General features: G+C 44.8%; 1 protein-coding gene across 1 annotated transcript; it reads left to right on the plus strand.

Moving 5' to 3' along the window:
• Positions 1-19,457: 19,457 nt before the first annotated feature.
• LOC134569315 (oocyte zinc finger protein XlCOF7.1-like) lies at positions 19,458-61,186 on the plus strand. The gene is made up of 3 exons (XM_063428232.1): positions 19,458-19,673; positions 26,145-26,213; positions 59,808-61,186. The coding sequence occupies exon 3, from the start codon at positions 59,873-59,875 to the stop codon at positions 61,184-61,186; it is 1,314 nt and encodes a 437-aa protein (XP_063284302.1). The 5' UTR covers positions 19,458-19,673; positions 26,145-26,213; positions 59,808-59,872.
• Positions 61,187-144,179: the final 82,993 nt, after the last annotated feature.

The following is a 144,179-nucleotide window of genomic DNA, read 5'->3' on the forward strand; positions in this document are numbered from 1 at the left end:
GGGGACCGTAACGCGGCGAGAAATCCAAGAGAGACCAACAAGGCAAACCCAAGGATCCACCACCCTGACTCCCACCATTCGAGCCCTCCGAACCATCGGCGCAGGCACGCCCAGCCTGGCGGTGTCCATAGCCGCCCCCCAACCAAATAAATGCCCTTTGAATTCCCCACCATCCTTATCCAGGAAGTTGAGCCCCCAAGAGGAACACCCCAACTAGATGGACGCGGGGGTGAAAAACCCATCTCCGAGAAACAAGTCGGGGAAGAGGCCGAACAATCCCAGGGACGGAACAGTACTCCCAACGAAAACAGGCAAATGACGGAACCCTGCACCGCCCCAGATCGGAACGGTACATTACAGACCATCCTGGAAACCCATTACAGCTCGGTAGGAGCCCAACCATTACCCCGTGCATCCCACCTACCCCAGGAGGATGCGGAAGGTCAACCACGCAACATCCAAGAATTGCACAGATCCTATCGATGAAACAGCCAACCTCAACCAACTTACCCTTCCCAATGAAAACAGCCATCGAGCTGCGAAACCTGAAGGAAGTCCATTCCAACGCTTACTCAACTCCACCAAAACACCCTCCCACTCGCCGACGACCGTAACATGAACGGGAAGCCGAGCCCCGCTAATCGCAGAAATCGCCCCCAACGCCCGCAATAGACGGAACCAAACATGTAGATGAGCAGTCCAATCCCGGAACCCAAAAGGAAACGTACCTATCCGCCCCGAACCCTCCAACCTTACTGGAGCGGGCCCCACGCCGCCCCAGAAATTGCCTACAGACCAGCTTCAGCAGACCGCTGGACCAAGTGACCACACCTCCACTGCCATACAAATCGACCCCGTGACACCTCCACCCGAAGTACACTCTACAATGAACAAGACAGAGCATCGGCCATCATATCGGTAACCACCGGACAAACCCTGACTAGCCGCCCCTAGACTCAAACAGCACCGAGCCAGAGTACCAGAGTACCACCGGGGTATAGGGTACTGTAACATGTGACAGACAGCCAGCATCACCCCACGATGGTCCCCAAGGAAAACCCACCCACTTGTTCGTGAGCTGGGTACCACATGCCTACCATGCCACCAGAAAGGGGGACCTCCAAGAACACCAGAGTCCGCCAGAGCCAGCGTATTGGCAAGAGGCAGCACCCCCCGAGAGCCAAATGGCCCAAAACCCAAAACCTGCTGCGGCGGCGAAACAGTTGGAAGCCAGCAGAAAAGGACACAGGGGACCAGAGTGCACAAGCCAGCATTAGAGGAGGCCCAGCAGGAACCCCATACAGTCCCAAGGGCAACCCCAACAGGCAAAGCCCAGCGTACCACGGAGAGCCCACGGGTAGCGCAGCCGAAACCCACAACGCCCCTCCAAGCCCCCGACGCCTCCTGCCTGATGCCCCAAACCGCAGCCAGGGGCACCGGCGTTTCCCTTACAGGAATTGATCCCACTATCCAGGAGACAAGAGCACACATCCCGACCCACGAATAAGGCCTTGGCCACGGAACTCAGAAACTCCAAAACACTATCCCAAGAAAAAACACTGCAACAGCAGAGCGCGTACATGCGACACTGACGGCCCCACACATAAGCGACATCGGGAGCAACTTACGTGGAGGCACATAGCCACCTAGTCCTGACCGTCAGAACACAGCCCAGAAACAACAACTCGACGGGCGTACCGGCAGCAGCCGGAAGACCGATTCCACCGCCGCCTACATCGGCAAGGCCCCAAGGCCCCACAGCCCCACTCACGCAGACCGCTGCGCCGCGCCACCAACACAAACCCAGCCCCCGGAAGGAAAACGACAGACGAGTAAATAAGGAATCAGGCAATATCAACCCCGCTCCACCATGGGTACCACATCCCAAAGGGGGGGACCCACAGAGCGAACTCCAGGGGCACCTGTAACGATTGGGAAGTAAGCTAATCGAGCGTACTTGGGAGCACCCACGTCCCCATCCCGACAGATCGCAGGGAGGACGAAAAATGCACCGTGCTGAGGCACCAGGCGAGACCTAAGTAAAACCAGAGGCCGGAGCCCATCCGGCCCCAGGCCAAGAAGGGTTGCACCGCCAACTAAAGTGCAAAAGGGACCTCCACCAACCCAGCTCCTCCCAGGGACGATACGCGTCCCGAAAGTGTCCTGACCGCAGAACCACGCAGCGCATCCCCGGGGAGCCCTCTCCCCGACCATGCTAACCAGAACACAGGGTGCATTCGAACATGTGCCATGGGGTGTAACCGACCAGAGCATGCTCCCCACAACCCTCCTGGAGCCCCCAATGTCCCTCTTAGTCAAGGGACCCCCGTGGCAGGAGGGAACGTCCCTGCAATAAAAGCCCCTCCCCACCATCTGCTCCCCAGCATTGCGCGCAAGCCAAGCGGGCCATATAAGCCCAGCAACACCCAGAGTCACGCGAACTCGGGCCGCTGCAGGAAAGCAAGCTGAAACATACGATGCGTACTGAAATTTAAGGGGGAGGGGGAAGCGGCGTCCATGCACCTAAGTACTTGCATTCTATTTCAGACGTTTTCTTCCGTTTACGTTCTTTTTTTTTTTTATTGTTGTTTTGCTTTTCTTTTACTTATTTATTTATTTATTTTTTTATGTGAACGATCAATCTTCTTGTATAAGTCATAGTATGCACTGTCTTTTCTTTTTTTATTTTTTTTTTTATAATTTATTCCAGTTGGCAATTTACAGTGTATTCTTTTTTTTTTTTTTTTTTTTTATTGTGTGCAAGAGGACCAGACTGAATAAAGGAAGGAACAACGTATGCACGCGAAGCGCGAAAAGGAGGGGGGAAGCGTACTCACCGGTCGCAGCCTGGCGATCCAAGCCCGGCACTGCGCTCACAGAAGGCTGAGGCGAAGAAACAGCAGTCCCAGCATCCACAGAAGACATCAGCTTTGATCCAGGCGCCACCTGCTGGACGGTCCATGAACTGCAGCAGTATCCTGAGAAGAAGCAGCAGAGAAGATGAGAGCCCACGCCCCAGAGGAGATGGCCGAGGTAAGTGACCTACATGGGGGGGGGGGGCAGGTTTAGGAAGGGGGGGGAACAGAGGGGAGGCAGACGGGGAGAGACAGAGAGGGGGGGGATTACAGCAGAAAAGGGGAAACAGGATGGGAGAGGGAGAGGGAGGGAAATTAGAGCAGATGGGGGGGGGGGAAAGGGGGCCACCGGAGAGGGGGGGGTGGAGAGGAAACCAGGCAAGAGGAGGGGGGGGACCAGCCAAGGGGCCCCCCAGCGGAACGGACAGCCCAACAGGGGAAAGAGGGGGGGGGGGACAGGTGAGACAGCCCTGGGAGCCTTCCTCACCGGCAGAGGAGGCTCCCGACGAGCAAGGGGACCCCCCCTGGACTCCCCACGGCGGTACCAAGGTACCCCGCGCGGCCCGCAAGGGCCTACTCACCACCACACCACCCCGCGGGCCGCGGGGGGACCCGGACCGTTGCCGGGCGGCCGCCTGCCGCCCAGGTGGCTGTAACCACCGCCCACCGCCCCCGGACCGCAATCCAGCACAGGCGGCCAGGGCGGATGGTGAAGTAAGGAGAAAACATGTAGGCCGCGCGGCAGCCGGAAGCAGAAGGCCGCGCGGCGGTACCAGGCCGCATCCCCGGCTTGGGAGTCCCAGGCTGTGCGCCAATGGAAGCGGCTGGCCGCGCGGCAGTGGCAGGCCTCGTGGCAAAAGGCCGTGCCACGCGCGCAGCCGCGGAAGGCCGCAAAGCACAGCAACTGGAGGTAGGCCGCGTGTCTGGAGCCCCAGACACGCGGTCCCGTTGATGCCTCGGGCCCGGGCTCCACCTCATCAACCGGGCCCGAGGAGTGGAATCAGGGGAGAGCCTGGCAGGTGGGTGGGAACGCCTGCCAGTGCTGTTGCGGCCCCCAGGGGCAGGGGCAGCAGGGGAGAACACAGGGGGTGCTCCAGGGGAAGGCAGCAGGGGGAGGTAGGCCACGGGGGGGGGCCCACACCGGTAGCCATACCTCATTAATGCTTGCCCATTGTACCCACAGGTGCCGGCCACAATCCACGCTGCAGCAGCCCTGAGGGAAGCCAGAAGCCTCAACCATCAAGCTGTGTCAATCTGCAGGCCCAGGCAAACAGGAGCAGGAGGACAGGAAGCTGTTTGCTGGCCCGAATCCCAAGTGGCACTGAGGTAAGACCTCCCCCACACTGTCTTACACAGAACATAATCACACCCACAGACTCTTCCCAACCAATCCCATGCATCTATCCCCACACTCCTACATGTGCCCTTGTCCGCTTAGCTGCGCTATCTCCCCAGGGCCTTGTCACTAACTCATGAGGTGACACTTGAGTTTGGATTTGCAGGAATAGACATTAATACTCCTGGTAAATATGTTAACCAATTACTCTTATCTTAAAGCATTTTTATTTTATTTATTCATTTTAATTTAGAAATTAATTTATATAGAGTACCATGCGCTTTTTGCCAAAGGAACTCTCTGCAATTTTGGTTTCTAGTATTTAGGTCTTGGATTAATTGAACACATATGAGACACTTCTGCAATATATTTATACACTTTTTGTTTTAAATTAGGATGATACAATTTATTTTGCAGGACCTTAAACAGTTTTCCTGTACCCAAATGCCCTGTGTACGATGATTGAATACAATCAGCCCTTGTAATAAGCCACTAGGTACAAATGTTTGTGTTTCATTGTGTTTAACCCTGTACATGCCAGTTTCAGTATCTAGACCAGGGGTAGGTGTCAGGATCGGGACAGGGATCCAACACGCAGAATACAAACAGGAGCTAGGTACGTATACCGGACCTTAGAGTGGGCAGTTATTTTGCGCCTTGGTTTTTCCACACGCTTCTTGCGACCCTGTTGACTATTTTGAATGAAACGCTTGATTGTTCGATGATCACGCTTCAGAAGCTTTGCAATTTTAAGAGTGCTGCATCCCTCTGCAAGATATCTCACTATTTTTGACTTTTCTGAGCCTGTCAAGTCCTTCTTTTGACCCATTTTGCCAAAGGAAAGGAAGTTGCCTAATAATTATGCACACCTGATATAGGGTGTTGATGTCATTAGACCACACCCCTTCTCATTACAGAGATGCTCATCACCTAATATGCTTAATTGGTAGTAGGCTTTCGAGCCTATACAGCTTGGAGTAAGACAACATGCATAAAGAGGATGATGTGGTCAAAATACTCATTTGCCTAATAATTCTGCACACAGTGTACAACATACACAAAAATCATACAATTCCTTCCAGTAGTTAAAAAGTTAGCTGGAAGTCCTTTGACCGACATTTTCATGCCAAAAACACTCCCATCGATTTGGGCTGTGCGGTCGGTCAATTTCACACTGAAGTCCCATTCGAATGCACAAACGGGCACCATTCGTACAATTGGCTCAGTATAGCAGTACATTCAAACTGCCGAACGGGACTTAGTCACCTGGGAGGTAAATTGCCTGCACGCTTCCAGTTCTGGGTGGTCTGCCTGTACAGCACTTGGTTCAGTAAGCCCCATTTACTGGAACAAGTGGGAAAAAGGTCTTAAAGGGGCATTGTCACACAAAGTCTCAATATGTCCCCAGACGGTTCATAGAGGGCCAGCACGGTCCAATATAAGTCCACAAGCCCAAATACAGTTCTTAAAGGGCCAGAAACAGCACAATAAAATACAATCTGCCCAAATACCGTATTTAAAGGGCAAAATCTCCCAGGGAACATAATCCCAAGGCATGAGGCTGGCAATCAGTCCGCTCCAAAAACCAGTGGCGAGGCTTCTTTCGCCACAATCTTCCTTCAGTACTGGGCATAACACAACGATTATCCTTCCTGCTCACCTCTGTCTTCGCATCACTTCTGGGATGTTTAAATAAAGGATCTCTGGAATGCCATCCTGCTGTTTCAGTCACTTGTGTGTCTCCTGTTTCAAGCCGGGTACTAAATCTTTTTTAACCGGGAACAATTTGAACTTTTCTTCTGTAATCTTCTTTCTTCTTCTTATCTTCTTGTAGCTTGTAGCAGAACACTTAAATATTAAGTCAGTAATAATTCAGACTTAAATAAAAAGTGCCCGCATTCTCCACCATTAAATGTAGGAATTTAGCTTTTCTTGAGATGTTTGTTTGTCGCATACCAGTTTTCTTAACAAATCAAATCAGTGTGTCTTGCAGCTAAAATGTTTATTCAAACATACGGTAATAACAGATGTCATTAACAGTCTTTGTCCAATACAGAGCAATGCAAGATGTTATGCATTTTTTATGTTAAATGGTGTTGGCCATGAAATCTAAGCTACAATCAGTTTTATGGGTTTAAAATTCAGTTACAAAGGGGAGCATAGATAAGGTTGCCTACTTTGAATGAAATGGCTATCTTAGAAAGAGGGGAGTGACTTAGCATCATTTGATATCTATGATTAAAGCCATACGTTATATTTTGGCGGTAAGTTACACAAAGGAGTTCTATATGCATGGTAAATGAATAGATGCCTTTAGGACTATGAGCCTTGGTAATACAGAGGGAGACTGGCTAGCAAAGCTTAGGTCAAAGGCTACTATAAACAGGCCCTTCATCCATCATTCTTAACGTGAACCATATGATCTCCATTCCTATACAATGAAAGTCTGTAATACTATAGGCTTAAGTATGGATTCTCAATTTCAGTGTTCTGGAAGTAATCTGAATAAAAACGTGTAATTTCATATCACAAAACAATCCTACAACTCAAATATTTAAAGTTCCTATTTCAAATTTATCTCTGAAAAAATGTATATGGATGACATTTTTAAATTGAAAAAAAAAAAAGATTTATATAAAAAAAAAAAAAAAAAAGTTCCTAAAATATATTTTAAGGGAACGGAAAGACATACTGATGGGCTCTTTTACTACCTGTATATTGTAAGTGTACTGAATAAAGCGTGTGATTTATACTCTCAAGCAGTGCTATACTATGTCCTTTTATATATCTCTTCCATGCATCCACGGACACTGAGATCTATGAGAGGGTGAACTCCTGAGAATTTAAAGCAACACTGACGGGCCTGAAAAATCCATTCAGTCTGTGAGTGCCATATTGTTATAAGGGTCTTTTTTGACCTATGGTATTTTCCTGTGAGTTTTTTTCTTTACTCTGTTCATATTTAGGTGTATCTTTTGGGGACTTTAGAAAAACGAACATGTGTTAAATTTAAAAGACCTGAGGTTTTTCATATGATTCATCGGTGTTTTTTATCTCTGTGGTAAACAAGGTCAACAATATTGTCAAACGATTTTTTTCCCCTTTACTGTTCGTTTCTGCTCTCGTGTAAGAAGGAAGACCAAAGCTCCTGAGGAAGTTGGATCAATGAAAAGCATAGATCATTAAAAAGGAGATCCCCTAGGAAAGGACTTTAGTATTTGGTTCACTTTTTGCGCCAATATCACACTTTATCCATGCACTTTACACTAGATTGTTTAAGGTGGTGTGCTATTGAGATAATGGCCTCCAGGCTGCTTTATTTGGAGGACTACACCTATTCAGGTTACACTGAGTGTTTGTTGCACAATATAGTTTTTGCTTTTTGTGACAAATGTGAAGGCTTGGCAGGCAGTTGTGGGAGGAGCATGGTACTCTATTTAAACCCACTACTCACCTCCCTCTGTCTCATTTGTACCTTGGCGTTGCATGACGCTGATTCCGGTCACCTTTCCACGCTCACCTGGTCCTCGTGGCTTTCGTTGCCAGGCCTGCCGTCCCTCGCTGTGTCACTTGCCTGTGGTCGTTCTGGGCTCCGTTTCTGGCTCTCCTGTCGTCCCCAAGCCATGGCTATATGATCCGTTAAAAAATACCCTTTTCTGTCTAATTAGAGATTTTTGCCAGAGGCTCAAGGAAGCAAGGTGAATGGTTAGAGTTAGGACCCACCTAGTGGGGTCTGCCTTGACGTTGGCAGGTGGGTGTAACGGATCGACGGGCACCCCGACTGGGTACCTCCGTTGAAGGATGCTCCTAGCATTTCCTGAGGACTCCAAGCACTCTGGCAGACACCACAATCACCGAACCGGAGAAGCATATAAATTCTCTCAAGCATATGAATGCTGTATACAGCCGAATAGGAAAAACCATGCGAATAGGTTTACACTCCTAGCAGTCAAACTGGAACAGCATACAATAAATCCTTCCCCCAATAATGAGACCACACTTCACTTTGAGGGGAGGAACTCACTGTACTGGCACATACAGCCTTTTTTATTCCCAATCCACAAACATAGTACAGCCCACAGGGTTTTACAGAACAACCAATCAATCCGTACAATACACACAGACACTCCCACACAAAATCATCCCCTCTGCCTGTGATATGATTACTGAACACAATGGGTAATCTCATTATCACAGGCAGAGGAATACAGTTTTATAAAACATATCACAGGGACCCCAAAACATGCCCAGGAATGAGAATTAGCCCCATGATGGCATACCATTTGCAAAAGAAGACAACCCAAGGTATTGCAGATGGCATATGTCCAGTCTTTTTTAGTAGCCACTTAGTCACAAACGCTGGCCAAAATTAGTGTTCAATTTAGTTTTTTACTTTTTTCACACACAAACAAATATGAACGCTAACTTTGGCCAGTGTTTGTGACTAAGTGGCTACTAAAAAAGTCTGGACATACCCCATATTGAATACCCTGGGTTGTCTACTTTAAAAAAATGATTTTGGTGTGAGGTGTGATTCAGAGGTTTCTGAGAGATAATAGTGTTACCATGTCACTATTGATACATTTTTGAAATAAATATTTTGAAACAGCAATTTCCTACTTGTACTTATAGCCCTATAACATGCAAAAAACAAACAAACAAACATGTAAACACTGGGTGTTTAAACTCAGGACAAAATCTGGGATCTATTTAGCATTTCTTTTCATTAGCTTTTGTAGATAAGTAAAAGATTTTTCAAGCAAAACTCAAAAAACATGTTTTTTTTAATTTTTCACAATATTTTATTATTTTTTTAAAGTAAATTATATGACATGATAGAAATAATGGTATGTACAGAAGCCCTTTTTGTTGTGAAAAAAACAATATATAACTTGTATGGGAACAGTAAATGAGAGAGCGGAAATTTACAGCTAAACACAAACACCACAAAAGTGTTAAAACTGCTCTGGTCCTTAACGTACAACATGGCCGAAACAGGCCGGTCCTGAAGGGGTTAAACAAATATGAAGCCTCCAGTCATGTTATAAAATCAGAGTGTGCAGACTTTGTATTCCATACCTCCTCTGTTCTGATATTACCCACCCCCCATCTCTGATAAATATTTTTATGAACTTTAAATGTACTCAATGTGTTTTAGGAATGTAGAAATATTATAAGTTATTATTCTAAGCATATCCAGACATTAAGGGGTCATACATAGGCATATATATTACAAACATACTGTAATTTATACACATATGGCTCTAGTCAAGAATGATGGATGGAGACTTGTGGACCCTGTTGATAATAACCTTTGACCTAGCCTTGAAAGCCTGAATTCCTTTGAAGACTCACATTTCTACAGGCAATTATTCATTACATCATGTATATAGAAGTCTTTGTGTGTGTAATTTACCAAAATAATATAACGTATGGCTTTAATCAGAGATTTGGGTTACCACCTTTCTTTCTCAGATAACCAATTATTTTAAAGAAGGCAAACCTTATGTCTTTGTGTATACGCCCTATGTAACTGAATTTAAACATATAAAAAACCTTTTGCAGATAGAATTTTTACCAATACTTTTACCATCAAGCTTGGATAAGATCTAGAAGTGAATATACATTGTTTATTGGTCCATATGATTTTAAAAACAGACTGTTGTTATTTTCCGGATGAAATGTATATTGGAATAAATATACGGTTTTAACTGCAAGATACTCTGATTCGATTTCTTCAGAAACTGGTGTGAAAAACAAAGATCTCACGGAATGCCAATTTCCTACATTTAATGGTGGAGAATGCGGGCATTAACACCAACACCAACACCAACAACAACAACTTTGATTTAAGTCTGAATTATTACTGACTTAATATTTAGGTGTTCTGCTACAAGCTACAAGAAGACAAGAAGATAAGAAAATCACTGAAGAAAAGCTGAAATTGTAACTTGAAGAAAAAGCTGTACTACCCGGCTTGAAACAGGAAGAAATACAAGTGATTGAAACAGCAGGAGGGCATCCCAAAGACTCTTTTTTTAAACATCCCAGATCTGATGCGAAGACAGAGGTGAAGCAGGGGAGAAGACGTTCGAACGCGGCTAATGTGTATTTCCAGCGCTGGAGGAAAATAAATATATATATATATATATATATATATATATATATATATATATATATATATGAAGATAAATAATTGAGATGGACAATTTGGATCCTTTTTATCCACACTTTATTAAGTAATTTGTGACGACTTGCAGATCGAAGATTGCATTTCGGAGGATTCTCAAGAAATAACTACACACTCCAGAAAGTATTTTTCTATCAGAAAGTGGCCATATCTGTGGAGCCGAAATACTTAATGGGTATGTGTCTGTTTTAAATCATATGTAAAAAGTGCTCTCACATATATATTGTTTTGTTAAACAAATAGTTTTAACTGTTTAAGTTAATTATGGAGTGGTTGCAAAAGATTGCTGCCAAGTCTAATAGTGATCTTTCTGTAAAAGGGGTTAATCCTGAAAATATTTGGGATGATTGTTTATTGAAATTGTTAGACGGATTAAGTGAGATTGAGCACAGCAATGTATTTAAGAAGGAAAGTCAAAAAGTTGCATTACTGGCAAAGAGCTTTTTGGAAACTAATGATGCAATGAATGAATGGTGTCAACTTAAAAAGACCAGTAATTGTTATGTGTGTAGTACAACAAAACAAAAAAGAGATGTTTTGTTAAAACAACTGAAAAATGTATGTGTTGTCACAAGGACTAGTTATTTCCCTAGCCCCCCCAGCAAAACTGTGAAATCTCCTCAAAAGCTGTTAACAGAAGGGAGATTGCCCCCAAGGCTTTCTTTTGATAGTGACTTAGACTCCACGTTAACTGAAGCAAAAACTCAAATAGAAGATTCTCGGCGATTGTTGAAAAAATTTAGTGAGGATGAAGTAAGTGAAGATATTACTATAATGAAAGAGATGCTTAGGAATCAGACTGATCTGTTAGATAGAACTCACCAAACCCTGTCTCACATGTCTAAAGAGTTAGACATAAATGTTACTAATTTTGACAAATTGCAGAGACAAATTACTAATCTGGGGAATGCTACAGATATTTTGTGGAAAGCTACAAATCAGAAAGATTTGGATTTTACTTTGAAAGAGGAAAGTGAAAATGAAATAGCTCAAAGGTTAAGTTGTGAAAACGGGCAGGCGAGAAGTGAAATAGAAAATAAATTGGGAAATGTACAAGGAAAGGGTCAGTTGGATATTCTCAAATTAGCTAAATTGATTAAGGATTTGCCTAAATATGAGGAGAAGAGAGGACCTTTTTACAATATGAGTGTTTTTGAAGGTGAAATGAATAAAAGACAATTTGATGATGTGGTAGCCACAAGAGGTCTTTTGATCTGGCTGCCAACCTCATTAAGTGAATGGGTTAAAGTTAAACTCATTGATATGTTGGAAGGGAAGTCAAGTGAAAAGCCCCGAGTTGAATTGGAAGAATTGTTTCCAAATAATACACAAAGATTGCTAATGGTGGTACAGTGTGCAACTGGTGTGGAGAATTTTCAATTTTCTACTCTTGATTCATTTAAAATGGAGAAAAATGATGATATACGTGTTTGTGCTAATTTGTGGAATAAGGCATGGAATTTAATTACTGATACAGAACCGTCTGCTATGTCTAAAGAACAACATAAGCAGAGTGTTACTGAATTTGTCTCTAGAATAGCAGGGTTGCCAAATGAGATAAAATTAAGAGCTTTTGATTCACCCACAGTTGATTTTGCTGCTACTGAAATAATGAAATCTTTGCAATTGTTGCAAAAGAAAAACACAGAAACAGCTAAGATTTTTGCTTTCACAGACACACTCTTCTCTAGGGATACTTCAGCAGGTCTGGCCCCTATTAACTATGTGTCTCGTGAAGAAGGTAGAGGAAGATATGAAAATGATAATAGGAATGGTAATTTTAGAGGGAGGTCTATGAGTAAACCACAAAATTACCAAGGTACTAGAAATTATTCGGCCCCATCCCATGATAGATACTATAGGGTTAATCAGAGTAATCCTATGGTATGCTATAAATGTAACCAAGAAGGTCATGTTAGGAGATATTGTCCTAAAAATGAAGAAAAATCTTACCCAGTGAAAGGTAGAGAAAATGGCATTGTGCCAGGCTATAAGAATCAACTGAGAGTGGCAGCTGTAGAACCCGAAAATACATCTTCAAAACCCCCTCATATAGCAAATCCATATGAAGAGTGTAGACGGATGTTAAATGCCATTGAAAAGAAGGTGGAAGCAGTTACAAGTCCAGAAGTGAATTCTGCTTACCACACCTATAAATAGGGATGTGTAACCCCTAGTTGTTCTCTGGTCTATCTTACTGATATTACTCTGGGTGAAGATGGACGGCCATATATTTATGGAACACTAGAGGGGAATATAACAGAGTTTTTAGTAGACACAGGAGCTGCAGTGTCTCTAACCAACAAAAGCTTGCCTTTAAAAATTGAAGCACCAACAATTTCCCTTCTAAGCTTTAATGGAGCTCAAGCACACGCAATTCTATCCATTGATACTGACATTGAATTTGAAGGAGGTAAAATAAATTGTGACTTATGGGTCGACCTCTCCTCCCACTGTACTATTATGGGAATGGATGTTATCAATGAAAAAAAGTTGTATGTGGATTTATTGAATTTGGTTTTGTGGCAAGCTCCAGGTGAGAGCAAATCAGGTGGAGTTGTTAAACCTAATGATTTAGGATGGTATAGTCATGTCATGGCTGTAAAACAGAGTGAAGTGCCACCTTCTATACAACAAGATGATGAGTTTGTAACCTATCTTAAAGAAAAATACCCCACAGTGTGGTCTAAGTCTAAACAAGATTGTGGGAGAATGAATTTACAAGTTGTCATTGAAGGTCCAGACCCCCCTGCAGTAAAACAATATAAAATTCCAAAAGAATCAGAAGAAGGTGTGAGTCAGGTGATAGAGGCATTGGTATCTCAAGGAGTGCTGAGAGTGGGTAATTCCAAATGTAATTCCCCCATTTGGCCAATAATCAAGCCAGATGGCTCTTATCGTTTAATTGTGGACATGCGAGTGGTGAATAAGTATACCCCACCAGCAGCCCATATAGTGGCCTCCTCACCAGATATCATGGCACAAGTAGACGGCAATGCTAAGTATTTTTCTGTCCTGGATATAGCCAATGGGTTTTTCTCAATACCAGTACACCCAGATAGTCAGTATCGTTTTGCTTTTACCTTTAAAAATCATCAATATCTGTTCCAGGTGCTGCCACAGGGCTTCCACTCCTCGCCAGCTTATTTTCATAAAGCATTGGCTCAAGTATTGGAACCCCTGGGGTATGGGAGCAAGATTTTGCAATATGTTGATGATTTATTGGTTCAAACAGTTACAAGGAAAGAGCATGAGAAGATACTGTGTGATATCTGTCAAGCACTGGCAGATAATGGGTTAAAACTGAACACATTTAAAGTGCAGATCTTGAAAGAAAGTGTGGCTTTCCTAGGAGTAAATATAGATCCAGAAGGTAAAACCCCACGAACAGCAAGGGTTAAAGCGTTACAGCAATTGCCAAGGCCAATGACAGTGTCTGACCTAAGGAAATTTTTAGGTTTGGTAAATTTTAGCAGAGAATTCATCTATGATATGGCAGGGATAGCAAAACCCTTGTACAATATGCTAAAAGATAGTGCCAATACAGATAAGCTACTCTGGACAGAGGAAGCTGAAAAGAGTTGGAATCTGTTAAAAGATGCTCTTACACAAGCGCCTGTGCTAGCTGCTCCCATTGAAACAGTACCATATATTGTTCAATGTTACGCAGGTGTCTCTTCATTAATAGCAGTTTTGATGCAAAGGCAACATGGCTCCTTACGAATACTGGGATATTTTTCTAAAATCATGTCTCCAGTGGAAAGGGGAATGTTTTCCTGTGTAAAACAGATCATGGCTGTATTTTGGGCTTTAGAAGCAACACAACACATTGTAGGATTTGGACAGATAATTTTACAAACCCCCCATACGCCTTTAAAACTGTTACAAAATTGTCCAGATTTAGGAGTACATAGCCAGAGAGTAGCTCATTGGATATTGAAGTTACAAGATAAACCACTCAGAGTAGAAAGCAGTAAAAGATATGTTATTCCTGAATTGATAGAAATACATGGAACGCCACATGATTGTCAGAAGGAATTGGAAATTGAATCCAAATCTCCTTTTGAGAAACAAGCAATACAAGGGGCTCCTTGTTTGTATGTGGATGGTACGAGATTTTATGCTGATGGATCACATCACACAGGTTATGCCATATATGACGATCAAACAAAAGAAATGCAAAGATTTAAATTGCCAGGCCATATGTCTGCTCAGAGAGCTGAGTTAGAGGCTGTAAGGAAAGCTCTTGAAATAACAGTATATGACCCAGTGAATATAATCAGTGACAGCAGCTATGTAGTTAGAGCTTTAACACATCATCTCCCAATATGGAGAAAACGGGGGATGGTAGATTCTCAAGACAAAGCTTTAAAACATGCAGGTATTTTGACAGAACTGTTTGACTATGCAGAAAAAAAAGGTTTAACTTGTGCTATTTTGAAAGTTCAAGCACATCAAAACAGGAAAAATGGGGATGAAATGGCAGAAGGAAACAGACTTGTAGATCAGGGAGCAAAGGAAGCTGCTTTAATAGGAACGTTGCAATATTCAGAAAATATAATGATTGCAACTGTGAGTAAAAGACCAATAGCAGATCCCTTACAAGATCTGAAAGAAAATCAGAGTAAAGATGTAGCCTTCAGTAGAGAAACAATGGATTTAGATACTGAAACTGGCTTGTACGGGGTTAAACATGAGGAAACACAAACTTTTGTACCATTTGTACCGAGTGATTTATTGCAGGAGTTGATTGTATTCAATCATCGTACACTGGGGCATTTGGGTACAGAAAAACTGTTTAAGGTCCTGCAAAATAAATTTTATCATCCTAATTTGAAAAAATGGTGTATAAATATAGTGCAGGAATGTCTCATATGTGCTCAATTTAATCCCAGACCTAAAGGTCAGAAACCAAAATTGCAGAGAGTGCCTTTGGCAAAAGGACCATGGGACTCTATACAAATTGATTTTATTGGACCATTACCTATAGCTCCAGGAGGTCTAAAGTACGGATTGGTAATTGTTGATATATTCTCCAAATGGGTAGATTGTATAGCACTTACCAATTGTACGGCGTTATCAACAAGTAAAGCGCTGTGGAAATATGTATTTTCTGTATGGGGTTTTCCCAGAATCATTGAATCTGACAATGGTCCACACTTCATTGGAGAAGTACTTAAAGAAACGTGTGGATTGTTGGGGATCCAACAAAGATTTCATGTCCCATATCATCCACAGTCGGCTGGCATAGTGGAAAGAATGAATAGGACATTGAAATCTAGATTGAAAAAAATGCTTGAGGATAAAGGGAGTAGTTGGGTAACACACTTACCAGGAGTTTTAATGTCTATTCGTGCAACTCCAAACTCTAAAACGCAAGTGTCACCTCATGAGTTAATGACAGGCAGAACCATGCCAATTACTTTCCCCAATGAACCTTTTGTTCCAAGTACTTTCAAAGTTGCTGCAGAACATGCTGAATGGTTGAAAGTATTACAAGAACAGCTGCAGTCAGTTTTGAAGTTTGCTGCTTTGAATATGGCCCCTTCTGGCAAACAATGGGTTAAAGATGTAACTCAGGGGAATTATGCAGATAAATTTAAACCAGGATACAAGGTGATGGTAAAATCATTTAGAACACCAGGTCCCTGGAAAGCAGGTTGGGAAGGTCCTTATGTTATTCTAAAGAAATTAGGACAAACTGTGTTACAGGTTCAAAGAGCAAAAGTTGGTAGGAAATGTAATAAAGCAATTCTTGTGCATATTGATCAATGTAAACTCACTAATGTATAAGAATAGTAAACTGCCATCTGTTTTTCATTACAGAACCAATACTGTTTGTTCATGGACAAAGACTGTTTAATTTTAAAAAGGACAAACTGTGTGGACTTTTAAAAGACACTATGGACAAAAAGACTGCTCTCATTGATGCGATTGGAGAAGACATTACTTCATGGACTAAATCAAACCGATTGGGGTTTCTTGTAAATGTAATACTGTTATTAATCATGATAATGTTAGGTACAATCAATGCCCAAGATACAGGTACTCCAGATTGTGAAAGCAGAGATACCTTTACTAAATGTACAGCATTTCCATATGATTGTAAAGTGAGATATTGTAAGACTCCTGATGTTGATTATTGTGGATGCATTAATGCAGACACATCTGAGGATGCAATATCTGGTATGCTCATGTTTCATGATAACCAGGAACCATGTATGACATATCTATCAGTTGACGGACGAATTGATTTAATCATTAATATTACCAAGGATCGGACATATATAAGGCAAAATAATACTGAGAGTAGGTGTGTGGTACCTACTGGTATAGACAACACCCTTACCCTTACTATGTTTAATGTGAGAAGTATTAATGATGATGGGTTAAATTGCTACATGTACTTAATAGATACACTTGTTAATCCTTACACAAACGCTAAAGTAAAAGTACTCGAACAAACACAAGACAGCTCATTTACTTATCAAAACCCAGCTAAATGTGCAGGCCAAATCACAATGTGGCCTTGGCATCCAAAATCTAGAAAACCTGCATGGTTATGGACACCTATTTTTGTTATGAGACATACAATAAATAGGAATGGACACACTGTTTCGCTGTCATATGCATTCACGATCATGACATTTCATGATAATTGGGCTCCAGAAAAAAAAATAACAGATGATTGTAATATTGTAGAACAGGAAGGGAAAGATCCCATTAGAATATACAAAGATGATGACCACAAAGTATTATTTGGAGCTTCATTTAGTATATACACATATTCATTGAACATGTCAGAATGGGACATTACACGTACATTCCCACAATGTCAGGAATATACAGTAGGAATACAGCAAGATTTCTATTATTGGTTAAAACAAGACACCACTTTCTCGAGACCAGTGAATACACGAAGAAAACGTGAGTGGTATAACACAGTATTAGGTGGTTTAGGTGTAGGAGCAAGTATGTTAAATGGAGTAAATATAGAATCGTTAGCAGCTAGAATGAGTACACTAGCAGCTGCAGGTAGCAAATCGCAGGATGCTTCATTGTTATTATCTAAGATACAGATGCAAACAGTTGTCAACAACTACAGAACAGATATTTCCATTATTAAGAATCTCATTAATAAGAAGTATAATATCAGTGTAGGAATGGAAAAGATTGCAATGGATACCTCTTTAGCTTTAGGCTGTATAGCTTTACAAATGGACATCAATACAAATGCAAAAATATTCTTGCAAGCTCTTTTTAACCATCAATGGCCTTATGAAGTCCCACTTGAAGTGCCTAAATTAAGTTTTTACTACAGAGCTTTTTGGCATACACAATGGTTAGGATGTCTGGAAGACACAATAGAAAATTGTGCTTTTGCTATTTTTCTCCCTACTAGAGGATTTAATTACAACAGATTTAAATATATTGATTTGGGTAAAATAGTGAATTCCAAATGGATAAAAATGGATAATAAGCAAAATGATAAAATCCTAGTGGGAGTAAAAACTGTAGAGTACATGCTTAATATAGAAAATTGTTTGCTAAATGATGGTGATTATGTCTGCCCTTATGGTGTTAATGTTCTAGAAGAGGTATCATGGTGCTGGGAAAATAATGACACATGTCAAATGAAATTAAATAAAATACCAATTCAGCCTGCATGGACATACAATAAAGGCATGGTATGTTGGCATCAAATAGAAGGAAAAACAGAAATACATGAGAAAAATTGTTCTGAGACAGTAAGCTTAGCACCGGGAAGTTACTGTACAAAGAGACCTGCTTTGTCAGTAACTACCAAGGATATAAGGGGTAAATATTATGATATAATACCGCCCATACTAAAAAGGACTGATTCTATTATGAGGTATGATCAACGAACTTTGTATAATGTAAGCATAGGTTACGGAGCTGATTTCTATAAGCAGTTAAAGAACAATGAAGAGTTAATACAAGTTATTGATAAAGCTGCGACTGGAGTACATAACACTTTAGTACAAATACATACAGTGCAAGGTATGATTAAAAGCATTAAACAAGACTATATTGAAGAAACCACATCCTGGTGGCAACGGTGGTTTGGGGGACAAAAGACAGGATTAGTTATGGGTATGACACACTTCATAACTCATCCTTTGGTAATATTGATAATTATCATTATGGTTTTATTCTTATTTAGTTGTTATATGTCTAAAAGAATTAATCATATGCGATCTCAACTGATGGATGTTGAATACAGATGTAAATTTCTGACCACAAAATTAAAGTCTTACAAGGAATTGGAGTAAATTATGATGCATTATATGTACATAAAGCATCAAAGGGGATCTTGATAAATATTTTTATGAACTTTAAATGTACTCAATGTGTTTTAGGAATGTAGAAATATTATAAGTTATTATTCTAAGCATATCCAGACATTAAGGGGTCATACATAGGCATATATATTACAAACATACTGTAATTTATACACATATGGCTCTAGTCAAGAATGATGGATGGAGACTTGTGGACCCTGTTGATAATAACCTTTGACCTAGCCTTGAAAGCCTGAATTCCTTTGAAGACTCACATTTCTACAGGCAATTATTCATTACATCATGTATATAGAAGTCTTTGTGTGTGTAATTTACCAAAATAATATAACGTATGGCTTTAATCAGAGATTTGGGTTACCACCTTTCTTTCTCAGATAACCAATTATTTTAAAGAAGGCAAACCTTATGTCTTTGTGTATACGCCCTATGTAACTGAATTTAAACATATAAAAAACCTTTTGCAGATAGAATTTTTACCAATACTTTTACCATCAAGCTTGGATAAGATCTAGAAGTGAATATACATTGTTTATTGGTCCATATGATTTTAAAAACAGACTGTTGTTATTTTCCGGATGAAATGTATATTGGAATAAATATACGGTTTTAACTGCAAGATACTCTGATTCGATTTCTTCAGAAACTGGTGTGAAAAACAAAGATCTCACGGAATGCCAATTTCCTACAATCTCCACCCCCCTCCTGCTGAGCTAAAGCCCATTTGCTTTCTGTCCTGTCTAAATTCTGTAGGTTTCTATGTCCCTCCCCCCCACCACTACTTAAAATCTCCTCCAACCCTCTAGCCATCCTGCCCCCCAGCCCTGCAGACCCTCTCCCATTTAGGTTCTATCTATCACGGCTATAAAGATTGTACCCAGTCCAGTGCCCCAATAACGCCCAAACCCTCCTTCCTGCACCAAGACTTAAGCCACGCATTGACCCCTCTAATCTACCCCTGCACGACACAGGTAATATCTCAGAATACCACCTTGGGGTATTGTGTATTGTATGACTGTCTCTGTATTGTACCCAGCTCTGTGTATTGTATGGCTGTCTCTGTATTGTACTCAGCTCTGTATATTGTATGGCAGTCTCTGTATTGTACCCAGCTCTGTGTGTTGTAAGGCAGTCTCTGTATTGTACCCAGCTCTGTGTATTGTATGGCAGTCTCTGTATTGTATCCAGCTCTGAGTATTGTATCCAGCTCTGTGTATTGTATGGCAGTCTCTGTATTGTACCCAGCTCTGTGTATTGTATGGCAGTCTCTGTATTGTACCCAGCTCTGTGTATTGTATGACAGTCTCTGTATTGTATCCAGCTCTGTGTATTGTACCCAGCTCTGTGTATTGTATGACAGTCTCTGTATTGTACCCAGCTCTGTGTATTGTATGACAGTCTCTGTATTGTACCCAGCTCTGTATATTGTATGGCAGTCTCTGTATTGTACCCAGCTCTGTGTATTGTATGGCAGTCTCTGTATTGTACCCAGCTCTGTGTATTGTATGGCAGTCTCTGTATTGTACCCAGCTCTGTGTATTGTATGGCAGTCTCTGTATTGTACCCAGCTCTGTGTATTGTATGGCAGTCTCTGTATTGTACCCAGCTCTGTGTATTGTATGGCAGTCTCTGTATTGTATCCAGCTCTGTATATTGTATGGCAGTCTCTGTATTGTACCCAGCTCTGTGTATTGTATGGCAGTCTCTGTATTGTACCCAGCTCTGTGTATTGTATGGCAGTCTCTGTATTGTACCCAGCTCTGTGTATTGTATGGCAGTCTCTGTATTGTACCCAGCTCTGTGTATTGTATGGCGGTCTCTGTATTGTATCCAGCTCTGTGTATTGTATGGCAGTTTCTGTATTGTATCCAGCTCTGTGTATTGTATGGCAGTCTGTGTATTGTATCCAGCTCTGTGTATTGTATGACAGTCTCTGTATTGTACCCAGCTCTGTGTATTGTACCCAGCTCTGTGTATTGTATGGCAGTCTCTGTATTGTATGGCAGTCTCTGTATTGTACCCAGCTCTGTGTATTGTATGGCAGTCTCTGTATTGTACCTAGCTCTGTGTATTGTATAACAATCTCTGTATTGTACCCAGCTCTGTGTATTGTATGGCAGTCTCTGTATTGTACCCAGCTCTGTGTATTGTATGGCAGTCTCTGTATTGTACCCAGCTCTGTGTATTGTATGGCAGTCTCTGTATTGTATCCAGCTCTGTGTATTGTATGGCAGTCTCTGTATTGTATCCAGCTCTGTGTATTGTATGGCAGTCTCTGTATTGTACCCAGCTCTGTGTATTGTATGGCAGTCTCTGTATTGTACCCAGCTCTGTGTATTGTATGGCAGTCTCTGTATTGTACCCAGCTCTGTGTATTGTATGGCAGTCTCTGTATTGTACCCAGCTCTGTGTATTGTATGGCAGTCTCTGTATTGTACCTAGCTCTGTGTATTGTATAACAATCTCTGTATTGTACCCAGCTCTGTGTATTGTATGGCAGTCTCTGTATTGTACCCAGCTCTGTGTATTGTATGGCAGTCTCTGTATTGTACCCAGCTCTGTGTATTGTATGGCAGTCTCTGTATTGTATCCAGCTCTGTGTATTGTATGGCAGTCTCTGTATTGTATCCAGCTCTGTGTATTGTATGGCAGTCTCTGTATTGTACCCAGCTCTGTGTATTGTATGGCAGTCTCTGTATTGTACCCAGCTCTGTGTATTGTATGGCAGTCTCTGTATTGTACCCAGCTCTGTGTATTGTATGGCAGTCTCTGTATTGTACCCAGCTCTGTGTATTGTATGGCAGTCTCTGCATTGTACCCAGCTCTGTGTATTGTATCCAGCTCTGTGTATTGTATGGCAGTCTCTGTATTGTACCCAGCTCTGTGTATTGTATGGCAGTCTCTGTATTGTACCCAGCTCTGTGTATTGTATGGCAGTCTCTGTATTGTACCCAGTTCTGTGTAGTGTATGGCAGACTCTGTATTGTATCCAGCTCTGTGTATTGTATGGCGCTCTGTGTATTGTATGGCAGGCTCTGTATTGTATCCAGCTCTGTGTATTGTATGGCAGGCTCTGTATTGTACCCAGCTCTGTGTATTGTATGGCGCTCTGTGTATTGTATGGCAGGCTCTGTATTGTATCCAGCTCTGTGTATTGTATGGCAGGCTCTGTATTGTATCCAGCTCTGTGTATTGTATGGCAGGCTCTGTATTGTATCCAGCTCTGTGTATTGTATGGCAGTCTCTGTATTGTACCCAGCTCTGTGTATTGTATGGCAGTCTCTGTATTGTATCCAGCTCTGTGTATTGTATGGCAGTCTCTGTATTGTACCCAGCTCTGTGTATTGTATGGCAGTCTCTGTATTGTACCCAGCTCTGTGTATTGTATGGCAGTCTCTGTATTGTACCCAGCTCTGTGTATTGTATGGCAGTCTCTGTATTGTACCTAGCGCTGTGTATTGTATGGCAGTCTCTGTATTGTACCCAGCTCTGTGTATTGTATGGCAGTCTCTGTATTGTATCCAGCTATGTGTATTGTATGGCAGTCTGTGTATTGTATCCAGCTCTGTGTATTGTATGGCAGTCTCTGTATTGTACCCAGCTCTGTGTATTGTATGGCAGTCTCTGTATTGTACCCAGCTCTGTGTATTGTATGGCAGTCTCTGTATTGTACCCAGCTCTGTGTATTGTATGGCAGTTTCTGTATTGTATCCAGCTCTGTGTATTGTATGGCAGTCTGTGTATTGTATCCAGCTCTGTGTATTGTATGACAGTCTCTGTATTGTACCCAGCTCTGTGTATTGTATGGCAGTCTGTGTATTGTACCCAGCTCTGTGTATTGTATGGCAGTCTCTGTATTGTATGGCAGTCTCTGTATTGTACCCAGCTCTGTGTATTGTATGGCAGTCTCTGTATTGTACCCAGCTCTGTGTATTGTATGGCAGTCTCTGTATTGTATCCAGCTCTGTGTATTGTATGGCAGTCTCTGTATTGTACCCAGCTCTGTGTATTGTATGGCGCTCTGTGTATTGTATGGCAGTCTCTGTATTGTATCCAGCTCTGTGTATTGTATGGCAGTCTCTGTATTGTATCCAGCTCTGTGTATTGTATGGCAGTCTCTGTATTGTATCCAGCTCTGTGTATTGTATGGCAGTCTCTGTATTGTATCCAGCTCTGTGTATTGTATGGCAGTCTCTGTATTGTATCCAGCTCTGTGTATTGTATGGCAGTCTCTGTATTGTATCCAGCTCTGTGTATTGTACGGCAGTCTCTGTATTGTACCCAGCTCTGTGTATTGTATGGCAGTCTCTGTATTGTATCCAGCTCTGTGTATTGTATGGCAGTCTCTGTATTGTATCCAGCTCTGTGTATTGTATGGCAGTCTCTGTATTGTATCCAGCTCTGTGTATTGTATGGCAGTCTCTGTATTGTATCCAGCTCTGTGTATTGTATGGCAGTCTCTGTATTGTATCCAGCTCTGTGTATTGTATGGCAGTCTCTGTATTGTATCCAGCTCTGTGTATTGTATGGCAGTCTCTGTATTGTATCCAGCTCTGTGTATTGTATGGCAGTCTGTATTGTACCCAGCTCTGTGTATTGTATGGCAGTCTCTGTATTGTATCCAGCTCTGTGAAATATATTTAATGAACTTTAAATATTTGTGTTGTATGATTGTCATGGTGATATGAATATTATAAATTTTTATTCAAATTACTTCCAGAACACTGAAACTGAGAATCCTTACCTAGTATTCTATTGGTAACAGACTTTCTTTGTATAGGAATGGTTACCACATGGTTCTCGTTAAGAATGATGGATGAAGGCCTGTTTATAGTAGCCTTTGACCTAAGCTTTGCTAGCCAGACTCCCGGTGGATTACCAAGGCTCTGATTTCTAAAGGCATTTATTCAGTTAACCATGTATATACAGGTGATACTCAAAAAATTAGAATATCGTGCAAAAGTTCATTTATTTCAGTAATGCAACGTAAAAGGGGAAACTAATATATGAGTTAGACGCATTACATGCAAAGCAAGATAGTTCAAGCTGTGATTTGTCATAAGTGCGATGATTATGGCTTTCAGCTCATGAAATCCCCAAATCCTACTGCCGGGAGCAACCGGGTCCTCTCCTGCCTCCCTCCCCAGCCGGCGGCTACATCTTAGTGCCTCTGGGCCAGTGAGGGAGATCTTTGATCTGTCCACCGGCCCATGAAGGCACACAGCAGGGCCGGCGCTCGGATAGTGCTGGCCCTGCAGGGGCTGACAGGGGAGATTCTGTGATCTCCTCCGCCGGCCTCGGCCCACGCCCATCAGTATGCCCGATGGCCAGTCCGAGCCTGGTACGCAGAACTAGAGACTTATCTCCAAAAGGATATTGATACCTTAGAGAGAGTTCAGAGAAGGGCTACTAAACTGGTCCATGGATTGCAGGATAAAACTTACCAGGAAAGGTTAAAGGATCTTAACATGTATAGCTTGGAGGAAAGACGAGACAGGGGGGATATGATAGAAACATTTAAATACATAAAGGGAATCAACACCGTAAAGGAGGAGACTATATTTAAAAGAGGAAAAACTACCACAACAAGAGGACATAGTCTTAAATTAGAGGGACAAAGGTTTAAAAATAATATGAGGAATTATTACTTTACTTAGAGGGTAGTGGATGCATGGAATAGCCTTCCAGCTGAAGTGGTAGAGGTTAACACAGTAAAGGAGTTTAAGCATGCGTGGGATAGGCATAAGGCTATCCTAACTATAAGATAAGGCCAGGGACTAATGAAAGTATTTAGAAAATTGGGCAGACTAGATGGGCCGAATGGTTCTTATCTGCCATCACATTCTATATTGCATGGCAGCAGAGGGGTGCACTATACCTGTAGTGGAGCGGAGCTCTCTGCTATGGCCCCCCTGTAGAGCAAGCATGTCAAACTCAAAGTCTAGCACGGGCTACATAAACAAGGTTTACATTTATGTGGGCCGCAAAAAAAACAAACCTTTAAATTTTCATAGAAACATAGTTTTATTGTGAAAATTACAGTATTAAAAAAAAAATGGCAACCCCTCTACAGCACCCCCTATACTGAATCTCAGTCCCAATCCCCCCCCCCTACACTAAATCCCACTCCTTCCCCTCTACTAAATCCCAGCGCCACCCTCTAGCCAAAAAAAAAGCAGACTCCACTCCACATTGCCGCTGCCAGTATGCGACTCTGGAGTCCGGCCTCTGGTATACCCCAAATGGCACCGTCCACACCCTGTGCCAAATCTGATCCTCCCGCTACTTCTTGAAACCCTGTGAAGGTGGAGCACGTTGATGTCACGTTGGAATGTGACGTGGCATTGCGTGCCTCCATGCATGTCCAGTCACAGCCAATGCAACACTGACCAACACACACACACATTCTTGCACACACATTTTCTTTATTGCTCCCTACCTTTTGGAGCCGATGTGGGGCCTCTCCCTGGCATCCAGTGGGGATCTTCTATCTGCTCCTCACTGCTCCCTCGCATGGTTTAGTGATGCTGGGTGCCAGAATATGACGTAATATTCCGGCGCCCGGCTTCACTACAGACGGCGCACGCGAGGGAGCAGTGAGGAGCAGGAAGACTGAGCTCCCTTGCTGGCCCTCCTCCCCGGCCGGTTAAGTTTTAGCAATGTGGGGAAAGCAGGTACCTACTCTGATTGGAACACTAGGCATGTACTCATGCGGCCCGCAAGTTTGACATGCCTGCTGTAGAGGCATCGGGTCTCGCACCACTCGCAGTTCCTATGTTACCAATGCAATTTTAAGCTTGATTGACATATGCCTCATGATCTTCCTAGGCTTTGTCTGTGCTGTTGCACTGTGTATATATCTCATATTGTCAGTAACCATACTTAGCCACTACTTCTATGATGTTCCCTTGGCTTTATCGTGTTATCTCTTGTCTCTATCCCTTAAAATTGTGCTGATATTATGATTGCCACACTGTCTTGTTATGTATTTTACTGATCTTGGCTCAATGCAAGCCTGTTTGTTATCTGAGCAGAACAAAACTATTGACAAAAACAAATTGTGACCGAATGTGTCCAGAAGGATGCACGTTCGCACAATATCATTCTCTGGCTTTTTACTAGCAAATGATCATTTTAAGTACGAATATTCCATGGCCGTGCTAGCAGCCAGCGGGGTAATGGCTAGCCAGTAACTGCATTTATTAGTTAAAAAACAAGTGAGCCTATGGGGGTCAATATCATAACATGTTGTAAATCCTCCCTCATGCGTCAGGTAGGTCATATCTACCAAATAGTGAGCAATCACTGGCTGTATTTCTAATCTAGCAACTCCATGTAAAATAAGGGGACCTGCCTCCCCCCGTACCCTTACCCATTACTGAATGATGTCGATAATCAAATGAAAGGTACATAAAACAACATGCCAATTTCTTTTTTTTAAGGTTTGTGTTTATTACAAAATCTTTGCCTAAAAAGCAGACTCTGAGAAAGCAGCTGTCAAGCTCTATTCGGTAAGTTGAATAGCTTTTTATTTTGTTTGTCTGTGATGTGTGTGTGTATCTCTATTCGTATCTCTATTCGTATCTCTATTCGTATCTCTATTCGTATCTCTATTCGTATCTCTATTCTTAGCTCTATTCTTAGCTCTATTCGTATCTCTATTCTTAGCTCTATTCTTAGCTCTATTCTTAGCTCTATTCGTATCTCTATTCGTATCTCTATTCGTATCTCTATTCGTATCTCTGTTCTTTTTTTTTTTTTTTTTTTCTTTCAATTCTTTATTTTTGAAAGTGCATTTATAATTACATATGTCAGTAATACCAAAGGTTATTACAGTAGAAGATTATTGGTGACATTTTGGTAAAAAATACAAGATGCATTGCACTTTTTTTTTTAGATTAGAAATTCAAGAGTTAACAGAGACAGGCGTAGTAAAATAAAAGCAAACAATAGGTTATACATGCTGCATGGAACACTTTAGCTTGAGATAATATTACTAGGTTTGGTCATAAAATGCAAGTAAGTACCATTGTTACAGACAGGCTTGTTATGCCCCAGAAGCAAGTAGAGCCTATAATGCATATAAACATGGTGAGGGCACTTGATGGGACTTGCATATTTTGTTTAAATGGTTAGTTACTCATGGGTTAACGTTTGCTGGAGCTGGCTATTTGCTTTTGCCATTGCTATTGCCAAGAGCGTAACAGGTTGGACTGTGCTATCACATGCTGCAGAAACTACAAGAAGGTAAGCTTAGGTTGAACTATGGGTTAAGTTAAGCTTAGTGCTTATGGTTAATAGGTTAACCCTTTCAGGGGACCTATGTCATGGCGTTGGATTGGATATTTTAGGGACCGTGTCTACATTTTAAACTTAACTTTGCAGTCCAGTATTGAAGAGCTATCATATACTTAGAGTCCTGAGAGCACTTGCTTGTGATGTAGGAACACCCCAGCAGCAGGCAGTTGTATACCCAGACTCCATGGAAGGATGTTAAGCAGGCTCTGCACCCTCAGTGAGGGCAGAGCTGTTTTCTCAAGTCCTCTCTGCCTGGGGTCTGTAGTGTGGATGTGTAAGGCTGGTATGTCCCCCTGTGATAAGGAGTTTGCCTTTGCCGCTATCCTCCAGCCGTTGGTGTCCTCCCCTTGCAGTCTGGCTGTGGAGGGTCGCTGTGCTGTTGTGGAGGCGTTGCGGGCCAGATCCGTGGGACGGAGCGATGAAGTGCACTCTGTGTAAGTCTTCTGGAGGGGTTGTCTGATGGGTCTGGGTAGCTGGGTCTGTGCTTTGTGTGACTTTTGTGTCAGCTTGTAGCCGCTCCCGCCTTTTCGCCGTGTGTGGACTCAGGGCCTTGGTAGCTGTTTAGCCAGGCAGAGACTGAGGCTGTGTGTCAATGTGTATTGGGCTGCTCCATGCAGGTATGCAGGGCCTGCATGGATTTGGAGGGGATTGCATCCTCTTGGGAGCCAGAGGTAACAGTGTGGGTCAGCAGGGTCACTGTGCCTCCATTTTAGATGTGGCTCCCGGTCTGTTCTTCGTTTTGGCGGCCGGTTGGGGCCCCGAGAGCTCCGGTAAAGCAGGGGCTGCAGGGCGTACAGGGTGTGGGCCAGGATCACCCCCACCGGCCCAGGGGGGGAGGGCAGGGCCCGGTCCTCCCAGCTGAGGGAGTCTGGCTGGATATCATCGGGCAGGATAGCGGGCGGCGGCCGTCCACCTCACTCACCGCCTGAGTAGGCCTCATCCGAAAGGAACGATGCATATCTTTCCGAGGGACTAGAACATTAACTGCAAGCCTCTCCCCGGGTCCAGTGTCTCCTCATGTGCCGGCCCACCGCGGTAGGTCGTCAGGTAGGTCCAAAAGTGCCTTATTGTGGGCTAATAAGTCGAAAGTTGCTGGAGCTGTTGTGCCATGCGGCCGGCCAGCATGGCGGTCAGGCCCCGCCCCCTCGTATCTCTGTTCTTATCTCTGTTCTTATCTCTGTTCTTGTCTCTGTTCTTGTCTCTGTTCTTGTCTCTGTTCTTGTCTCTGTTCTTGTCTCTGTTCTTGTCTCTGTTCTTGTCTCTGTTCTTGTCTCTAGTCGTATCTCTGTTCTTATCTCTATCGCTATTCTTATCTCTATCTCTATCTCTATTCTTATCTCTATCTCTATCTCTCTTCTTATCTCTAGCTCTCTTCTTATCTCTATCTCTATTCTTATCTCTACTCTTATCTCTATTCCTTATCTCTATTCCTTATCTCTATTCCTTATCTCTATTCCTTATCTCTATTCCTTATCTCTATTCCTTATCTCTATTCCTTATCTCTATTCCTTATCTCTATTCCTTATCTCTTTAGTTCTTATCTCTTTAGTTCTTATCTCTTTAGTTCTTATCTCTTTAGTTCTTATCTCTTTAGTTCTTATCTCTTTAGTTCTTATCTCTTTAGTTCTTATCTCTTTAGTTCTTATCTCTTTAGTTCTTATCTCTTTAGTTCTTATCTCTTTATTTCTTATCTCTTTATTTATTATCTCTTATCAATAAGATGGCACAAATGGGAGAAGGATCTTAGTACATGCAGCAACCAACAAAAACAAATCCTGGTAAAACGATTTGAACATAAAATAACTTACAGTAGTGATGGTGCGCAATAACAAAAATCGTATTCACTATGGACCTCTTATAGAGAGTGAAAGTAACCCTGTGTACATGAAATGAGGTGTATACAGAGTGGAAATATTATAAATAATTGAAAAACAAACAGTGGTTGTGGTGAAACAAAGCCCAATCTGATGGTATACTTGCAAACATGGAAATCACTCTGACACCTATTAAGGAGACAAAAACAGAATAAGTAATTCACTTATAAATATATAGAATAAAGCAAACAGAGGTGCCTTTTAGGTGTTACATTCACAAAATTGGAGTGGTAAAAGCACCACTCGTTGCTATAGCACTCAGGGAGGATCAGCCCCTAGAGTGCGTGGGATCCGGGAAAAGAAGCTTGCAATCCGGATCTCAGGTAAGTATACTTTATTAATAGCAATTTAAAAACAGCAAAACTTGTTGTGGAGGTAGTTAGTCCGCTCACCAGCCTCAGGAAACCGCAAAGAAAGTTCCATATACTCATGCAATGTAAAAATCCTCCGGCTGCTGTTACCGACTGTCTCCAATTCACTTCCTGGTTCCGGGTCCGTGACGCGTTTCGCCTCGCCCACAGGGCTTTGTCAAACGGCTGATGCTTCCTCCCACTGTCCTGTGTCTTATATACACCAGTTCATGTTACCAACCATTTTAAAATCAATACAAACTTTCTCGTCAACATTACAAAGTCCAAATTAAGTCTCTTATTAGTAGCACTGCTGATCCCAGTGCTAACTGATAGAAATGGGGTCTCAGATATTCAAAACTATGAATATAAAAACGATTCCTTTTTTATAAAGTGGCAGCATACATTTTCATAATCCCACTAAAAATCCACCTAGAAACCTGATTTAGGGACAGACAACATATATAACCCTAAATAAATGAGGGTGTTTAACATTTGGAAAACCTCTTTCATATAACATACATACACACATAAACCGATTTTTCACATATATCGGTGGGCAATAAGAAACTCTAAAAAAAATTATTTTATTCAATTAGCATTATGAATTTAAGTAAATATATACATTTACAATTCTAAATAAAAAAGACAATTTCTTTTCTTAAAGTGGCAGCACACATTCTCATAATACCACAAAAAAATCCATCTAAAAACCTGATTAGAGGGGGGCGGGGCCTGACCGTGGAACAGAGAAGACGCTAAACGCATTAGCTCCTGCGATCCACGGCCAAAAAGCCGACTTTTTAAGCGAAACAAAGCAACCAATCGGGCCAGAACGGCCACCCAGCGTGCAGTGACACCGGGGGGTACATGTAGATACCAACCATGCGGCATATCGAACCCCGTTCACCCGACACGAAGGTGAGGCCTACCTGGATGGCGGGCACTGGAGAGACGGCCGATCTCCTTATGCCACGACCGACAAAGCTTCCAGCCATGAGCCCCAGTCCCCCCCCCCTCTGGGCCGGTGGGGGTCATCCCGGTCTACCCCCGTAAGATACCCTTGCAAAGCGATGGGAAAGCGACTACTACAAAGAGACCGGCAATTCCCGCCAAAGAGCCTGCTAAAATGGCGGATAAAGCCCACACAACTTGCGCACAACTTGCCTGGCTGGAAACTGAGCAGCGACTCAATCAAATCTTCACCTCCTTCTGGCAGCGGTTGGAAGCCAGAATGCAGCCACGGGTGTACATACCACCACGAGGTACCCAGCGGAGGGCAACGGGTGCTACTCCTACCCTTAAGCCTGCGACACCTAAGCATCAGCGGGGAGCCCCCTCGGGATCACAACCGAGCTACAAGAGGACTAACCGCAGACCGGGGCCCAGGACCCGGAAGACACCGCGGAGCAAACCTGCACGACACCCTCACCAGCGACCTATGTCCTGGAGGGATAGAACCAGCCCGATCCAGCAGACGAATCTGAAGGGTTTGAGACCCAGAAAGGCGCCAACATCCAGACAGCGAACAAGGCACTGCCCCGACCTGAGGCAGGTGACACCAGCACTACATACAGCCAAACGGCCATTAAACCCATCGACCACTACACTGCCGCAAATCGTAAGGGCTGTGAGTCCATGCACACCGAGGGGATACATACAGCCCAGGCACGGCATCGGCTGACCCCACAGAGCCTAAGACCCAATATAAGGCAGGACGCTTATGTTAATTATTTTACCACGACCGACGACCCAGCTCACAATACCTGGACTCTCGTTCCACACGCAGGTGGCAATGAACAATACTTGTTTAAAATTAAAAACTGAGCATACACCAGGCTACACAGCTGACATATTGTTTGCTGCAGCTTATCTTTCACCTTTTTTTTATTTTTTTAAAATTCATTTGTACAATTTTCCCATTTATGTCCATGATTTGTCTGCCCATGCTCTCATCTATTAATGCTTAGACCATAACCTAACACGTAAAATGTGCATGTAAGATGTAAATACTCCTGCCTTGTTTAAATTGCCACTCCTGTCATCGGGTCTACGACCAAGTCTTGCAACTTCCCCCCACTAGTTACTCCAGACTTATACTGTCTAGCCTGTTTAGCCTGCATGATGTATAAATTAACAATGTGCCCCTACTTAAACAAACTACCTTATCTTGACTAACTCTACAAACAAAATCATTGTTAGGCTTGTTCGTTATTATTAATTTACTAATATGTCTCACGAATGCCGAGAAAATGTTTTACTTGTGGTGTATTTCAATCTATTTCTTATTTCTTTTGCTATAATTTACTTTCAGTCTAGACAGTACATCCTATGGTAAATATGCAATAGATGCGCAATCTAGACATATATTTCCAGCTCATAAGATAATCCTCCACTGTTTTAAAAAAAAAAAAAAAAAAATGTGCACTGTACATAAAGCCACACTGTTGTTCACTATTGTTTATTGATAAGATTGCACCAGCTATTGTGGCTGTGCAAATCTGTTTGTGAATCCATGCACGACATAAATAAAGAATTACAAAACCTGATTAGAGAACAAAAAACATATACACCCCTACATAAATGGGGGTATTTAGCACTTTGAAACTTTATTTCATGGCAGCTCGTTTGTTTAGAAAAAAAGAGAAAAAGAAACAACTACTTTTAAAAATACTTAAAACTTGATAAAAGGGGTATATTGCCTAAACCCAATTTTGCACATATTTCTATATGTAATAAGAAATTAAAAAAAAAACATTTTTGCTTAATTAGCATCGTGAATATAAATAAATATGTTCACGATGTAACAATCAGTAAAAACTATACACTACATAAAAAAATATAATAAAAAACAAATCCTCATATATCATGAAAAAAAAAGCACAATTTAAGATCACAAATATAAAAACAAACATTTTAAAATACTACAGAAAATTGCAAAGTTCAAAATCTTTGTTAAGACCGGACGGAGTTAGTGTTTCCATTTGAAAGATCCATCTCATCTCCTCCTGTCCGATCTTACGAATAAAATCACCTCCCCTCCAGTCCCGCTGTACCTTCTTAATGCCTATGAACTCTAGTCCCCGTGGATCCTGTCCATGCACTTTCTAAAAATGTTCTGAGACACTATGACTTTCTAATCCTTTTCTAATGTTATAAATATGTTCTCTTATCCTTATGTGGAGTGGACGGGTCGTCCTTCGCACATACTCCAGTCTACATGGACATTTCAACAAATAGATCACATTATTGCTGTGACAAGTGATGTGCTCTTTAATCTTGAATTCTCTTTGCGTTCTCTCTGACCTAAATTTTTCTACTTTGCTCTCTTTAATATTCCCCATATTCCTACCGGCAAGACACATCTTGCATCTGTAGAAACCGATGGGGTGTCCTAGGAAATTCTCCGTTACTCTCTTAGGCTTTTCTCTCAAGTAACTTTGTACAAGATTGCTTCTTAAACTCGGAGCCCCCCTAAAGGTAATTTTGGGTTTGGACGGGAGTAGCCCACTTAAGTCTTTGTCTGTTTTTAATATTGGCCAGAATCTGTTGATAGTTTTTATCAAATATTTATGCTGATTATTAAAATCAAAGACTAACACTTCATTAAAACTTTCCTGGTTCATATTTTTCACTTTTTCTTTTTGAATTAGATCGATTTGTGCAATTGGTTTCACCTCGTTAAAAGCTTTTTTTAGGATATCGTCTGGATAGGATTTTTCCCTAAATTTCTGTAGAAGGTCTTCAGCCTGCTGATCAAACACTTTTTCCTCTGTACAATTCCATTTCAACCTAAGTAGTTGGCCCTTGGGTATGTTTTTAAGCCATGGCGAATAGTGCCCACTGTGATATGAAACATAGCCATTCACATCAACTTTTTTTTTTTTTAAAGTCTGTGTTTTCAGGACCCCATTTTCTACGTATATTTTGAGATATAAAAAGTTGTAACGGACCGTTTCACTTACAAGAGGATAAAACCCAGTTTAGGCGATATCCCCCTTTCCAGATGCACAGGCAGCTACTGCAAACACCACTCTCCCGACTGGAACCACACGAACTCTGGAATCAGCTGAACAGGAAAAGCATACCATCCGCTTACACTCCTGGCAGTCAGCATACAATCCAATTCCCCCAAAGAACGAGACGACACATCGCTTTGAGGGTTAAGCAGGAACTCTAGACTGGGACACCCAGTCTGGCTTTTATTACCAACAAGTACATACAGGACACTCCCAGGGGGAGGATGAAATTAACCAATCACATGGATGTACCTCCCACACATTTCCTCCCCTTAGATTAACACTTAACACAATTATACTGTACACCTTTTTCCCCAATTCCTGGATGTACCCCAAATACATATGCTACACCTCCAAAACAGGTATCCCCTGATAGCCCTTATTCAGGGGGACAACATATGCAAGAATCAGCCCATTCGGATAAATGGTTCAGGAGTTATGGGACTCCAAAGATTTGACCGACCGCATGGGTAAAGTATCCGAAAACAGTTCCATGCATTTTGGCCCTGCGGTCGGTCACAAACAAGGGAATGAAAACAGGCGAATTGCCTGTGTTATAGAGCCTGGAGAGGGTTTGAATGAATTCCCTTGTTTATGGGGTTCTTTCTACCGAACGGCGGGTCATTCGGTAGTTTCCATACGAATTTCTGGAAGTATGGAGGTCTCAGCGGTGTTTGCCTAGTCAAGTGTCCGATTTTAGTTCCAGACACTCGACGGCAAAACACCGCTGTTCGGTAGTTAAAGATGGCCGCCGCCACGTGGTTGTTTCCTGAATGGCGGCCACCCAGAGGACACAGAACACATTACATGATTGCCAATTACCCGTTTGCAACATTGTTGCAAACGGTAATTGGAGGCACACTTAGTCCTGGGTGGTCTGGTTGTTCGGTAGTTTCCTCAATACAATGAATGGAGTGATTCTACCGAACAATCAGATGAAGGCTGCATATATATATATAACCCAGGTTAACTGCATACATAAATACATATACAATATACAGGCAGTACAATAGAATATGCTTCACAGTCTTAAAGGGACAGTATCCCCAAAATGTCCACCGCTGATTTTAAAGGGCCAGTAGCAGCAATATAAATTATACATGCCCAAATATAGTCTTTAAAGTGCAATATGTCCAGGGGCCATAGTCAGCGGGCAGGAGGCTAGCAGCCAGGCTTCTCCAGCCCACAGTGGCGAAGTTGGTTTCGCCACAAAAGTCAATACATATAGTGCTGATATTACTTGTAAGGCGTATGACCCAAGTATTATTATTCAGGTATTCTAAAAAATCTCTAAAATTGTCTTCTGTGCCTTCCCAAAATTAAAATCATATCATCAATATAACAGCCATAGGCCCGCACCCGCGCAGTCCAGCTATGTTCATTATTAACGGATCACCTGGCACCCTGACTGGGTACCTCCGTTATTGGATGTTCCTAGCCTTCCTGAGGGCTCCAGGGACTCCAGCAGACACCATACCCACCGTAGACTCCTTCTGAGAGCAAGACAGGAACAAGCTCTTAAAAGAGCTTAGAAGTGATTATCCAAGGGAACATGCAGAGTATAGCAATCCCTTATAGTGATACATCAATTCCCCCAATAAGAGACAGGACTCTAGATTGAGGGTGAAGAAGAACTGTCTGTACTGGCACATATAGCCTCTTTTATTCACATTTTACACACATAATACTGCCCACAGGGTTTTGCAGAACAACCAATCAATACGTACAATACACTCAGACACTCCCACACAAAATCCTCTGCCTGTGATATAATTACTGAACACAATGGTCTAACTTAATTATCATAGGCAGGAAAATACACAGTTTTACACAATATTCATAACTCTAAAAGTATACATCACATTCACATAAAACTTACATTTTCAGAATCGGCATACTCAAAATACAATAAAATACGTAAAAATATATAACTGTGCAGCTACTGCATAAAACAGGTACATTCAACATATCCCCAGATAGCTTAGGTCTGAGCGCACATTATTACTGAATGGCGCTCAGATCACATACATACAATTCAATTGCCATGGAGCCAAAGTCTTTCACATAGTCTTTCGTTATACGAATGGGCTCCATGGCATAGCTATCTGGGGTAACACTGCTCCAAAGTAGTTTAACCCCTTAAGGACCAGACTTCTGGAATAAAAGGGAATCATGACGTGTCACACACGTCATGTGTCCTTAAGGGGTTAAGGGCCAGGAACATCAATATAAACATCCATTAAGCCCAAATCAGTTCCTAGAAGGGCAATACATCCCAGGGCCATAGTCGCAGGGCAGGAGGCTGGCAAACAGGCCCCTCCAAAAAACAAGTGGCGAGGTTACTTTCGCCACAATTATAAATAAAAGAATTCTCCCAGTGGGCCATAAAAATATTTGCATAGCTGGGTGCGTAAGTGCTGCCCATCGCTGTCCCTCTTTTCTGTAAATAAAAAGAAGAGTCAAACCAGAAGTAATTGTTATTCAGAGTCCATCAATTTGTGCAGATAAGAATGTCTGATCTTGTTCTAAGAAATACTTGACTGCTGCACATCCTATATCATGTGGTATACATGTATATAGAGAAGTGACATCACAGGTTACCAGGCAATATCCCTCCTTCCATTCAAAGTCCTTCAGCATCCTCGGGACGTCTGTTGTATCCTTCAGAAAGGACTTTGTTTTAAAAACTACAAAGAAATCAAGGTGTATTGGCGCTATTAATTATCACAAATATAAAATTGCTGGTGCAGTGAAAAGTGAATCCCACAACACTTAGAGATAAATAATAAAACAATAGAATAAATACTGCACCAGTCAACGAAATGACAATTCGGGATCAATCTAAAAAACACAAATGACATCACATAGTGCAAAATATATATATATAATGATAGACCCCTTATGTAGAGTAAAACTCACAGGATTTAGAGCCGTCCCAGGCTCTATATAATTAGCAGAAGGGAGCCGAAAAAGGCTAAAACAATATCCTTGAGGAGAGCAGCACAGGATACAAAGTGCAGAATCCAAAATTTATTGAACAAATAAACAATGAAAACAGGTACAATAAGCAGTGTATAAATAGTAAAATATACTAGGCACAAAGCCTAAATAAAACACCGCAGAGTAAATAAGAAAAAGTCCCAGATACAATACTTTGGTCCAGCAGCAAACGCGTTTCAACTCCAGCAGGATCATTGTCATTTCGTTTACTGGTGCAGTATTTATTCTATTGTTTTATTGTTTTAAAAACCACTGGTTGGAGAGAGGAATCAATATATTTCGATAAATTGTTAGAGATTGAGCCAATCCCCGAGACAATCGGTCTTCCTGGTGGGTTATGGAGATCCTTATGCACCTTTGGTAGAATGTAAAAAAACTGGGGTCCTGGGTGATTCAACATTCAAAAATTCATATTCCTTTTGTTTCAGGATACACACCAGTTTACCTCTATCCAAAAGTGCTGTTAACCCCTTAAGGACCAAACTTCTGGAATAAAAGGGAATCATGACATGTCACACATGCCATGTGTCCTTAAGGGGTTAAAGGGACACTATAGTCACCTGAACAACTTTAGCTTAATGAAGCAGTTTTGGTGTATAGAACATGCCCCTGCAGCCTCACTGCTCAATCCTCTGCCATTTAGGAGTTAAATCCCTTTGTTTATGAACCCTAGTCACACCTCCCTGCATGTGACTTGCACAGCCTTCCTTAAACACTTCCTGTAAAGAGAGCCCTATTTAGGCTTTCTTTATTGCAAGTTCTGTTTAATTAAGATTTTCTTATCCCCTGCTATGTTAAAAGCTTGCTAGACCCTGCAAGAGCCTCCTGTATGTGATTAAAGTTCAATTTAGAGATTGAGATTGAGATACAATTAATTAAAGGGACACTATAGTCACCTATAGTTACCTAAATTACTTTAGCTAAATAAAGCAGTTTTAGTGTATAGATCATTCCCCTGCAATTTCACTGCTCAATTCACTGTCATTTAGGAGTTAAATCACTTTGTTTCTGTTTATGCAGCCCTAGCCACACCTCCCCTGGCTATGATTGACAGAGCCTGCATGAAAAAAACAACTGGGTTCACTTTCAAACAGATGTGAGTGATAATCTACATAATAGCTTGAGTCTCTGCCCCGTAGATCCGGTGAGCCTCCATGGGAGTGGCGTGGGTGGCCAGTAATGGTAGCGGATTCGGTAACCGTTGGGTAGCGCCGGTCTCAGGGGGCCAAGGAGTCAGCCGATGCACTCAGTGGGCCACGTTTTGTAGTCTCCGTCCAGGCCGGCTATGGGATGCACGTGGTGGATCGAGCCTCTGAGGGCTCCATTTCTGTTTGCCGGGCGGAGGTGAGGCGAAGAAGCTCCGTGGACCCAGGCCCGTATTGAGGTCTGTTTCTCTATGCCGCTGGCCGGGGGCCCAACAATGCCCAAGTTCGTCCCCACCAAGGGAGAACAGGGTCGGGTCGCGAACTTGCATCGCCTTGCGGATAATTTGCTCCTCTGGCGTGGTTGCTGTCGGTCTATTAGTGTTTCCCTTCCCTGGAAGGCAGTTGCCGGCTGTAGTGGGTGCTGGGCGCCGCTGTGTGTTTTGTGGTTTGCGGTCATTATGTGTCTTCTGGCTCTGAACTTTTGTTTGGGGTTCCCATTTGGGATTTGTTGCTTTTACCGCCAGCTTCGCCCAAAATGCCTCCAGGATAGCATCAAGACTTGACTCCCGGGTCCCCCGGGCCACTGGTCTGCAGTGTGTGATTACACGCTTTGTTTGGTTGTGGCAGGTGAGTGCGCCTGGCCTTTTGTGTGTCAAGTTGCTTTTCGAGGATTCGCTTTGTGATTTGTTCGGGTCCAACCACTCCGTTGGCAGTGGAGTGTGGGTCTGGGCTGGGGGGAGGGGAGGGGGAACGGGACTCTGTGTGGTCTTGCTGGGGTAAGAGACAGAGGACGGGAGGTCAGCCGCTTCTTCCAACCAGGGTCCTCTCTAGGCCGCAACCACTCTGCTTGGTTGTTGGCAGTTGGCATCCCGGTTTTCCGTGCTGGAACTCTACAGCCGCTGTCTTCAGCAATTAAAAATTACATTTGTGGGTCGATTTTGTGAGCGGCAGGAGTCTCTGTTCCATGCTTGGTCAAGTACTATGCTAGGGAGCTCCTGCAAGTTGTGACCCTCCGCCATGCTGGTCAGGCCCCGCCCCCCCAACTCCTCTTTTGCACCCCATTCCCCCACTATAGCCCCTAACTCCCCTGTTACACCCCATGCCCTCATTACAGTCCTTACCTCCCCACTACAGCCTCTTTCTTCCAATTGCACCCTATATCCTCCCCACTACAGCCTCTTTCCCTAATTGCAGCAATCCACAAACTTAAGCCCCTAACCCTCCTAAAACAGCCCTTATGCACCACTACTATTGTGTCAGGGTGGTAGTCCGGTGCCCGGAACCCAGACACAGTGTCCAGGTGGCGGGGCATGGACCGGGACCCATAATGCCTGATGAAGTGGGAGTCTTCAGCGTGGAGGTGGATTAGCAGGGTCTGGAGCAGGGTAACCGCACGCCCCCTGGTGTTGAGCACCAGCGTTTGTGCAGCCACAACCAGAACCCTGATTCAGCTTTTGCGGATCCAAGGAACTAGGAGCTAGGAAATAAGCAGACCTCCCAGGAGCTGTATAGGGAGGCTCTGCAGCAAGGGTGTATCCAATACTAGAAACAAGACAAAGCTAGAACAGGCACCAAACATGAAAACAAGACATAACTAGTAGAACCCAGAACCAGAGAAGGATAGGAAGCTAAACCCAGAACATGACACAATACATAAGGGAACATTAACTAAACATGGGCATGACGGGACAGGGCTGAACATGGACAGGTATATACAAACTAAGACACGACAAGATAACATAGGCAAAACAAGAGGAGAAATAACTAAGTACTACATATGGAAATCATGGGGGGTTTAGTCACACTATATGATCATACATTGCATAAGCCTGCCAACAACGCCAATGTACCCCATATCTGGCAGGTCCTACACTGCCTAATGTATGCTAAAACAACCACAGATTAAGAACACATATATAGCACTTACCTGCAAGAAAGGACAGAAGCTTTGAGCCACTGCCTGCAGGAACTCCAACACATAATGAAAGCTGGAAACATAAGGGTGTGGCACATAAAACAAACATTTAAAGGAAACCTGGAGACCGGGAAATCCAGGGACGAACTATAGGAATGAACCCAGAAATCCCAGCATAAAGAAAACCAGACACAGAATAGAAAACCAAAAACCAAGAAATATTAAACAAGAATAGCAAAAGGAGTACTGGATACCAGAAGCCATTACCAGAATGATCCGCAACCAGGAACAGAACGTGACATATTGTAGCGGAGAACTGGTCTCTCACAGACTATTTCCGCTGGTAATCCAAGTGAGGCTCAGGAACAAATAGTAAAACCCAACAGAATAGTATCCACAGCGAATAAAGCAATCCAAGGATATCCCATCACCTTTCCCAATGACTGGACGACACACAGTATCAGGAGCAGAACTGATCTTTTATTCCACATACCCTGCTTTTATGCATCTCTCCCATGCAAGGGAGATACCCACAATAATTAGTACAATAACCAGATACACGTTACCTCCCACACATCTCCTCCCCTCAGCTTAACGGATAATTAACTTATACGGTACATACTTTTCCCCAATTCCTGGATGTTCCCCTAAATATACCAGATACACCCCTAAATGTGGTATCCCCTGGTAGCCCTGATCTGGGTGAGCAACATATTTAAAAATCACCCAGATCGGACCAGGGGTTCGGGACCGCACCGGCAGCAATAGCCAAAATCAGTTCCATACAGTTTGGCCTTGCGGTTGGTTGTTCGTGAGTAAAAAGTCCCAAAAATCCTTGCCAGCCAGGGCTGAGCTGGCATTCGTATGAATCCCCTAGTTAGTGGGATTCATTTAGCCGAACGGCGGGTTGTTTGTGTGTTTCAGTCGGCAGTTATGGAGCTCTGGATGTCTTAGCGTTGTTCGCGTAGTCGAGTGTCTGATTTGGGTTCCAGACACTCGACAACAAAACACCACTGAGCGTGCAAATGCTAAGATGGTGTAACGGATCACCTGGCACCCCGACTGAGTACCTCCGTTAATGGATGCTCCTAGTGCTTCCTGAGGACTCCAAGCACTCTGGCAGACACCACAATCACCGAATCCGAGAAACCTTTTAAATTCTCCCAAGCGTATGAATGCTGTAGACCGTTGAATAGGAACCATACGAATAGGCTTACACTCCTAGCCGTCAACTGGAACAGCATGCAATAAATCCTTCCCCCAATAATGAGACGACACTTCACTTTGAGGGTAAAACAGGAACTCTGGACTGGCTCATCCAGCCTGGCTTTTATTACACTAATCCACATACAGGCCACACCCAGGGGGAGGCATAAAATAACCAATCACATACATGGTTCAGCCCACACATCCCCTCCCCTCAGATAACATTAAACTCAATTATCCGGTACACTTTTTCAGCCAAGTTCTGGATGTACCCCAAAACCCGGGGGTACACCTTTAAATCCAGCATCGCTGGATAGCCCTTATTCAGGGGGACAACATATCCAAAATTCAAGTAATTCGGATGAATGGTTCGTGAGATATGGGGTTCCAAAGATTTGACCGACCGCATGGGTAAAGTATCCGAAAACAGTTCCATGCATTTTGGCCCTGCGGTCGGTCACAAACAAGGGAATGAAAACAGGCGAATTGCCTGTGTTATAGAGCCTGGAGAGGGATTGAATGAATTCCCTTGTTTATGGGGTTCTTTCTACCGAACGGCGGGTCATTCGGTAGTTTCCATACGAATTTCTGGAAGTATGGAGGTCTCAGCGGTGTTTGCCTAGTCAAGTGTCCGATTTTAGTTCCAGACACTCGACGGCAAAACACCGCTGTTCGGTAGTTTAAGATGGCCGCCGCCACGTGTTTGTTTCCCGAATGGCGGCCACCCAGAGGACAAAGAATACATTACACTGATTGCCAATTACCCGTTTGCAACATTGTTGCAAACTGTAATTGGAGGCACACTTATTCCTGGGTGGTCTGGTTGTTCGGTAGTTTCACTCAATATAATAAATGGAGTGATTCTACCGAACAATCAGATGAATGCTGCATACATATCCCAGGTTAAACTTAATACACATATAATATTACAGGTAGTACACTAGAATATGTATCACAGTCTTAAAGAGACAGTAGTCCCAAAAGTCCCAATATGTCCATAGATGCTGTTAAAAGGGCCAGTAGCAGCAATATACAGTACAATATGCCCCAAATAACCCAGGGGCCATAGTCAGCAGGTAGGAGGCGGGCAGCCAGGCCTCTCCAATGCCCAGTGGCGAGGCGGGTTCCGCCACAGATGGCCGCCGCCACGTGTTCGTATGCCGAATGGCGGCCACCCAGGGAATACAGCAATGAGTTCATGCTTTTCAATTCAGATTTAATAAAATGAATGGGGAGGTAAATTGCAGACACACTTCTCTCAAGGGTGGTCTGGTTGTTCGGTATTTTATTCGTATGCCGAACTAAGTGTTTCATTGTAGTCTTTTGGGGCTTTTTAACGAACAACCAGACGGATGCTTCTGGACACAATACATCCACACGAAAGTCTTGTGGCCAAATAACACATAAAAAGGGAATATGATGGACAGCCAGAGGGTCTCTGCTACAACTATTCCAAACCCCCATTTACTCATACCCCCCCACTACAGCCTCTAACCCCTCAATTAGAGTCTCTATCACCCCACTACAACCCATTACCAGTGCCCCTCCAGAGATTATGTTTTGGATTTGTTCCTGCCCTGTCAGCCACTCCAGGTAGACACTGGGCAGATGGAAATGCTAGCAGAATGCTTGGTTGTATAGGGAGAGGTATTAGCAGTAGAAAGAGGGAAGTGCTCATGCCATTGTACAGAACACTGTTGAGACCTCACTTGGAGTACTGTACACAGTACTGGAGACCCTATCTTCAGAAGGATATTGATACCTTAGAGAGAGTTCAGAGAAGGGCTACTAAACTGGTTCATGGATTGCAGGAAAAAACTTACCAGGAAAGGTTAAAGGATCTTAACATGTATAGCTTGGAGGAAAGACGAGACAGGGGGGATATGATAGAAACATTTAAATACATAAAGGGAACCAACACAGTAAAGGAGGAGACTATATTCAACCCCTTATTGACCAAGCCGTTTTTAAATTTTCTTACTGTTTTGGACCAGGGCTTTTTTTTAAATTTCTGCTGTGTTTAGCTGTAATTTTCCACTTACTCATTTACTGTAACCTCACATATTGTATACCGTTTTTCTCGCCATTAAATGGTCTTTCCAAAGATACCATTATTTTTATCATATCATATAATTTACTATAATTTATTTTATTTTTTTAATATGATGAACAAATTCAAACAATTTTTTTTTAGAACTTTGACCCCCAAAATCTGTTACACATCTACAACCACCAAAAGCCACCCATACTAAATAGTTTCTACATTTTGTCCTGAGTTTAAAAATGCCCAATGTTAACATGTTCTTAGCTCGATTTGCAAGTTATAGGGCTATACCTTCAAGTAGCACTTTGCTATTTCCAAACCAATTTGTTTTCAAAATTAATGCAAGTTACATTGTAACACTGATATCTGTCAGGAATCCCTGAATAACCCTACACATGTATATATTTTTTAAAAGAAGATAACCTAAGGTATTAAACCTGGGGTATTTTGAATCTTTTCATGCAACCATTTTACCACCAGTCTATGCCAAATGTAAACAAAAACAATTGGTGTTTTATTTTGACACATATAGCAATTTAAGAATACATGTACTGCCAAAGAACACCCCAATAAGTGTTCAGCAACATCTCCTGAGTACAGCGATACCACCCACGTATAGGTGTGCCGGGTTCTCTGGGGGCTAAAATACCTTATTTGGAGGGTGTGCATTCCAGTTTTCCAACTTGGAATTTTCAGTCATCAAGCACCCATGTCCCATTTGGGACATTTTTGAAGCTGGACAATATAATTTACCCCCATAAAACCATATATTTTTTAAAAGTAGACACCCTAGGGCAGTGATGGCGAACCGGTGGCAAGCCGGGCCCTCACTGTGGGCACGCGCCCATAGGTTCACCATCCATGCAGAGTAGGCACCTGTCTGTCCAAAATGGCAGGCGCTTACTCTGCTTCCAGGTCAGGTGGACAGGAGGAGGGCTCTAGGAAGCAGCTCTCCTGTCCTCCCGCGCGATGCTGTGTGGAGCGTTGCTGCGCGTTACCATGGCAACGCTCCACACAGCATCGCGCGGGAGGACAGGACAGCTGCTTCAAAGAAACATACTAACCACCACCGGACCACCAGGGATTGATGTGTCCCCTCCTCCTCCTTCACCAAAGGGGGGGGGGGGGGGTAAACAGGATTAATAGACCTTATTTATTTATTTTATTTGTGTATCTTTACCCCTATTCCCTATAGCACCCATACCCCCCACAGCACAGCACCCCTTCCCCCGCAGCACAGCACCCTTACCCCACAGCACCCTTACCCCACAGCACCCTTACCCCACAGCACCCTTACCCCACAGCACCCCTACCCCCACAGCACCCATATCCCCCACAGCACCCCTAGCCACCACAGCACATCACCCCTACCCCCACAGCACAGCACCTCTACCCCCCACAGCACCCCTACCCCTCACAGCACAGCACCCCTAGCCCCCACAGCACAGCACCCCTACCCCCCACACACACAGCACCCCTACCCCCCCACACACACAGCACCCCTACCCCCCCACACACAGCACCCCTACCCCCCCACATACATCACCCCTACCCCCCCCACACACACAGCACCCCACAGACACACACACAGTACTCCACACCCTTAAACACAAACACATACACGTCACCCCTCAATGCAGTATGTGTGTCTGTATTCAGCAGTCTGTGTGAGTGTATGTATTTTGCAGACTGTGTGTGTATGTTGTAACGGATCGATGGGCACCCCGACTAGGTACCTCCGTTGATGGATGCTCCTAGCGCTTCCTGAGGGTTTCCAGCACTCCAGCAGACACCATAACCACCGTAGACTCCTCCAGAGGACAAACCAGGAACAAGCTCTTAGAAGAGCTAAGCAGTGAATATAGCAAGAGAGTATGCAGAGCATAGCAATCCCTTGTAGCAGATTCCCCCAATAAGAGATGGCACTCCAAATTGAGGGTGAAGTAGAACTGAACTTTTAATCCAACACTCTGCTTTTATGCCAATTTTAGAAACATAGTACCGCCCACAGGGTTTTGAAGAACAACCAATCAATACGTACAATACAGAAAATATACAGTTTTTACCAAATATCAATAACTTCCAAAATATACATGCCATTCACATAAAACATACATTTTCAGAATCAGCACACTTGAAATATACACATACTCAAAAATCATGCAAATCCCTCCAGTAGTTCTAAAGTTAGTCGGAAGTCCTTTGTGACCGACCGCAAGCACATTTTCATGCCCAAAACGGTTCTATAGATTAGGGCTGTGCGGTCGGTCTATTTTACACTGAAAAACATGCGTTCGAATCTTCGAATGGGACTTAGTCTCTGACCGCAGTGTCGGAAGAACGTACGGGTCAGCGGTGTTCGTGGAAATGTGTAGCCGATTTCAGTTCCATGGATTTGGCTACACACACCGCTGACCGCGTGCGAATAAACAAAGATGGCCGCCCTCATGTGTTCGTTTGTCAAATGGCGGCCACTTCGACTACTTCGTCACTTCGGCTGCATTTATTTAAAGCTACAGAACTGCACCAATACAATTTAAAGGGGCAGCAAGAGTCTTTTAAAATCCAATCTTCTAAAATAGAGTCTATAACAGGCAATATCTTCCAGGGGCCATTGTCTTAAAGGGGCATTGTTCACCAAAGTCACAATGTGCCCACAGACGGTTCTTAAAGGGTCATACACAGTCCAATAAAAGTCCATAAGCCCAAATGCTGGTTTTAAAAGGCACAATCTCCCAGGGGCCATAGTCGCAGAGCAGGAGGCGGGCAAGCACTCCCTCCAAAAACTCATAGCAAAATTTCTTACAGGGGTGAGTTTGCTACATATGTATTCAGCAGTAGGTGTGTACTCAGCAGTGTGTGTATTCAGCAATCTGTGTGTATTCAGCAGTGTATGTATTCAGCCGTCTGTGTGTGCGTGTGTGTACTCAGCAGTCTGTGTGTGTGTACTCAGCAGTGTGTGTATTGAGCAGACTGCTGAGTACACACATGTAACGGATCACCTGGCACCCCGACTGGGTACCTCCATTGAAGGATGCTCCTAGCGCTTACAGAGGGCTCCAAGCGCTCCGCAGACACCACAACCACCGCAGACCCCACGAACCGCCGCAGCTTGGTTGGGGTCTCGCCGTCTCCTACCCACCCTGGACCTACGACAAGGCTCCAGGTTCAAGTGGGTGAACTTCTCCTCCAAGAGAGTGAAGCAAGAACAGGATCTTAAAAGAGCCTAGAAGTGATTATCCAAGGGAGCATGCAGAGCATAGCAATCCCTTGTAGTGATATAGCAATTCCCCCAATAAGAGACAGGACTCTAGATTGAGGGTGAAGAAGAACTCTGATGTTTAATGGCAGGTACTCTGCTTTTATGCAGTGCTCCCCTGCAAGGGAGACACCCACAGGCAATTAGTCATTAACTAATCACATATCGGTTACATCCCACAGATTCCCTCCCCTCTGCTTGGGAGATAATTGAGTTTCTTACTGTATCTCCTCAATTATCTCCAAGCTAAAACTTATACATTTGTATACATTTTTATAACTTTAAAACTATACATTCAATCGTGATAAAAACCACATATTATTAATCGGCACACTTGAAATATGAACATGCTCAAAAATCATGCAAATCCTTCCATTAGTTCAAAAGTTAGTCGGAAGTCCTTTGTGACCGACCGCAGGCACATTTTTATGCCCAAAACAGTTCCACAGATTCAGGCTGTGTGGTCGGTCTATTTCTGCTCTGAAAATAACAAAGTCCAATCCGAAGGCGGTGTTCGAATCGTCGAACGCACTCCGACATCTGTCCAAGTCTACTGTCCATGTCTACTGTGGCGAAACCAACCTCGCCACTATGAACTGGAGAAGCCTGGTTGCCCGCCTGCTGCCTTTGGACTATGGCCCTGGGAGATTGGGCCCTTTAAAAAAACGCATTCGGCCCTAACAGAGTGCATGTCACTCATTCTGGCCCTTTAAATACAGTGGGGTCATTCGGTACTTGCCCTGTGTGAGCGGTGATACCCCATATTGCTATGCCATGGAGCCTATTCATATAATGAAATACTATGGGAAAGACTTTAGCTCCATGGCAATTGAACTGTGTGAATAGGATCTGAGCGCTATTCGGTAGTTTTGTGCGCTCAGATCCCAGCTATCTGGGGATATGTGAAATGTCTGTGTGTTATGTGTAAAAGGTGACTTTATGTATTTTTAAAGTGTTTTACTGTCTTTGTGTCCCCATGTGCATAATGGAGTCTTGTCTCTGTCCTGGGAGGTAATCGGATTACTTCTCCATTGTCTCCAGGAGAGAGGGCTCTGTAAAACCGGTCTGAGCCGGAAAGCCATGCTGGCAGGGGTTTTTAAAATATACTTTACTAACTTTTGAACCCCTGGTCTGATTCATGCCATTTTTTAATATGTTGTTCCCCTGAATGGATTGATTGTGGATATGTATTTTTATGTGAATGTGGTGTATGGTTTTAGAGTTATGAAAGTTGGGCAGAAAGTATGTTTTAACTGTATGTGTAATTGAGTTTCCTCTCAGGATAAGGGGAGGGAATATGTGGGATGTAACTGATGTGTGAGTGGTTGTTTTATACCTCCCTGTGGGCGGACCTGTATTTGTAACAACTGCAATAAAAAACAGGCTGGGTGTGCCAGCACCTCAGTTCCTGCTTAACCCTCAAAGTGAAGTGTCGTCTCATTATTGGGGGAGGATTTATTGCATGCTGTTCCAGTTTGACTGCTAGGAGTGTAAACCTATTCGTATGGTTTCCTATTCCACTGTCTACAGCATTCATATGCGTGAGAGGATTTATATGACTCTCTAATTCGGTGATTGTGGTGTCTGCTGCAGTGCTTGGAGTCCTCAGGAAACGTTAGGAGCATCCTTTAACGGAGGTACCCAGTCGGGATGCCTGGCGATCCGTTTCATCTACTGTCTACCAGATGTCTATTTTACACCCAGAAATGACAAAGTCCCGTTCGAACATGTGTTCGAATATTCAAACGGGACTTAGTCTCCAGCCGCAGTGTCGAAGGGTAGGGGAAGGTACAGCTCACCGCGTTTGACTGGATTAAAATGGCCGCCGCCACGTGTTCGACTGTAATGGCGGCCACTTCGACGACTTCGGCACTTCGACACTTCGGCTGCATTTGAAGTGCCAGTTTAAAGTTGTAATACTACTCCCAAGTATTTAAAGGGCCAGGAACAGCATACAAACATCCATTGTGCCCAAATCTACTTCTTGAAGGGTTAATACATCCCAGGGCCATAGTCGCAGGGCAGGAGGCTAGCAACCAGGCTTCTCCAGTTCACAGTGGCGAGGTTGGTTCTGCCACAACACAGATGTATGTGTATTGAGCAGTCTGTCTGTATGTGTATTGAGCAGTCTGTCTGTATGTATTTAGCAGCCGGTGTGTGTATGTATTAAAAGGAATCTCCAGTGCCAGGAAAACAATCAGTTTTCCTGGCACTGCAGGATTCCTCTCCCTCCCACCCCCCAATCCCCAGTTGCTGAAGGGGTGAAAACCCCTTCAGTGACTTACCTGCTCCTCCCCCGCCGCTCCACCTTCTGTCTACGTCGGCCGGTGGGCGAGACTGATCCCGCCCACCGGCCGAGGAGACCTAATGCGCATGCGTGGCAATGCCGCACATGCGCATTAGCGCACCCCATAGGAAAGCATTGAAAGCGATTTCCCTATGGGGAATTGAGCAACGCTGGAGGTCCTAACACAGCGTGAGGACGTCCAGTGACGCTCTAGCACAGAAAACCTGTGCTATAGAGCAGGAAGTTCCCTCTAGTGGCTGTCTAATAGACAGCCACTAGGGGAGGACTTAACCCTGCAAGGTAATTATTGCAGTTAAAAAAAAACTGCAATAATTACACTTGCAGGGTTAAGGGTAGTGGGAGTTGGCACCCAGACCACTCCAATGGGCAGAAGTGGTCTGGGTGCCTACAGTGTCCCTTTAAGCAGTCGGTGTGTGAATGTGTTCAGCAGTCTGTGTGTGTGTGTATTTAGCTGACTGTGTGTGTGTGTATTTAGCTGATGGTGTGTGAATGTGTTCAGCAGTCTGTGTGTATGTATTGCATTTGTTGGAGATACTAATAAATATAAGCTTCATTTTATCTATTTATATCATTATTTAAAATTTGTATCATTGAACTCTCTGTTGTGTTCTTCTTTTAAAACAAAAGTTGTTAATTAGTTCAGACAACTGTACGAGTTGTTTTATCTAAACTTAAACCTCAGTATTTAGGTTTAATTGCCGTGTTGGCACTTTGAGGAAAAAAAAGTTGGCATGTATTGCGGTTTGGACACTCGGGCTCAAAAAGGTTCGCCATCACTGCCCTCGGGTATTTCAAATGGTGGTATTTTAACACTTTCCATGCACTAATTCTACCACCAGCCTTTGTCAAACTTTTGGATAGTCGTTTTTTGGTGTTATTTTTCTCTCACATTGTACTTTAGGCATGGATTTTTAGTTCCGTTTATGTGTTACTGACAAAGAAACCCCCAATATGTGTTCAGCAACATCTCCCGAGTACGACAGTGCCCCCAATGTACAGGTTTTATGGGTTTTTGCAAACTTACAGGGGATCAAATGTAGGGCTTTTCCATGTTTGCACATTGAAATTTGCCAGATTGGTTTGCTGGGCCTATGTTGCCTTTGAGACCATATAGCAGCCTAGGAATGAAAATTGATTTTATAATATATTATACATATATAATGCATCTATGATTTCATCATGTGTATTTTAAGATATATGTGTATATATATTGTGGCAAACCTAGCCACTTCAGACTATTACTGTTTATATTTCATGGTTGTCCTAGAAAGACTGTTTAACCTATGTTGTTTTATGTGTTCGCGGTAAAAGGTGATAGAGGGCATTTGTATGCTAGTGGCACGAAAGCCGCTAGCATTCATATGGTAGTTTCACAAACAGTGACTTTCAACACTGTTCGTGAAACGTACAAAGTACCTAATGGGAGACCACACACAGGAGGTCGTGTGGCTCCAATTAACAGATTGCAACATTGTAGCATTCCCCAGTTAATAGATTCACGGGGTGGCCGCCATTCAGATACCGACCACGTGGCGGCGGCCATCTTGGATTCACTTTTAGCTCAGCGGTGTTCGGTCGTCGAGTACCTGGAACTAAAATTGGCTACTCGACGGCACGAACACAGCTGGACTTCCAGACCGTTCGGGAACACCGGTCTTTCGGTACTTTTACTCACACCATGTATTCGAGTCTTTTATGGAGAATCCATATTAAAATGTATTTTGTGTGGCGTTCGGCTAATTGTGCTGGGATCTGAGCGGTAATCTACCGAAATATGCGCTCAGATCCCAGCTATCTACTCATATGTCATTCGGTCCAAGAGCACGAATAATGTGGCAGTTACATATTTTTGAATATAAAGCTCAGCTCTGCTGTACGGGGGGATAATCCACTTAACAGGATATTCTGTGGGAGTATCCCTCTCATACAGCAGTGCATGGTGGGAGAAATGTCCTGTATATTCAGTTTCCCATGTAGTCCCCTACTGTATAACCCCTGTACGATGATTAAGGATACCCCTTGCATGGGGAATCACATAAATACTGGAGCCTGTAAATAAAAACCTCAGTTGACTCCCAGAACTGTGTTTCGTCCGGTTACTGGGGGGTTTCGGATATTGCCTTCATTTCCAGCGCTTTTCTTGGATTACTTTCTGTACCAGCGGAGATATTGGGATTTAATATTGCAGCTCCGCTACATATATCAAAGTACACTTTTATAATGAAATCATATAGATGCATTATATATAAATGATTTAATTATTTTATAATATGTTACACATATATAATATAGACAATCCTCACTTATTGACCGGGTTCCCTTCTTATGACCTGGTCGTAGAACAAATTGGTCAGTAAGTGAGAAGTTAAGGGATTCCCTGCTCTGGTGCATCTTTCTATGCTCGGGGAAACTTTAATATATTTATTATTTTATACTTTTAGCAGCCTGGGGGACTGCCTGACAGCTCAGACAGTCCCCTTACTGACAGCTCCTAGAGTCTTATTGCGGTGATGTGATCATGGTGATCACATGGCCATGGAGGGTCAGGGTGGCCAGAGCTGCTGTAGCGGGACTGCTGGGTTCTCTGGCAGTCCTCCCTGACCATGATCGCCGCAGATCGTCGGTCCAGGGCTCCTATTTTTCGCTAACGTCCTTAGCAACCGTTTTTTGTCGGACGTACCTAGTTTGTCCTCGGCCGTTAAGGGGAAATTATACATAGAGATATCATTTAATTCTAAGTGTATTTTGATATAAATAAATATATATTTATATCAAAACACAGTGAGAATAAAATGCCATATTTATATACATATTTTTTTTTAAATAGTTTTTACAGTTTATTTTTATTTGTCATAAATGGAAAGGCAGAGCTTGTAGTTGTGGGAGGGGTTTGTCCGGCCTATAAATTCACAGGCCTCCCCTTCCTCTGGGCCGAGACTTCCTGGTTCAGTACAGAATCATCTACTTCCAGTTCAACGGTCATCAACACAAACTGCATGAACTCCAAACAAACAAACAAGCTGGTCTTGGCCTAGTGTGGCCCACGCAAGTATTCATTTTACCTCATTTGAGTAAAAAATCAAAAAACAGACCTCCCTCGAAGCTCATAGGGCACTGCCACTGCTTTGGTCTGCGTTGGGCCACGCTATCACTGACATTCCACACGTATTCAGCCCACTTTTGGCCTTTCACTAAGTAGGGTGGCATTAGCATTTCAGTCCGTATTGCTTCCTCATTGGGATATGGCGAATTGCACTACGAACGCAAATACGGATTATTTCAATCACAGCATCACAGTCATACCTACTTTCGGTTCATGCATTCTGATTACTGTATTCGAACATATCGTATTTTCGAATATGCAATTCAGTCACCCTAAGTTCTTTTAACCCCTTAAGGACACATGACATGTGTGACATGTCATGATTCCCTTTTATTCCAGAAGTTTGGTCCTTAAGGGGTTAAATAATCAATGCTACGCCATATTCCATTTTCATATTGTATACAGGGCCTCTAACACATAGTACTGTAATTCGATTCGAACGTCACTAGCCTCACATTAATGCATGTTACTCTGTTATTCTAGCATTTGCTGTTGCTTTTAACCCTATTGTGCTATACCAATTATGTATGCATAAGTGTTAATCATCCCCCTTAAAACGTATGTATTATATATCAAAAGATAAAAACATTATGTTCACTTTTCACAAGCTAGACGTTTTATAAACGTTTGTCTTATAAATTTGGTTTCCTCCTACGTTTAGCATACGGCCATCACAGCCTAAAATCAATTCAGCCCTATTGCATTCTAGTGGTCTAAACCTCATTCCTGTCGTAAATTCTGTTTTATACCCTCAGTTCAACTGGCTCAGTAAGTATGTATTGTATTTCCTATGTTCTTTATGTTAACCATTTCACAAGCCAGACGCTTATTATTTTTATTGTTATTATTTCTCTACTGTCTCATTACTATCATAGCTCCTTTAGTCGCTACTTCTCAACAAACTCTACAACCTATATCTGATCTACCAATCACCCCCTCCATTATTTTTATCACAGCTTCACGTGGCCACCCTGCACCTCAGGACTTACACTGGGCCCCTTCTCGACCTCATATACATAGTTCTTGCAAAAGGCCCTCGATGGGACTTTGCAACGTCCATTTCACGTGACCCTCAGTGGGCAACATACTATGCTCCTATTTCAGTGCTTCATTGGGCTTTTCATTTGCATAACATCCACTAACAGGGGTTGCATACTACCCCACCACACGATATTGATAAACTAAGCATACCTTACTATACTGTATGGCTTTCACTAGTACATCCTCATGGGGAACCTGTATCCTTCATCATATACATCGTCCCTACCCCATATCAAACACTATGGTTCAGCAGTATCTATTAGGTGGGATCATTATCTACATAGGACACAGCCTAATTATACTCATATGTTGCAAACGATTGAGTGTAATCAATACCTTTAAACATAGTCCTTTCTTGACCTTCACTACATTCGCTTCACCAGGCCCTCTATGGGTAACCCAATACAACACAATTTTGGCTCCTCATTTGGGCTTGAAATGAAGGGCCTGCTTCACGAAGGTTATATATATTACTTAATTCAATTATGCGCTCGGTCTCGCTAGACCTACTTCAACCAAATCTATATGGACCTCTCGGTGCCAAAGGAATCCGGGAAACCTTAATCCCTCATCCGATAAGTTTTATCCTTATTCCACATATTAAGCCACTTCAGCCTAGCATGGTATTGACAACATTACATATGACAAGTCACCTACATCTAGACATTTAATGATATATCATGTTGGTTATTTGCCTCATTTTGCTTTGATCACAGCCTCAGATGGCCCTCCACTACATACAACATTGCCACCCTGGTATTCATGACAATTCTGCATACCGCTACATATGGACCGTTTCAAACGACAAAGGCATCATGCTAGGCCTCTACACAACTCTTACAACCTCGATATGTTTATTCCACATTTGTTCATTACATATGTCCGTACCCGTCATACAGCCCTATTTTTTTCCATCCTGCAGTTCAGGACTTCTATTGGGCACTCTCTGCCTTTTGCTACGATACCTCTACACATGGCCCTCATTAGGTCTTCACTCCAATTGGTTACACACAGCCCTCTTCAGGCAAACCACTACAATCCAATTTCGGCCCCCAATTTGGGCATTTACATACAACATTTTCCTGCTTACAAGGGAAAACTACAAACCTTTCATATCACATTTTACTATTCCACCCTGCCTCGCTAGGCCCACACAAGTCCTCCCTATAGGGTTTCTCTCTCGGCACACTCTCAAGAACCCAGAACCCCTCATTATGCAATTATATGTATTCAGGGCTCTTCGATCTGTATTTTACTTCAATTAGTATAACCCTCACCTTCATCTAAGGTAATTACTAGATCTAATAGTTCCCTTCACACTACTAAGCTAGAGATGTTACATACATGTTTTAACGTTTTTTTCTCATGCATACTTCAGGTCCTTCTAGTAGGACGCACAGTGGGAGCTCATATCTAGATTCAGTTCAATCAGGTATCTCTTTTCCTGACTCATTTTGTTTGGCCTAGGTAAGTACTCATTATACATAAGTTCCCTTATTATTTTTTTGGTTCCCACCATTCTTACTTATCAACCTGTTGTTGACGTATTAATCCTTCACCACAACACAGGTACGTTATTTCAATTAGCACGTACACCATCCTGAACATATTCTCAAGCTCAACCTCACTAGTTGGACAATGTACGTACGTTCCAGCATACTTTCTATCAATCCATTACATTTCTATTCCCTACACTTCTTAGGGATAGATCAACTGGCTGCAAAGGGTTTGGTGCAGGCCATTTTCTAGTATATATTAATAATTCAATCCCGCGAGGCCAACACCCATCCTCACGCAGAGGTATTCACCCATCGGCCCAACTCATAGCTAGAGCCTCGCTCCAACCTCTACAGGTTATTAGATAGGGCCTCACCTGTCACGGCCACTCATTTGAATCTCTTACTTGTCACCGAGAGGCCAACATTCACGCCACTTCTTACTGTGGCCTCAGTTCCTTTGCCAAAATCACAGCTAGAGCCTCTCTGAGCCACTTGGCATTTAGCAAGGCCTCACCTTCCCCTTGTATAGCTAATTTCTTCACCATCCGGCACTTAGCGAGCTGCCAGTTGATACAGGGCTACACTCTCATCGACATGCCCATTACATTTACTCATTGTTTATTGATCATATTATGTCTTTCACCACTAGAAGAGATTATTTAATTTCCAAATAACCCCGCCAGACTCTCCACCCCAGCTAGTCCATTGTCAAGTACAAGGATACCACCAACACAGTTCCTTGTAATCCTGGACCGTTCCTAATTGCTGCCGAACTCATGTGTAAAGACTTACCGCTCCCATCTACAACACTGAAGCCAAGCTGTACACACTCATGATTGCCAACTCTGAGCTCCCCAGCCGGGTATCTACATCCATGCAAGTATCACAGACAACTACCTGTGACATTAATAGGCATACATCTTGACTTATTGTCAATACAGCCCTGCCCACCGCAGACAGTGCCCAGCTTATCAGGAAGACTGAGTCATTCATTGGCAAAGGTTCCCATTTGTATCTCCAGTCTCTCCTTGGTTCTCTGTACTTTGCCATGTGCATTATACCGTAAGGTAACCCCTTATTTCCTGACTGCTCTGCCTACGCCAGGTTTCCTACTGACAGTAGCACCATGATTACACATGTTCGAGCAGACCTGTTAATGTAGGCTAACATCCTACCCCATTGTAACAGGTAAGGGATGTTCACTCCCCCACTGACCAATGACTCCCCTGTTATTTTAGATTGGGTTTGCAGCCATTATCAAGGACAACTGGTTCTGTGACATATGACCTGCAGAGAAATTAAGCCTACTCTTTTGTGGTAGTATACTCCATTGCGACCACTGCACAGCCTGGGGGTCTCTTTGGGGGAGGAAGTCTGTCAATTACTACTCAAACACAGCAGTATGCAAAAAGTTACTTGGCTGGAAGCAACACAGCAATTTTACCTTGTCTGCATACACATATCAGCCGGTCACAACATAACAGCTGAAGCCTTGTCTCAATCCAGATATTCCTCCAAACATTCCACGGCTGCTTAACCACATACTAAAACTCCTACATTCCAGTATCTCATTTTGGATTAGCTCATCTCATGGTCATGGTAGATTGCCAGCACATGCGGCTCAGTTTGCTCATGCCAACCATTTATATACCAGGACTATTTTAATTATTTCACTTCAGAATATTGAATCGTCAATCCGTACTCCATCGATACCATGGTGACATTCACATCCTTTTGCCACCTCAACCTTAAATTTGCTTACAAACTCTTATACCGATACCCACCTGCAGACATATACCTACATACTATCAACAATAAATGGTGCCCGGTCAACATACTAGACCAATTTGGCCAACACTCAAAGGACTACACAGGCATGCGCTCTCTTTTTTTTTTTTTTTCTTTCAATTTGTATTTTTGTATTCATTTTTGAACAACATATGCAATCGTTTTTTCCAATGTATTCAGATTTAGTGTAATAAGTGAGCATATTGACAACGTATTGGGGATAAAGGTAAAGGGTTTGACAGTAGGAAACAATAATAGAGTGTAAGGTAGTCTCTAAGATGCCACTGTTGCCGTTGGAGGACCTTTAGGATCAGTGTCCAGTTGCAGAGTCCTGCGGACCCTTGTAGCACGGTGTGTCGCGGAGGGGTCTGTATAACTCCTTCTTTCTCTGTGTGGTCTCTGTTATTTATCGGGTCTGGGTTTCGCAGCTTTAGGTAGTGGAGTCAGTTTCTTAACGGTGATGGTGGGTGGTACACTATGTCGGCGTTTGCTAACACCCTCTGAGTCCCCCGGGTTTTTGGTGGGAGTGGGGGTGTTTTGCTGTGGAGTGGTTGTCAGGCCTGCCCTTTGTAGAAAGAGCTCCAGGTCGTCTTTTGAGGTGAGTGTACAGCTCTCTCCCTTAATTTCCGTGAGGAGAGAACCTTCCATGCCCCAGCGGTACCTGATACTGGCGTCCCTTAGCTTCCTGGCTATAGGAGCCAGCTGTCTCTTTTCCGCGAGGACGGAGAATGGAGTGTCTGGGTAGACAGCTATTTTGTGGCCGTCTACTGATACTATCCCCATTTCTCTGGATTTTGTGAGTATGGTGCATCTCACGGAGATGTCTCTGGTCAACACGATTACATCTCTAGGTGCTGAGTCTGGTGCTCCCGCTGATTTCCGCACTCTGAACGCCGAGGTGATCTGTGGTAGGTCAGGGTTAACGGCAATACCCATGGCTGTCAGGATGCTATGGGAGTAGGGCAGGAGCTGTGCGCTGTCGACTCTTTCGGGGATGCCTCTGAAGCGCAAATTTTTCCGCCTGTGTCTGACCTCCATTGTGGTGAGTGTGCGTTTCATTTGCTTTACCTGTGAGGTGAGCTCTTGTATGTCTCGGCCGGCGGTGCTTATTTTTTCGTCTCTGGAGGTTTCTCTCTTTTCCAGGGAGTTGACTTTCTGTTGCACACCCTCCACTTCTGTCTGCAGTTTCTGGAGGTCACCCCTCCATATCTGTCTCATCTCTACCAGGAGCTGTTTCATATCCCCTCTTGTGGCAGGTGCTTCATCCTCCTCAGATTCTGAGGCAGAGGATCTAGGAGAAGGCAGTGAGTCCTCTTCTTCCAGGGAGGCTTCAGATGCCTCGGGTGTGCAGCAGGCCTCAGTGAGTTCGTCGGCCGCTCAAAAGCTAGTCTAATGTCAGATTGTCGGGGCTTGGTTGGACCTTGGGGCCTCTTATTTTTCTTCCCCATCGTCTCTGCTTTTAGGGGGTGTCTGTCTCTTGGGTCAGAATCGCACAATACTGTGATTTTTCCGTTATTTTCTCTGGGTCTGAGCGGAGCTCCGTGAGAATGCGTCCGCTCAGTTTCGCTGTCGGCCACGCCCCCATGCGCTCTCTTTTAAGGTTACACGTTAACCATTCGCTACATTAAATTCATCCTGTACGTCAGGGCACAATTCATCAAACTCTAATACGACCCTTCAACTTATTCAGGTCATTCGTTTATAATAAGCACTGCTTCTGCAGCCTTTAGTAAACATCCCAGCGAGCATCATTACTGGGACATTGGAATCGTCTACATACTCCAGATATCCCTCAAACGGAGAGAGAACTGAGGCAGGCATTTAAAGTACTGGTTATGTAATGTCAACACGTACTAAGGATTAAACGGTTAAACTTTTTGCCTTCTTTTACAGGCCTATCCGAACGTCGGTTTTGGCACACCACAACCCACTTGTACCACCACTACTATAACTCGGCTTATTGCCCCGACCACAAATGGAAAGGTGGAGCCTGTAGTTGTGGGAGGGGTTTATCCGACCTATAAATTCACAGGCCTCCCCTTCCTCTGGGTCAAGATTTCCTGGTTCAGCCCACCCACCGCTCTCTTTATTAGGAATTCACTTAGTGGGCCCTCTTTTACAGGCCTACTCGAACGTCGGTTTCGGCACACCACAACCGACTTGTACCACCACTACTATAACTCGGATTATTGTCCCCGACCACAATTATATATATATATATATATATATATATATATATATATATATATATATATATACATAATACATATCAAGTTATATATATATACACGTGTCTAATTTTACTGTGTATTTTTATATTAATATAACATTATATATACATGTGTTTGTGTTTATATATATATATATATATATATATATATATATATATATATATATATATATATATACACACACATATATATATATACACGTATTATATATAGATATAATATATATATCAGATATAAAAAAAATTAATTTATTAACTATATTTTTTATTTTTTTGTAACTTCATTTTAACTTTTCCACCACCCTTGCTGGCAGCACAATAGACATCTGTGGGGGGCCATGTGACCGCTCTAAGGTCACAGGCCCCTGGGGGTCCTGAGTTGGAGAGGAAGGACCCTCTGGGCTCAGTCCAGAGAGTCCCCCCAAAGAAGAAGACCGATAGCCGGCAGGGGAACGCGGCGATTGGTAAGTACATGGGGAAGCAGAGGGGGATTTAATTATTTTTTACAACTATTACTGAGTGCCTTGACCCCTCGAGGAACTCAGTAAACATTAGAGCATCTGAAGCCTTCGAATGGCTTCAGATGCTCTCCCTACACTGCCGGGCGCCACGTGCGGCAAAACCGGAAGTGATTGCTCCGGTGGGTGAGGGGGGTGGCAATCACTCAGAGCGTCTGGAAGCAATCACGATCGCTTCCAGCGCTCAAAATAGCCGCGGAGTACGTCCAAGGTCCTTAAGGGCCGCTTTTTTGTCGGACGTTGCTGGTACGTCCGTGGTCGCGAAGGGGTTAGAAGAAGGATAACTTCCACAACAAGAGGGCATAGTCTTAAATTAGAGGGGAAAAGATTTAAAAATAATTTCAGGAAGTATAACTTTACTGAGAGGGTAGTGGATGCATGGAGTAGCCTTCCAGATGAAGTGGTACTGGTTAACACAGTGGGGGAGTTTAAGCACATGTGTATAGGCTATCCTAGACTTAAGATAAGGCCTGGGACTAATAAAAGTATTTAGAAAATTGAGAAGACTAGATGGGCCGAATGGCTCTTAACTGCTATCACATTCAGTGTTTCTATGCTTCTGTCTAGGAGGCAGAATAAGCATCCAGGGGGTCTCCATAACACCTTCCTATGGTAACAATATCCACTTTTAGGGGCTCTTGAGACCAGCGCCATTGTCTGCATACAGGAGTCAGGCCTTTACGCCTCTCCAAAAGAGGCTAAGATGATATGCAAAGAGAAGTAGATATGCGGAACAGCCTTCCAGTGAAAGTAGTAAAAATGAATAGTGATATAGAAAGGGTAGTAGATATGAAGACTTCCAGTGGAAGGGGAAAGGGCTAACAGTAAAATGCTGTGCTGCATGTGTCTCGACTGTATGCGTGATCTGCACATTATATAATTTTGCAAAGCACATTAAAGGTACACTAGAGTCACCAGAACAACTACAGCTTAAAGTAGTTGTTCTGGTGAGTATAATCATTGCTCTCAGGCATTTTCATGCAAACACTGCCTTTTTAGGGAAATGCAATGTTTACATTGCCCCTAGGGGCTCCTCTAAGTGGCCAATCCTCAGATGGAAGTGCTGATTGGCCAAAATGGTGTTTAGCCCCGCTCCCTTGCCAATTTTTTCTTTTTTTTTCAATGACCATTTTGATGGTTACCAAGGGGGCAGGGCCAGCACAGGCAGACCCGTGCCGCGCTTGAAATAAGGTGAGTTTTCATTCCTTTTAAGGGATCTAAGGGGTGGCAAACCACCTAAATGGTGGATTTCCCACTATAGGGTCAGGAATACATATTTGTGTCCCTGATCCTATAGTAATCCTTTAACGTGAAGGCTTGTTTACAAAATTTCAATAGTGAAAGGGTTAGAGCACACAACATATTTTTGAAGGTATATCTTAATAAATATGACCATTAAGTATCATTGTTTTTATCTTTCATGAAAATAGTCTATATTTCAAAGTATGGTAAACTATAAATGATTTATAGTTAAAGATGTTCTATAACTCCCAGTATTCTTCTTTCAGGTGTTTATATCAGAATAAATTATTCTGAAGGACGTGACAAGAACAGAAATTCTCAAAGCAAGACCATGAAGAAATCTTTTGATAAAAGGACAAAGGATTCCAACTCTGAAAAATCAAGGGATCTCTCTGAATCCGATATAACTGCAAAGGAGATCGTAAACAGAGAAACAAAACCTTTCTCCTGTTCTGAATGTGGGAAATGTTTTGTCAGTAAATGTAGTCTTGTTTTACATCAGAGAACCCACACAGGAGAAAAACCTTTCTCCTGTTCTGAATGTGGGAAATGTTTTGCCAGTAAATTTAGTCTTGCTGTACATCAGAGAACCCACACAGGAGAGCAACCTTTCTCATGTCCTGAATGTGGGAAATGTTTTAGCCAGCAGGGAAATCTTTGGAAACATCAGAGATCTCACACAGGAGAAAAACCTTTCTCCTGCTCTGAATGTGAGAAATGTTTTGCCAGTAAATATTGTCTTGTTGTACATCAGAGAACCCACACAGGAGAGCAACCTTTCTCATGTCCTGAATGTGGGAAATGTTTTAAGCAGCACTCAAGTCTTTCGAAACATCAGAGATCTCACACAGGAAAAAAACCTCACTCGTGTCCTGAATGTGGGAAATGTTTTAGCACACGCTCAGGTGTGGTTCAACATCAGATAAGTCACACCGGAGAGAAACCTTTCTCATGTTCTGAATGTGGGAAATGTTTTGCCCGTAAATTTAATTTTGTAGAACATCAGAGAACTCACACAGGAGAAAACCAATTCTCCTGTTCTGAATGTGGGAAATGTTTTAGCCAGCACAGAAATCTTGTTGTGCATCAGAGAACTCACACCGGAGAGAAACCTTATCCATGTCCTGATTGTGGGAAATGTTATAGCACTTCCTCAAATCTTGTTGTGCATCAGAGAATTCACACAAGAGAAAACCAATTCTCCTGTTCTGAATGTGGGAAACGTTTTATCCAGCACAGACATCTTGTTGTACATCAGAGAACTCATACAGGAGAGAAACCTTTCTCATGTTCGGAATGTGGAAAATGTTATAGCCAGCCCTCAAGTCTTGCTGTACATCAGAGAACCCACACAGGAGAGAAACCTTTCGCATGTTCTGAATGTGGAAAATGCTTTAGCCATTCCTCACAGCTTGTTGTACATCAGAGAACCCACACAGGAGAGAAACCTTTCTCATGTTCTGAATGTGGGAAATGTTTTGTTAGTAAATCATATTTTGTTGGACATATCAGAACACACATAGAAGAGAAACCTTTCTCGTGTCCTGAATGTGGGAGATGTTTTAGCATGTCCTCAAGTCTGGTTGTGCATCAGAGAACATCAAAGAAATGTGTTGTCAGTAAATCAGAGATTGTTAAACATTAGAAAACTCACACAGGAGAAAATACTCTAAGATTTCGCAATGCGTTTATTGATTAACATGGGGATTAAACATACTGTGATTTTTTTATCATATTGACACAAATAATAACTGTGACAGTAGCAATGTACAAATGATGCATTGGTATTGTGATTGTGTTATCTCCCTCCCCTTTATTATTATTATTATTATTATTACTGTTTAATTTAAAACCTACTGCTCAATTCATGCTTTGTTTAGTGTTCACCTCAATATCTGTATACTTTTTCACCCATAATTATCATTTTCTCTAATGCCAGATTCTCTCTGACTGTTTGTGCCCCAAACAACAAAGCTATATGGTAGCTTTCCTAGTAGATCAAGTCCTACAAATACCATCTCATCAGACTTGTCTAAGGCATCCTAAAGTAACTGTTTTCTTGTTGTTGTTTTGTTTAACCATTTATAACTCTCTCTCACACAGAGCCACACTCCACTTTCACCTTCCAATTCCAATTCTGCTACTTGCTTGCTTGCTACCCCCGACTTTGCCATTCTTATTGTGTTTTTATACCCCATCGACTCTAGATTGAAAGATCTTTCAAACAGAGTTTGTATCAACCTTTTGTTCCGGTAATGATTTGTAATTGTCTAATTTGTTGTTTCATTTTTTCTTTGTAATATTGTAAAGCAATGTGGCATAAATTAGCCTTATGTAAATGCCATTATTAATAATAATAATAGGTCTAACTCGCACATATACATATTGATAAAGTCATTACCACAATCTTATTTAAGTCTGCTTGATGCCTACCTGTGTGCTCAGAACATTTGGTTTTATTTACGTTTTACTGTGCTATGGTTATTTGAAGGTTGCTACCACAAATACAAACAGGTGAATGAAACACACAGTGTACAACGTTCAGGCTAACCATAGGGTCACTCCCAACCCCTTTTAAAACAGAACAAAGCAATAGAAAATATCTATAGGCAAATCAGGGCGTCACTTTAAATTATCTGATGTGTTGTAGAATCGTGTTGCTGTGATATGAATATTATGAAGTCTTTATTCAAACTTCTTTTAGACACAGGATGTGACTAGTATTACAGACTTTCATTGTATATGGATGGTCACTACATATGGTTCATGTTAAGAATGGTGGATGAAGGCCTGTTAATAATAACCTTTGACCTAGTGATACCGGAGAAACTGACGGAAGCCAAGCACAGAGAGATGGACACAGGTTTCTTCAGGAAGGAAGAGATTCTTTATTCGATTCACCGAACGGGACTCAGAGGGACTAATGTCACCAAAATACAACAAGATCTGAGCCCCGGACAATAGTGTAGGTTCCTTAAATAGGCATGTAACTCCACCCATAATTAGCTCCACCCACACATACTCTTACCCAATCAATCAAACAAGAACTAACTTCCTGTTTGACCACATGGCTTGCCCAGCACAATGGAGGAGGGGAATACTACATCCTGTATTCTCGCACATGCTCCGTACACTACTGATTGTATCTTTGCCACGTGCAACCAACCGACCGATACACCAGTATATGCCACGTGGTAATCTCGGCCTACTAAATTTATTTTTACCGAGATTCCACCACATTAGCTTTGCAAGCCAGACTCCCTCTGTATTACCAAGGCTCAGATTTCTAAAGGCATTTATTCATTTAACCATGTATATAGAACTTATTTTGTGTAACTTCTATTTTACCGCCTAAACATAATGTATGGCTTTAATCATATATTTCAGATGATAATAAGCCACTACCCTTTTTTTTATGACAGCCAATTATTTTAAAGTAAGGCAACCTTATGTTTACGCTCCAATATAACTGAATTTTAAACCTATAAAAACTATTGTAGCTAAGGATTATTTTACCAATACTTTAACATCAAAAATGGATTCTATCTTAAAGTGCTTGCACATTGCACTGTATTGGTCAAGACGTATGCTATTTCGGATGGTGTGTATGTTTGAATAAATATACATTTTTGGCTGCGAGACACTCTGATTCGATTATTAGAACACTGGTGTGTGACAAACAAACATCTCAAGAAAAGCTAATTTCCTACAACAGTCACTATATATTTATCAGCTTAAGGATGAAATTTTCATATATGGAGAAGGAAGAAAAGAAAAATGATAAAACGATGAAATGTGAAACAGTAATACAATGTTTAATAATACATTGTCAGGATTACAGAATGATCCAGCACGTAGAATTGTGTAACATAGAGGAATGGCCGGACTAACGTACCAAAGAATAGTCAGGAATAGCCAAGGTCAAGGGAAACAGAAAGAGACACAACGATAAGGAAAAGCCAGGAGTCAGGGATGCCAGAAAACAGGGAAGTCAAAAACAAAGCCAAAGTCAAATAACCAGAATAACCAGAATTAATAACACACTCTCGGACAACCACAAGGGAAACCACGACAGGGCACTGAGCAGGATGAGAACTGGGCCTAAATACCCCTCCTCTAGATCTGATAGGCTGTAACCGGCCTTTGACCCCAAAGGCAGTTACCAGGTTCCTATTTGCAGAATTGCTGCTCAGCAATGGATTTGGTTGCTGCTCGGCACAACTTTTCATGTGTGGACAGTGTGACGAGAGCAATCTCGCCACATTGCATTGGAGAAGCCTGGCTGCCCGCCTCCTGCCTTTGGACTATGGCCCTGGGAGATTGGGCCCTTTAACCCCTTAAGGACCAAACTTCTGGAATAAAAGGGAATCATGACATGTCACACATGTCATGTGTCCTTAAGGGGTTAAAAACAGTATTCGACCCTAACAGAGTGCATGTCACTCATTCTGGCCTTTTAAACACAGTGGGGCCATTCGGTACTTGCCCTGTGTGAGCGGTGATACCCCCAGATAGCTATGCCATGGAGCCTATTCATATAATGAAAGACTATGGGAAAGACTTTAGCTCCATGGCAATTGAACTGTGTGAATAGGATCTGAGCGCTATTCGGTAGTTTTGTGCGTTCAGATCCCAGCTATCTGGGGATATGTGAAATGTCTGTGTGTTCTGTGTAAAAGGGGACTTTATGTATTTTAAAGTGTTTTATGTCTTTTTGTAACCATGTGCTCAATGGAGTCTGCCTCTATCCCTGGATATAATTGGATTACTTTCCCCTTTGTCTCCAGGATAGAGGCCTCTGCTTAAACCAGTTTGCCATGCTGCCAGCCAGGGACCAAAATATACTTTTACTAACGTTTGAACCCCTGGTCTGATTCATGCCATTTTTTAATATGTTGTTCCCCTGAATGGATTGATTGTGAATATGTAATTTTTATGTGAATGTGATGTATGGTTTTAGAATTATGAATGTTAGGTAAAAAGTATGTTAAACTGTAAATGTTCTGGCCAGCAGATAATTGAGCTATGTATATTGCTAATATATATAAAGAAGTGGAAACCACCCAGAATACGTTAAGATCTATATATAAAAATAGAATGACCTGTATTGAGGTAAATCCTCCAAACATGCGCTCTGTATAAACAAATCAAATAGCTAACATAGCGTAAAATAGTTTAAATTAGGGATATAAATAAATGTGGTGTGAATGCACTCACAAACAGATGGGAGGATCAAGCCTTTCACCCACTCAGGGGTACTGTGATGAATATAAGATGTAGGATGTAGTCTTCCAACCAGATATGAAAAATAAAGGAATCAAATATAGTGAAAGTACGTTATAAAAATATATAACACGTTTTATTGGTCGCACTTACACTTGGGATGTATAAAACAGCATATCTCCAAATAATTATGGACCTCTCTGTGATGTAAATCCAGAGTTTTCACAATGGGAGTCCAAGAGCAGTAATTAAAATATTGGGCCCCACAGCCACATTGCAACAAATAAATGACAAAGGAAGAAGAACAATGAATGTGTTTTTTGATAGTGTACGTTTTTTTGGTATAAGTACCCACAAAATCTTTGATTTTTCTTTTTTGGTGTTTACAAGTCAAGCAGTGGCCACAGCTAAAAAAAAACTTGTATCGGAGCTTTCAAAAAATTATTACAGGGAGGTGCACTAGGTAGTAAACTGGGTGCCAATTTGTTTTTTAGATTAGTGGATTTTTTGAAAATGACCATTGGAAATGTTTTATTTTTTATTTTAGTTAAATCCCATATTCCCCCCCCCCCCTTTTTTTTTATTATATATATCCATTTCCTTTTCATCTTCATGTCCCTTATCTTTGCATTGATGGTTCTGATAGGATCACACCAATATTACATTTTATTCTCTGTAGCAGACTCTCAGGCGATTTTCGCCTTATGTTTTATGTCCCTCGTAGGTTGCGGTACTTGTTGTTTACGCATGCGCGAGTCGCGCGCATGTGTCTTCATACCCGGAAATACTAATCAAGCGTTCCGGATATTCGGCGCGCTTTTTGCGTTCCACCTGTGAAACGCACGCCAAATCTTCAGCTGTCCGGACGAACCGGAGATTTTACCAGCTATAAAAGACTCACAAGGAAGAACCTTTAGAAATCCCTGAAGAAGTCCAGCGTTCTAACGGACGAAACGCGTTGGATTCATGTTCCTGTGAACTTTTTTTATTTATCATTGTTTATTTTATGTTTTGCTGTATTTTAATTACTGCTCTTGGACTCCCATTGTGAAAACTCTGGATTTACATCACCAAGAGGTCCATAATTATTTGGAGATATGCTGTTTTATACATCCCAAGTGTAAGTGCGACCAATAAAACGTGTTATATATTTTTATAACGTACTTTCACTATATTTGATTCCTTTATTTTTCATATCTGGTTGGAAGACTACATCCTACATCTTATATTCATCACAGTACCCCTGAGTGGGTGAAAGGCTTGATCCTCCCATCTGTTTGTGAGTGCATTCACACCACATTTATTTATATCCCTAATTTAAACTATTTTACGCTATGTTAGCTATTTGATTTGTTTATACAGAGCGCATGTTTGGAGGATTTACCTCAATACAGGTCATTCTATTTTCATATATAGATCTTAACGTATTCTGGGTGGTTTCCACTTCTTTATATATATGTGAATATTCTCTTAGGTGGCTGTGAAGTACACCTGGGATCACTTCCAGTTATACGGTTTTCACCTTTAGTGTATATACTTTTCTTTTGTTTTTTATGTATATTGCTAAAACTCAATTATCTAGCCTGGCCCAGAGGAGGAGTTTTATGCTGCATAAATTGTTCTGTGTGCCAGTAAATCAGTCCTGTTCCAGCATTAACCCTGCCGAAAGGCAAGGCCCCAGGCCCAGATGGCTTTGCCAACTCCTACTACAACAAATTCCAGGAGATACTGGCACCTCAGTTAGCAGCAGTATTCAATGAAGCAATAAGAGGGGAATCTCTCCCCGGGGAAATACAGCTGGCACACATCATTACCCTCCCCAAACGAGGGAAACCGCCAACATGCCCACAAAATTTTAGACCTATCTCGCTCCTCAACACGGATGCAAAACTCCTAGCCAAACTCTAGGCATTGAGATTGAGACCCTTACTCCCCCACATCATCCATGATGACCAAGTAGGGTTTGTGATGGGAAGGCAGGGGGCGGATAACACCAGAAAAGTTCTCAGCATAATGCAGAGCCTCAAAGCATCCAAGGGGGGATGGCTGCTGCTCTCCCTCGATGCGGAAAAGGCATTTGACCGACTGGGATGGGGGTTCCTGGAAGCAGTTCTCCACAAGTTTGGGCTCCCTGGGAACTTCATCTCAGTGGTCAAGGCCCTATACTCTTAAGTTCTAGTTCTTAACTCAGGATTTGTTTCAGACAAATTTAAAATCATGAATGGAACTAGACAGGGGTGCCCTTTGTCGCCCTTGCTCTATGTGCTGGCATTGGAACCCCTAGCTTCAGTGATACGAGCAAATCCATCCATTCATGGCATACAGGCAGGCGACAAAACATATACTCTAAACCTATTTGCGGACGACATCCTACTGACCCTGGCACAACCTCACATCTCACTCCCAAACTTACTACAATGCATACACGACTACAACACGGTCTCCTACTATAAACTAAATTTGACCAAAACACAGACAATGGGCCTGGACCTTCCTGGGTCCCTACTGCAGACCCTTAAGGCATCCTTTAATTTTGATTGGAGGGATGATTACAAAACCTTCCTGGGGATCAGACTAGCCAGAACGACACACCTTCTACACAAACACAACTATGAGAAACTATATCAGGAGATAGCACATACACTTCAAACTTGGAGTGGGGACTTTATATCCTGGTACGGGCGGATGGCGTCATTCAAAATGTCGTTACTCCCCAAACTACAATACCTATTCTGCACGCTCCAGATCCTTCTACCCAAACACTACCTGATGGCACTAGAAAAAGCTATCACAAAGTTTGTATGGGCGAACAAAAGACCCAGGGTCGCAATAACCACACTCAAAAAAACGGTAGCGAAGGGAGGGATGAACCTTCCAGATATAAAACTATATTACAAAGCTGCAATCCTATCCACAATAGCAAGCACCCACATACAACACAACACACCACAATGGGTAGCCATTGAATCACACTGGTCCTGCAAAGCCGGTCTACATTATTTATTCTGGGTATCTGTCAGGGTACCTGAAGCCTCTACCTCTGAGAGAGGTAGAGACTTAGAAGTTTATCCGTCCGGACGGCATGTCTCCTCGGTTCCTCGCGGTTCACCCGGTCTTGCAAACGCCGGCCGCGAGGGAGTCACTTCCTTTTATAGCAGGAGGCCCGGAGGCCGACGTCATGACGCCAACCCGGAACGCCCTGTCACTCAAATCTGTGGAGACGAATCAGGACTCGCTGGAGGCGTGTCTTCTCTTCCTAACCAGGATACTTAACAGTGGCCCTCTCATTTACTCATTGCCCTGTCGTGGTTCTAGTCTGCCTAGTCACACAGTGCTGTGTTTCTCTCTTGTCTTTTGGTTCTGACCCGGCTTTGGTATTTACTCTCCTGTCTTTCTGTTATCCTTGACCCGGCTTGTCTCTCGCTTACCTGTCTTCTCGTTCCCTCGACCTCGGCTTGTCTCTGACCATTCTATACGTAGTTTTACGTTAAGTCCGGCCATTCTAAGGTCCGGTATACGTATCTGCTACTCTTTGTACTCTGCGTGTTGGATCCCTGACCCGATCCTGACATTACGACAGGGCCATGGATCCTGCAGGTACAAATTGTCAGCTTGGTTCTCCTGATCCTAGGTTTGACGCCATGGATCATAGGATGGATCAGATGGCTCTAGCACTACAGGCGCTGCTATCACGTCCTATTAATCCACCTGAGGAGATGCGTAATACGTCTGCTTCTTCTGTGGGTTCAGGGCTAGAGGTAGCTACTGTAGGTGCTTCTTCCCGAGTTACCCCACCTGTACGTTATGCTGGTTCTCCTGAGAGGTGTCGTGGGTTTTTGAACCAGATCAGTATCCATTTCGAGCTACAGCCCCGTTCCTACCCTACTGATAGGGCAAAAGTGGGATTTATTATTACCTTACTCATTGAGAAAGCTCTGAGATGGGCTAATCCGTTGTGGGAGAATGATAATCCATTAGTCTATAACTATAATGCATTTGTAGCTGCTTTTAAAAGAACTTTTGATCCCCCTGGCAGGAAGGTCAATGCAGCCAGATTACTGTTGCGCCTTAGACAAGACAACCGAACACTTGTGGATTACGCACTAGAGTTCAGGTCTTTGGCGGCAGAGGTAAAATGGAATGAACAGGCCTATATAGACGTATTTTTAAATGGATTATCCGATGTAATACTTGACGAGGTAGCGACAAGAGAGCTTCCCGAGAACTTGGAAGACTTAATTTCCTTTATCTCTCGTATTGACGAACGTCTAAGGGAGAGGCAGAATACTCGAGATAGAACCGGTAGATCTTCCTTTAGACTAGCACCATCATTTCAAATTTCTGAAACCAAAACTCCACAGTTTTCAGAACCTATGCAGTTAGGCCTTACTCGTCTGTCAGAGGAGGAGAGACAGTACAGGAGAAGGGAGGGACTGTGTATGTATTGTGGAGCCAGAGGTCATGTACGTTTGAGCTGTCCCAGTCGTCCGGGAAACGCTCGCACCTAAGTTTCTCTAGAGGACAGACCTTGGGTGTTTCAATTTTGTCCTCTACTCATAACTACAAAGAACATAGACTCCTATTACCGGTCTCTTTAACTTGGGAGAAGGGAACCTTAGAGACTATGGCATTGATAGACTCCGGCGCTGCTGAGAGTTTTATCGACCAAAAGTTTCTCACCAAACACACTATCCCATCCCAGTTAAGGAAGACACCCTTGGCTGTTGAAGCCATTGATGGTAGACCTTTAGTTGAGCCTGTGATTTTCCGGGAGACCACACCTCTTAACTTAACTACTGGTATTCTACACAAGGAGGAAATATCCCTACTACTCATTTCATCTCCTTCTGTTCCCATAGTCCTGGGATACTCCTGGCTTAAGAGACATAACCCCGTTATAGATTGGAGATCAGGGGAAATAGTTTCGTGGGGTCAGGATTGTCAAGAGAATTGTTTAAAGAAAGTGTCACCTCTCTGTAGTGTCAACGCACTTAATAACGCTACCGACTCTACCAAAGTACAGATACCGTCCTTGTATCAAGATTTAAAGGCAGTATTTGACAAAGGAAAGGCTGATACCTTACCACCACATAGGTCTTTTGATTGCAAAATTAATTTACTTTCTGGTACTATGCCTCCCAGGGGTCATGTATACCCTTTGTCTACGAATGAGAACTTAGTTCTAGAGGAGTATATTCGTGAAAACCTAGACAAGGGGTTCATTAGGAGATCCTCCTCTCCTGCTGGGGCTGGATTTTTTTTTGTTAAAAAGAAGGATGGTTCTTTAAGACCCTGCATTGACTACCGAGGTCTTAACAAGATAACCATTAGAAATGCATATCCGATTCCCTTGATCACCGAGCTTTTTGATCGATTAAAAAGTTCTAAGATTTTCACTAAGTTAGACCTTAGAGGTGCTTATAATTTGGTGAGAATTCATGACGGAGACGAGTGGAAAACTGCGTTCAATACTCGATGTGGGCACTATGAGTATACTGTAATGCCTTTTGGTCTCTGCAATGCCCCGGCGGTATTTCAGGATCTTATTAATGAGGTTCTTAGGGAGTTTCAAGATGACTGTGTGATTGTATACCTTGATGATATACTTATACATTCCAGGGATATTGAAACTCACCACAGACAAGTCAGAAGGGTTTTACACAAACTTCTTCAGCATGGCTTATACTGCAAATTAGAGAAATGCAGCTTTGACCAATCCCAAACTACCTTTCTTGGTTACGTGATTTCTGGAGAGGGGTTTGAAATGGATCCGGAGAAGCTCCAATCCATATTAGATTGGCCTTTACCTAAGGGTCTCAAGGCTATCCAGAGATTTATTGGTTTCTCCAATTACTACAGACGTTTCATTAAGGGATACTCCTCTATCATTGCTCCCATCACCAATATGACCAAACAAGGGGCTGATACTAAGAATTGGTCTACTGAAGCACTTCTGGCTTTTAAGACACTCAAGGAGCTGTTTGCTTCCGCACCAATTTTAGTTCACCCAGATACTACACTACCTTTCCTACTCGAAGTTGACGCTTCTGAGACAGGTATAGGTGCCGTTCTGTCCCAAAGGTTGGGTGTAGATAAACCATTACATCCTTGTGGATACTTTTCCAAAAAATTGTCAGGTACTGAAAGCAGATATGACATTGGTGACAGGGAACTCCTAGCGGTTATAATGGCCTTAAAGGAGTGGAGACATTTATTGGAGGGTACTTTGCATCCTGTTACTATTTTGACAGATCATAAAAACTTATCCTATATTGGAGAGGCTAAACGACTATCATCTAGACAGGCTCGTTGGTCCATATTCCTCACTCACTTCAACTACATACTCACATATAGGCCAGGTTCTAAGAATTCTAAAGCCGATGCCTTGTCTCGCCAATATGAACCTGCTGCCATATCTGAGCTGGTTTTGTCCTCTATAGTACCCAAGTGTAACATTATCGCTAACACTACTCTCAAAATCCACTCTCCGCTGCTTGATCAGATAAGGAGCTTGCAGCATCTGGCACCTAGACTGACTCCTGCTTCCAGACATTTCGTTCCTCCTGAACTCCAACTGGAGCTCTTACAGTGTCTTCACGAGAGTAAGGTGGCTGGCCATCCGGGTGTTCGCAAGACGTATTCTTTGATCTCCAAAGATTTCTGGTGGCCTTCGTTACGGAGGGATATTAAGGATTTTATCGGAGTCTGTGAGGTCTGTACTAAAACTAAACTACCGCATTCACTTCCTTGTGGCCTTCTACAACCTCTGGAAATTCCTGACAAACCTTGGTCCTGTGTGGCAATGGACTTTATTGTGGATTTGCCTGTTCCTAAAAGGCACACTGTTATCCTCACCGTAGTCGATAGGTTTACCAAGATGGCACATTTCGTACCTTTACCTAAACTTCCGACTTCTCCTGAATTGGCGGAGATATTTGCTAAAGAGATTTTTCGCTTGCATGGGATTCCTTCGGAGATCACTTCTGATAGAGGCTCCCAATTTGTTTCACGTTTCTGGAGATCATTCTGTTCTCAATTAGGCATCAAATTGAATTTTTCTTCCGCCTATCATCCTCAGTCTAACGGAGCTGCCGAACGAACCAACCAGAAGATTGAGCAATACTTACGTTGTTTTGTTTCCGAACACCAGGACGATTGGGTCGGTTTGATTCCTTGGGCGGAGTTTGCGCACAACAATCTCGTTTGTGACTCTACGCATTCAAGCCCCTTCTTCATGAACTATGGCTTTCATCCATCTATTCTTCCCTCGGTTTCTCCTTCCCAAGGAGTGCCGTCGGTTGATGTCCATGTTGCTAATTTGAGGAAGTTGTGGGATCAGACTCGACAAATTCTTCTACACAATTCTATGCTGGTTAAGAAACATGCTGACAAACGTAGAAGGGCGGCTCCGAATTTTGTTCCAGGCGATAGAGTTTGGTTGAGTACTAGGAATATTCGCCTTAAAGTTCCTTCCATGAAATTCGCTCCTCGTTATATTGGTCCCTACAGGATCTTGACTCGAATTAACCCAGTGGCGTATCGTCTAGCTCTCCCAGCTACTTTACGCATCCCGAACTCCTTTCACGTGTCATTGCTGAAACCTTTAATCTGTAACAGATTCTCCTCCACGATCGCCCCTCCTCGCCCTGTTCAGGTGGAGGGTCAGGAGGAGTATGAGGTTAACTCCATTATTGATTCTCGTGTCTCCCGGGGGAGAGTACAATATTTGGTTGACTGGAAGGGTTATGGTCCTGAGGAGAGGAGTTGGGTACCACAAGAGGATGTTCATGCTCCTCGCCTTCGCAGGGCATTTCACTCCCGCTTTCCATCTCGCCCGGCTCCTTCCGCCCGGTGGGCGTATCTGAGAGGGGGGGTACTGTCAGGGTACCTGAAGCCTCTACCTCTGAGAGAGGTAGAGACTTAGAAGTTTATCCGTCCGGACGGCATGTCTCCTCGGTTCCTCGCGGTTCACCCGGTCTTGCAAACGCCGGCCGCGAGGGAGTCACTTCCTTTTATAGCAGGAGGCCCGGAGGCCGACGTCATGACGCCAACCCGGAACGCCCTGTCACTCAAATCTGTGGAGACGAATCAGGACTCACTGGAGGCGTGTCTTCTCTTCCTAACCAGGATACTTAACAGTGGCCCTCTCATTTACTCATTGCCCTGTCGTGGTTCTAGTCTGCCTAGTCACACAGTGCTCTGTTTCTCTCTTGTCTTTTGGTTCTGACCCGGCTTTGGTATTTACTCTCCTGTCTTTCTGTTATCCTTGACCCGGCTTGTCTCTCGCTTACCTGTCTTCTCGTTCCCTCGACCTCGGCTTGTCTCTGACCATTCTATACGTAGTTTTACGTTAAGTCCGGCCATTCTAAGGTCCGGTATACGTATCTGCTACTCTTTGTACTCTGCGTGTTGGATCCCTGACCCGATCCTGACAGTATCTAACGCACAGAGACCAGCAACGCCACACGCGCTAGTAACAATTACACTATTGTTAACTGTGTGGGACCAATACTGGGACCATCTCAGTGGACCCTCGGAGACATCGCTAGCCACACCAATGTACAGCATATACTTAAGAAACCAGACCTTTGACTACAACATATGGGTAAAGGCGGGATGCACACATGTACATAATTTATATGAAGGTACCAAGCTTAAAACATTTCCAGACCTGCAAACTCAGTTTCACCTCCCCAGTAGAGCCGTTTTTTCCTACCTCCAATTCAAGTCCCTAATGAACCCGACTACTGATCGCCTCCGGGAGTCTACCCTCTCCAAATTTGACTCTTGGTGTCTCAGAGGTACGATGCATCAAAAAAAAATTTCAATCATTTATACAACACTACTGGACAAAGCAGTAGAGCCCAATGACAAATATACCCAAGCATGGCACGAAGACCTAGGTTGCTCCTTTACATCTACACAATGGAGCAGAGCACACACGGCTCACAAAGGGAATACAAAATGCATTGCTCACTTTGAGCAGATATGTAAACTACAATATAGATGGTACTTAATTCCAACAAGGCTAGCACACATTTTCCCAGTCACTTCCTCACAATGTTGGCGATGCCAATCTGAAAAGGGATCATTTTATCACATATGGTGGTCGTGTGAGCTCATCCGGCCCTATTGGACCATGGTGGGCGAAATCCTCAACCACCTACTACCTGTATCGGTACTTACCTTATCCGTGGGCCGGCAGAGGTCCTCTATTCCCGTGCGCGGTCCTCTATTCCCGTGCGCGGTCCTCTATTCCCACGCGCGGCTCGTTCAATGTTCTGACGAAGGCGGGCACTGACCGCGAGATGCGATCATGTGTCCCGCCTAGCTCTAAGAGCGCGCCGCACGTCTCGGGCGCGCTCTTAAAGAGACAGTGGGAGCCGAAATTTAAAACGGTCTCCCATTGACCCCTGTCATTCCACATTCCCCATACACTCACCTTTTGGGGGCGTGGATATGACAGGGGCCAATCAAATTAAATACTAGGGTATTTATACTTACCTCTCCCTTAACTCCCTGCCCTATCGTGGTTTCTGTTTCAGTTCCCTTTAGCGCTTGTTGTGTTCAGTAGTGATTTTTCGTACTTGCCCTTGGCTTTGTATCTGACTCCATTTATCTCTTTAGCCCTGTTTGTACTGTTTGCCGGCTTACTGATTACTGTGTACCAGACCTTGGCTCGTTCTTGTTTTCTCTGTCTCTTTGTACCCTTGACCTCGGATCGTTCCTGACTCTGTATTTCTCTCCTCTACGTCTAGTCCGGCCATTCTAAGGTCCGGTAAGACGTATCTCTGCTCTATTTTGTCAATTGTTGGATTAAATCTTACGAGTTGGGGTAAACTACCATGACACTACCAATGCAAATTGACTTAACCCCGGAGATATGCTTCTTGTATATATGGCCCGACAACTTAACTAAGGTACACTCCAAACTTTTATTCCACACACTGGTAGCAGCTTCCACCCTGATAGCCAGAGTGTAATGGACCGTTTTGCTCACCAGAGGTTAAAAACCGTTTAGGCGATAATCCCCTTCCAGATAGACAAGCAGCTACTGCAATCACCAATCTCCCGAACTGCAAACTGCACAAAGTCACCAACTCCCGAATAGGAAACTCACGAACACAGGAAGCAGCCGAACAGGAAAACCATATGAAAGGGTTACACTTCTGGGAGTCAGCATACAATCCAATTCCCCCAATAACGAGTCAAAACTTCATTTTGAGGGTTAAGCAGAATCTGACTGTCCTGGCACATACAGTCTCTTTTATTTCCAATCCACAACCACAGTACAGCCCACAGGGTATTACAGAACAACCAATCAATCCGTACAATACACACAGACACTCCCACACAAAATCCTCCCCTCTGCCTGTGATATGATTACTGAACACAATGGGTAATCTCATTATCACAGGCAGAGGAATACAGTTTTTACACAATATTTATAACTTCTAAAATATACATGTCACAAACATAAAACATACATTTTCATAAGCAGCATACTCCAAATACAAATGTCAAAATCATCCAAATTGGTCTATTGGTTCAAAAGATAGATCGAAGTCCTTTGTGACCAAATGAAGCATGGCTTTTCTGCCCAAAACCAGTTCCACAGAGTCTTCTATCCTGGAGATAATTGAGAAGTAATCCAATTATCTCCAAGGACAGAGGCAAAACTCCATTAAGCACATGGCTGTAAAAAGACAGTAAAATACAATAAAATACACAAGGTTACATTTATACATAAAATACAGACATTCTACCTGTGGCAAACCTAGCCACTTCTAGAACACTGGATGTTATATGTCAAAAGGTTGTCTGTATTTTCTGCTGTGTTGTATATGTACTTGGGTGTATAGTATGTGCCATTGTAATTCGTATGCTAGCAGCCGTAAGCCACTAGCATTCATGTACTTTGTTTTACGAACAGTGACTATCCGGGCTGTTCGTGAAACGAATACGGGTCCCCCTGATAGACCACACATTAAGGGACGTGTGGTGCTCATTAACCGATTGCAACAGTGTTGCAATAGGTAATTAAAGGCTCTCCTAGGTGGCAATCGTTCGACTACCGACCACGCGGCGGTCGGCCATCTTGGATCCTTTGTCTCTTCAGCGGTGTTTGGTCGTCGAGTGCCTGGAACTGAAAACGGCTACTCGACGACACGAACACCACTGGACTTCCAGAGCGGTCGGGAGTTCCGCCCGCATCACATTATGTTTCCCATCTGTGTTCGGTAGTTTTAAACCAAACTCGATAGTTAAGACTTTTTCGTGCGCCGTTCGGTAGTTTTAGCTGGGATCTGAGCGGTATTCTCACGAAATATAACCTCAGACCCCAGCTATCTGCCGACCGTCCATTCGTGCAAATAAGGTGAATAAAGAGAGAGTTATGTATTTTAAAGTAAAATGGCGGTTCTGCTGCACGGAGGGATAATCCACTTAACAGTGTATCCCAGTGGGAGTATCCATCTCGTGCAGCAGTGCCTGATGGGAGAAATGTCCAGAATGTTAAGTCCCCCATGTAGTCCTCTACTGTATTACCCCTGCTAAGTCTGTCTGGAAACCCCTTGCATGGGGAATTGTATAAATATGGAAGCCTGTGAAGACCTCAGTTGACTCCCAGAACTGTGTTTCGTCCGGTTACTGGGGGATTTGAGATATTGCCTTACTTTTCAGCGCTGACTGTGGATTTACCCTTAATACCAGCGGAGATCATGGATTTTAATATTGCACTCCGTTACACTACCTATCCCCAGATAGCTTAGATCTGAGCGCACGTTATGACCGGATGGCACTCAGATCACATACATACAGTTCAATCGCCATGGAGCCAAAGTCTTTTATACAGTCTTTCAGTATACGGCTGGGCTCCATGGCATAGCTATCTGGCTTTAACAGTCCGCAGAAAGGCACAAACCAGCCTTTCTGCAGGGAAAAAGAACAGGGGCCATAGTCTAAAGGGAGCAGGCGAGCAACCAGGCTTCTCCAGTGCACAGTGGCGAGGTTGGTTTCGCCACACAGAGCATGGAAAACGACAACTACCCCCACGAATCACAGCAACTGGGATACGCAGACACAAAGGTAACAAACAGCTTTTCCGTTAAACAGGCAGAAAGTCCCACCAGAAAGACACAGGGACAAGCGAGATACCCAGAGAACGCTGCTTCTGTCTATATAATGATATAAGTGAGCAAGAACTAAAAGCAAAGTCACCAGAGAAGATATATCCTAGATCACAGATCCCCTATAAGAAAAGTCCCAGCTGAGAAAGTAGCCAAATACCCCGCATAACTTCTAGCCCCAATGCACTAGACGAGTGATGACACAAACGATGACCACTTAACATACACAAGCACCCACACGTACATAGGTTGTAACTTACCTACCCTATACCCGCCCCTCCAACACAATCCAGGTACAGTCGACAATGCTGCAGCTCCTCCAAACATTAAAGCACAAGAGTAAGCATGAAACGAAAGGAGTCATAGCAAGGATGTGTAAGCAAAAGGTCACTATGTATCAGGTTATTGAGCACTGCATTCACAATATTTGACCATCTCTGTGTAATGAATAAACCACCTAGGACAGAGATCACAAATATGTACCAACATTTTATAAATGTGACACCTTTTGAACCCCCCCTCCCTTCTTCCTTTCTGTACCCAACCCCCCCTTAACTATGAAAATAAAAGTTGTCAAATTGAAAAAAAATAATACATATACTAAAACATATGTTAAAACAAGTTGTCACAAAAAGCAAAAGTACATAAAATATATTGTGCAACAAATGCTCAGTGTAGCCTTAATAGGCTTATGTAGCGGACCCTGGGTAACCTGGCTGGTTACCTTCGCTATTAACAAATGAACAGACCCATCCCTCCCCCACCCAGTAACTAGACGACACACAGTTCCCGTCATAGGCGTGCGCTACCTGTTGCATTAGGGTGTGCTCCCTAAAGCACAAACACACACGCCGCGTGTATATGTATTTTTATATACACACACACATATATATATATATATATATATATATATATATATATATATATACACATACACACACACAAATACAAGTATACGTAGGTGCAGTGTATGTGTGATTGTGAGCTGAGCTGTGCAGTGTGTGTGATTGTGAGCGGTGCAGCGTGTAAGGGGTGCAGTGTGTGTGATTGCGAGGGGTACAGTGTGGTGTAATTGTGAAGGGTGCAGTGTGTGTGATTGTGAGGGGTACAGTGTATGTAATTGTAAGGGGTACAGTTTGTGTAATTGTGAGGGATTCAGTGTGTGTGGGGTACAGTGTGTATGATTGTGAGGGGTGCACTGTGTGGGCGACAGGGTTTAGGAGGGTGGAGGGGCAGCAACAGGGGTTGGGGGGGTAGAGGGACAGGAGGTGGGGGGGTGGAGGGGCAGTGACAGGAGGTAGCGGGGGTAGACGGTTAGTGACAGGGGTTAGGGGGTAGTAACAGGGGTTAGTGGTGGTAGAGGGGTAGTGACGGGTTAGGGGGATAGAGGGGTAATGACAGGGGTTGGGGATAGAGGGGTAATGACAGGGGTTGGGGTAGAGGGGCAGTGACAGGGGTGGGGGAGTGGATGGGCAGTAACAGGGGTTAAGGGGGTTGGAGAGGCAGTGACATGGGTTAGGGGGGTAAAGGGGCAGTGACAGGGGTTAGGGGGGTAGAGTGGTGTGACAGGGGTTGGGGGGTAGAGGGGTAGTGACAGGGGTTGGGGGTAGTGACATGGGTTAGGGGGGTAAAGGGGCAGTGACAGGGGTTAGGGGGGTAGAGTGGTGTGACAGGGGTTGGGGGGTAGAGGGGTAGTGACAGGGGTTGGGGTAGTGACAGGGGTTAGGGGGTAGAGGGGCAGTGAACGGGGTTGGGGTAGAGGGGTAGTGACAGGGGTTGGGGGGGTAGAGACAGGAGTTAGGTGGTAGAGAGGCAGTGACAGGGGTTGGGGGTGGAGAGGCAGTGACATGGGTTAGGGGGGTAGTGACAGGAGTTAGGGGGGTAGTGACAGGAGTTAGGGGGGTAGTGACAGGAGTTAGGGGGTAGTGACAGGAGTTAGGGGGTAGTGACAGGAGTTAGGGGGGTAGTGACAGGGGTTAGGGGGGTAGTGACAGGGGTTAGGGGGTTAGAGGGGTAGTGACAGGGGTTGGGGGGTAGTGACAGGGGTTAGGGGGGTAGTGACAGGGGTTAGAGGGGGTAGTGACAGGGGTTAGGGGGTTAGAGGGGTAGTGACAGGGGTTAGGGGGTAGTGACAGGGGTTAGGGAGGTAGAGGGGTAGTGACAGGGGTTAGAGGGGTAGTGACAGGGGTTAGGGGGTTAGAGGGGTAGTGACAGGGGTTAGGGGGTAGTGACAGGGGTTAGGGAGGTAGAGGGGTAGTGACAGGGGTTAGAGGGGTAGTGAATGGGTAGTGAAGGGGTAGTGAAAGGGGTTAGAGGGGTAGTGACAGGGGTTAAGGGGGTAGTGACAGGGGTTAGGGGGTTAGAGGGGTAGTGACAAGGGTTGGGGGTAGTGACAGGGGTTAGGGACATGGGTTAGAGGGGTAGTGGCAGGGGTTAGAGGGGTAGTGACAGGGGTTAGAGGGGTAGGGACAGGGGTTAGGGGGGGTGGGGGGCAGTGAGTGACAGGGGTTAGGGGGTTAGAGGGCTAGGGACAGGGGTTAGGGGGTATGGGGGCATAAGCAGGGTGGGGGGGCAGTGAGTGACAGGGGGCAGAGGGGGGTTTAAATACCTGCCCTGGTGGTCCAGTGGGCGCCCTCTCTCTTCAGTCTGCAGCTCCGCCGGGAGTGAGCTGCAGACCACATGGTGAGTCTCGCGATCTCCAGGCAGAGCGTTGCCGTGGCAACGCTCTGACAGGCTGGAGATCGCGAGATACTTCAGTCTGCAGCTCACTCCCGGCGGAGCTGCAGACTGAGGATCAGGGCAGATGGACAGGAGGGGCCTCTCACCCGGCGGCATTGTGTGCACGCCGCCGGCCCCCTCCTGTGTCGGGGCCTCGGTCATAGACCGAGGACCCGACATGTTAGTCTGCCCAAAGGTAGTGCAGCACGGAGGTGTGATTAGGGTGTGCCCAGGCACACCCGGCACACCCCGTGCGCACGCCTATGGTTCCAGTGGTACAACTTTATTGGCCAAATTTGGCTTTATACTTTCCCAATGCAAGGGGTGGAACACACATGAAGACAATGTCTCGTCCCATGGTCTTCCCCCGCCCAAGGGGTCGCATAATGGAACTGGAACTCCAGTCCCTTTGTCCCTTGTTCCCGCCACTCTGTGTCACCCCCAGGGCCCTCCCTCTTGCAGGGGTCTTCTTCCCAGAGGTCTCTGTATCTGGGGGTCGTAGCACAAGAAAATGTGCGTCTCTTTACCTCCCAGTGACAGAGAGCCCGCCAACCTCTGACATTGTCCCCAAAGGATGTCCCCACCAATCTCAGGGACCCCCAAAATGGTAACTGCCATGAACAGCAGCCTGCTTTGTTTGAATATTTGTTATTGCTAGTGATTTTAAGGGTCCCGGAAGAAGTTCCAAGTCTGGGATGAAACGCATAGGATCATTTATTGCTGTTTTCATTGCATTATATTGGTGACTATTCACCTTTTTATTTATAATAAAGCTACTGATTTTTTTACTTTCATCAATTGGAGTCCTGATTCATAGCGGCACATACAGATTGAAAAAAAAAGGGATTTACAGCACTCCAGCAACATCGGGGGAGGCACCCTTGAGTGCATGGATACATCTTCATCTTGTGAGTGGATTCATTTACAGGGAACACTTCTAATTTATAATTGTATTACACTATATTTTGTTTATGTTCTTTTTGTATATGTAACAGCCCTATCCCATATATTTTTCTTGTTTGTACACTTTATCAAGTCTCGGCTGATGTTTGCGTAACCAAGAGCTCTGATCACTGATTTACCTGGGAGTTGGGAGACTTATAACGGATATACTCAGTCGGGGTTGTGACAAAAGCAACTTCGCCACTGGTTTTTGGAGGGGCCTGTTTGCCAGCCTCCTACCCTGGGACTATGGACCCTGTGATAACCCATGTTCAAAAGTACTGTTTCTGCCCCTTGGACTTTTAACATGTGGCGGCGGCCGTCTTAAATTGTCCAGCAGTGTTTTTTCGTCGATGTATGGAACTGTTTTGGCCACGGGACCATGTGCACGGTGTTGTTCGCCCAGATCGGGGCTATCAGGGGATGTGACTTTTGTGGGGATATGTTGTATTTTGGGGTACTTTTTGGAGTTTGTAAAAATGTATGTTTTTTTTGTTTAGAGTTAATTGAGTCAGTCCATTGTCTTTGTTAATTGTATCACAGGCAGAGGGGAGGGATTGTGTACACACTGTAGGGGAGTGTCTGCATGTAAGACTAGGAGAGTCTAGGGGAGTCTAGGGGAGTGTCTGCATGTAAGACTCTGTTTTTATTGGTTTGTTAATTCTGTGTCCTGTGCCCCACAAGGTTCACCTGGGCGTCAACCTTGTGAGGAAAAACTGTATAAAAACTAAAGCTGTTCAATAAACCTTCAGTCCTTCTTACCCTCAACTCGCAGCCTTGTCTCGTGTTGTAGGGTACTGCTATATCACAGTGGGGATTGCTACACTCTGTATACTCCCCTGGATGCAAACACTAGCTCTTCTAAGAACTGTTCCTGCTCTTCAGGTTCATCCACTGGAGCCTGGAGCCTTGTTGTAGGTCCAGGGTGGGTAGGAGAAGGCGAGACCCCAACCAGGCTGCGGCAGTTTGTGGGGTCTGCAGTGCTTATGGTATCTGGTGCGGTGCTGATGGTCCTTGGTAAGCACTAGTAGCATCGATTGACGGAGGGTCCATCACAGGGGTATAGGAGTTCATTACATTGGTGGCAGCTGTGGGATGCTCTCGCTACAGAAACGAAATCCCGGACAGAGCTAGAGGGAATGGACCAGCAATACCACCTTTTGAAATGGAGTACATTGAAGGAGCTGCTGGAAGTTGGAGGATGAGTGGCTAACAACAAACCGAAAGTCACCTTCGTTGCAGAATTAATGGAGTGACAGGACCAGTACCACTTTGAGCGATAGTTCGGAGGAAACAGACTTCCAGACGGATGTACGCTGGAGGCTTAGCCTCCTGGGTCCCAACCCGTCCCTAGAGATAATACTGCAAGTGATGGCTCAGGCCACCTAGGCCCTAAAGGCGAGAGACCCACATTCCGGAACTTTGGTCGGCGATACCGCTCCTTTACCTGGATCAACGGTAGGGGGACTGGGGAAACTAAATTATGCAACCTTTAAAGCCTTTACGGATTGAGAGGAGGATAATTTGAACAGCAATGCGCCCTAGGAGGGTAGGATAAAATTAACTGGGCTGCCATTTTAAGCAACAAATTGTCTGGGCGAGCGGCAGAGGCATAACGAGCAGTACCAGTCGCAAATATTCACATCGATGAAAAGGTCAAGGAGAAGCTGCTGGCTCGGTATGCTGTGACCCTGGAAGCATACCAGAGGAAATTCAGAGGAATACGAAAAGGGCACAAGGACTCTGCATGCAACAAGCAGCCCATAACTGGATGCAAGGGTGCCAAATGGTAACTGTCAAGAATGATGCCCAACTTATCCTCCTGTAATAATTCTTTAATCTCATCACACCGGAGGTAAGTGATTAGGTCAAGGATCCAAAGCCCGACTAGCTGATGATTTCCAGGACTTCAGAGGTCGGAACCCATGCAGGTCGCTTTATCCCTCGACTCAGCAACCTGACCCCCACCCCGCCGAACTCCCCCTTCTGTGCCATGGATGTAAGCAAGACGGACATTTCAGGAACAACTGCCCCTTACGAAAATGAACAGATTGGAATAGACCCCCTCTAACCCACCTCGAGCAGCGGTACACTGCGTGGAAGGAGACCGTTTCTGGGGTGAACCCTCTTTGCTACCCAGGGCTCACCCGAGCTCAACCGAGGAATATTGGACAGTGCTTAATGAAGTAGACCCAGTGCAAGCTGCTGTGGACAACTGGGATCATCATAGACAGGTTGTTAAAATTAATGGGCCGTCTCCTACCCACCCTGGACCTATGACAAGGCTCCAGGTTCCAGTGGGTGAACCTCTCCTCCAAGAGAGTGAAGCAGGAACAAGCTCTTAAAATAGCTTAGCTTAGCTAAGGGAGTATGCAGAGCATAGCAATCCCTTGTAGTGATGTAGCAATTCCCCCAATAAGAGACAGGACCCTAGGGGGCGGAGTCTGACCGCCAAGCTGCAAAGACGTGTGGGGACGGAGCTCCTGCTGAGTGACCCGAAACAAGGGCAATATAGCCGGCTATACAGCCCAAAGACCCAGCAGAGTGCACTACCCACGTCGGGGGTGCACTGTGGAACCGGGGGATACCTTTCTGGTGCCAGTTGGAGCCTGTTGGGGCACACAGACCGGGCCATACCCTGAGGCCTACAGGAGTTGGAGCTGGGGAGAGGCGGCCGCTCTCTACAGCACCAGGCACCCCAAGAATCGATACCGACTTCCTAACCCCCCCCCCGGACCGGTGGGGGTCATCCCGGTCCCAGCTAGACAAGCGGGCAAACGACACAAAGCGAGCAGAGACAACTGGCAGTAGCAAAAGACTGTCGGTGCTTATCCAAGATGGCTTCCCAACGAAAGCAATGGAAGCAGAACGCGGGCGCCCAGTCCCACACGCACCCCGTGGAGGCCCTGGACCGGCTCTGCTCGACCCTCTGTATGATGTTGCGAGACAGGGGTGTGTCCTACCTCCATGCCGCTCGGACGGTGGTCTCGTGGATTCGCCCGGTGACCCGCCGACGCCACTATGGAACCCCACTACGAGCCTTCGGAGCAGCCGCCCGACCACGTAAGCCCCAAGCCCCAACACGTCCTAAATTTAAAATGTACTTACCCGATCGCCGTCGTTCCCCCGGCGGCGATCTGCGGTGCTCCCGGTGTGGGGAGACTGCCTGCAGCCCAGACAGTCTCCCCATGGCGGTTTAGGACCCCTGGGGCCATGTGATCGCCCAACAGGGCGACCACATGGTCACAATAGGTGTCCTAGTCTCTGCCTGCAGGGGGACTGTCTGTGCTGACAGGCAGTCTCCCTGCAACTGTAAAATCAAAAAAAAATTTAAAGTGAAAGTTAATAAAAAAAAATATTATTATATATGTTTATATATATGATATATAGACATATATTATACCTATATAATATATGTCTATATATCATATATATAATGTCACGCTAAGTGTATTTTTATATTAATATGTACATATATTAATATAAAAATACACTTATAATTAATTTACACACGTATATATATAAAATATATAATAACTATATATATTGTATATATATATAATTATAAAATACGAATAATAAATAATTTAAATTAAATAAAAAAAATAAAAATAATAATAAAAATTAAAAAAAATTATATATCTATACGAAATTTTATTCTAACTGTATTTTGATATTAATATATATATATTTACATCAAAATACACTTAGAATGAAATTGTATATATATCTATGTATATATAAATAAATAAAAAGAATGCGAACTATTCATATGTCCATATACAAAATTACATAAATAATTATATAAATATACACGTAGACTTCAAATATATAAATATGCATATATATTTAAATTCTACGTGCGTATTTATGTAATATTTTTACATAATTAAGTTATCTTATTGATTGCAATTTAAGGGACCTGCCTGCCAACCCAGGCCGAAAATCCAGAGAATTTAATTTGCTATCCCTGTATTTTATCCTGTAACGTTCTACGACACCCTAAAACCTGTTTTACTCGGGAGACTTCGCTGAACACAAATATTAGTGATTCAAAACAGTAAAACATATCACAGCGATGATATTGTCAGTGAAAGTGACTTTTTTTGCATTTTTCACACACAAACAGCACTTTTACTGATGATATAATTGTTGTGATACATTTTCCAGTTTTGAAACACTAATATTTGTGTTCAGCAAAGTCTCCTGAGTAGAACAGGACCCCCCATGTACAGGTTTTATAGCGTTTTTGAAAGTTACAGGGTCAAATATATGGGTCAAATATTTTTACATTGAAAATGGCCAGGTTGGTTACGTTGCCTTTGAGAGCGTATGGTAGCCCAGGAATGAGAATTACCCCCATGATGGCATACCATTTGCAAAAGAAGACACCCCATTTGCAATACCTTGGGTTATGTCCAGTCTTTTTTAGTAACCACTTAGTCACAAAAATTGGCCAAAATTAGCGTTCAATTTAGTTTTTTACTTTTTTCACACACAAACAAATATGAACGCTAACTTTGGCCAGTGTTTGCGACTAAGTGGCTACTAAAAAAGTCTGGACATACCCCTTATTGAATACCCTGGGTTGTCTACTTTAAAAAAAATATGTACATGTGGGGTGTTATTTAGCGATTTATGACAGATAATAGTGTTATAATGTCACTATTGATACATTTTAAAAATGTATGTTTTGAAACCGCAATATCCTACTTGTACTTATAGCCCTATAACATGCAAAAAAATAGCAAAAACCATGTAAACACTGGGTATTTTTAAACTCAGGACAACATTTTGAATCTATTTAGCAGTTTTTTTCATTCGCTTTTGTAGGTGAGCAAAAGATTTTTCACATAAAATTCAAAAAACATGTATTTTTTTCAATTTTTCATCATATTTTTTCATTTTTTTAAAATTAAATTACATGAGATTATATAAATAATGGTATGTAAAGAAAGCCCCTTTTGTCCTGAAAAAAACAATATATAATTTGTATGAGAACAGTAAATGAGAGAGCGGAAAATTACAGCTAAACACAAACACCACAAAAGTGTCAAAAAGATGCCTGGTCGCAAATGTACAACATCGCAAAAAAAGTCCGGTCCTTAACCCTTTAAGTCCGGAGGGCGTACTATTACGTCCTTTTAAAAGCGGCTCTAAACGCCGCAGGGCGTAATAGTACGCCCTCCGGTTTTTAGTAACTTACCCGGTCGCCGGCGGTCCCACTCCGGCGATCGCGGTTGGGGGGACTCCCAGGGAGCCCCCCGCGGCACATCTTCCTCCTCCGGTCCCTCCCGGTCATGTCAGAGTGAGGTCCTTGCGAGGACCTCACAATCACATGGCCGGGATAGCTTGCTTCTGTATTGCCAGCAGGGGGACCAACTGTAATGACAGTTGGTCCCCCTGCTGGCTGAAAATCAAATAAAAATAATGTTAAAAGTGTAAAAAAAAATATTATATATATATGATCTAAGTATATATATACACATATACATACACACACATACACCGTCTAGGTGTATTTTAATATTAATATATATATAATTATATATATATATTAATATCAAATTACACGTAGACTGATACTGATTAAATATATATATAATTATTGTTATATATATATTTATAAATAATATAAAAAAAATAAATATGTAAATACGTAAAAAAATAAAATAAAAAAAATAATTAAAAATAAAATATTAAAAAATATATAGATGTGTTTTATTTCGTTCTAACTGTATTGTGATATTAATATATCTATATTTATATCAAAATACACGTAGAACGAAATAATATATATATCTATATACATAAATATATACGTATATATCACTATATATATATACCTATATATAAATAAAAATATTAAAAAAAATTTTATATATATATATATACGTATATATACACATATGTATATATATATACATATATTAATTCTACACATATATTTATGTAATAATTTTACATAATTAGGTATCCTAATTAATTACAATTAGCGGGACCTGCCTGACCACCCATGCCGAAAGTATAGGGAATTTAATTTGCTAGCACTATATTTAACCCTATAACTTTCCAAGACACCATAAAACCTGTACATGGGGGGTACTGTTTTACTCGGGAGACTTCGCTGAACACAAATATTAGTGTTTCAAAACAGTAAAATGTATTACAACCATGATATCGCCAGTAAAAGTGACGTTTTTTGCATTTTTCACGCACAAAAAGCACTTACACGGACGATATTATTGCTGCAATACTTTTTACTGTTTTGAAACACAAATATTTGTGTTCAGCGAAGTCTCCTGAGTACAACAGTACCCCTCATGTACAGGTTTTATGGTGTTTTCAAAAATTACAGCGTCAAATATAAGGCTTGTGTTTAATTTTTTTCACATTAAAATTCGCCAGATTGCTTACGTTGCCTTTATGACCCTATGGTAGCCCAAGAATGAAAATTACCCCTATGATGGCATACCATTTGCAATAGTAGACAACCAAAGGTATTGCAAATGGGGTATGTCCAGTCTTTTTTAGTAGCCACTTAGTCACAAACACTGGCCAAAATTGGCGTTTTTTGCATTTTTCACACACAAACAAATACGAACGCTAACTTTGGCCAGTGTTTGTGACCAAATGGCTACTAAAAAAGACTGGACATCGCTTATTTGCAATACCTTGGGTCGTCTACTATTGCAAATGGTATGCCATTATGGGTGTAAATTTATTTCCTGGGCTACTATACAGTCTCAAAGGCAACGTAACCAATCTGGCGAATTTCAATTTCAAATGTAACACGCTATATTTGACCCTGTAACTTCCCAAAACACCATAAAACCTGTACATAGGGGGTACTGTTTTACACGTGAGACTTTGCTGAATACAAATATGTGTATTTTATTGCAGTAAAAGCAAACAGTATTATGACATTGACAGTTAAAATGTCATGTAGAACGAAAAAAATAAAAAAAAATCTTATTTTCTCCCATTTTTTTCATATTAAATTATGTTTCATAGCTAAATATTTGATATTAAATGAAAGCCCTGTTTCCCCTGAATAAAATGATATATAATAAGGGGGGGTGCATTTAATATGAAGGAGGTGAATTACGGTTGGACAGACATATAGCGCAAATGCCAGGTTTTGTTTACATTTTGTTTCGTTCACAACTTGTACATTTGGCTGCGGTGTTAAGGGGTTAAGGGGTTAATAAAAGTCACATATTATTTGTGGCGAAACCAGCTTCGCCACTGTGAACTGGAGAGGCCTGGCTGCTGGCCTCCTGCCCGCTGACTATGGCCCCTGGACGTGTTGCACTTTAGAAACTATATTTGGGCAGGTAATAATTTGTATTGCTGCTGCTGGCCCTTTAAAAGCATCTATGGACATATTGGGACTTTTGGGACTACTGTCCCTTTAAGACTGTGATACATATTCTAGTGTACTGCCTGTAATATTATATGTGTATTAAGTTTAACCTGGGATATGTATGCAGCATTCAACTGATTGTTCGGTAGAATCACTCCATTTATTATATTGAGTGAAACTACCGAACAACCAGACCACCCAGGAATAAGTGTGCCTCCAATTACAGTTTGCAACAATGTTGCAAAAGGGTAATTGGCAATCAGTGTAATGTATCCTTTGTCCTCTGGGTGGCCGCCATTCGGGAAACAAACACGTGGCGGCGGCCATCTTAAACTACCGAACAGCGGTGTTTTGCCGTCGAGTGTCTGGAACTAAAATCGGACACTTGACTAGGCAAACACCGCTGAGACCTCCATACTTCCAGAAATTCGTATGGAAACTACCGAATGACCCGCCGTTCGGTAGAAAGAACCCCACAAACAAGGGAATTCATTCAAACCCTCTCCAGGCTCTATAACACAGGCAATTCGCCTGTTTTCATTCCCTTGTTTGTGACCGACCGCAGGGCCAAAATGCATGGAACTGTTTTCGGATACTTTACCCATGCGGTCGGTCAAATCTTTGGAACCCCATATCTCACGAACCATTCATCCGAATGACTTGATTTTTGGATATGTTGTCCCCCTGAATAAGGGCTATCCAGCGATGCTGGATTTAAAGGTGTACCCCCGGTTTTTGGGGTACATCCAGGAATTGGGGAAAAGGGTGTACGGTATAATTATGTTAAGTGCTAATCTAAGGGGAGGAAATGTGTGGGAGGTACATCCATGTGATTGGTTAAATTTATCCTCCCCCTGGGAGTGTCCTGTATGCACTTGTTTGTAATAAAAGCCAGACTGGGTGTCCCAGTCTTGAGTTCCTGTTTTAACCTCAAAGTGATGTGTCGTCTCATTATTGGGGGAAGGATTTATTGTATGCTGTTCCAGTTGACTGCTAGGGGTACAAGCCTATTCGTATGGTTCCTATTCAATGGTCTACAGCATTCATACGCTTGGGAGAATTTAAAGGTTTCTTGGATTCGGTGATTATGGTGTCTGCCAGAGTGCTTGGAGTCCTCAGGAAGCACTAGGAGCATCCTTTAACGGAGGTACCAAGTCGGGGTGCCAGGCGATCCGTTACATTATTAATCAGCACATTTCAAATACAAACATACCTGAAAATCATTAGAATCTGTTCAGTCGTTCGGGAGCGTTCGAATCTTCGAACGGGACTTAGTCTCCAGCCGCAGTGTCGAAGTAGAGTAGAAGGTACGGGTCAGCGGTGTTCGTGCAATTGGCTAGCCGAAAATAGTTCCATAGATTTGGCTGCACTCACCGCTGACCGCATTCGAATTAGTTAAAATGGCCGCCACCACGTGTTCGGTTTTCGAATGGCGGCCACTTCGACGACTTCGGCACTCCGACTGCACCCAAAGTGCCAGTTTAAAAGTACAAATCCATTCTCTGGGAATTAAAGGGCCAGAAACAGCATTCTAAAAATTCATTATGCCCAAATCAGTTCCTAGAAGGGCCATACATCCCAGGGCCATAGTTGCAGGGCAGGAGGCTGGCAAACAGGCCCCTCCAAAAACCAGTGGCAAGGTCACTTTCGCCACATATCTCCCCTTTGGGGGGTAGACTAACCAGGTACCTGACTTTTTGTCGGTCGGTGCCTGAGTTAGTCTGACAACCCACCCACAACAGCAAAGTACAAGAGCAGCCCACCCACAACAAACCGTTACTGCATCTGGGTATTCCTGAGGTCACTGGGCAACACGCTGTGGGGGCTTGGGGGGCAGAGGCCGTCTGCGCTCTGCCCCAATGCTAGCGCTTCTGCTGGGGCAGCTGGGTTAGGCCTTGGCTGGGGAGGGGAAATAGTACTTACCCCCTCCTCCTGGTGCCCCTGCAAGGGTAGTTGGGGATCTAGACAGGCTGTCCAGCATCCCTGTGGGTCATGCACAGAGACCACAGTCCCATCTGCGCCGTCTGGAAGATTGGTAGGGTCAGCTGCCGCTGGAGAGGGAGACCGACTGTCTCCACTCTCGTAACATTGTCCTGCTGCTGGGGAAAGAGACGAACTGTCTCTGCTCGCTGTAGGACACACTGCTGCTGGGGAGGAAGGAACTCACACTGCTCCCTGGAACTCACACTGCCGCTGGGGAGGAAGGACGGCACCTTCGGCTCCCTGGAACTCACACTGTCGCTCAGGGCCGCCATCAGGTGGTGACAACCATGACAGTTGACACGGGCCTGGCGGCCCTGGGGGGCCCAGCCGCCCGGGCCCCACGTGTATCAGCAGAACTGCCACCGGTGCATATGCACCGGGGCCCACACGCTGATTGGGGCCCATCAGGTGGCCCAAGCATTTAGGGCCACCCAATGGGCCCTATTATCTTCAGGGGCCCAGTCAGCGCTGTAATAGCGCGACCGGGCCCCTTTAAAAAAAAAAAAATGCAGCCGGAAAGCAACTGCTGCTGGGAGGAAGTGACGTCCGGTCACTTCCTCCCTGTTTATTCCGCGTGGGAAGGAGGAGAGAAAGGCCGCGAGGAGAGTCAGCCGACTCACATCATCCCCAGCCACCCTCCTGCAACGAAATGGTAAGGAAGAGGAGGGTGGCTGAAAATGAGGTGTGTGTATATATATATTTATGTAATTATATAGAAAAAAGATACTGGACCCTGCACCAGAGTCTGCCCCAGTTTCCTGGAGGGGACTGCTTGCTCGCCTCCTGCCCAGTGATTATGGCCCCTGGGAGACATTGCCCTTTAAGGGACTGAGTTGGGGCTTATGGACTGCTATTATACTGTACTGACCATTTAAGAACTGTATTTGGGCATAATGGATTGTATAATACTGTTCCTAGCCCTTTAAATACTTTGGGGAAAGATTGGCACTTTTTATATGGCACTTCGGATGCAGCCGAAGTGTCGAAGTTGCCGAAGTTCTCGAAGTGACCGGCATCGGACAAAGGACCACGTGGCGGCGGCCATTTTAACGCCGAACACTGCCGACCCTTACCATCACCTCCACTTCGACACTTCGACTAAAGTCGAAGTACAGGCAACACTTCGAACGGGACTTAGACGTTTTATGCAGGAAACTGACCGATCGCATAGCCAAAATCCATGTAACTGTTTTGGGCAGGAAAATGTGCTTGCGGTCGGTCATAAAATAACTTCCGTCTAACTTTTGATATACTGGAGGGATTTGTATGATTTTTGAGAATGTTTATGTTTAAAGTATGCTGAGTCTGAATACGTTAGACTACGTATTTATCGAGATTGGATGTATGGTTTTAGAGGTATGAAAGTTGGGTAGAAAGTATGTTTTAACTGTATGTATAATTGAGTTTCCTCTCAGGATAAGGGGAGGGAATATGTGGGATGTAACTGTGATATGATTGGTTATTTTATCCCTCCCTGTGGGCGGTCCTGTATTTGTAACAACTGTAATAAAAACCAGGCTGGGTGTCCCAGCACCAGAGTTCCTGTTTTAACCCTCAAAGTGAAGTGTCGTCTCATTATTGGGGGAGGATTTATTGCATGCTGTTCCAGTTTGACTGCTAGGAGTGCAAACCTATTCGTATGGTTCCTATTCAACTGTCTACAGCATTCAGAGGCTTGAGAGGATTTATTTGCTTCTCATATTCGGTGATTGTGGTGTCTGCCAGAGTGCTTGGAGTCCTCAGGAAGCGCTAGGAGCATCCTTTAACGGAGGTACCCAGTCGGGGTGCCAGGCGATCCGTTACACACTCTTGGGTCTTTTTTGTAAATACTGACGATCTTTAATCCATGTACAATTTACATGTTGCTTGATCAAACCATACATGGATTAAAGATCGTCAGTATTTAAAAAAAAAAGACCCAAGAGTGCATCTTTTTGCTATATAATTATTTATCAGCATTGGATTGCACCAGGGCATTTCTACTATTATTTATAGGATTAAGGGTGAGTGCCATTTATTGTGATTTATATATTTATGTATGTATGCCAGTGTGTGTATGTATGCCAGTGTGTGTATGTATGCCAGTGTATGTATGTATGCCAATGTATGTATGTATGCCAGTGTATGAATGTATGTATGCTAATGTATGTATGTATGTATGCCAGTGTGTGTATATATGTATGCCAGTGTGTGTATGTATGCCAGTGTGTGTATGTATGTATGCCAGTATGTGTATGTATGCCAGTGTATGTATATGTATGCCAGTGTATGTATGTATGCCAGTGTGTGTATGTATGTACGTATGCCAGTGTGTGTATGTATGTATGCCAGTGTATGTATGTATGTACGTACGTACGCCAGTGTGTGTATGTATGTATGCCAGTGTATGTATGCATGCCAGTGTATGTATGTATGTACGTATGCCAGTGTGTGTATGTATGTATGCCAGTGTGTGTATGTATGTATGCCAGTGTATGTATGTATGTACGTATGCCAGTGTGTGTATGTATGTATGCCAGTGTATGTATGTATGCCAATGTATGTATGTATGCCAGTGTATGTATGTATGCCAGTGTGCGTATGTATGCCAGTGTATGAATGTATGTATGCTAATGTATGTATGTATGTAGTCCAGTATGTGTATATATGTATTCCAGTGTGTGTATGTATGCCAGTGTGTGTATGTATGTATGCCAGTGTATGTATGTATGCCAGTATGTGTATGTATGCCAGTGTATGTATATGTATGCTTGTGTATGTATGTATGCCAGTGTATGTATGTATGTACGTATGCCAGTGTGTGTATGTACGCCAGTGTGTGTATGTATGTATGCCAGTGTATGTATGTATGTATACCAGTGTATGTATGTATGCCAGTGTGTGTGTATGTATGCCAGTGTGTGTATATATGTATGGCAGTGTGTGTATGTATGCCAGTGTGTGTATGTATGCCAGTGTGTGTATGTATGCATGCCAGTGTGTGTATGTATGCCAGTGTGTGTATGTATGCCAGTGTGTGTATGTATGCCAGTGTGTGTATGTATGTATGCCAGTGTGTGTATGTATGCCAGTGTATGTATGTATGTACGTATGCCAGTGTGTGTATGTATGTATGCCAGTGTGTGTATGTATGCCAGTGTATGTATGTATGTATGTATGTATGCCAGTGTGTGTATGTATGCCAGTGTATGTATGTATGTATGTATGTATGTATGCCAGTGTATGTATGTATTGTGACCGAAAGCAAGGAATTGTGCTGGAGGGAATCTATATACCTCCCCAGATTTTGCAAGGTTCCTACTTTGTGTAATTAGCCCCAGGGAAATGTGTAATGTTATAATGAATGTTGCACTTTAAATATGTGTATATTTGGGCCCTGGGGTGGAGTACTTGGAGAGTAGGGTGGGCCAGTGCTCCACTCCACATTTTGGAAGTTGCTTGGAACCTACAGGTGAGAAGTCCAGTTCCAGAGTTTGAATCCTAATTTAACTCACCTGAAAAGGATTGCCAATTACCGGTGCTATTAAGTACTCCCCTGCCAAGGAAGGAGGGGGATTGTGTTTGGTTTCTGTGAGTGGAAACAGAGAGCTGAAAACCTGAAACAGTAAGGTTGTTTATGTTGGGAAATGGACAAGCCATCCAACCCAGTTAGCTGATTATTTTGTTTAGTTAGTGCTCAGAAGAGCAAGGCTTTTGTTTTATATATTTTTGTTACCTTTATACCTTACTGTGCATTTATTTTGGAACCACAATAAAAGAGCAAGTCCTTTTACCTCATCCAGCGTGTGAAGTGTCTCTAAAGCCTGAAAAGACTGTGTGTAACACCCCAATCCCAGGACAAGGTACCAAGGGAAAGGAGTACTTTTGTCACAGTATGTATGTATGCCAGTGTGTGTATGTGTGTATGTATGTATGTATGTATGCCAGTGTGTGTATGTATGTATGTATGTATGTATGTATGCCAGTGTGTGTATGTATGTATGTATGTATGTATGTATGCCAGTGTATGTATGTATGTATGTATGTATGTATGCCAGTGTGTGTATGTATGTATGTATGCCAGTGTGTGTATGTATGTATGTATGTATGTATGTATGCCAGTGTGTGTATGTATGTATGTATGTATGTATGTATGTATGCCAGTGTGTGTATGTATGTATGTATGCCAGTGTGTGTATGTATGTATGTATGTATGTATGTATGTATGCCAGTGTGTGTATGTATGTATGTATGCCAGTGTATGTATGTATGTATGTATGTATGTATGTATGTATGTATGCGTGTGTGTATGTAAGCCAGTGTATGTATGCCAGTGTGTGTATGTATGTATGTATGCCAGTGTGTGTATGTATGCATGCCAGTGTATGCATGCCAGTGTATGTATGTATGTATGTGTGGCGAAACTGATACCGGAGAAACTGACGGAAGCCAAGCACAGAGAGATGGACACAGGTTTCTTCAGGAAGGAAGAGATTCTTTATTGGATCACCGATCGGGACTCAGAGGGACTAGCGTCACCAAAATACAGCAAAGTCTGAGCCCCGGACAATAGTGCAGGCTCCTTATATAGGCATATAACTCCTCCCATATTAAGCTCCACCCGCACATTCCCTTGACCAATCAACACAACTAAGAATTAACTTCCTGTTTGACCGCATGGCTTGTCCAGCACAATGGAGGAGGGGGAATACTATATCCTGTATTCTTGCACATGCTCCGTACACTACTGATCGTATCTTGCCTCGTGCAACCAACTGATCGATACGTCAGCATATGCACGTACACATGCCACGTGGTAATCTCGGCCTACTAAATTTATTTTTACCGAGATTCCACCACATTCCCCCCTTTGATGCCTCTTAATATTTTACAATTACTTGAGGCATCACTTAACCTTGGTTTGCTTACACCGCAAGTTACCTTGAACCAGACCAGACTTATCTTATGATGTGAATCTTTTAACACTCATCTTCCTGCATTGGTTCTCCCTGATCTAAAGCCTTATACTTATATATCGCCATTATCTGTGCAGCAGCCTTCCTCTCTGCTATACTTCCTATCAGGCTTTGCACAGACCTAACTACTAAGGGTATAAGACACGGTAGGAGTAAACACAACAGTAAAATCAGTAGGACTCCACCTACCACTGCCTTAAGCCCTCCGAACCACTCATACCAGCTACCAAACCAACTACTTGGATTGTACCCTTTCCATACCTGAGTAGGCACATGCGCTAGTTTAACCATATGGCTAGTAAGCTCAGCTATTGCTTGCCCTTCGTCGTCTATTTGAAGACAACAATTGCTTAGGTTAAACTTCCCACATACACCTCCCTCTACTGCCAAAAGGTAATCCAAGGCTAACCTATTTTGGTAGACTGCTGTCCTCATCCTGGTGTTATGCTTCGCTAGAAGATTGAGCGCCTGTGATGTTTCATTTGTGATAATCTCAACCACCGCCTGTAATCTTATAATACGGTTGAGCATATAAATAGGGGTTCTATAACCAAAGGTACCATCCTCAGCCCACGTGGCTGGCCCATAATAGTCTATGATACGCTGGGGAGGCCATTCATTATCTTCCCAGGTGCCTATCTCTATGGGTCCCCTTTTCTTCCTATGATTCACATCATACACTTTAACACCTAAAGTCTCACCTGTTTCAATCGGTAACAAGAAGAAGGATGGTTTGAGCATACCCAACACACATGCCCCTTCCCAGTCCTGTGGCAGCTCCGAATAGGCCTTCTTACCACAGATCCAGTACAAATTTGCTGGGGCTCTCCAAGTAGATGTGATGGATAGATCAAACCACACATCCTTTAAATTGGCGTATCTAGCAAACGGGTTTGATGGTTCTGAGACATTTGAAGCCGACCACCAAGTTGTATTCTTTGTATCATCATCATAAGCTTTTTGCCCTAGACAAGTTAATTCTCCTACAGAAGTATTATACATTATTCCTTTCCTTGCTATGCAAACATAACCTATGATGGAGGTCTTTAATCTCCACTCAGATTTACCTCTAACACTCATATGATAATCGGCTTGTGTAGATATTAATTGGTCAACTGCCTCAGAACCGGACATTACCTCCTTTGCTTCCCAAGGCCATTGGTCTCCCATGTTAGTACCTCCACACACATAGCAGTTGGTAACATTAAGACTACCGGCAATACTTTCAGCTAGATCAATGAACAGGTTTTTAGCGTTATGGGGGATCTTATTATCTATACTCATCTCTTCATAAAAGGAATGGTATACTTGATGAGTCTGGGAGGATACCGTATCAGTCTCTATTCCTATAAACAATAATGTCCCAGGATCTAAACCCGTCCCGCATATTTGAAACCCAAATAAATTTCCATACTTATCTAAGAACTTGTCGGGGTTATTAATGAGTATATGGACTGGGTTACATTCCATAGACTTACAATAAGGGCTAGTCGGCAACTTAGTCACTATCATGTCTTTGTCTACTGTCTGTCCCCAAGTCGCCCACCCCACACAAGACCAATATGGACAAAAGTTATAGTCTTTATTTGGGCATCTAGGACTTACATATTTATTTTTGCTACTGGGACAAATGTATTTATCATTAGACCCATACGTCCTCTCCCATCTAAGATCCCCACATACATTCCACGGCTTTCTACCACTCGATATCGCTTTGCACGCATCAAATAGCAGAACACCCGAAGAATGTACGGATTCTAACACCGTCTTATTAATTAGGGTCCCCTGAGGATCTCCATTCCTGAGAGTCAACCAAATTGTACGAGGTTGATACTCCGGACTGAAGCACTTAGGTTCTCCTACTCCTAAATGGCACACACTATAGTCTATATTTAAGTATCTACATCTCGATACATCTCCTTTACACTCGTATTGTGAATGCCAAATTAGGGTTTGGGAAATATGGTTACCTGTTCTCGTAGTCTTAATGCATACCTCACAGCTAGGAGTGTCGGTACCTCTACCTTCCTGAATATAAAAACACATGTAAATAAACACAATCAAAAGCACATCTTTCGCCGTCATCCTCAGTCTTCGTCCGTGCGATGGAACCTCAGCTTCCAGGATGTGAGGGCTGCAGGGAATGGAGTTCTGCTCGTCTTCACAGGTGTCCCTTCGAGACTTTCCTGGCTTATACACTATGTGATGGTAAGCGGACAGGCTTTATTATGGCCTTCTCACTCACACCTGTAACAATAAAATTTGTAATCCACAATAATTCCTCGTTACTCCGACTGAGTAGTGCGTTTTAACCGGATCTTGCAGGGATTCTCTGGATCTGCTGTAACTTGCCAAGAATCGACTGCTGCTGGTTTAACCCTGGAGTGATGTATCCACGGAGTCACTTCTGCTACTTTTATTGCTGTAGGGGTAGACAAAAGAACAACATAAGGACCTCTCCACTTGGGCCCTAACGGTACATTATTCCACTCTTTAATCCACACTTGGTCTCCTGGATGATAACTATGAACAGGGGGATAAATATTCACAGGTAATCTATCTTGTACCCATTTCTGTACCTCCTCCATAGTCTTACCCAACTCTACAACCTGCTGCCGGGTAATTCCTTCTCCCAACTGACTCAAATCCCCCCTTAAGTTACCAAGTACGGGAGGTGGTCGCCCATACATAATTTCAAAAGGAGAGAGGCCCATCCTTCTGGTAGGGGTACTGCGGATTCGCAATAGAGCTATAGGTAAGAGAACGTTCCACTTAAGTTGGGTTTCCTGACACATTTTAGCCAACTGGTTCTTTATAGTTCTATTCATTCTCTCTACCTTACCAGAACTCTGGGGTCTATATGCAGTATGAAGCCTCCACTTTATACCAAGCATATAAGTCAGTTGTTGTAGGCACTGGTGAACAAAAGCTGGACCATTGTCCGATCCTATAGAACAGGGTAGTCCATATCGGGGTATTATTTCTCGTAGCAGGAATCTCACAACTTCTCCTGCTTTCTCTGTACGAGTAGGACATGCTTCTACCCAGCCTGAATAGGTGCACACAATTACCAGCAGGTAACGATGTCCACCCGATTTAGGCATCACTGTAAAGTCTATTTGTAGATCGGACATGGGGAGTCCCCCCATAAACTGGACTCCTGGTGGCTTTACTGGTCCTTGTCTTGCATTATTCTTAGCACACGTTACACATCTACGTACAATGGCCTGAGTCAAGTTGGACAATCTTGGTATGTAGAAATGTTTTCTAAGAGATTCTTCAGTACTGTCTCTCCCAGAATGTGTCCCGTTGTGATAATTTTGGACAATTTCTACCGCTAGTGATGCTGGTATGACTATTCTTCCATCTTCTAGCTGATACCACTTGTTCTCCAAATACTTTCCCGGTTCAGTCTTTAACCACTCCTCTTCTTGAGCTGTATAAACTGGAGTCCATTGGGACAGTGGAGTTGGTATAAGAGCAGCTATATGCCCCACATACTCCTGTCTTCCTGATTCAGCAGCACGCTTAGCTGCACTATCTGCCATCCGATTTCCCTTGGTTACATCACCATCTCCTCTCAGATGCGCTCGACAATGTATGATACCGACTTCTTTCGGCTCCCACACTGCTTCCAATAGTTGTAGGATTTCGGCTGCGTATTTGATTTCTTTGCCTTCTGAATTCAGTAGTCCTCTTTCTTTATACAAAGCTCCGTGGGCATGAGTGGTTAAGAACGCATACTTAGAGTCCGTATAGATATTTACTCTTAAACCTTCAGCCAATTGTAACGCTCGTGTTAGTGCTATTAATTCTGCCTTTTGTGCTGATGTTCCTTTTGCCAGTGGCCGAGCTTCTATCACCTTGTCTATTGTTGTCACTGCATATCCTGCATAGCGGATCCCTTCTTTCACATAACTACTGCCGTCGGTATAATATTGAACATCGGGGTTCTGGATGGGAAAATCACGAAGATCTGGTCTACTTGAAAATACTTCATCCATTACTTCCAAACAATCATGTTGACTTTCAGTAGGTTGTGGCAAAAGGGTAGCTGGATTTAAGGTGTTTACAGTCTCTAAATGCACTCTTGGGTTTTCACACAACATTGCTTGATACTTGGTCATACGGCTATTACTAAACCAATGATTTCCTTTGTAATCCAACAACGTCTGTACTGCATGTGGGACTCGTACATAAAGTTCTTGACCCAGAGTGAGTTTATCGGCTTCAGCTACTAGCAGGGCGGCTGCAGCTACGGCTCTTAGACAAGGTGGAAGTCCGCTGGCCACTGCATCCAGTTGCTTAGACATGTAGGCAACAGGTCTTTGCCATGATCCCAAGTACTGTGTCAATACTCCCACAGCCATTCTTCTTTGCTCGTGTACATATAAGTAGAATGGTCGTGTGTGATCAGGTAGACCTAATGCTGGGGCACTCATCAAAGCCTTCTTCACATCTTCAAATGCCGTTTGCTGTTCTTGGGTCCATAAGAAGGGGTCGTGCTCTGTACCTTTGATGGCTGCGTACAAAGGTTTTGCTAGTATCGCATAGCTGGGAATCCATATCCTACAGAAGCCTGCTGCCCCCAAGAATTCTCGCACTTGTCTTCTATTCTTGGGTATTGGTATTTGGCAGACAGCTTCTTTTCTCTCTGGCCCCATAATCCTTTGACCTTCAGAGATATGGAATCCCAGATACTTGACAGTTGGCAAACACAACTGAGCCTTCTTTCTAGACACCTTGTATCCTGCCTTCCAGAGAATATGTAGTAGATCGTGCGTTGCTTGCTGACATTTTTCTTTTGTAACTGCTGCTATCAACAAGTCATCTACATATTGTAACAAGACACACTCTCCTGGGATGGACTCGAAATCCAATAGATCTTGACTTAGGGCTGAACCAAATAGGGTAGGTGAATTTTTAAACCCTTGGGGTAGTCTTGTCCAAGTCATTTGGCGTTTTGAGCCCGTTACAGCGTTCTCCCATTGGAAAGCGAAAATACATTGACTTTCTGCGGCAATTCGGAGGCAAAAGAAGGCATCTTTGAGGTCTAAGACTGTAAAGTAAGTAGCCCCGCCCGGAATTAAAGCAAGCAGGTTATATGGATTGGGTACAACTGGATGTATGCTAACAACCGCATCATTGACTGCTCTTAAGTCCTGCACAGGTCGATACTCATCTGTACCGGGCTTTTGAACAGGCAGCAATGGGGTGTTCCAGGGGGAAGTACAGAATTTTAGGATACCATACCGTATGAATTTATCCAGATAGGATTGGATGTTCTTCTTAGCCTTCTGCGGGATGTGGTATTGTCGTAGGCTCACTGGATAAACCCCATGTTTCAGTTCAATTTTTATTGGTGGAATATTGCGGGCCAGTCCTGGTGGGTTGTTCTCTGCCCAAACTCCTGGTATGTTAAACAATGTCTCATCACTCCTAGGGTTTTGGCTAGTCAACACTGTATAAAGTCGCCACTCTTCTTCCTTTGGTACGGATAAAGTCATAATACCTGAAGGTCCATTAAACTTTAAGGATGTTGTTCCATTTGGTAGGAACGTAATCTGCGCTTGTAATTTTGATAGCATATCACGTCCCAGCAATTGGACTGGACATTCAGGCATATAAAGGAATTGGTGTTTTACTACGTGGCCTCCCAATGTACAGAGTCGACTTTTAAGAACCGGTCTTTCAGCACTTCTTCCAGTTGCTCCTATCACAGTAATAGTCCTTCCAGATGGAGGAGCAACTAGATTAGTCACCACTGAATGTTCAGCACCAGTGTCGATCATGAACGCACTCCTTTTCCCCCCTATTGATACATCGACCATAGGCTCCGCTCGACCAAGGGGGATGGAGCCCGGTCGGTATCAATAGTCCTCCATGACCGTGTCAGCCAATCCTACGAAGTCCCTACCTTCTCTATCGCGGGACCTTTGCGCTGCTGGAATATACCTATCTTCCCTCACACTTCCTCTGTTCCCATTACTCCCTCTATAACCATTACTCCCTCCGGGGCCTCCTCTACCTCTCGCTCTGCCTCTAAAGTTTCCGTAACCTGACCTAGGTCTGTCTCTCTCAGACTGTTATCTTCGCGGACACTCATTTCTCCAATGCCCTTCTTCCCTACAGTAAGCGCACTGATTTTTACCTAGAGGTTCCTCATTCCATCTACTATCGCCTCTATCTGGGCCCCGTCTATCTACGCCTGCGATCGCTACCGCTAGCATATCAGCCTTTTTACGCATCTTGCGCTCTTCCTCTTTCTTGCTTTCTGTATCCCTGTTCATATAAACCTTATTAGCTACCTCCATTAGTTGGGTGATGGACATACCTGCAAACCCTTCTAACTTTTGTAGCTTGCGCTTAATATCTCCGTATGCTTGGCTGACAAAGGCGGAGTTAACCATTCGGGAATTGTCTGCGTCTTCCGGATTAAAGGGGGTGTACAAGCGGTACGCCTCCAATAATCGGTCATAAAAGACACTAGGCGCTTCATCGCTTTTCTGAATCACCTCAACTGTCTTCGACATGTTAATAGCTTTCTTTCCTCCTGCTTTCATGCCAGCAATTATAGCGTCTCTATAGGCTCTGAGTTGAACCATATCAGCACCATTTACGTTCCAATCGGGATCAGTGTTGGGATAGTGTGTTGCGGCCCATGCTGCTGGATTAGCTTGGTTCAAAGCACGGGCTCTATCTTCTAATGCTTTAATGGCTGCTTGATTTATTCTTGTCCTTTCCTCATTGTTAAATAAAGTCATTAGTAACTGCTGGCAATCAGCCCATGTCGGATTGTGCGTCTGTACTATTGAGGTGAACAGATCAGTCATGGCTTGTGGTTTCTCAGTATACGAGGAATTATGGGTCTTCCAGTTTAAAAGGTCGGTAGTGGTAAATGGGACATATACGAAGACAGGGTCAGCGTGTGCCATTTGACCTGCGGCATCGATATAAGCTGACCCGGGATTTAGGCGAAGAGGCATCTGATAGTGCTTTAATTGTTGGGCACCAGTCAACTGTCGGGTTTGGATGGGGCTACGTAGAGAGGCGTCAGTCATGGGTTCCGGTCGGGGAGAGATAGGGTATGGGGATGTGGGAGGTTGGTTTTGGGAAAAGGTGGTAAATAGAACACTTCGGGCCGAGCTAGATGAAGCTTGACCAGAAGTCTGAACTGGCGCCAAATCAGGATATTCGTTTCTAATGGGGGTGGGTTCTGGTTCCGGAAGGGGAGATTTAGTACGAGGGGGGGTGGATCCTGTACTGGAGGAGGAAGCGGAAGTGGATGAGGGTAATGAGGGGAGGGGTGCAGGACTTCCTGCGTTTGCGTCACTTCTTCTTAACGGAAAGTAAGGGGGCGGCAAAGGGATCTCGGACTCAGGGGGCGTGTCCAAAATGGGCCTAACACCAGTCCTAGTGGACGAACAAGTCCTAGCTACCATGAGGCGACACTGCTCCTCGTGGCATGTCCGGAGCCATTTTGGCGAGTCATTTACGGCCTGTCTCCAACAGTCAATATAAGGAAACTGGCCGTAAAGTTCAGGCCTACCTGATACAGCCACGTGTAAGCGCTGTACCAGAGTTGGATCCAAACTGCCACGTGGCGGCCATGCCGCAACCAAAGTAGGCCACTCCCTAGTGCACAAAGTGACCAAACGTACAGGAGACATCTTAACCCCAAAATCACAAACTTTGAATCCCTTTTTAAAATTCTTAACCATACATCCTAAGGGATCCGGAATCGTTGACTGCGACGCACCCATATTAAACAATGGAACGTAGTCGACAACGATTACTATACACGCGTACTATTCAACAGTCACACCCGTTTCCTCTGGCAACAGCACCACGTGGTACGGTTACCAAGTGAAACGTACACAATAACAATAAACACTCAGGGAATTCCCGTACACACACAGCTGTTACACCAGTCACTATATAATCAATATTATGCCCTTTGGCGTAACTGTACAGTCACCCACGCTATAATTCTCTATATACGAATTACCCGTCTATAACACACCCCAGTAACATCGTCTTTTACAAATAGCGGTTACAGTACGGTTAGCATAGGTCAAAGCACAAGTTAAGGTCACAATACAATTATTAGTGGTTATGGTGTTAAACATGCAATGGACGACAATGATTAGTACTTATTATACAATGTCAGTAAATATACAGGGTTATGGTACCGTGCACTATAATACAGCAACACATTATTAACACTCTCGCTAGACGGCTGAGCTCGCGCTATCTAACAAGATATACACTTTACTAAAACAATCGTTAACACATTTACAATTCCCAACTAAACTATTGGCCAGTACCTTGAATGGACTACCTAAAAACAATCTACATACGTTTTGGTTAGCCACACTGCCCAATCACCACATATATAGCGAGCTAGAGAACCGAATTTACACAGACGCCTCTTAGTCGCACTATACAATGAGCTAGAGGACCGAATTTACACAGACGCCTCTTAGTCGTACTATCAAAAGTCTAGTGGGTTCCAAATTTACACGCCTTCCCACTTAGCCCAGATAGGATGAGAACTAGCGAACCGGATTTACACAGACGCCGCTTAGTCTCCCGGTCCCTCCGACCTAGCGAACAAAATATACACCCTAGAACGCTAGTCTAGACAAGACACCGGTGTCCGGCTAGGGCTATTTTACACCAGAGCGCCCCGCCTGACTAACCAAATCAAACGGTCTGACTAAAGAGCGTTCGATCGAGCGGTGCGCCTTCGCTCCTTCCCTCCGACAGAGGGGGCAGATACAGATTCAAAAACCCCTTTGGGCCTACCGCACAATCGGTATACCCCTAGCGGGTCCTGCCGTCTAAAACAGCAGTTGTCTTACCTCCTCGTTCCTGAACCTGAGTTCACACTCATCGACGGGGACACCCCAGCACTTCTCACGTAGAGGCCGATGATCTCCTGGACAACAGACCAGTGGCGCCGAGACGAAGGGAGGTCCACGCAGAAGTTCAGGGGTGCAGCCGTAGAGAACGTGGGCAAAGATAGACCGTCTCACGCCTCTGCCTCTCAGCTACCGTTGAACGATGAGCTTCCCGGCCAATGCACCAAATGATACCGGAGAAACTGACGGAAGCCAAGCACAGAGAGATGGACACAGGTTTCTTCAGGAAGGAAGAGATTCTTTATTGGATCACCGATCGGGACTCAGAGGGACTAGCGTCACCAAAATACAGCAAAGTCTGAGCCCCGGACAATAGTGCAGGCTCCTTATATAGGCATATAACTCCTCCCATATTAAGCTCCACCCGCACATTCCCTTGACCAATCAACACAACTAAGAATTAACTTCCTGTTTGACCGCATGGCTTGTCCAGCACAATGGAGGAGGGGGAATACTATATCCTGTATTCTTGCACATGCTCCGTACACTACTGATCGTATCTTGCCTCGTGCAACCAACTGATCGATACGTCAGCATATGCACGTACACATGCCACGTGGTAATCTCGGCCTACTAAATTTATTTTTACCGAGATTCCACCACAAAACCAGCTTCGCCACTGTGAACTGGAGAGGCCTGGCTGCTAGCCTCCTGCCCTGCGACTACGGCCCATGGACATATTGCTCTATAAACACTATATTTGGGCATGTAATAATTTATATTGCTGCTACTGGCCCTTTAAAATCAGCGATGGACATATTGGGACTTTTGGGACTAATGTCCCTTTAAGACTTTGTAACATATCACAGTAATACTGTCTTAAATATTATGTAGGTATTTATGTGTTCAGTTAAACTGGGGATATGTAGAAATGTGTGTTTTATGTGTTAAATGTATCAGTATGTAATTTTATGTCTTTTACTGTCTTTTTGCAACCATGTGGTTAATGGAGTCTGACTCTAGTCCTAGATAATTGGATTACTTCTCCAATTATCTCCAGGGCATAAGGGAGGAAGCCGGGATGCATTGTGGGGGATGTTTTACTTCTGTTTGAGCCAGATTGTGCCATGCTGCAAGCCAGGGCCCAAAAGATACTTTTAGTAACTTTTAAACCCCTGGTCGGATTTTTAATATGTTGCTCCCCTGAATGGATTGATTGTGGATATGTATTTTTATGTGAATGTGATGTATGGTTTTAAAGTTATGAAAGTTGTGTAAAAGTATATTTTACTCTGTATGCATAATGGGATTATGTGTCACACTAAGGGGAGGGAATGTGTGGGAGGTAGCATCTATGTCATTGGTTCTTTTATGCCTCCCCCTGGGTGTGGCCTGTATGTGTGAGTTGGAAATAAAAGCCAGACTGGGTGTCCCAGTCTAGAGTTCTTGCTTAACCCTCAAAGCGATGTGTCGTCTCGGTCTTTGGGGGAATGGGATTGTATGCTGACTGCCAAGAGTGTAAGCCGATGTCTGCTTTTCTTGTTCAGCTGTTCCAGTGTTCATGTGATTCCAGTTGGGAGAATGGTGTTTGCAGTAGCTGCCTGTGCATCTGGAAAGGGGATTATCGCCTAAACTGGGTTTTATCCTCTTGTAAGTGAAACGGTCCGTTACAGTATGTATGTATGTATGCCAGTGTATGTATGTATGTATGCGTGTGTGTATGTAAGCCAGTGTATGTATGTATGCCAGTGTATGTATGTATGTATGCGTGTGTGTATGTAAGCCAGTGTATGTATGCCAGTGTGTGTATGTATGTATGCCAGTGTGTGTATGTGTGTATGTATGCCAGTGTATGTATGCCAGTGTATGTATGCCAGTGTATGTATGCCAGTGTATGTATGTATGCCAGTGTGTGTATGTATGCCAGTGTGTGTATGTATGTATGTATGTATGCCAGTGTATGTATGTGTGCCAGTGTGTGTATGTATGTATGTATGCCAGTGTGTGTGTGTATGTATGCCAGTGTATGTATGTATGCCACTGTATGTATGTATGCCAGTGTATGTATGTATGTATGCCACTGTATGTGTATGTATATATCAGTATGTGTATGTATGTATGTATGTATGTCTGCATGTATATGTGTGTGTGTGTGTGTGTGTCAGTATCTCCCTATGCATGTGTGTATGTCTGTTTCAGTATTTGTATCTGTTAGTGTGTGTGTGTGTATTCCTGTGGGTGGGATTTGGAGGCGGTCCCTGTGGGCGGGCTTGAAGGGGGGTCCAGACCTTGAGCTGTGTTAGGGGCCCCACAATTTCTGATGGCAGCCCTGCTGCCACTGGGGAGGAAGGACGACACCTTCGGCTCCCTGGAACTCACACTACTGCTGGGGAGGAAGGACGACACCTTCGGCTCCCTGGGACTCACACTGCCACTGGGGAGGAATGACGACACCTTCGGCTCCCTGGGATTCACACTGCCGCTGGGGAGGAAGGACGACCCCTTCGGCTCCATGGGACGCACACTACCGCTGGAGATTGGGTGTCCATAGTGTCCACAGTTTTTGCTCAAAGTCCATTGCCGCATGGTTCTCAGCACTCAACTGGCGCATCTGGGCCATACCAGACCAACCGCCTCTTTACCTCCTCAAGGTAAGCGTCGCCCTTGTAGCAACGTATCAGGTTGAGGTGCTCTTCACAGGGTTCTATCCAGGGTCTTGCTCGCTCCATGCTGCTGTAGATAGGGACGCTGCACGGTAGCTAGCTCTATCCCTCTATTTGTAACTCCACCCATTACCGGTGTCTCTGAGCTGCTTCTCCTCGCACTAGCCGCCATCCCACTTCTGCCACCACTGTAACAGATCACCTGGCACCCCGACTGGGTACCTCCATTGAAGGATGCTCCCAGCGCTTACAGAGGGCTCCAAGCGCTCTGCAGACACCACAACCACTGCAGACACCACGAACCGCCGCAGCTTGGTTGGGGTCTCGCCATCTCCTACCCACCCTGGACCTACGACAAGGCTCCAGCTTCCAGTGGGTGAACCTCTCCTCCATGAGTGAAGCAGGAACAAGCTCTTAAAAGAGCTTAGTAGTGATTAGCTAGGGGAGTATGCAGAGCATAGCAATCCCTTGTAGTGATATAGCAATTCCCTCACTAAGGACTCTAGATTGAGGGTGAAGAAGAACTCTGGTTTAATTACACACACTCTGCTTTTATGCAATTCTTCCATGCAAGGGAGACGCCCACAGACAATTATACATTAGCCAATTAAACAATGGTTACAACCCACAGACTCCCTCCCCTCAGCCTGAGAGGTAACACAATTAGCCGTACAGTTTAAAACATACTTTTTACCAACTTTCATAACTCTTAAACTATACATCCAATATTAATAAAATATTATTAATCAGCACATTTCAAATACAAACATACCCAAAAATCATTCGAATCCGTTCAGCCGTTCGGGAGATAGATATAAGTCACTCTTGACTGACCGCAAGCATGTTTTCATGCCCAAAACAGTTCCATGGATTTGGGCTTTGCGGTCGGTCTATTTTACACTGAGAAAATGACGAAGTCCCATTCAAACGAGCGTTCGAATCTTCGAATGGGACTTAGTCTCCAGCTGCAGTGTCGAAGTAGAGTAGAAGGTATGGGTCAGCGGTGTTCGTGCAATTGGGTAGCCGAAAATAGTTCCATAGATTTGGCTGCACTCACCGCTGACCGCGTTCGAATTAGTTAAAATGGCCGCCGCCACGTGTTCGGTTTTCGAATGGCTGCCACTTCGACGACTTCGGCATTTCGACTGCATCCGAAGTGCCAGTTTTAAAGTACAAATCCTTTCTCTGGGAATTAAAGGGCCAGAAACAGCATTCTAAAAATCCATTATGCGCAAATCAATTCCTAGAAGGGCCATACATCCCAGGGCCATAGTCTCAGTGTAGGAGGCTGGCAAACAGGCCCCTCCAAAAACCAGTGGCGAGGTCACTTTCACTGCATATCTCCCCTTTGGGGGGTAGACTAACCAGGTACCTGACCTTCTGTCGGTCGGTGCCTGAGTTGGTCTGACAACCCACCCACAACAGCAAAGTACAAGAGAAGCCCACCCGCAACAAACCGTTAATGCATCTGGGTATTCCTCTGAGGTCACTGGGCAACACGCTGTGGGGGCTTGGGGGGCAGAGGCCAGCTGCGCTCTGCCCCGATACCTGCGCTTCTGCTGGGGCAGCTGGGTTAGGCCTTGGTTGGGGAGGGGAAATAGTACTTACCCCCTCCTCCTGATGTCCCTGTGAGGGTTGTTGGGGATCTGGACAGGCTGTCCAGCATCCCTGTGGGTCAGGCACAGAGACCATGGTCCCATCTGCGCCGTCTGGAAGATTGGTGTCTCCCCTTGGTAGGGTAAGCTGCCACTGGGGAGAGAGGGTGCTGTGCTCCTCTCCCTGAAACACAGGCTGCCGCTGGAGAGGGAGACCGACTGTCATAGTGGGGTCTGCGGTGGCCAGGAGGCTGCAAACAGGCCCCTCCAAAAACCAGTGGTGAGGTTACTTTTGACACAAGTACTACAGAGAAAACCGCCTGGACTGTGGTGGTTAGTCGATGGCGGAGCCATCCACCAAATCCCGACCGCCCGGGTACAACTCAACTGGAGGTACTGGAGCTAAATAACTGGAGGTCGGCATCATGCAAGACTTACCGGCAGAGGAGCTCTTAGGAAATGATTTGGGGCACCTCACCTCCCAATTTACCCCGGCCCCACCAGAGACTGTGTGCCTTATGACCAGCCGACAACAAGCCCAGAATGCCGATCTTCTGTACTCCGAGAACCAGCAGGGGACACCCACTAGATTTCGAGAGGGAACTTAGGGAAGCCCCTACGCTAGACGGGTACCACAGACAGGCAAAGATGGTGTCAGGAGGCTTAGAAACTGAATGTTTTTAATGGGTGAGAGACCTGTTATACAGTGTAACAGCGGGAGCTGGGAGGGGGGCAGCAAAAGTTCTCAAGAGACAGCTGATCGTACCACGGAAATATCGGGCAAAGCTATTGAAGCTTAACCACGACATTCCACTAGCGAGACATTCAGGCATTCAAAAGACGGCTCATGCAAGCATTCTTCTGGCCTGGAGTCACTCAGCACCTACAAGAATACTGCAGAACCTGTGATACATGTCAGCGTGTAGGGAAGAGAGGTGACCATCCCAAAGTGAAACTTGGTCCTTTCCCATAGTAGATGAACCTTTTCACCAAGTTGCAGTGGATCTCATAGGGCCCCTAGGTAAGCCAAGCCCCTTAGGGCAAAAATATATTTTAACGGTAGTCGACTATGCCACCCGATATTTGGAAGCTGTAGCTCTTTCCAATATCCATGCTGAAACTGTGACCGATGCGTTGGTTCAGATATTCTCCCGGGTTGCATTCCTCAGAGATATTTTATCCGACCAAGAACCCAGTTTATGGCTGCGTTAACTTGGCAAATGTGGCACAGCTGTGGTGTGCAACCTATTTTCAGTTTTCCCAATCAATCCCCAAACTAATGAGTTAAGTGAGCGTTTTAACAGTACCCTGAAGCAGATGCTTGAAACATTCATGGCCACCCACAAGGATTGGGAACAGATTTAACCACATTTGCTGTTCGCCATTAGGGAAGTACCCCAAGAGTCTACAGGGTTCTCCATCTTTGAATTGTTGTATGGTAGATGAGTAAGGAGACCGTTAGATTTCATAAGAGAACACTTGGAAGAGAGCACCGGGAAAAGGGAACCCCCATCGTACAATATGTTCTGGAGCTCCAGGACCGGGGGATTCTGCCCAGAGGAACCAGAAAAGATGGTATGATCGGGGAGCACGGGATTGACTATTTGAAATTGGACAGAAGAACTTTATTGGCCACACTCGGCTTTATACTTACCCCATGCAAGGGGGGTGTAGCGGTACTTACCTTATCCGGGGGCCGGCCGCGGTCCTCTCTTCAAGCCGCGCGCGGTCCTGCGATTGCACGAGCCGCGCGCGGCTCATCCGACTCTCCTAACAGGAAGACGGGCAGTGACCGCGAGATGCGGTCACGTGTCCCGCCTGCAGCTAAGAGTGCGGCGCGAGTCTCGGGCGCGCTCTTAAAGAGACAGTGGGAGCCTAAATTGCAAAAAGGCTCCCATTGGCTCCTGTCATGCCAATCACCCCATACACTTACCTGTTGGGGGTGTGGAAGTGACAGGAGCCAATCACATTAGTTTGAAGGCTACTTATACTCACCCTTTTCCCTTAGTTCTTTGCCCTATCGTGGTTTCTGCTACAGTTCCCTTTAGTGCTTGTCGTGTTCAGTTGTGTTTCTCCGTATTTGACCTTGGCTTTGTATTCTGACTTCGTTTTCACTTTATCCTTGTCTGTACTGTTTGCCGGCTTGCTGATTCCTGTGTACCAGACCCCGGCTAGTTTTCGTTTACGCTGTCTCTTTGTGCCCTTGACCTCGGATCGTTCCTGACTCTGTCTTCTCCTATTACATCGAGTCCGGCCACTCTAAGGTCCGGTAGACGTATCTCTCCTCTGTGCTGTATTCTGTTTGGCTGGATCCTGCGTGTAGGGGTATATACTCGTTACAGGGGGTCACACAACGGAACCGGAATCTCAATTCGTGTGAACGTTCCAAAGGGCATTGTGGAGGGCCTCGTTTGGGAACTGAATGAGATGGGAAGCAATCCGTGAATGCTCCTCCTGTATACCGTTTGTCTAACGAACAGGTCGCCACGCGCCAAGGCTTCCCTTGCAGTTTTCAGTTTTCACACCTTGTTAGCAAGGTGGGAACGTTCTAACTAAACATTCTAAATGGGTGTGGTCCCCGTTCGGGAGACGAACTTAACCCATTCGTATGAGCTCTCCCGAACGTGGAGCAGGTAAAGCATATACAGATTCACAAATACCTGGGGGACACACAGGCAATCACATAAAGACAATTCATGGACGGGCAACAGGCCCGCCACAAGGATGGGCCAATGTTTTCTAATTACTTTTTCTATTATGTTTGCTTGATCATTGCCAACATTCCTTTTGTTTCTCTTATTTTAGAGTTGCTTCCTGTGACGAAACCAATCTCGCCACATTGTATTGGAGGAGCCTGGTTGCCTGCCTGCTGCCTTTGGACTATGGCCCTGGGAGATTGGGCCCTTTACAAACAGTATTCGGCCCTAACAGAGTGCATGTCACTCATTCTGGCCCTTTAAATACAGTGGGGCCATTCGGTACTTGCCCTGTGTGAGCAGTGATACCCCCCAGATAGCTATGCCATGGAGCCTATTCATATAATGAAAGACTATGGGAAAGACTTTGGCTCCATGGCAATTAAACTGTATTTGTGTGGTCTGCGTGCCATTCACCTAATAATGTGCACGCAGACCTGAGCTATCTGGGGATATGTTAAATGTCTGTGTTCACTGTATAAAATATGACTTTATGTATTTTAAAGAGTTTTATGTTGTTTTGCAACCATGTGGTTAATGGAGTCTGCCTCTAGTCCTGGATAATTAGATTTCTTCTCCAATTATCTCCAGGGCAGAAGGGAGGAAGCCAGGATGCATTGTGGGGATGTTTTACTTTTACTGTTTGAGCCAGGGGGAATAAAATATACTTTTATTAACTTTTGAACCCCTGGTCTGATTCATGCCATTTTTTAACATGTTGTTCCCCTGAATGGATTGATTGTGGATATGTATTTTTATGTGAATGTGATGTATGGTTTTAAAGTTATGAAAGTTGTGTAAAAGTATATTTTGAACTGTACACATAATGGGATTAAGTGTCACACTAAGGGGAGGGGATGTGTGGGAGGTAACATCTATGTTATTGGTTATTTTATGCCTCCCCCTGGGTGTGGCCTGTATGTGTACTCATGTAATAAAAACCAGGCTGGGTGCCCAGCACCTCAGACCACTGCTTGACCTTCAACACGGAGCCTTGTCTCGTTCTTGGGGGGATTCACTGTATGCTGTTGGAGATTTGACTGCTAGGAGTGTAAGCTGATGTCTGCTTTTCCTATTCATCTGCTAGCAGCTATTTGTGAGGTTCCAGCTGGAGTGCTACCTTATTCACCTATATCCAGTTCGTGAGTTCTGATGTTCTGCAGTAGCTGTGCCTTTCTGAGAAAAGGGGATTATCGCCTAAACGGATTTTAACCCCTCATATGCTGAAACGGTCCGTTACACTTCCTTTAAAAAACTTCAACAGCCGTAGCATGGTTGGGATCTCCCACCCTGGGACTCCAACCTCTGGATCCAGGAGCGTGTGAGATGGACCTCTTCTCCAGGAGAGTATAGCTGGGGCTCTCCTCCAAGAGAGTATAGCTGGGGCTCTCCTCCAAGAGAGTATAGCTGGGGCTCTCCTCCAAGAGAGTATAGCTGGGGCTCACCTCCAAGAGAGTATAGAAGGGGCTCTCCTCCAGGAGAGTATAGCTGGGGCTCTCATCCAGGAGTGTATAGCTGTATAGCTGAAGAGAGCTCTTACAATAGCTAGCAGTGATATAGCTGGTATAGCTGTTCCCTATAACAAGAGACAAGGCTACAAGTTGAGAGTAAGAAGATCTGCTACATTAAGTGCAAGGGGCATTTCTTTTATAGAGTTTTCCCCACAAGGTTACCACCCAAGTGGACCTTGTTGGGCATCGAAAACACAAACGTAACAACCAATCATTTACAGACACACAGTTAAACACTCCCATTCATTACTGTAAAATTCCTCCCCTCTGCTTGGGAGATAATTGAGTTAATTACTGTATCAACTCAATTATCTCCAAGCGACAAATATACTTTTTACCCAATTTTTATAACTTCAAAACTATAAATGCAATCATAATAATATCATTTTCTGAACCAGCATACTTAGGGGGCAAACATATCCAAAACTCATGCAAATTGATCCAGTGGTTCGGGAGATAGCTTGAAGTCCCTGTTACGACACTCACCGCCTGGGGAATGAAGCTGCCGTTTAGTCGATAATCCCCTTTCTCCAGAAATGCAATTTCAGTCCAACCGATCATAAAACTCCCGAACGGAGCATACGAATACGGTAACTCCCGATCAGCAATCCATCCGAAATCCTTCCACAGCTAGAAATAAACGAAAACGCTGTCCCAATAGTCAATCCCTCCACAAACGAGACAAAGCTCCGTTTTGAAGGTCAAGCAGTGATGTGTTTAATGGGGGCTACCTGCCCAGTATTTATGCAGGTCTCCACCAGGTAGACACTCCCCTAGGGGACCTGGTGGAAGACTGTAAAACATTTTAGACAGTAGCCAATCACAGTGGCTATAACACAAGCCCTTTCCATTTTACCCATAATACATCTTTTCCTATCCCGGAGATAATTAGGGAGAAACCTAATTAACTCCGAGGATAGGGACCATCGCCATTTTAAAATCAAATACAAAAAAATGCAATAAAATACATAATATCAGAATTACCGAATATATAGTGTTCGTGCAACGTATCCCCAGATAGCCTGGATCTGAGGTCATATTCCTACCGAATAGCGCTCAGGTCCGATGTACACAGTCCAATCGCCATGGAGTCAAAGTCTCTCATAAGTCCTTCGGTATACGAATGACTCCATGGGACGGCTATCTGGGTAAGTTCATACGAATGAAAGAAACTCCCGAACGGACCAGTGTTCGTATGCCTCCAAGAGGATAGAAGGGGACGGCCGTCTCCAGCGGTGTTCGGTAGATAAAGAGTCCGTTTTTAGATCCATAGGTTTTGCACCAAACACCGCTGATTCGCCTCGTGTCCAAAATGGCCGCCGCCTCGTGTTCGACATACGAACGACGACCACCCGTACGAATGGACTGGAGAGGTGTTTGCGGTTAACCACAACGTTCTAATTTGTGGTCAAGGTGTTAATGAGCCGCACACTCCTCTCCTGGGTGGCCGATGTTCGGTAGTTTCAATCAGTACTTTAGGGAAACGTACGAACAAAAGCATACGGACAGGAAATCCATGAATCTAATGCAAACAGACGAACCAGCAATACAGGTTTATGCAGCAGGGTTCGTCACACGGCTCCCCCCTTGTGGAACACTCCGGCAGACCCGGCTTGGCCCTTTAGTGGGTCAACTTGGGGATGACCGGACTAGGAGGTAGCAAGAACGTCGGTTTGCCGTGATAATCCATCTGCATTCCCATTCTGCTTACCGGGTCGGTAGCTGATGGTGAAGTTATATGGTTGTAATGCTAAACTCCACTGCAGCAGTCTACCATTGTCTCCTGAGACCCGGTTAAGCCAGACAAGGGGATTGTGGTCCGTGATAAGGGAAAATTCCTGTCCATACAAATAGGGACTCAACTTTTTCAATGCCCAGACCAGGGCCAAACATTCTTTCTCTACTGCCGCATAACTCACTTCTCGGGGTAACAGCTTTCGACTGAGATATGCGACAGGGTGTTCTCCTCCATCCTCCCCGACCTGGCTTAGCACAGCCCCCAGTCCATACATGGAAGCATCTGTATGGACGAGAAAACGTTTGTTAGGAACTGGGGCAGCCAGGACAGGGGCATTCACGAGAGCCTGCTTAAGTGCTTGAAACGCAGCTTCACAAGCTGGAGACCACAGGACCTGCTTAGGGAGGTTTTTCTTAGTCAGGTCAGTCAGGGGTTTAGCTATAGAGCTGTAGTCGGGGACAAAGCGTCTGTAATACCCTGCTGTCCCTAGGAAGGCCAATACCTGGGTCTTAGTGATAGGTGTGGGCCAGTTCGCTACTGCCTCTATCTTGGCTGGCTCTGGTCTCTGGCTCCCACACCCCACCCTGTGACCCAAATATTGTACCTCAGCCATGCCTAGATGACACTTCTCTGGCTTCAATGTCAGGCCAGCGGCCCGAATTTTATCCAGTACTACCCCTACATGCACCAGGTGTTCCTCCCAGGACCCACTGTAGATCGCAATATCATCCAGGTATGCACAAGCAAATTGCTGGAATCCATCAAGGAGCCTGTCCACCATACGTTGGAAGGTAGCTGGGGCATTCTTCATCCCAAATGGCATAACCTTAAATTGGTATAAGCCAAATGGGGTGACGAAGGCCGACTTGGGGATAGCGTCCTTGGCCAGGGGAATCTGCCAGTAGCCCTTACACAGGTCTATGGTGGTCAGATAGCGTCCCCTGGCAATGCGGTCTAACAATTCGTCTACCCGGGGCATCGGGTAGGCGTCAGTGGTGGTCCGCTCGTTGAGCCTCCTGTAGTCCACACAGAACCGGGTGGTCCCATCTTTCTTAGGTACCAGGACTACAGGGGAGGCCCAAGGGCTATCGGAGTGCTCGATGACCCCAAGCTGGGTCATCTCTTCTATCTCCTTCCGCATTCCTTCTCGGACTGCTTCAGGGATACGGTAAGGGGGCTGTCGTAAGGGGTTCTGTCCAGGAGTCTCTACCTTATGTACAGCTAGGGTAGTGTAGCCGGGCTCTTGGGAGAACGTTGCCTGCTTCTCCCACAGAAGCTGTTTTGCCTGTCCTTTCTCTGTGGGGCTTAACCTGTCCCCTAGCTGTACGAGGTTAGTCAGGTCCGTCTGGGAACCTCTTGCTAACAAGTCGGGTAAGGGTAAACTTTCGGTATCGTCTGCAGCGGGGGCACATACTGCAGCTACATTCTCAGGTCGTTCCTGATACTCCTTTAGCATGTTCACATGAAAGGATCGCTGGATCCTGTCATCTGAACAGCTGGCTATAAGGTAGGTAGTATCACACACTTGAGCTACCACTTTATACGGGCCCTGCCAAGATGCCTGCATCTTGTTCGCCTTCACAGGTTTGAGCACTAGCACCTTCTGCCCAACCTGGAAGACTCGCTGTCGGGCACCCCGATCGTACCATTCCCTCTGTCTCCCCTGGGCCACCTGGAGGTTCTCTCTTACCATCAGAGACAGTTTCTCCATGCGGTCCCGAAGTTCCAGAACATATGGCACTATGGGGGTCCCTTCCTGCTCTGTCTCCCCCTCCCAGTGGCCTCTAATGAGATCTAGGGGTCCGCGGACCCTTCTCCCATAAAGCAGCTCAAAGGGGGAGAACCCAGTAGATTCCTGGGGCACCTCTCTGTAGGCAAACAACAGATGAGGCAGGAATCGCTCCCAGTCTCGGCAAGTGTCAGAAAAGGTCCTCAGCATCTGTTTGAGGGTGCCATTAAATCGCTCGCAGAGACCGTTAGTCTGTGGATGGTATGGGGAACTAAGTATCGGTTTAATGCCGCATACCCTCCACAGCTGCTGGGTGAGCACAGCGGTAAATTGGGTTCCCTGGTCAGAGAGGATCTCTTTAGGGAACCCAACCCTGGTAAAGATTCTAACCAGGGCATCAGCAACTGTCTCTGCCTCTATGTTAGACAGCGCTACTGCCTCTGGATAGCGAGTGGCATAGTCCACCACGGTGAGAATGTATTTCTTACCGGATGGACTAGCCCTGGCCAGTGGACCCACAATATCAACGGCTATGCGGGCAAAGGGCTCCCCAATAATAGGCATTGACATAAGTCTAGCTCTTGGGTGGTCCCACCGCTTCCCTACCCGTTGACAAGTGTCACACGTGCTACAATATATCCGCACAGCCTGGTTAATCCCTGGCCAAAAAAAATTCTGCATAATCCTATGGCCTGTGCGGCGGGACCCTAGATGTCCGGCTAGCGGAACATCATGCCCTATCCGCAGAATCTCCCGCCGGTATTTCGCGGGCACTACCAGCTGTCGATTCGGCGGAGGGGCAACACTTTTCTGGGACGGCTTAGGGATCCGATATAACCTGTCCCCCACCCACTCATACCGCTCCCCCTCTGCTCCTTCTTCTCCAGTATCTGCTCTGCCCCTATATCTCTGGAGAGATGGATCTGTCTGGGTTTCCCTCCCGAACTCCTCTGGGGAATCCCAACTAGCTAAAGCCTGCCCTGGGGTGTCAGTCGGGGAAACGGTTCTTACCTGGGTCTCAGCAGCAGGTGGGCTGGTTCCAGCAGCACGGGTCTGAGCACGGGTAGTCACTGGATTGGCTTCGGCAGGTCCCATGGCAGCATAGGCAGAAATCAGAGGGGCCAAATCATTTCCCAGCAAAACATCAGCAGGCAAGTCCTTCATAACCCCCACATTCACATGTCCGGATCCCACTCCCCAGTCCAAATGAACCCGGGCAACAGGCAGGCGGAACACGGCGCCTCCTGCCACCCTTACTGCTACAGTATTCCCAGTATGTTGGTGTTCCGAAACCAGGTTCTTTTGGAGCAGGGTCATAGTAGCTCCGGTGTCTCTCAGACCAGTGACCACTTTCCCATTCAGCTTAACGGTCTGCCTGTGTTGTTGGCGGTTGTCCTGCTGAGCTGCTTGTACTGGGTCTGCTTCGTGTAGTATACCCCAAAACTCCTCCTGCTCAAGGCAGTGAGCAGAAGGCTGAGGTGGCTGCTGGGCTCCGCCGGCTGGTCTTCTCCAGGACTGTGCTTGGCTGGCATTGTTTAAGGGGCATTCTGGTCTTTTATGCCCCATTTGCTTGCATCCATAGCACTGGATCTGGTTTGAGTAACCCCGGGCGTTGAATCGGGCTGACTGCCCATAGTTGGTTGCTGGCGGCATAGTGGGGGTACATTGTGCTGGGGGGTGATATATGTTGGTGGTTGGAGGTGCTGCCGGTTTGTACTCCACTCGGGCAGGGACCTTGGCTGCTGTCTGATCGAGCTTACGTGCATCAGTGTATTCGTCAGCCAGACGAGCAGCTTCATGGAAGGTAGCGGGTTTACGATCCCTGACCCACTCACGAACTCCTGCAGGTAACCTGTCATAGCAGTGTTCTAGCAGGAATACTTGCAGCACCTCTTCCCCAGTTGCCGCTTGGCACCCTGTCATCCAGTGGGCTGCCGTGCGGTGTACCCGGCATGCCCATTCCACATAGGAATCACCAGCCTGTTTATTAGTGTCCCGGAATCGCCTCCGGTACGCCTCAGGCGTAACAGCGTACCGGGCCAAAAGGGCATCTTTTACTGCCCGGTAGCTAGTGAGTTCCTCCTCTGGGATGGCCCGAAAAGCTTCACTGGCCCGGCCGGATAATTTCCCAGAGAGGATAGGAACCCATTCTTCTGCGGGCACCTGGTGTAAAGCACACTGTCGTTCAAAGTCCGCCAGGAACCCGTCTATCTCTCCCTCAGTCTCAACAAAGTTTCTGAAAGCAGCAAACGGTACCTTTTTCTTTCCATTATTATTATGGGGTACCTCTGCTGCTGCAGCTCCTCTCCTCTGGAGCGCCTGTTGTGCTGTCACTGCGGCTTGCACTTGCACCACAATATCCGCTGCAGGGTTGGGGCCAAAGTCTGCCAGCCTTATCTGAACTGCCCGGTTAAACGATATCTCCTCGGGTGTTAAATCCAGCAGGCCAGGCACATTAGCTCTCTCCATTCCCTGTGCTGTATCCATCTCTACCAATATAGCAATAGTCTCTCTTTTCTTGAGATTGCTCGCTGATCGTCCTCTGCGCTCCAAAATGTCTTTAAGGGTAGCACGCCTTAATTCCTCATATTGCATTTCCAATCCGGGGTGTGTAGCTGGCCTTCAGGGCGGTGGGATTCATCCCGTCGCTTGCCACCAATTGTTACGACACTCACCGCCTGGGGAATGAAGCCGCCGTTTAGTCGATAATCCCCTTTCTCCAGAAATGCAATTTCAGTCCAACCGATCATAAAACTCCCGAACGGAGCATACGAATACGGTAACTCCCGATCAGCAATCCATCCGAAATCCTTCCACAGCTAGAAATAAACGAAAACGCTGTCCCAATAGTCAATCCCTCCACAAACGAGACAAAGCTCCGTTTTGAAGGTCAAGCAGTGATGTGTTTAATGGGGGCTACCTGCCCAGTATTTATGCAGGTCTCCACCAGGTAGACACTCCCCTAGGGGACCTGGTGGAAGACTGTAAAACATTTTAGACAGTAGCCAATCACAGTGGCTATAACACAAGCCCTTCCCATTTTACCCATAATACATCTTTTCCTATCCCGGAGATAATTAGGGAGAAACCTAATTAACTCCGAGGATAGGGACCATCGCCATTTTAAAATCAAATACAAAAAAATGCAATAAAATACATAATATCAGAATTACCGAATATATAGTGTTCGTGCAACGTATCCCCAGATAGCCTGGATCTGAGGGCATATTCCTACCGAATAGCGCTCAGGTCCGATGTACACAGTCCAATCGCCATGGAGTCAAAGTCTCTCATAAGTCCTTCGGTATACGAATGACTCCATGGGACGGCTATCTGGGTAAGTTCATACGAATGAAAGAAACTCCCGAACGGACCAGTGTTCGTATGCCTCCAAGAGAATAGAAGGGGGACGGCCGTCTCCAGCGGTGTTCGGTAGATAAAGAGTCCGTTTTTAGATCCATAGGTTTTGCACCGAACACCGCTGATTCGCCTCGTGTCCAAAATGGCCGCCGCCTCGTGTTCGGTATACGAACGACGACCACCCGTACGAATGGACTGGAGAGGTGTTTGCGGTTAACCACAACGTTCTAATTTGTGGTCAAGGTGTTAATGAGCCGCACACTCCTCTCCTGGGTGGCCGATGTTCGGTAGTTTCAATCAGTACTTTAGGGAAACGTACGAACAAAAGCATACGGACAGGAAATCCATGAATCTAATGCAAACAGACGAACCAGCAATACAGGTTTATGCAGCAGGGTTCGTCACACGGCTCCCCCCTTGTGGAACACTCCGGCAGACCCGGCTTGGCCCTTTAGCGGGTCAACTTGGGGATGACCGGACTAGGAGGTAGCAAGAACGTCGGTTTGCCGTGATAATCCATCTGCATTCCCATTCTGCTTACCGGGTCGGTAGCTGATGGTGAAGTTATATGGTTGTAATGCTAAACTCCACTGCAGCAGTCTACCATTGTCTCCTGAGACCCGGTTAAGCCAGACAAGGGGATTGTGGTCCGTGATAAGGGAAAATTCCTGTCCATACAAATAGGGACTCAACTTTTTCAATGCCCAGACCAGGGCCAAACATTCTTTCTCTACTGCCGCATAACTCACTTCTCGGGGTAACAGCTTTCGACTGAGATATGCGACAGGGTGTTCTCCTCCATCCTCCCCGACCTGGCTTAGCACAGCCCCCAGTCCATACATGGAAGCATCTGTATGGACGAGAAAACGTTTGTTAGGAACTGGGGCAGCCAGGACAGGGGCATTCACGAGAGCCTGCTTAAGTGCTTGAAACGCAGCTTCACAAGCTGGAGACCACAGGACCTGCTTAGGGAGGTTTTTCTTAGTCAGGTCAGTCAGGGGTTTAGCTATAGAGCTGTAGTCGGGGACAAAGCGTCTGTAATACCCTGCTGTCCCTAGGAAGGCCAATACCTGGGTCTTAGTGATAGGTGTGGGCCAGTTCGCTACTGCCTCTATCTTGGCTGGCTCTGGTCTCTGGCTCCCACACCCCACCCTGTGACCCAAATATTGTACCTCAGCCATGCCTAGATGACACTTCTCTGGCTTCAATGTCAGGCCAGCGGCCCGAATTTTATCCAGTACTACCCCTACATGCACCAGGTGTTCCTCCCAGGACCCACTGTAGATCGCAATATCATCCAGGTATGCACAAGCAAATTCCTGGAATCCATCAAGGAGCCTGTCCACCATACGTTGGAAGGTAGCTGGGGCATTCTTCATCCCAAATGGCATAACCTTAAATTGGTATAAGCCAAATGGGGTGACGAAGGCCGACTTGGGGATAGCGTCCTTGGCCAGGGGAATCTGCCAGTAGCTCTTACACAGGTCTATGGTGGTCAGATAGCGTCCCCTGGCAATGCGGTCTAACAATTCGTCTACCCGGGGCATCGGGTAGGCGTCAGTGGTGGTCCGCTCGTTGAGCCTCCTGTAGTCCACACAGAACCGGGTGGTCCCATCTTTCTTAGGTACCAGGACTACAGGGGAGGCCCAAGGGCTATCGGAGTGCTCGATGACCCCAAGCTGGGTCATCTCTTCTATCTCCTTCCGCATTCCTTCTCGGACTGCTTCAGGGATACGGTAAGGGGGCTGTCGTAAGGGGTTCTGTCCAGGAGTCTCTACCTTATGTACAGCTAGAGTAGTGTAGCCGGGCTCTTGGGAGAACGTCGCCTGCTTCTCCCACAGAAGCTGTTTTGCCTGTCCTTTCTCTGCGGGGCTTAACCTGTCCCCTAGCTGTACGAGGTTAGTCAGGTCCGTCTGGGAACCTCTTGCTAACAAGTCGGGTAAGGGTAAACTTTCGGTATCGTCTGCAGCGGGGGCACATACTGCAGCTACATTCTCAGGTCGTTCCTGATACTCCTTTAGCATGTTCACATGAAAGGATCGCTGGATCCTGTCATCTGAACAGCTGGCTATAAGGTAGGTAGTATCACACACTTGAGCTACCACTTTATACGGGCCCTGCCAAGATGCCTGCATCTTGTTCGCCTTCACAGGTTTGAGCACTAGCACCTTCTGCCCAACCTGGAAGACTCGCTGTCGGGCACCCCGATCGTACCATTCCCTCTGTCTCCCCTGGGCCACCTGGAGGTTCTCTCTTACCATCAGAGACAGTTTCTCCATGCGGTCCCGAAGTTCCAGAACATATGGCACTATGGGGGTCCCTTCCTGCTCTGTCTCCCCCTCCCAGTGGCCTCTAATGAGATCTAGGGGTCCGCGGACCCTTCTCCCATAAAGCAGCTCAAAGGGGGAGAACCCAGTAGATTCCTGGGGCACCTCTCTGTAGGCAAACAACAGATGAGGCAGGAATCGCTCCCAGTCTCGGCAAGTGTCAGAAAAGGTCCTCAGCATCTGTTTGAGGGTGCCATTAAATCGCTCGCAGAGACCGTTAGTCTGTGGATGGTATGGGGAACTAAGTATCGGTTTAATGCCGCATACCCTCCACAGCTGCTGGGTGAGCACAGCGGTAAATTGGGTTCCCTGGTCAGAGAGGATCTCTTTAGGGAACCCAACCCTGGTAAAGATTCTAACCAGGGCATCAGCAACTGTCTCTGCATCTATGTTAGACAGCGCTACTGCCTCTGGATAGCGAGTGGCATAGTCCACCACGGTGAGAATGTATTTCTTACCGGATGGACTAGCCCTGGCCAGTGGACCCACAATATCAACGGCTATGCGGGCAAAGGGCTCCCCAATAATAGGCATTGACATAAGTCTAGCTCTTGGGTGGTCCCCCCGCTTCCCTACCCGTTGACAAGTGTCACATGTGCTACAATATATCCGCACAGCCTGGTTAATCCCTGGCCAAAAAAAATTCTGCATAATCCTATGGCCTGTGCGGCGGGACCCTAGATGTCCGGCTAGCGGAACATCATGCCCTATCCGCAGAATCTCCCGCCGGTATTTCGCGGGCACTACCAGCTGTCGATTCGGCGGAGGGGCAACACTTTTCTGGGACGGCTTAGGGATCCGATATAACCTGTCCCCCACCCACTCATACCGCTCCCCCTCTGCTCCTTCTTCTCCAGTATCTGCTCTGCCCCTATATCTCTGGAGAGATGGATCTGTCTGGGTTTCCCTCCCGAACTCCTCTGGGGAATCCCAACTAGCTAAAGCCTGCCCTGGGGTGTCAGTCGGGGAAACGGTTTGTAACAGATCCCTACCAACCTCTGGTGGATGTGAAACAAACCAGGGAATTACAACTTACACATCCATTCGTTCCATTCCTCTGTTCGTCTGGTTCTGTGCTAATTTCACGTGTAATACAGAGGTGGCCGCCATTTCGGGACTTTGCACGTGTTCGCGGCCATCTTGTGTGCGAACAGCGGTGTTTGCCTGTAACCGCATGGAACTGAAAACGGATACGCAAACAGGCGAACACCGCTGAATCCTCCAGACCTCCATAAGTTCGTACGGAAACTACCGAACGTCCCCTCGTTCGGTAGTTATATGCAATCATCTATGGGGATTCCAGCGAACCCCGCGATTCGCATGGATGGCAAGAGTATCATACCTTTTTACCGTGCGAACGGAGACCGACCGCAAGGCCAAAACTCATGGAACTAATTTCGGCTAGTTGGTCTGTGCGGTCGGTCAAAACTTTGGAACGTTGTATCTCCCGAACTGTACATCCGAATGGGGTGATTTTTGGATATATTGTCCCCCTGAAGGAGAGCTATCCAGCGCTACCGGATTTAAAGCTGTACCCCCTGTTTTTGGGGTACATCCAGAACTGGTGGAAAAATGTGGACATTTTAATTGGGTTATGTAGTTATCTGAGGGGAGGAGACGTGGGGGTGTTACCATCTGTATTATTGGTTGTTTTCATCCTCCCCCCTGGGAGTGTTCTGTGTGTATCTATTTCTAATAAAAAGCAGGCTGGGTGTTCCAGTCCTCAGTTCATCTTGACCCTTCATAACGTAGCCTCGTCTCGTTCTTGGAAGGGGATTATTTGGGAATATTATTCTGCTCCTGTTTACAGCTGAACCTGCCTCTCACTCTGGATATCGTGGATGGGATTACATCAGCCTACTTCTCCACAGCAGCTTGCAGGGAAAAAGGACGTCCTCAACGGCAGAAACCCTCTCTCTATCTGGGTAGCCGTTACATTGGTTGGCAGCGGTGGGATGGTTCTTTTACCCAAGGAGCAAGTGCTGAATGGAGTCTCAGTATGCCAAGCTGAAAAGACCCACACTGAAAGATCTATTGGAGAATCGTGGTAGGAGTGCCAGTAACAGACCAAGGAGAGAGCTGATAGCTGACCTACTGGAGCTGGACGAAATGGATAGATCCATGGAGGTAACTGAACCTATTGCACCGGTCAGCGAGAACGATGTACTCACTGCTATTGTACAGCGAAGATTAGCATTATATCCAGAAAAGACCACGGAGCTAATAGACAGACTGTTCAAAAACGCAAAAGAGGAGATCGAGACTAAGAGGAGGCAAGACACGGAACATGTATTGGCTCAACAAGCTAGTACACATATAGTTCCTACTCCTCCTCCCGTTGCTGCAGGGAGGAAAATACCATTTACTGCATTTAAAGCGTTTGCAGAAAATGAGGAAGAAATTGATGGATATTTGGCAGATTTTGAGCGGCAGTGCTCACTGCACCAGATACCCCCAGACCAATGGGTTACTATTCTGGCTGGAAAACTTTCAGGAAAAGCAAATGAGGCTTTTCGGGCACTCACGGCCGAGGATATCACACAATATCAGCGGGTGAAAGCCGCACTACTCACCCGATACGCAGTCACCCCAGAGGCATATCGCCGTCGCTTCCGGGAGTCCAAAAAGAAGGCAGCGGACTCCCACATGGAATGGGCAAACAAGCTACAAAGGGTGGCATCACATTGGATGCAAGGGTGCAATGCTAACACCGGAGAAGAAGTGCTACAGTTGTTCTTGATGGAACATTTCTTCCAAGATTTGGCGGCGGATACACAGGATTGGGTGAGAGATCGCCGCCCAGCCAACTCAAATGAGGCAGCACGACTAGCGGACGAATATGTGGAAACGAGAAAAGTGAGCCAAGGTACTACACGACCAGCACCTAGAACAGAGGCCCGCACCCCAACCTACGCTGCACGCACAGAATTCCGGGCCCCAGTACCCCCAGGACCTCCACGTCCTCAGGGGTCTAACAACCAGCCCCGGGAATCCTACAAAGTGACGTGTCATCGCTGCGGCAACCTGGGACATATTGCCCGTGTTTGCCCGTTGGGATCAGCCAATAATAACTGGAGGCGCACATCTAACACCGAAAGCCCGTCTTCACGCCCCGCTGCTGCTCACTGCCTGGAAATTGAAGGGAGCCCTGAGGAATGCCTGGGAATATTATATGAGGCCAACCCCATACAAGCGGCTTCCCCAGATAATCGCCAGCACCACCGTCAGGAGGTGCGTGTAAATGGACAGATAGCACAAGGCCTAAGGGACACTGGCGCTACCATCACTTTAATACAAAAGCATCTGGTGAAACCAGAACTGGTATCTAATCGTACTGTTGCTGTTCGGGTCGCAGGGGGGGCTGTCTTTCGCTTACCCACCGCCCGGGTACACTTGGATTGGGGAGTCGGGTCAGGAAAGACCACGGTGGGCATTATGGACAACCTACCTGCTGAGGTCGTGTTGGGCAATGATATTGGTCCTCTAGCCTCAGCCTTTTTACCCACTACTGCTGCGGCTTGCCCCGTGACCACCCGCTCACAGACCCGTATCGAGGACGATCTGCCAACAGGTCGGGAGACCCAGGTAAGCCACCGACAGACACCTAGTAATAACCCTACAGAGAGACCGCTAGCTTGGGACACCCCAGAGGAGTTTGGGAGGGAAACTAGACAGGACCCCACCCTCCGAAAGTACCGAGAACTAGCTGACAATAGAGGGGATGAGCGGGAACGTTTTATGTGGGAGGGGGACCGATTATACAGATTAACCGAAGGCAGGAAGAGAGGCTGTGCTCCTTCGCAGAAGCGCCAATTAGTGGTACCCAGAAAGTACCGATTGGAGCTTCTCCGAATTGGCCACGACATTCCGTTAGCAGGACATCTAGGGGGTAACCGCACGACCTACAGAATCACTCAGACCTTCTTTTGGCCAGGAATCTCGAAGGACGTGCGCCGTTACTGTAGCACTTGTGATGTATGCCAGAGGGTGGGGAAGAGAGGGGATCATCCGAAAGCTCGACTGTCCCCTATGCCGGTGATCGAGGAACCATTTAGCAGGGTGGCAGTCGATCTAGTAGGACCCCTACCTAACCCCAGTCCCTCTGGTAAGAAATACATTCTTACCGTGGTGGACTATGCCACCCGCTACCCAGAAGCCGTCGCTCTGACGAATATCCAGGCTGACACTGTCGCCAGTGCTCTAGTCGGGATATTCACCAGAGTAGGATTTCCCCAGGAAATCTTGTCGGACAGAGGGACCCAGTTTACCGCAGACTTAACCCAGCAGTTGTGGAAGGTCTGTGGTATTAAGCCCCTGCTTAGTTCACCGTACCACCCCCAGACTAACGGTCTCTGTGAACGCTTTAATGGTACCCTAAAGCAATTGCTACGGACCTTTACGGCGGAATACAGAGACTGGGAGCGATTTTTGCCACACCTCCTGTTTGCTTACCGGGAGGTACCGCAGGAGTCCACCGGGTTCTCTCCCTTTGAACTGCTCTATGGACGGAGGGTGCGAGGCCCCCTCGACCTCATCCGAGAGCACTGGGAGGGAGAGACGGAACACGAAGGTGTCCCCATCGTACCATATGTGCTAGAAATGCGGGACCGTATGGAACAGTTAGCCCGGATGGCCCGGGATCATCTCCATGCGGCCCAGGGTCGGCAGAAACATTGGTACGATCGGAACGCTAGGCTGAGAACATTCCAGGTAGGACAGAAAGTTCTAGTACTTAAACCCGTTCGAGGAAATAAATTGCAGACCTCCTGGCAAGGCCCCTACAAAGTAGTAGCACAGGTCTGTGACACCACCTATATCATTGCCAGTAGCAAGGACGAAAAGATACAGAAGTCCTTTCATATAAACCTATTAAAGGAATACCAAGAACGGCCCGAAGACATAGCCGCCATATGCATCCCCGCCACTGAGGACCCTGACAGTCTCCCCATCCCTGATCTGTTAACCAACCCCGAGCCCAAAACTTTGCTTAATACAGTACAGCTAGGGGAGCGATTAACTCCCACAGAACGAGAACAACTCCAGCAACTACTAGTTGAAAAGAGATTAACCTTTTCCCAGGAGCCAGGTTACACACCTGTAGCGACCCATTACGTAGAAACCCCAGGACAAGCCCCGCTACAACAAACTCCCTATAGAATTCCCGAGGCTGTAAAAGAAGAGATGAGGAAGGAGATTCAGGAGATGTTAAAACTAGGGGTTATAGAGCCATCCGACAGTCCCTGGGCATCTCCCGTCGTCCTAGTCCCCAAAAAGGACGGGACGACCCGGTTCTGTGTCGATTACCGACGCCTCAACGACCGAACTGTGACAGACGCATACCCCATGCCCCGAGTGGACGAGCTATTGGATCGCATTGCCAGGGGACGCTATCTGACCACCATTGACTTGTGCAAGGGGTACTGGCAGATTCCCCTGGCCAAGGACGCTATCTCTAAGTCGGCGTTTGTCACCCCGTTTGGCCTGTACCAGTTTAAGGTCATGCCTTTCGGGATGAAAAACGCCCCAGCTACTTTTCAGCGCTTAGTGGACCGCCTCCTTGATGGCTTCCAGGACTTCGCTTGCGCATACCTGGATGACATTGCGATCTATAGCGAGACTTGGGGGGAACACCTACAACACATAGAGACTGTGTTGGATCAGATTAGGGCCGCCGGCCTAACTCTGAAGCCGGAGAAGTGTAACTTTGGCATGGCTGAAGTCCAGTATTTGGGACACAGGGTGGGGTGTGGGAAACAACGACCGGAACCCGCTAAAGTAGAGGCCGTAGCCGATTGGCCCACACCCCACACTAAGACACAAGTGTTAGCATTTTTAGGGACAGCAGGGTACTACAGGAGATTTGTCCCTGACTACAGCGCCATCGCCAAACCCTTGACAGATTTAACAAAGAAGAATTTACCTAGAGTAGTCCTGTGGTCTCCCGCCTGTGAAACAGCATTCCAAACCTTGAAACAAGCCTTGATCAATGCACCTGTTTTATCTGCCCCCGTCCCTAACAAAAGATTTGTCGTCCACACAGATGCGTCCATGTACGGACTGGGGGCAGTGCTAAGCCAGGTCGGCGAAGACGGGGGCGAACACCCTGTCGCGTATCTCAGCAGAAAACTGTTACCTAGAGAAGTGAGTTACGCGGCAGTGGAAAAAGAGTGCTTAGCCCTGGTCTGGGCCTTAAAGAAATTAACCCCATATCTGTATGGTCAAGAATTCACCTTAATTACTGATCATAACCCCCTTGTATGGCTGAACAGAGTAGCTGGAGATAATGGACGCTTACTGAGATGGAGTCTCGCACTACAGCCATACAATTTCTCCATCCAATACCGCCCTGGCAAGTTTAATGGGAACGCGGACGGTCTGTCCAGACAAACAGAACTATTGCCCTAACAAAGGACCGGACAGCCCCAAGTTGACCCGAAAAGGATCAATCCGGGTCTGCCGGAGTGTTCCACAAAAGGGGAGCAGTGTAACAGATCCCTACCAACCTCTGGTGGATGTGAAACAAACCAGGGAATTACAACTTACACATCCATTCGTTCCATTCCTCTGTTCGTCTGGTTCCGTGCGAATTTCACGTGTAATACAGAGGTGGCCGCCATTTCGGGACTTTGCACGTGTTCGCGGCCATCTTGTGTGCGAACAGCGGTGTTTGCCTGTAACCGCATGGAACTGAAAACGGATACGCAAACAGGCGAACACCGCTGAATCCTCCAGACCTCCATAAGTTCGTACGGAAACTACCGAACGTCCCCTCGTTCGGTAGTTATATGCAATCATCTATGGGGATTCCAGCGAACCCCGCGATTCGCATGGATGGCAAGAGTATCATACCTTTTTACCGTGCGAACGGAGACCGACCGCAAGGCCAAAACTCATGGAACTAATTTCGGCTAGTTGGTCTGTGCGGTCGGTCAAAACTTTGGAACGTTGTATCTCCCGAACTGTACATCCGAATGGGGTGATTTTTTGATATATTGTCCCCCTGAAGGAGAGCTATCCAGCGCTACCGGATTTAAAGCTGTACCCCCTGTTTTTGGGGTACATCCAGAACTGGTGGAAAAATGTGGACATTTTAATTGGGTTATGTAGTTATCTGAGGGGAGGAGACGTGGGGGTGTTACCATCTGTATTATTGGTTGTTTTCATCCTCCCCCTGGGAGTGTTCTGTGTGTATCTATTTCTAATAAAAAGCAGGCTGGGTGTTCCAGTCCTCAGTTCATCTTGACCCTTCATAACGTAGCCTCGTCTCGTTCTTGGAAGGGGATTATTTGGGAATATTATTCTGCTCCTGCTTACAGCTGAACCTGCCTCTCACTCTGGATATCGTGGATGGGATTACATCAGCCTACTTCTCCACAGCAGCTTGCAGGGAAAAAGGACGTCCTCAACGGCAGAAACCCTCTCTCTATCTGGGTAGCCGTTACACGGTTCTTACCTGGGTCTCAGCAGCAGGTGGGCTGGTTCCAGCAGCACGGGTCTGAGCACGGGTAGTCACTGGATTGGCTTCGGCAGGTCCCATGGCAGCATAGGCAGAAATCAGAGGGGCCAAATCATTTCCCAGCAAAACATCAGCAGGCAAGTCCTTCATAACCCCCACATTCACATGTCCGGATCCCACTCCCCAGTCCAAAAGAACCCGGGCAACAGGCAGGCGGAACACGGCGCCTCCTGCCACCCTTACTGCTACAGTATTCCCAGTATGTTGGTGTTCCGAAACCAGGTTCTTTTGGAGCAGGGTCATAGTAGCTCCGGTGTCTCTCAGACCAGTGACCACTTTCCCATTCAGCTTAACGGTCTGCCTGTGTTGTTGGCGGTTGTCCTGCTGAGCTGCTTGTACTGGGTCTGCTTCGTGTAGTATACCCCAAAACTCCTCCTGCTCAAGGCAGTGAGCAGAAGGCTGAGGTGGCTGCTGGGCTCCGCCGGCTGGTCTTCTCCAGGACTGTGCTTGGCTGGCATTGTTTAAGGGGCATTCTGGTCTTTTATGCCCCATTTGCTTGCATCCATAGCACTGGATCTGGTTTGAGTAACCCCGGGCGTTGAATCGGGCTGACTGCCCATAGTTGGTTGCTGGCGGCATAGTGGGGGTACGTTGTGCTGGGGGGTGATATATGTTGGTGGTTGGAGGTGCTGCCGGTTTGTACTCCACTCGGGCAGGGACCTTGGCTGCTGTCTGATCGAGCTTACGTGCATCAGTGTATTCGTCAGCCAGACGAGCAGCTTCATGGAAGGTAGCGGGTTTACGATCCCTGACCCACTCACAAACTCCTGCAGGTAACCTGTCAAAGCAGTGTTCTAGCAGGAATACTTGCAGCACCTCTTCCCCAGTTGCCGCTTGGCACCCTGTCATCCAGTGGGCTGCCGTGCGGTGTACCCGGCATGCCCATTCCACATAGGAATCACCAGCCTGTTTATTAGTGTCCCGGAATTGCCTCCGGTACGCCTCAGGCGTAACAGCGTACCGGGCCAAAAGGGCATCTTTTACTGCCCGGTAGCTAGTGAGTTCCTCCTCTGGGATGGCCCGAAAAGCTTCACTGGCCTGGCCGGATAATTTCCCAGAGAGGATAGGAACCCATTCTTCTGCGGGCACCTGGTGTAAAGCACACTGTCGTTCAAAGTCCGCCAGGAACCCGTCTATCTCTCCCTCAGTCTCAACAAAGTTTCTGAAAGCAGCAAACGGTACCTTTTTCTTTCCATTATTATTATGGGGTACCTCTGCTGCTGCAGCTCCTCTCCTCTGGAGCGCCTGTTGTGCTGTCACTGCGGCTTGCACTTGCACCACAATATCCGCTGCAGGGTTGGGGCCAAAGTGTGCCAGCCTTATCTGAACTGCCCGGTTAAACGATATCTCCTCGGGTGTTAAATCCAGCAGGCCAGGCACATTAGCTCTCTCCATTCCCTGTGCTGTATCCATCTCTACCAATATAGCAATAATCTCTCTTTTCTTGAGATTGCTCGCTGATCGTCCTCTGCGCTCCAAAATGTCTTTAAGGGTAGCACGCCTTAATTCCTCATATTGCATTTCCAATCCGGGGTGTGTAGCTGGCCTTCAGGGCGGTGGGATTCATCCCGTCGCTTGCCACCAATTGTTACGACACTCACCGCCTGGGGAATGAAGCCGCCGTTTAGTCGATAATCCCCTTTCTCCAGAAATGCAATTTCAGTCCAACCGATCATAAAACTCCCGAACGGAGCATACGAATACGGTAACTCCCGATCAGCAATCCATCCGAAATCCTTCCACAGCTAGAAATAAACGAAAACGCTGTCCCAATAGTCAATCCCTCCACAAACGAGACAAAGCTCCGTTTTGAAGGTCAAGCAGTGATGTGTTTAATGGGGGCTACCTGCCCAGTATTTATGCAGGTCTCCACCAGGTAGACACTCCCCTAGGGGCAGTGGTGTATCCTGGTTTTGTGCTGCCCTAGGCAGGACAAAACTCAGGCGCCCCCCCCCCCCCCCCCGCGCGCGCCCCCCCACCCAACCCTTCCCCCCCCCGTCCCGCCTTCTAAATACACACACACACAAATTCACTGACAGATACGCATACACTAGCTAACAGACACACACACACACACTCACTAGCAGACACACACTCACTAGCAGACACACACTCACTGTCAGACACATACACTCTCTGATATATAATATAATATATATATATAATATAATATATAATATATATATAATTTAATATAATATATAATATATATATATATAATTTAATATAATATATATAATATAATATATTTAATATAATATATATATATAATATAATATATATAATATAATATATAAAATATAATATATAAATAATATATATATAATATAATATATAAATAATATATAAATATAATATATAAATAATATATATATAATAATATATATAATAAATATATAAAATATATATATATAAAATATATATAACAATATATATATAATATATTATATAATATATATATATATATATAATATAATATTATATATATATATATATATATATAATATAATATTATATATATATAATATTATATATATATAATATATTATATATATATAATATTATATATAATATAATATATTATATATATATAATATTATATATAATATAATATATTATATATAATATAATATAAATATTATATATATATAATATAATATATATATAATATAATATATAAATAATATATATAAATAAATAATAATTAATATAATATAATATATATAATAATATATATATAATAATAATATATATAATATATATATATAATAATATATTATATATATATATATATATATATATATATAATATATATATATAATATATATATATATAATATAAATTAATTTAATCTACCCCCCCCAGCCTCCTTACCTTTGGGAATGCTGGGGGGGGGTTTCTTTACCTCCCTGGGGTCTAGTGGGGCTGCCGGTCGGGCTGGTGGGCTGGTTGCTGGGCAGGCGGCTGGCGAGGGAGCTCTTCCTCTGAGCTGTCTGCTCAGCTCCCTCGCGCGCCGCAGAGTGAGGCTGGGAGCCGGAAGATGACGTCATCTTCCGGCTCCCAGCCTCACTCTGCGGCGCGCGAGGGAGCTGAGCAGAGAGCTCAGAGGAAGAGCTCCCTCGCCAGCCGCCCGCCCAGCAACCACCCCAGCAGCCCGACCGGCAGCCCAGTTAGCTGCAAGGCTAACAAGGCATTTGCCCTGGGCATTTGGGGGCGGCGTTTTTTGCCGCCCCCTGGAAAATGCCGCCCAAGGCAAATGCCTTGTTTGCCTCGCGGCTAATACGCCCCTGCCTAGGGGACCTGGTGGAAGACTGTAAAACATTTTAGACAGTAGCCAATCACAGTGGCTATAACACAAGCCCTTCCCATTTTACCCATAATACATCTTTTCCTATCCCGGAGATAATTAGGGAGAAACCTAATTAACTCCGAGGATAGGGACCATCGCCATTTTAAAATCAAATACAAAAAAATGCAATAAAATACATAATATCAGAAGTACCGAATATATAGTGTTCGTGCAACGTATCCCCAGATAGCCTGGATCTGAGGGCATATTCCTACCGAATAGCGCTCAGGTCCGATGTACACAGTCCAATCGCCATGGAGTCAAAGTCTCTCATAAGTCCTTCGGTATACGAATGACTCCATGGGACGGCTATCTGGGTAAGTTCATACGAATGAAAGAAACTCCCGAACGGACCAGTGTTCGTATGCCTCCAAGAGAATAGAAGGGGGACGGCCGTCTCCAGCGGTGTTCGGTAGATAAAGAGTCCGTTTTTAGATCCATAGGTTTTGCACCGAACACCGCTGATTCGCCTCGTGTCCAAAATGGCCGCCGCCTCGTGTTCGGCATACGAACGACGACCACCCGTACGAATGGACTGGAGAAGTGTTTGCGGTTAACCACAACGTTCTAATTTGTGGTCAAGGTGTTAATGAGCCGCACACTCCTCTCCTGGGTGGCCGATGTTCGGTAGTTTCAATCGGTACTTTAGGGAAACGTACGAACAAAAGCATACGGACAGGAAATCCATGAATCTAATGCAAACAGACGAACCAGCAATACAGGTTTATGCAGCAGGGTTCGTCACAGCCCCTTTTTGACCGACCGCACGCACATTTTCATGCCCAAAACAGTTTCAGAGAATTTGGCTGTGCGACCGGTCTATTCCCCATGTTAAGTTCAGTTCAAATAGACGAATGGCAACTGTTCGTTCAAACAGTCAATGTCAAAGTTCAGTTGAATTAGTTGAAATCTGGAGAAGGTAAAATTCAGCGGTGTTCGTGCCATCGCGTATCCTATTTGAGTTCCATGAACTCGACGGCAAAACACAGCTGAATGCGTACGACTGAATTAAAATGGCTGCCGCCACATGTTCATTTGTCGAATGGCGGCCACTTCGACTATTTCGTCGGCTTTATCCAAAGTGCCAGTTCCAAAGTGCAATTCCTTCCCTATAGGATTTAAAGGGCCAGAAACAGTCTTTTAGAATCCAATCTGCACAAATGGAGGATTTAAAAGGCAATATATCCCAGGGGCCATAGTCACAAGGCAAAAGTCTAGCCATTAGTCCTCTCCAAGCACAAGTGGCGAAGCGCACTTCGTCACAGTCGTTGTTCTGTGAATTGGCCGGTATACAGGGGAATAGATCCAAATGTTCGAACAGCATATGAAAAAGGGGCATTGGTATACATAAAACAGGGGTTTTGTCACATAGCTCCCCCTTAGTTCCATGGGACGGCATACCCTCCTAGACCCCGACGGGTTGGCTTGGGGATGTCCGGGAAGTAGGTGGCAGAGCGTCCAGTTCAGTTTGGAGAGAGAACCCATCTGCATTGGCATTCTGCTTTCCTGGTCTGTACTGCACGGTGAAGTTATAGGGTTGCAGTGCCAGGCTCCATCGCAACAGTCTGGGGTTGTCTCCTGCCACTCTGTTAAGCCAGATCAGGGGGTTGTGATCTGTCTTGATCTTTTTTTGTGTGTGTGTTCTGTTTTTTCCCCTCCTTTGTGCTGCTGCTTGATTAATTGGGGGAGTGTTCATTAATTGCCACCTGTGTGGGATTTGTATTCCCATAAAGGCACATCCCTAACTCACTGAGATTGCTCACATTGCTTGAACGCAGACTCTGTTAAGTAGGAGTTAGAAAACCAGGAGTTGAAACTAACAAGGGGTTTAAACTAACAAGGTAATTGTTTTACAGTTCTGTATCTGAGGAAATGAGTGTTAACAAGATTGCTGGTTTGACTCAATGCACATCTTATTGCATGTATAAGGAATCCAATAATGCGTGCAAATAGGTGATTAGATTCGCTAAACTTCAAAATAAAAAATGATAGCCAAAGAGCGCAATACCAACCCCAAAGCATTCTTTAAGTACATAAATTCTAGAAAACCCAAACATGAAAGTGTAAGTACACTAAAAACTAGAATGGGGGTGTGGCGAAACCAACCTCGCCACTGGGCATTGGAGAAGCCTGTTTGCTCGCCTCCTGCCTGTTGACTATGGCCCTGGGAGATTTGGTCCTTTAAATACAGTATTTGGGCATATTGTATTTTATTATACTGCTGCTGGCCCTTTAAGAACCATCTGGGGACATACTGTGGAGTTACTGGGTGGCCACCATGTCATGTATCAGAGGCACATGGTGAGAACAATGGATGAAGCACATGGTGAGAACAATGGATGGCAGCCATTTTAACTCACAGACACTGTTGTGACTTTTCTACACGGTGCCATCTCGCCGGTATTTGGTGCACAAAGACATCGTGCAGTAGTTTTAAACTATACAATGGGGACACATTATACATTAATTATTTTTCATATAGCCTGTATATGTTCTGCAGAATCTGCATTAAACTGTATCTTCCAAACTACTGAACGGATCTGGGTGAATTTTGGATATGTGGTTCACCCAGATCGCCGGGTACTGAGGATATACTTTTCATGGGGTTATTGCATGTTTTAAGGTCCCTGTGATATCTTTTAAAAAACTGTATTTCTCTGCCTGTGATAATTATATTACCCATTGTGTTCGGTAATCATATCACAGGCAGAGGGGAGGATTTTGTGTGGGAGTGTCTGTGTGTATTGTACAGATTGATTCCCCAGTCGGGGTGCCCGTCAATCCATTACAGCTACTTTGAGAGTATCTATCTGACCCCTTCCTTGCACATTTCCCAATTTCGTCTCTATTGCCAGCCAATTTTCACAACTTAACTTCTGCGCCATTTCGTTATCAACTTCCAATTTCAAAGTAAAATCCAAATCTTTCTTATGACGAAATGCCTTTTGTCACTGGATTTTTAGGGGACAAACTGCCCTTTGCCCCTGGCTGTTGGAGGAGCCTGATTGCCAGCCTCCTTCCTCATGACTATGGTCCCTGGGAGATTTTGCCCTTTAAAAACATTATTTGGCCATATCAGATTTTATTTCACTATTTCTGGCCCTTTAAATACTATGGGGAAGGTTTGGTACTTTTTATATGGCACTTCAGATGCCGCCGAAGTGCCGAAGTAGTCGAAGTGGCCGCCATTCGACAAACGAACATCATTTTAATTCAGTCGAACACAGTCAGCGGGGTGTGCCAGCAAATCCATGGAACTAAAATCGGCTACACAATTGCACGAACACCGCTGACCCTTACCTTCTCCTCCACTTCGATGCTTCGTCTAAAGTCAAAGTGCATTCGACAATTTGAATGCCATGTGTTATTTTCATGAACAAGACCCGTTCGTGCATTCCTGACTTTTCTACACAGTGCCATCTCGCTGGTATTTGGTGCACAAAGACATCGTGCAGTAGTTTTAAACTATACAACAGAGGACACATTATACAGTAATTATTTTTCCTATAGCCTGTATATGTTCTGCGGAATTTGCATTAAACTCTATCTTCCAAACTACTGAACGGATCTGGGTGAATTTTGGATATGTGGTTCACCCAGATCCCCGGTTCTGAGGATATGATTTTATGGGGTTATTGCATGTTTTGGGATCCCTGTGATATCTTTTATAAAACTGTATTTCTCTGTCTGTGATAATTATATTACCCATTGTGTTCAGTAATCATATCACAGGCAGAGGGGAGGATTTTGTGTGGGAGTGCCTGTGTGTATTGTGTGGGGATATTTATGGGATAATAATTGTAAACAGAGAGAATTGCCCACGAGTTTCAATTCTCAGATCCCTAATCGTTATCGTTATAAGTGAAAATGTAAACCATATACCGGTAATTAAAATCACAAATTGTTATAAAAATAGATCATTTTTATTTCTTAACAATTTAAATAATAATGATGAGTAACATGCATGATAATAATCAATGGAATTCGAGTATAACATGAATATGCAATACAATATGGCAATAATAATTAATATGCAGTATAAAAACAATATGCAATACAAAGTGGCAGTTTACTTCTTGGTTAATACAGCATTTAATCTACAAGCTGTCAAGACAATTTACGACTTTCTTTACAGAGACAAAGAAGGTTTCACAGGGAGACAGAGCATTCCTTAGAGCTGCAGCATGAAGTTGTAGAAAAAAAACTTTAGCTGGCAGAAGTAACCCTTTCAATGCTGGCTAGACCTCTTCTAGGGATTTTAATTAAAATAACATTTAACCAGTCATAATCTTTAAACATTTCCTTGCATCCAATGAGAAAATCTACTATGTTCTATCAGCTGATATTTTAATTAATTTGTCTAAATAGATATTTTATCTTATTTTAGAGCCAATCAATACAGCTGGATAAATGGTCATGATATGCTAACGTGATATTAATCACACAAATACATTAATGATTATATTGATCCCAGCTGCAGATGGGATGCCATAACCATATATATATTCTTTAATAATTAAGATTTCTAAATATGAAATCTAATCATGATTTATCCAGTCATATATCATGCTATTAATTTAATTAATTTAAATTAATTAATTAAATGCCTGTATATTTACCAGTTAAGTAGATATTTTCTCATCAGATGTTCTCAGGTAGCTAAGTGTCATGGGTCTCGTTCTCTGCATGGAGTGTCTTGATTTTCTGAGTGTCCGATTCTGCCTGGATCTCTCTCCTCAATCTTGAATCTCCCTGAATCTCCCGAGAGTGTTGTAATGTCTCTCTCTTCAATCTTTTAATTTTTTTTCGACTCTTCCCTTGTCTTAACTTTTTAAAGGGGAAATTCCTCTAAGTGATAGCCAATCACAAATGTGGGGTGTGGTTGCCTTCTAGGTAACCATTCTCGTATTTGGACTCTAGATGGCAGCATTGTTCCACTACACATACCTATCCAGGAAAGAGTTAACTTTTCCTGGTGGCTATTTTTGACGTCATTTACGTTATCTTTATGGTGGCTATAACTTTATATTTTCTGTCAGATCACAGGGTCTTTCTCAGTTTTGTCCAGACTATGCGTCTGCAAATTCTGCTATAATTCCTAAAATTGATAGTTTGTGAACTAAGTTTCACCTTAAACTATAATGGGACGTTGTACAATATCGAAAGTAAAATTTAATTATTTAATCTTCTGTCACCCAGGTCTGGGTTTAGAATTTACTCTTATTCCATTCACAATTAGACAGTCTGTCCACCCCCATTCTCAATGTCTTATCTATTTGGTTTGTTTATATACACATTCCATTCAGCTCTGGCTAAGCGGTCAGTTTTAGAGAAAGGAAAGAAATTCTGTGTCTCTTTTGTTAGCTTGAAGATACAAAATGGAGTCTGGTCTGTTTAGCAATGACTTCCTGGCTGATTGCCAGGAATGTAAGCTGATTGAAGGCTTTTCCTGTTCAGCTGTTTACAGCCTTCATATGCTTGAGAGCATTCGTATGCTTGTCCGGTTCGGTGGTTGTGGTGTCTGCTGCAGTGCTTGGAGTCCTCAGGAAGCGCTAGGAGCATCCTTCAATGGAGGTACCCAGTCGGGGTGCCCGTCGATCCGTTACATTGGTGGCAGCGGTGGGATGGCTTTCTGGCCTGAGGAGCAGCATCCTGGAGACAACGGAATTTTTACGGAGCGATATGGAGTCAGCAAGTCCCTGGACAGCGCTCGAAGTGAAGGGTGAGTTCGACTGGAGGTTACAGAGCCTCTTGGCCCCATTGGCAGTGCGAGTTCCAGGGAGCTGAAGGTGTCATCCTTTCTCCCCAGCGGCAGTGTGAGTTACAGGGGGCCGAAGGTGTTGTCCTTCCCCCCTGTGACAAAGTGCCCTTCGCCACTTGGTCCTGGAGAGGCCTGCTTGCCAGCCTCCTCCCCTGTGACTATGACTCTGATGTATTTGGCTTTAAAGCCCCTATTCTACCTTCTGACAGACTATTTATGTAGGTTGCTTTATTTCTCTTATGTTTTAGTCACCCTGTACCCATTATAGGTGCAGGGTGTGTGTAATGTAATTGTTTATAGTGTGTGTGTACTGTGAAATGTATTGCCTGCTCTCCTGTACTGCTGAGGTTTGCTACCAACTAGGTGGATTTGGCTATGGAGCTTGCCTAATGCCCTCTGTTGGTAGCAACAGCAATATGCACTGTGGCGAAACCAACTTCGCCACTGTGAACTGGAGAAGCCTGGTTGCTAGCCTCCTGCCCTGCGACTATGGCCCCTGGACATATTACACTAGAAAAACTATATTTGGGCATGTAATAATTTATATTACTGCTACTGAGCCTTTAAGGGCCATCCGTGGACCTATTGGGACTTTTTGGGATACTGTACCTTTAAGACTGTGGAGCGTATTACAGTAATCCTGCCTTTAACCCTTTAATGTCATGTATGTATTTATGTGTGCAGTTAACCTGGGTTATATATATGCAGCATTCATCTGATTGTTCGGTAGAATCACTCCATTCATTGTATTGAGTGAAACTACCGAACAACCAGACCCCCCAGGACTAAGTGTGCCTCCAATTACCGTTTGCAACAATGTTGCAAACGGGTAATTGGCAATCAGTGTAGTGCAGTCTTTGTCCTCTGGGTGGCCGCCATTCGGGAAACGAACACGTGGCGGCAGCCATCTTAAACTACCGAACAGTGGTGTTTTGCCGTCGAGTGTCTGGAACTAAAATCGGACACTCGACTAGGCAAACACCGCTGAGACCTCCATACTTCCAGAAATTCGTATAGAAACTACCGAATGGCCCGCCGTTCGGTAGAAAGAACCCCACAAACAAGGGAATTCATTCAAACCAGGGCCGGACTGGGAAAAAAATTAGGCCCGGGCATTTTTCAATCAGAGCGGCCCCCTAAGAAGGGGGCGGGGCCAGAGAGGGTGTGTTTTGTCATCACTAATGACAAGCACGCCCCCTCTCAAAGTGAGCAAGTTGGTTCAATGCGCAGAGCCCCGCTGAAGAGCTCTGGCATTAGAAAAAGGCCCTGTATTTGCTCTGCGCAGCGCAAGCAAATTTAATAACATGCTTGCGCTGTGTTTGCTTTTAAATTGTCTCTGGTGTCTCCACAAGTGGGATACCAGAGGACAAAAGGGCCAGGAAAGTGTATGGTGCATGCGTTTGGAGCCTGCTTGTGGGATTGCGTGTGTGTAGAGTGTGGTGTGGTATTGTGTAAATAGGTCAATTTAATTTGTGTTTGTGGTGTAATATGTGTGGCTAGGGGCTGTAGAGAGTGTGTGTATAGGGGGCATAGTGTTATAGGGGATGTAGCGAGTGTGTGCATACGGGCTGTAGTGTGTGTGTATAGGTGACGTAGTGTGTGTAGGGGTTGTAGAGAGGGTGTGTTTAGAGAATGTTGTATGTGTTTGCTGACAAGAAATGTAGTGTGTGTGTAGGTGGTGCAGTGTGTGTGTGTGTGTGTAGGAGATCTAGTGTGTCAAGGACCGAGAGTGTGTGTGTGTGTGTGTGTGTGTATAGAGGATTAAGAGTGCATATAGGGTAAGGGATCTAGCGTGTATCTGGAGCGTAATGTGTGTAGTGGTGCAGTGTGTGGGGTGCTGTAGTGTGTGTATATATATAAATATATATATTTGGACGTATTGTATGTGTGAGGGGCGCAGTGTGTATGTAAGAGGGGTGCTGTGTGTGTGTGAGGGTGTTTTTATCTGCCGTCACATTCTAGGTTTCTAATTTTCTTTGTCTGTTATCTCACTGAGGGTTATTTTATATATATATATATATATATATATATATATATAAAAAATAACCCTCAGTGAGTTAACAGACAAAGAAAATATATATGTGTGTGTGTGTGTGTGTGAGCGATGGTGCTGTCTGTCTGGGGGTGCTGTGTGTGTGTCTGAGGGTGCTGTGTGTGTGTCTGGGGGTGCTGTGTGTGTGTCTGGGGGTGCTGTGTGTGTGTCTGGGTGCTGTGTGTGTGTCTGGATGCTGTGTGTGTGTCTGGGTGCTGTCTGTCTGAGGGTGCTGTGTGTGTCTGGGAGTGCTGTGTGTGTCTGGGTGCTGTGTGTGTCTGGGTGCTGTGTGTGTCTGGGTGCTTTGTGTGTCTGGGTGCTGTGTGTGTCTGGGTAAATCTACATTTAAATACCCACTTAATTTACAGACCCTAGCCTAGCTTAAATGTAGATTTTTTTTTTTATTTTTTTTTTATAATACCATTTTATTATATAACCACTGGAGGGAACTGTCTGATTTTTGTATATGTCTGTAATTAAAGCATGCTGATTAATAATATGTAACTATGTAAATATTTATCAATATTGCATATATACTTTTAAAGTTATAGGATTAGTATAAAAACTGTATTTTCCTGCCTGTGATAATTACATTAACCCATTGTGTACAGTAATTATATCACAGGCAGAGGGGAGGGTTTGTTTGTCCTGACTGGGAGTGTTTATCTATATTATAATGCATTTGATCGTCTGTGCTACAAAACCATGTAGGTGGTAACATTGTGTAAACGTGTGTATATGAAGCAATAAAGCCCCAGCTCTGTCTGCTCCTGCTTACACTCCAAACTGTGTGTCGTCCTGTTATTGGAGGGAAAGAAGATTTGCTCCTGTGTCTGCTGTTCCAGCTTGCAGGAGGTTCAATAGGGAAAGTCCTTGTAAGGACTAGAGCTAATTCCCCATTCGGTTCCAGAGTTCCCAGAACTGAGTGACGTCCAGTGCCTGGAGGTGTCTGCTGGAGTGCTTGGAGCCCTCAGGAAGCGCTAGGAGCATCCTTCAACGGAGGTACCAAGTCGGGGTGCCAGGTGATCCGTTCCAACATCCGTCTTATTTCTAAGCATTTCATTCATTATATTTGTAACAGACCGTTTCACTTACAAGAGGATAAAACCCAGTTTAGGCGATATCCACCTTTCCAGTTGCACAGGCAGCTACTGCAAACACCACTCTCCCGACTGGAGACACACGAACACTGGATCCGAGAAACCTTTTAAATTCTCCCAAGCATATGAATGCTGTAGACCGTTGAATAGGAACCATACGAATAGGCTTACACTCCTAGCAGTCAACTGGAACAGCATACCATAAATCCTTCCCCCAATAATGAGACGACACTTCACTTTGAGGGTAAAACAGGAACTCAGGACTGGCTCATCCAGCCTGGCTTTTATTTCCAACTCACACATACAGGCCACACCCAGGGGGAGGCATAAAAGAACCAATGACATAGATGTTACCTCCCACACATCCCCTCCCCTTAGTGTGACACATAATCCCATTATGCATACAGTGTAAAATATACTTTTACACAACTTTCATAACTTTAAAACCATACATCACATTCACATAAAAATACATATCCACAATCATTCCATTCAGGGGAACAACATATTAAAAAATGGCATGAATCCGACCAGGGGTTCAAAAGTTACTAAAAGTATCTTTTGTCCCTCCTGGCTGGCAGAAAAAACATCCCCACAATGCACCCTGGTTTCCTCCCTTCTGCCCTGGAGTTAATTGGAGAAGTAATCCAATTATCCAGGACTAGAGGCAGACTCCATTAACCACATGGTTGCAAAACGACATAAAACACTTTAAAATACATAAAGTCACATTTACACATAACACACAGACATTTCACCTATCCCCAGATTACATATACTGTGCCCACTTGCCCAGTGCCACCACTCATATCTGTTTTAACAATTGGTTAAGCTTTAGATTTAAAATAAATATTTTTTTTCACTGTAATAGAAGAGCAGTTGCCTGCCAGCTTCTGTGTGAGGTTCACATTGGATACTGTGCCCACTTGCTAAGTGCCACCACTCATATCTGTTTTAACAATCGGTTAAGCTTTACATTTAAAATAAATATTTTTTTTTCACTGTAATAGAAGAGCAGTTGCCTGCCTGCCAGCTTCTGTGTGAGGTTGGATGCCTTGCCCATTTGCACAGTCAGTGCCACCACTCATATCTGTTTTAACAATCGGTTAAGCTTTAGATTTAAAATAAATATTTTTTTTTCACTGTAATAGAAGAGCAGTTAGTTGTCTGCAAGCATCTGGGTGTCAGGCCTACTTCAGCGTGTGCCCTGCACAACCCTGCCAGCGTACTTTGACAGTTGCCAATCATATCTGGTGTCTCTATAGCGTGCTTTTACAAAGAAAAAAGGTTTCCAGTGTAAGCTAATAGCAGCCAGTCAGTGTCCTTCAAGCGGCTCTGTCAGGCCTTCCATCAGCGTGTGCCCTGCACAACCCTGCCAGCGTGCGTTGACAGTTGCCAATCATATCTGGTGTCTCTATAGCGTGCTTTTACAAAGAAAAAAGGTTTCCAGTGTAAGCTAATAGCAGCCAGTCAGTGTCCTTCAAGCGGCTCTGTCAGGCCTTCCTTCAGCGTGTGCCCTGCACAACCCTGCCAGCGTGCTTTGACAGTTGCCAATCATATCTGGTGTCTCTTTAGCGTGCTTTTACAAAGAAAAAAGGTTTCCAGTGTAAGCTAATAGCAGCCAGTCAGTGTCCTTCAAGCGGCTCTGTCAGGCCTTCCTTCAGCGTGTGCCCTGCACAACCCTGCCAGCGTGCTTTGACAGTTGCCAATCATATCTGCTGTCTCTTTAGCGTGCTTTTACAAAGAAAAAAGGTTTCCAGTGTAAGCTAATAGCAGCCAGTCAGTGTCCTTCAAGCGGCTCTGTCAGGCCTTCCTTCAGCGTGTGCCCTGCACAACACTGCCAGCGTGCTTTGACAGTTGCCAATCATATCTGGTGTCTCTTTAGCGTGCTTTTACAAAGAAAAAAGGTTTCCAGTGTAAGCTAATAGCAGCCAGTCAGTGTCCGCTCGGAACCTTGACGCACCATCCTCCTCCAGCTTAGCTTCAGGCACCTCTCAAGATAGCACTCACCCGCCTGCCGCCACCACCAAAACTAGCACCACAGCCGCTTTACTTGGTATGTCAGAGGAGTTATTCACACACCCGTTTGAAGAAATGAGTGATGCGCAACCATTATTGCTAGAGGATGTAGATAACAGGGATATGTCTCAGGCAGGCAGCATTAAACACATGGAGGTACGGTGTGATGATGATGATGTTGTACCCGCTGCTGCTTCCTTTTCTGAATTGTCAGATACAAGCGAAGCGGTTGATGATGACGATGCGTCCATGGATGTCACGTGGGTACCCGCTAGAAGAGAAGAAGAACAGGGCGAAAGTTCAGATGGGGAGACAGAGAGGAGGAGGAGGAGACCAGTTGGAAGCAGGGGGGGGTCGTCGCAAGGAGCTAGTGGCACAGTCAGACAGCATGCATCGGCACCCGGGGTCAGCCCGACAGCACGCCAATCAACGCATGCTGTGTCCACAACCAGAATGCCGTCATTGCAGAGCTCAGCAGTGTGGCATTTTTTTTTGTGTGTCTGCCTCTGACAACAGCGATGCCATTTGCAACCTTTGCCAAAGGAAACTGAGTAGTGGGAGGTCCAACACCCACCTAGGTACAACTGCTTTGCGTAGGCACATGATCTCACATCACAAACGCCTATGGGATCAACACATGAGTACAAGCAGCACGCCTACTCTAAGCCGCCATCCTCCTCCTGGTCCAGCATCTTCAGCCACGTCAACCACTGCTGTCCTTCTTGCCCCCTCTCAACCATCCGCCACTCCGTCTCCCGCCTTGAGCAGTTCCCGCTCATCTGCCCACAGTCATGTGTCTGTCAAGGACATGTTTGAGCATAAGAAGCCAATGTCACCAAGTCACCCCCTTGCCCAGCGTCTGACAGCTGGCTTGTCCGAACTATTAGCCCGCCAGCTTTTACCATACAATCTGGTTGAGTCTGAGGTGTTCAAAAAATTTGTAGCTATTGGGACACCGCAGTGGAAGGTACCCGGCCGGAATTTCTTTTCACAAAAGGCAATCCCCAACTTGTACTCGATTGTGCAAAAGGAAGTCATGGCATGTCTGGCACACAGTGTTGGG

This window comes from Pelobates fuscus, chromosome 7 (genome assembly GCF_036172605.1).
Source record: "Pelobates fuscus isolate aPelFus1 chromosome 7, aPelFus1.pri, whole genome shotgun sequence".
NCBI classification, from domain to species: Eukaryota; Metazoa; Chordata; class Amphibia; order Anura; family Pelobatidae; genus Pelobates; species Pelobates fuscus.

What these genes read in the sequence shown, in the direction of transcription:
- LOC134569315 (XM_063428232.1), top strand. Translation starts at nt 59,873, where the DNA reads ATGAAGAAATCTTTTGATAAAAGGACAAAGGATTCCAACTCTGAAAAA.